At 45.3% G+C, this 103,205-nt stretch overlaps 1 protein-coding gene across 2 annotated transcripts; it reads right to left on the bottom strand.

The window, feature by feature from the left end:
* Positions 1-11,745: 11,745 nt before the first annotated feature.
* On the bottom strand, positions 11,746-97,752 carry LOC135905268 (uncharacterized). 2 transcript variants are annotated; one of them, XM_065436286.1, is made up of 9 exons: positions 97,530-97,741; positions 86,455-86,568; positions 79,482-79,540; positions 73,639-73,782; positions 67,376-67,407; positions 53,554-53,618; positions 41,948-42,037; positions 30,351-30,395; positions 11,746-11,958 (listed from the first exon to the last, which is right to left on the bottom strand). In XM_065436286.1, exons 2-9 carry the CDS (start codon positions 86,516-86,518, stop codon positions 11,819-11,821), a joined length of 639 nt encoding a protein of 212 aa, XP_065292358.1. In that variant the 5' UTR covers positions 86,519-86,568; positions 97,530-97,741; the 3' UTR covers positions 11,746-11,818. The 2 variants fall into 2 exon arrangements, with proteins under 2 accessions (XP_065292358.1, XP_070378875.1); XM_070522774.1 differs by lacking the exon at positions 11,746-11,958 and adding an exon at positions 13,086-13,509 and having other exon boundaries at positions 97,530-97,752.
* Between the last annotated feature and the right edge of the window lie 5,453 nt (positions 97,753-103,205).

The raw sequence follows: 103,205 nt of genomic DNA, 5'->3' as shown, positions 1-103,205 counted from the left end.
TTATGCGCCTTACCGTTCGTGCAGACGGTTGGCAGATGTGTAGCCTAAATTTTAGGAAAAGGAACTGTTCCTGTCGTGATCATCTATATATATATATATATATATATATATATATATATATATATATATATATATATATATATATATATATGGATTTTGTTTGCGTTGGCAGCTACTAAAAGTCACGCAACGCTCCGGTAGGCTCTTTATTTTCGTTACTAGCCTGCGTATACCTTCACTTATGTCCTCCCTAAATCCCGTTCCTTTTAGGCTACAGAACCAACCTTGTTAAAACCGCATGAGTTAGTCGGTTTCGTTTGGAGCGATATTAGAAAATGTGCTCTCCTTGGCATACCATAACACGCGACAGTGTCACGCACAGCCAGCAGCGGCCGCCACGCGGCGTCTTCAACGTTGCAGACGCTCGCACGAAGACGGGCGTGTTATTTCGTACTGCGCATGCGCATTGCCACCTCTGAAGTGTCCATGAGCATAAAGTTTTTTACAATGTACTTGAGGAAGCTGTTGCGCTACAATCGTTGAGCCACCATGGGAAAGATGATGGGAAGTACATGAATTTGTCTGAACATCACACTTGTTGACTCAGACGCACTTGTCGCTTGGATCATTATGCTTTGTATGTTTTCATTGTCATAAATTTCAGAGCAATCTGTACTCTTCAAAGAGCAGCAGGTGATGAGAATTCGCACAATCGCTGCTAGTTCGCGTGATTGACCTTGTCGAGGTGGACTATGGTTTCTACGGTCTCAAGGCACTGACTGGTCCTGAATAAGTTCATAAGGCAGTTTCATATCGCATGTCGATGCATACGTCCGTGGCGTGGTGGCCTCAATATCGGGCCTTTGTGCTAGAGGTCCTTTGCTTGAATCTAATCGTTGGACAATCTTACTATTGTTTATTTAAATTAATAATTGCGCTGTACATAGGTGAAAACGAGTTTACAAACTCACAAAGCCGCTTGAAGCGAGCAGGACGAAGCCTAAGCAAATTCACGCACTTGCAATAATTCGCATGCTCGCACAACCACTCCCGTTGCACTTCCCGCGCTAGAGCCAGAGCTCCCTCTAGAAAGTATTGCATTAAACCCTATCTCCCTGAGCATGGAGAGCTTTTGCCGACGCCCAACTATATTTGTATAATACTCGAGAGGGCCGAAATCCGGTGACTCGCCTTGGAATCGCTACGCATGCTTTTGTCGTAGCGTCTAGACTGTAACATAATTTCCACTCCTTTAAGTGAACAACGAGCAAATTATTTCACAGTGTAGCCGCAGTCAGATACGAAAAGGTTGCTTTAAGGCCAATTGTTTTATGACGCTGCTATCCTGTCCACGCGGCTGTGTAGTCACGTAGCTAGGAGAAAGCCTAACCTCGTTGTGCTGTGTAGACTTATAATTACTGACTAGCGTCGACGGAATAAATACTCGTAACAATGTGCTGTCTTAACATGTTTTTTTTTTTTGTCGGCACCGGAAAAAGTGAACACGTGATGCCTATCTTTCTGGTGTGAGGGCTAAAAGGGAAGGCAGGGTCGTTAGCGTGGCTTGGCAAGCTAAGGTGACATAGCTTGTTTAACAGAACACGTTTACTACATTGTTCAGTCAACACAGGTGCATCCACGCTGGCGGCGGAAACCAGAGAGAGAGCGTGAGGGCGAAGCTACGAGCCCGCACCTCGCCTGGGCCTGGTGTCGTGCAGCAATCAGTTACATTAATACCGGCGCTCAAATTTACTTGCGCTCAAAGGAGGAACGTTTCAATTTGTTTTCTCTTATGACTATCCACAAACCTTTATTTGACATCTTGATTAGAACAGGAACGAAAAATTTCAATAATTTTTCCATCTGATTACAGGCCGCGAAAATAAAAATGACTCTCTCTTTCTAAACAACACTCCCAACAACGCGCATTTAATCTTATTCGTTTAGGATGAGGCACTTTTCTTTCAAGTTCAGGGCACGTTAGATGTGAGTACATATTTATTTATTTATTTGTTTATTTATTTATTTATTTATTTATTTATTTATTTATTTATTTATTTATTTATTTATTTATTTATTTATTTATTTATTTATTTGTACACACTGCAGCGCCACAAGCGCTATAGAAGGAGTTTATTAACAAAGGAAAATTGTACAGGGAAAGGTACGATATAGTGGTGAAGCTGATGTTTTAGGACAATTCATACTGGATGGCATATAAAAATCTTCAAGGTGAGCATGACCCAGGTAAGGAATGCCAATCTTCTAGGGAATGAGGGAAAAAGCTGAGTTTAAACATATCAGTGCGTGCAAAGTAAGGCGTCAAGTTCAAATTGTGAGGTCGTCTCGTCGATGAATATGGCGCGAGGTTAGTATAGTGTTTCGAAAGTCTAACGGAAGAATTGACAATGCTTTCCAAGAAATCTAACGAGGCTACGCAACGACGTGAATAGAGCACAGTTAATGTCACGGAAACAAGTGGCAGAAGAAGGTGAAGGGTCACATCATAACGGGGCCATATAAATCTTACAGCTTTTTCTCCGAATTCCTTCTTGCTGGTTCCTCTCACACTGCTTATAAGACTTCCAAGCGACAGATGCGTAGACCATAACAGGACGCATTAGCGATTTATATAACAGTAGCTTAGTATATTTTAGAAGAGTTCGATAGTGTACGACGGCGGTAAACTAATTTTTTGCTGCTTTTTTACAAATGTAATCAATGTGATTGACCATGATACGCCTTGCGTAAAAATGACACCCAGATGCTTGCACTCAGAGACACTACATACAGTGCGGTTATTGAAGGAGTAATCAAGAAGAGAAGGAGAATATTTTCTACAGAAGGACATAAGGACGGTTTTATCACACTTCAGGTTCATTTGCCAGGTGTACCAAGTGCAAAACGTAGGAAATGGCTCTTAGAGGCGGTAATGGCCATCAGAAGAGTTAATAACTTCATATGAAACTTAATCATCGGCATAAAGAAGGATGTTAGAAGAGATGTTAACAGGCGAATCATTTATTTAAATAAAGAAAAGCAGTGTCCAATGAACAGTGCATCGAGGCACCACAGTTGCCACATCAATAGCAGAAGGTTCGGTCGAGCTATAAGAGATGAACTTGGAACGAAGTGAAAGCTCTAAATCCCCTTAACAGGCAAGTCATTTATGTAAATAAAAAAAGCAGTGGCCCCTGAACAGATCCTCGAGGCCACATCAATAGAAGCATATTAGGTCGAGCTGTAAGAGATGAATTGAGAACGAAGTGAAACCTTTAAATCCAGTTAGCCAGTTGAGGAATATATAGTACAACGTTTAGTTTAGGAAGGAATTTATAATGTTATACGGTGTCTAATTCGTTAGAGACGCTTATAAAAACATCGTCAACGTGGTTGCCAACATGCATGTTGAGGAAAATGCATGCCTAAACTTAACTAACTACGTTGTCGTACAAAAACCGCGCCTAAACCCATGCTGCATGTTACATAGCAGAGGATGAGTTTCCAGGAAAAGCACCATGTGTTTGTGAATTATATGTTCTAGGACATTACATGACTGTAACGTTAGTGAATTCGGTCTGTACTTGGATAAAGACTACTTATCAACGGATTTATAAAGAGGACGCACTTTAGCAAACTTCTTTGAGGAAGGAACACTGGCAGATGATAAAGATTTGTTAAATATGACCGTCAGATACCCTGATGACCACAAGGAATAGCTAACCAAGAATATTTTGTATCCCGTCCAGGCTAGTGCATCTCGTGGTATGCAAATACGAGCTTAAGAATGCCTTCATTGTTTATGCCAATGTCAGCGATTCCTTCAGAACAAATTATATTGGTGAGAGAAGAAATGAAGTTGTTACCTTGCAAAAAAAACGGACTGAAAATACTTGTTGAAAGCACTCGATGTTACTGAAGGATAACTTATGACGTCATTGTCAATTTTGTATGAAGCGGGTGAAGCATCGTGAGCTAAAATAATAGAGCAAAATATACGAAGGTTAGTTGTTAACAGATGAGGCAGTTGAACACGAAAAATAGAAATCTTTGGCCCTTTGCATTTTCAAATTAAGTTGATTTTTTTGTCTTGTGAAACCTCTCCAGGGTTATAGGATCAGTGGTTCGTTTAGAACGCCTATCGCTACGGACACGAGAAGATAAATTTAAGATGTAGCAAGTCATCCAGGGAAAGTTAGCATTACTTTTTTTAGTTTTAATGGGCACAAGCATTTGAACATATGATTGACAAGACCATCAAAGTAATTAACAAGGCCATTTACATCCTGTTTGTCTGACAGAGAGCAAAATGACCCGCCGTAGTTGCTCAGTGGCTATAGTGTTGGGCTGCTGAGCACGAGGTCGCGCGATCGAATCCCGGCCGCGGCGGCCACATTTCGATGGGGGCGAAATGCGAAAACAGCCGTGTGCTTAGATTTAGGTGCATGTTAAAGAACCCCAGGTGGTCGAAATTTCCGGAGTCCTCCACTGCGGCGTGCCTCATAATCAGAAAGTGGTTTTGTCAGCGTAAAACCCCATAATTTAATTTTGAGAGAGCAAAATGTATCGAAATGATCAGCTAAGAGATCAGTAGTGGAATTGACGTCCTCACGACTGAAGTGAGACAAACTAGTAAACGTATAGGGTGATTTGGAAGTTGGACGAGACAGTAATAACAAAACACCTTTATGATATGAGAGTCCGTATATCACTTCGCAAGAGAAGCTATTTTGTATTCTAGATCAGCGCTTGAAAAAACCTAGTCATGGATGAAATTTAACCTAGTTCCATTCGAGACAACTTGACTGATACCAAAGGACAAGGAAATATTTTATAATTCATTAGAAATTGCTACGTCACGACCTGTTGTATTTAATGAAGGCCGTTGAATGCCAGGAGCATTGAAATGACCCATGCAGATAAATCGGGATGACGCAATATTATTCAGGCACAAGAAATTTGCAATGGTATGAAGGATATCTCGGAAAGAACCAGGCGAACGACATATAATGGTAATTACAATACACTGATCATTCAAGAAAATTTTACACTGCATTGTTTCTGTATCCGGAGGCGATGACAAATCTGAGAAGCGAAGAGCTGAGCGGATAGGCAGTACGAAGCCGCCACCAGTGCCATGGATATTGCGTAAGTGCACGGCAATAAAACTCGGTGGAATAAACTTGGAATCGTAAACCTCACTGTGTAGCCATGACGCAGTGATGCCTACACATGAGGAGAATAAATAGAAATAAGAGAAAGTGTGTCTTGATATTTTTATCAATACTGCGAGCCTTGATGTTCAGAATGACGAGGTTATCAAGGTGGACAGAACGACATCAGGCAGTGGATGAGCTGGGAGTCAAAGACACAGGCACGCAAGGTAATGGTTGATTACGTACTTTTACTTATCTGTTGGAACTCTCATTACAGTTATAACGAACCCTCTCGATGAACACATGATCGTATCTTTACTTTACGACACATCCAATGTTACGAAAAGGAACTGATGCTTCCGAGATTGTTTTTCCGAATTGATGTAGTCCTTGCAGCGAAATATTAGGTAATGAATAAATTTCAGCCGTCAAGTTTATAACTGTTCTTTATAATCACGGTTTTAAGTCAGAAAGTTTTAGAATGACAGGACTTGTGGGACCAGCGCGTGCTCCACCATGCCTGTGGACTCCTTCCATGTGAGGACAGCTAATCAGAAGGGTTGAAATCTGGGCCAGTTGGTACATACTTGATTTGCAGAAGGGCTGAAATCTGGGCCAGTTGGTACATACTTGCAAAGGACAAGAGGAGAAGTTCACACCACAACGACTGGTCGTTGTGGTGTGAACTTCTCCTTTTGTGTGAACTTCTCACCAAGATGGCCTTAAAAAAATGTTCACCTAGAAACTAGAACTCGAAAAAACGATCTTATACACAGTATTTTGGAAAACCACAAAGCATACGCTACCGTGCTGTTATCCAACGTTACGTCTCTATTAAGGAAGACCTTGAAGATTAGGTGTCTTGAACGAAAAAACCAGTCAAAAACACAAAGGACAAGAGGAGAAGTTCACACCACAACGACTGGTCGTTGTGGTGTGAACTTCTCCTCTTGTCCTTTGTGTTTTCCAGTCGTTGTGGTGTGAACTTCTCCTCTTGTCCTTTGTGTTTTTGACTGGTTTTTTCGTTCAAGACAGCTAATCTTCAAGGTCTTCCTTAATAGAGACGTAACGTTGGATAACAGCGCGGTAGCGTATCCTTTGTGGTTTTCCAAAATACTGTGTATAAGATCGTTTTTTCGAGTTCTAGTTTCTAGGTGAACATTTTTTTAAGGCCATCTTGGTAATTTGAGAAGATAAGGAATTGATTTTTGCACGTAATTCATAAATTGAACTATAGTGTTAGGTGAGGATTCCAATGCGCCAACACGCGACTCGAAAACATTGAAACGGCAGGTGACTGTCGGTTGAAAGGAATTGATGTCATCATGCCTTGAGCCAACTTATTCTGCCCTATCCGTAGTAAAGAGTACATTTCGGATACGGAAAGGTCATGAGTGTCCTGTCATAAAGCAGGAGAATGTGCATCAGCAGCCCCATCGAGAGCAGAGTTAGATCCAGTCGCACTCCGTGCCCCAGGTTTATTACCTGACTGATTGCTTTTATTGGTACAAGTTGACTTGGACTGAAGCACCGGAGTGAGTTCCACATCACAGCTCAGGATAAGACGACTCGTGCAATCTAAAACGTACTAACACCGGGGTACAAGATTAGGCGGGCAAGGAAACAGCAGCGAAAAACGATCATCAGATCGGATACATAAAGCGTTAGAGTAGTCACGTACCTGCCCAAAGAGCATGCAACTGTTAAACAGCGTGCTGGTGCTGCTGAAACCTGGCCCACTGAAGAATGGATCTGTGTGCAGGATATTTATACTCCTGCGGGCTGACATCACAGACCGGCATTTGTCGGTAATTGGCTGATGATTGTCGTGTTCATATAGGACATAATCCTAGTCCATAAGAAAGGGGATGCCAAAGACTTCAAAAATTATAGACCGATCAGCTTACTGTCAGTTGCCTACAAACTATTTACTAAGGTAATCGCAAATAGAATCAGGACCACCTTAGACTTCTGTCAAGCAAAGGACCAGGCAGGATTCTGTAAAAGCTACTCAACAATAGACCATATTCACAATATCAATCAGGTGATAGAGAAATGTGAGGAATATAACCAACCCTTATGCATAGCTTTCATTGATTACGAGAAAGCGTTTGATTCTGTCAAAACCTCAGCAGTCATGGAGGCATTACGGAATCAGGGCGTAGACGAGCCGTATGTAAAAATACTGAAAGATATATATAGCGGCTCCACAGCCACCGTAGTCCCCCATAAAGCAAGCAACAAAATCCCAATGAAGGAAGGCGTCAGGCAGGGAGATACGATCTCTCCAACGGTATACACAGCGTGTTTACAGGAGGTATTCAGAGACCTGGATTGGGAAGAATTGGGGATAAAAGTTAATGGAGGATACCTTAGTATCTTGCGATTCGCTGATGATATTACCTTGCTTAATAACTCAGGGGACCAATTGCAATACATGCTCACTGACCTGGAGAGGCAAAGCAAAAGAGTGGGTCTAAAAATTAATCTGCAGAAAACTAAAGTAATGTTTAACAGTCTCGGAAGAGAACAGCAATTTACAATAGGCAGTGAGGTACTGCAAGTCGTAAGGGAATACGTCTACTTAGGGCAGGTAGTGACGGCGGATCCAGATCATGAGACGGAAATAATCAGAAGAATAAGCATGGGCTGGGGTGCGTTTGGCAGGCTTTCTCAGATCATGAACAGCAGGTTGCCATTATCCCTCAAGAAAAAAGTATATTATAGCTGTGTCTTACCAGTACTCACCTACGGGGCAGAAACCTGCAGGCTTACGAAAAGGGTTCTACTCAAATTGAGGACGACGCAACGAGCTATGGAAAGAAGAATGATAGGTGTAACGTTAAGGGATAAGAAAAGAGCAGATTGGGTGAGGGCACAAACGCGAGTTAATGACATCTTAGTTGAAATCAAGAAAAAGAAATGGGCATGGGCAGGACATGTAATGAGGAGGGAAGATAACCGATGGTCATTAAGGGTTACGGACTGGATCCCAAGGGAAGGGAAGCGTAGCAGGGGGCGACAGAAAGTTAGGTGGGCGGATGAGATTAAGAAGTTTGCAGGGACGGCATGGCCACAATTAATACATGACCGGGGTTGTTGGAGAAGTATGGGAGAGGCCTTTGCCCTGCAGTGGGCGTAACCAGGCTGATGATGATTATGATGATGATGATGATGATGATGAAGAGCCTGGTCGCTGGGAGGACTGACATGAAGAAGTTTGTTGAGGGACAAGCCGGCATCAGCACATATAGCAGTGATAGGGTACTCGCAGATCTTGTTGTTGTTCGTGTTCTGTGGTAGTGAAAAAATAGCTTTCCATTAATGTAACTTTGATACTGTCAAAGCTGTCACCTATGAACGTTATATATTTAGCGCTTTCCCTACTGTAAAAAAACAAGACATTTTTTTTCACTAATTCTGTAGAGGTTTTTTTTTTCTGAATAAAGTGAGGCCATTTTTGCAGTTCAACATAGTTGGTTTATTTCTCAAAATGCTTACAAATATAACTTGAAGAAATATCCAATCGATTGCCCGAACTTCATGCAAAAAAAATGTTTTGCAGGGCTTGATAGACTATGAAACAAGACAATCCCACGAAACAATATAACTAAAATTGTGCGAACACATGAGCATGAATAGTGGCTACTTCTCCGGAGCTCCTAAAGCCGTTATTAGGCCGTCTTCGTATGGTAGACTTCGGTGCAAGGCATGGCACAGAGGCGAAATCCACATGGTTCTGAGAAGACATCACTGAGAACACATCACTTTCCGTGTCCGCGTAATACACTACAGAGCTATAGTCTGATGATGCATCGTGAAGATCGTAAACCCAAGGTTTGCCTAGTATATAAAGTGCGTAGCACAATTATACAATTTGATTAGATATACACTTAGTCAATAATAATTAATGTATTCTGCAAGCCCTAAATAAGGAAAAATAAATGCAACAATTGTTAAGCATTTAGCAAACGCGTGCGATTAAGCAAAATTTGCCTTTCTATCGACTCAGTGTGTGCAATTATATTTCCCATGTGTTAAATGAAGCTTCTGAAATATGAGAAAAGAAAACCATCTCTAAGCTGTATACGGAATACGTGTGACCACCTTGGACTCTTTAACCTTCACCCAATGCACCGCACACGTGAGTTTTTGTATTTGGCCCCATCCGAATGAGGCCACAATGGCTGGAATTTGATCCTGCTTCCTCTGGCTTAGTTGTACAACGTTGAAGTCCCTACGCCAACACAGTGCTCTTGACAGGGCAGCTTAATTACGCTGCCGAAAGCAAGATACACTCATTTGTCAAAGCTATACGCCGAATTGGGAACTTGAAATTGCCTCTTTCTTCTTAGTTTTTCATTGTCTCCTTTTACTCTAAGGGTACCGAACCTTTGTTCACATCAAGCACCATTGGGAGTGAGACAATGGCAGTGTGAACGTGAGTAGCCGCGTGAAATCTTTTTAAGCCATTAGTAATTTTCGTTATCTTTACTCAGTTTGTGGTATATGTGTTTCTGTTTATACGTTTGCCTGCTAACTTGCCTCACGTGGTATTCTGAGATCTGTCGCTTTTTGTGTCGGCTGCTCCACCGAAGGAACAGAATTTGAAAGTAATGGTCAGACCAACTTGGGTAAATGGATTTGTAACACTGGAATTGTGGCACTTTTCAAGGAACCTCCGCCCCACCAGTTCGTGTCTTTGTGTAAGCGCACAACAAAATACAATAAAGTCATACTTTCAGCAATAGAATGCAGGGGGTTGTGGATAAAAGCTCCGCTAAAAGGCGCTTCACAGAAGCTCACTGCACCCGCCGTACGGGAGTATGCGCCTCTTTTTTAAGAGCCTCTTGAAGCCATGTTGGGCTACCAGATGTGCCCCCCGTAAGCCCGTACTGCTCTCCAATGAACGTCTTTCATATCATTTCGGATGACGTGGTATGCGTCACTGGCTATGCCCTCTCTTCGGCGACAGTAAAAGTCCTATAAAAGTTCCCAGCGTTCGTCTGAATAGAACCGTCGTCATATATACATTTAGGCAATATTCTGTGAATATATAATTTCACACACATCATGCTTGGGTTACACCATGGCCCTGACAGATAGCGAAGCGTGTGAAGTGGAAGGCGCGACAGAGAAACCTTGTTGGGTAAGCGTTTATGCATGACGCGTTTGGTCGGTGGAGATATGGTGTCATACCACATGTCACCAATGCTATCCGCTTTAACGTCGGTATTCATCGCAAAATGTGTTCTGCGAGGATTTTCTTTATTCGAGCTTTCGTATGCTGCGAAAAAAAGCGATATCCGTAAAAAGTATTCCCCAGCTGATGCGGGTGTTCTATAAGAGCCTCGTTATTGTAAATTCATTTACCTAGACTGACGATTTCTTAAGCTGCACCATTATTCTGGAGTACCTTCCAGCTAAAGAGATTTAGAAATTGTCTGATTTCCTCCGTGCGAGCACCAAGAACTTAACTATATGAAGAATATTAGTATTAAACATGTATATTATTATTATTATTATTATTATTATTATTATTATTATTATGATACTACCTAAATTTATAAAAATTTGATGTTTATCAATATTTCAACTGGATACAATTAGCGGGAACATCGTATAACTACCGTACCCTAACAAGGAGCGTCAGACAAGTGTTTTTCTCAAGAGTACCGTTGCGTACTCGATCCTTGCATTTCGGTGCGTCAGTACCTAATCTATTTAACGGAGGGTCATATTTGTCATATTGCTGGTAATATTCACTGATAATTTAATCTTGAAATAAGTACCCAAACTACAAGGAAACCTGCATTGTCCGCAGAAGCACTCGATGGAAGGAGTGTGCTATTTCGTTTCCAAAATAATAAATTATTGGTAGCATCAAAGCCAATGCGCTTTTCGGCCAGACCATGTGCCGCAAGGCCTAATGAGTTTGTCATGCTCTACATACGTTCGCGCGTTATGTTGAATGAAAAGACTTTAAAGCAAAAATTGCCCGTATGCGCCTTGTATCTCTGTCATCTTTGCCTGTGTTTGTGACATTATCATTAGTGTATAATACTTTTAAATATCAAAGATTGCTATGTATACTTTGACCGAAGAAGGAACAACATATTCTAATGAAGACTACGAGAAACTTTGCCGATGACTTATTAAGAAATGCTTCATGACGATAATGAGTTTAGTCACTGCTATTGAAGTGAACTCACGTGAAAACCGACCTGTATTACTCCTTTGAGGCATATATTATGGTCCTCCGCATGGTTTGGGGCAAACGTTCTAGCGCAGCGTAATGTTATTTACGTGCATACACAGCACAGTATTTTTTTTTATTTTGCTTGATTTATTGCTCAATGTTGGTAGATTGCTGTTGCGTAATTAATCTTTACGAAGGAGTACAGAGAGCTCATAAAGATACGCATATAGTGATCCATACTTTTAGCGATTCAAATCATAGACATATTTGTACATCCTTGTCGGATATAATTTTTGTAAACGAGAGATGCCTATCACCTTTTAAAATTAGAAGCTTGAATTTAAATTGACTATGAGATGTGCCTTAAGTATAACAGTGAAAGGAAGAAAGTATGACAGTCCAAAATAAAAAGTTTTATTCAACTTTGGACCCCACAAATGCGAAAGGCCTTCCTTATGTAGTTTCACCTGCCACATATTTCCTTGGTAAAGTAAGCTTTATGTCCTTGGTATCTGCTGCAGAATTGCTTGAAGGCGGCCCTACATGAAATTCTCTCTTGCTTCTTTGCGCGTGCATATCTCCAGAGTAAGCATGCGGCATTTCCTGAAAAAAATATTAATAACCTGAGTAATGCAGTAGCGCATGAAAAGTGCTGAGCATCGAGTCTGTAGAAAAACATTGGGCATTCATGTATGCACTATCGTCTAGTTTTCGATCCTTGACCCTTATGTAATAGTATTTTAGAAAATTGATGAGCCACAACTACTCGTAGCGCTCATTTCATTAAGTATCCACAACTTTTAACTGTAACATACAGGCACTGCAAAGGGTTTAGAACTAGAGCAAGCTGCGTATACAGCCGTTGACCAAGTTGAGAAAATTTAGGCCCGGCTGTTGGAAGCGCGCAGTTCATAAAGTGCAAGCATTGTTGAAATGCTCTAATGCCTTCTTAAAATATTTATTCCTTGCTACAAGCCATTTGAATACCAAGCAGTGGGAGAACTTATCTTTATTGAAATTTCAGCGCAGCTTTATTATTTGACACATAGGGTTGGCACCGTTATTACCAGCGGTAGCACAGACTTAGTAAAAAATTCTAGTTTCGCTTGCACGGAGAAGCATCGGCAATACTAGCAAGGTTTAGCGCTGTGCTTGATCTCATTGGACGGCGCTGTAACTATACGCGGGTGTCACGTGCTGGCGAGACACAGCAAGCAATAAAACTCCAGCTGGGTAGAAGAAACAGGGCCCTGGTAGCCACCGGTCCTCTCCAAACGCTTCCTTGATGAGCACCCCCAGTGGAACTGCATGCTTTGCACCTCAGTGCTGCAGGAGGTGTGTCCAAGAGAAAGCGGCCTGAATTAGGCAGCACGCAGTGAAATTTCATGTAACCTACGCTAGACGTTTACTGTTCAGGCAATCATACAGTCACCAGTGCAGCAGGAAACCTACAAGGGTAACCGTACACACTACAGAACACTCATGCAAGCAGCGCAAGGCAGAATGCTTCCCTCGCCCCGCCACTGAGTCGAGTGGGCGGAGTGGTCGTGGTACGTGCGCTCTACCTCGTCACTTTTGTCAGCCAAGTGAACTCCATGTCTTCGTACACTCTCTAACTATACACCAGAACACCGTGAATTCAAAGGGCGCCGCCATAATGATGAGCGCCGGTCGCGCCATCTATCCCAAACGCCGCGAAGTAGCAGGCCTGGGCTGCCACGCCGGGAGATGCGACCCGGCGCGAAAGCGAAACTTGGGCTTTTTAGCTGGGCGGAAGGCGTGTTTCGCGTTTTTTCTAACCTGTCATTTTCGCTGTCTGGATTCAATCAAACTTCAAGACCTCATGCAAGTCCGCAATGGCCACACTGAGTGCTGTGCAGACTGCAGAAGCGAATACATCGGGTAGGTACGCTATTACGTTTGTACAAACCGCGCGCTATATGCTAGAACACGTGTGAGCTTTTTGGCACGTAACCTGTGAAGGAATTTACAGCATTGTGTTGGTGCCATATATCATTAAAGCACGCAGAACACTGTCATCTGCACTTTCAGTTTGGTCTTGTTTGTCATGGTCTCTACTGGGTTGGCCGCGTTTGGCAACCAACTGGCGAGGTCGTTTGACTGCCTGGTTAGCAGACGCCTGCCCTTCACCACCTGCACATTGAAAACAAAATAGATGTTATAGTAAGAAGGGCTGTGGTTCTTTCCCATGCCATCACTGTTGCGAAGATATAAAGTCCTCTCAAAGTGAAATAGAAAATACACCAGGCCAATTGTATCGTGCAACCACTTAAGAGTACAACATTCAGAACAAAAGCCTACAGCACTCGAACAAGCAGCATATGATGCTAAACCTGCACTCATTGGAAAATGAGGTACTACAGTAGTTATAATGTTCAACTACATGTGCAGTCAAAGCCCGTATAACAGGGCGAGCATGACAGATGCAGGTGTTGTGCAGTTGCACAAATTATGACAGGGCACGTAAAATTACCATCCCTACTTAAAGCTGCATCATCAGGACCCCTTGGGTACAAGACAACAACCGCACCTGCGTTCCAAGAAATTAGCCCCACCAACTGCAGCTACCTGGTATCAGACCTGTTTCGCTTGTGCGAGGCCATCGGATTGTTGGCGCTCCCTTGGAAAAGAAAACAGTAAAAAAAAAACTAGTGAGAACGATCAAAATTTTGTTACAAAATACAAGAATCATTAAGCACCTTATTTTCCTCGCCATATGAACGGAAATATTTTGCGCTTTGCCCCGCATAACAGCCCGCACGCAGTTTAGGGCTCAGGAGGCTCAAATGAATTCGTTACGAATGACACCTGCAACACCAGCTCGTAAAGGTAGGTGCGCTGCAAGAACACCTTCGGCGACGAGTAGTCGTCGTTTACGTTTTTGTGGACGCATGCTACGTGACGAGCAGACTTCGGTTTACTTTCATTAGCAATAACGCTCACCAGCAAGGCCTACAACTTGTCGTTCACGCTTAATGGTAATTCCGTGCACCAGCTGCAAGTATCGCTAACCGCAAACTCAACTGTTCCGCTTAACCGTCGGGAGCTCTGCCTGAATGAAAACACGAAAAGGCTTGCCTTTTTGTTATAGCCAAGGCGAAGCACCGGCGCGGGATTCTGCTCTGTAGGCTTGTTTCCCAGAAAGTGCTCGGAGCAAACCTGCGTGTTACACGTATTACGTTTGTAGGGCGCAAAGTTGAACGTGGCACCAAAACATACACAGATCGAATACGCACTTGTGCATTTTCACTGGGTTGGTAGTTCTTCCTATTCACTGCAGCTATCCACCGGTGGCGCAGCTTGGCATTCTTCGTTGCGGATGGAAGTCGGCGCAGGATGAAAACACCGCACCGGCACGATTCCCTACGTGTGTATTGTGCTCTTCGCAAACAGCGCTAAGCAACCTGCTCCTTTTCCGCTGGTTGTTTTGGCATCCAAACACGACGCAATGATGCCCAGATGACTTCTTCTACTTTGGATCCCTGTGAACGGGCACATTTCCGCACTTTGGAGCCCTAGAGCTGGTGCTTGCCATGTCTACTGGTCGCCGGCGAACACACTTTGGCAGCCCAGTACAAAACGGCGCCGGTCGACCGGGCAACCCGGGTGCGAGAGTATGCGTTCGGTTAGTCTGGGTGCGAGACTAGCGTGTTCTGGTCTATAGGCGTCGGGATCTCCATTCCCCGTTAGTGTGAGACCACTACAACAGCGATGGCAGCGTGATTGCTGTATCAATAAACGGAAGGGGGGGGGGGGGGGCGGTCGGTGAAGTAAATGTCGTTGCCTTTGTAACTCACATCATTTAGATGCCATGTGGTTGAAAAAAAAACCGTATTCACCAAAATTTTGGAACTGTTCTCTTTGAACTAATGTTCCGTTGAAAAAGCGCTTACGCGTCGACAAGCAGGAGCTCTGTAAGAATCGCATGTTCGCCATCGGCCTTGAAGCCTTATCTGGAAAAAAAATAAAATAAATATCTGCGGTCTAAAAGTGCAATCTGTTCTGTAGTATCCATATATAGAGCTTAATGCCCCGAAACTGCACTACATTCTATAAGGGAAGCCGTAGTGAATGACTCTGTGACAATTTTGGCCAGGTATAGTTCTTTAGCGAGCACCGAAATCACAATGAATTAGAATTTCCGAATTATTATTCTTTCAGAATGCAGCAGCCATGGCCTGCATCGAAACCGGCTCTTCGTGTTCAGCCGCACAAAACCATAAATATTGAACCGGTGCTAAGAATCCTTTGCTCTTAAGCTTTCGGACTAGGTCTTTATTTTGTATCGTTACATATATAGTTGCCACTACGGCGTTCCCACCTACTGTCTGTTTTACTGCGACAACAATACTATGAAGCTTCCAGGTGCATGTTTGCCGTCGTCGTCAACGTGATGTTATATATAAAGCCGAAGGGCGATAACACCGTCTCAGCACGCCGTATGGTGTATAATTCGAGGCAAAGCCTGCGGGGGTTAGCCGACGATAGGGGCTCAGGCCCAAACAATGAAACGTTCCTTTCCTTCGAGCGCTTCCTAACCTTACGTGAGGCCTCCTTACAGCGAAGAACCGATGGAGGAAGCAAGCATACTCTGAGGGCCGGATTCTGAAATCCTCCTAACCTTAGACCGTTTCCTTACCTTCCGCAAGGAGCCCTCCATGCTAACTAAACGTTAGGCGCCCTCGGAAGGCCACCGCGAATTCTAAGAGCTTCCTTTCGCCTTCCCTGCGGAAGGAGCGCCTCGCCAAAGGAAGTATAACGTTAGAGGCTTCTGGTTTCGAGATTACCCACAAAAAATGCGAAATATTTGTAATGAGTTGCCGAGACAAAGTGCCGGGACTGTTGAAATTGCATTTCTACTTTTATACTGGGGCATAAATTACATTTCTTTGGTTAATAACGTAAAAATTGTCCGAAAATGATGCGCGTGGCAAGAAAGCAATCTCAGTCTAGCAACTATGGCAGCATCTGAGTTCGTTTGGTCAGGCGTCGCTTTTTTTTCTTTCTTTGCGTGCGTTTTCTTTCGTGTGTGTGTGTATGTGTATTTGCCATGCCGGGCAAAGCATATTTTACGGAGGAAGAAAAAGACTTGGAGAAAAAGACTTGGTTCACGGAACTTCTACAAAGGTACAGCAGTGTGATTGAAAGCAAGAAAACTTCGTCGTAGTATTCCAGTGGATTCTGCCTGTCAGTCAGGCGCCGGGCTGGAGTCAAAGGTGGAGGCTTGTACACAGTCCCGTAAAGAAGTTCATTTGCTCGTCGAAGAAACCGTGCATAGCTTTCGAAGCTATCGTCTTCGGATAAACATTGCAAGGCCGTCATTCTCGCCGCTCGCTTTCCACAAGATCACAGTGAAAAAAAGATATGGCACAAAACGCGGTCCGCGTATCCCAACTGGGCGTCAGTACACGGCGGCTGGCTACCGCGGCCTTGGCTGCGCACGGCACCTACCCTAGCCGAGCGTACCGCGTGCAAAGTCATGCGGAGAAGCATACGTTCAGGTAGAGGAGCACGGTTAGGACGCATGAAGGTAGCATGCCGGCTCCCTAAGCGCGGGGAAGCACCAAGGAGGCCCTAACTTAGTGCCCCTTAGTAAGGTACGTTCCAGAATTGACGCCAGGTCGCCTCACAGCGTGTGAGGCATCCTTAGTTAGGAAAGGAGCGTTTCAGAATCCGGGCCTGAAAGCTCCCTTCACCCGTCCTCAAGTAAGGAGTGGTTGCCGCCACGCCTGGGTTCAAGATTATCTCTTAAAAGCTTTAGGCGAACACCCGAACACCACTATTCAATAAAAAAGGTTGTATCCTCGCACAATCTTTAAGTTGATGAGCTAATATAGAGAAGCGTGGACGCTTTTTTCTAATTTTGTTTACTAAACCTAAAGAAGTAGCGCACTACAGTGCAAAACTTGATGTGCTCCAGCAACGCCGGCACGCCGGCGTCGTGCAACGCCTAGCAACGCCTAGCAACGCTTCCATGCCGCACGCGTGACTGAAACGAACGTGCCTGGCGAAACGTACCGTGCTCGCACTTCTCCGAAGGTGGGCGACAGCGCGCATGCGCAAGCAAATGTCACGTGGTCAAGCAGTGAGGCGAAGCGCTCGTTCAGGGCCAGGAGCGGCGTAAGGACCCATGAAGGTAGCTTGGCCCAAACAATAAAACGCTCCTTTCCTTCGAGCGCTTCCTAAACTTACGTGAGGCCTCCTTACAGCGAAGGACCGATGGAGGAAGCAAGCGTACACTGAACGCTCCCTTCACCCGTCCTCACCTAAGGAGCGGTTGCCGCGTGCCTGGGTTCGAGATTATTTCTTCAAATCTTTCCGCGAACACCATTATTCTATTAAAAATGTTGTATCTTCGCACAATCTTTAAACTGAATAGCTAATATAGAGAAACGTGGACGCTTTCTTCTAGTTTTGTTTACTAAAGTTAAAAAAAAGTTGAGCATTACAGTGCAAAACTTGATGTGCTCCAGCAACGCTGGCACGCCGGCGTCGTGCAACGCCTAGCAACGCCTAGCAACGCTTCCATGCCGCACGCGTGACTGAAACGAATGTGCCTGGCGAAACGTACCATGCTCGCACTTTCCGCAGGTGGGCGACAGTGCGCATGCGCAAGGGAATGCCACGTGGTTAAGCAGTGAGGTGAAGCGCTCGTTCAAGGCCAGGAGCGGCGTAAGGACGCATGAAGGTAGCTTTGGAGCTACCTTACGCTGAGGAAGCACCAAGGAAGCCTTCACCGAGGGCCCCTCAGTAAGGAAGCTTTCAGAGTGACATAAGGTAGCCTCACCGCAATGAAGGCTTCCTTAGTGAGGTAAAGGAAGATTTCATTGTTTGGCTGCTTATGCTGAGGAAGTACCAAGGAAGCCTTCACCGAGGGCGCCTCAGTTAGGAAGCTTTCAAAGTGACATAAGGTGGCCTCAGCGCAATGAAGGCTTCCTTACTGAGGAAAGGAGGGTTTCATTGTTTGGCCCTCAATCTCGCGCACTGAAGGTAGGAAAGCGAGGAGGAAGCGCTCCGTCTTCCGTCGCGCGCATGAAACCGGGGGTAGGGGAGGTAGAGTGGTGGGCGTTGTAGTTCGGCAGCAACTGCGTAATGCGCGACCGCGAGTGGTCGCGTCGGCTTTACCTTGAAAACGAACTGCTTTGTGGGCACACTCTAAGCTGGCCGATGGCTTGTAGCTTAGTGTGAAGTGTGTTCAGCGGCTGAGTTTGCATTGAAGTGATAGACAGCATTATTGAACGAAGGTCCCTTCGCTGGTTGCTGCTGCCGCGCTTCCTCACGCCAACGTTTTGACAGCGAGTGTCCGGCGCATAGAGTGTGATGTGTGCATGTTTGCCTGTGCGCGCTGACACCAAGCTTGTTATTTAGTGAGTGAGCGTGTGTTTACAAGTTTACAACGTCGATAAAACTAATAAACGTACTTATTATTTCAGTGCACAAATTTTATATTGCAATAGATGGTTCGCCTTTCAAGCGAAAATGCTACTTTTTCTTCCATCGATCGGCTAACACTTGAACCACAGTTCTAGGAGGTGGACATTCAGTTCAATAATGTCCCGCATGGATAACCTTGCTTTTCATTAGATCACGGTGGTTCAACTCAAAATCAGCCACAAAGCAGACTTGGCTGCGAGCCTCATGGGCCTTAACTTAGGTGAAAACGTTGGCCACTTCGCGTGCACAAAGGTTCTTTGTCTAGTGTCATTCAGTGCCTCCAGCGAAACTTCCTCTAATGTAAAATAGGTACTTAAAGACAGAAGGCGGTGCATTAACAGAGTCCTCAAACATCTGCTCACATACTCCAGAGAGGGGCGCAAATAATATGGCTTAATTAGTAATTGGCTTACACATTCCTTTTTTGCGCAAGCCTGCAGCACGTTCTGAGAAATCGGCGAGACTAAGTCGGAGGCTACCGCTCCGGGCGGTGGAAGTGAAGGCTGGAGGAGCAGGGAACCTAGAGGCGGAGATGAGCGTGCGCCCGGAAAGGCAGAGAGGAGCATGTAAAGGAACGAAGGAAGAGGCGGAGCAGCGCTGAGGAGGTACTTAGGCGGAGAAGCGTTGGCTTCCACTCCTCTGGCAGTTGCTACGGGCTCTGTGTGGGTTCGTCTGGCGACCGAGAGGCAGAGCGCCGAGCAAGAAGGAGCTAGCCGCCGCGCCAGCCACAGCACGCCGAGCTCACGGAATCCGAAGACGTCAGGAAGCGCCGAGCTCTAGCTGAGCAAGAGAGGTGATAGGCCCAGGCTATAGGCATGTCCATGCAGGGGACTTTCGATGAACGTGCTAGGCAGCTTTCGACTATGCGGGTTTGTCAGAAAAACAGAATAGATAAGGAAATCTGGAGCAGCACCGATATGCTTGCGCGCAGCCTGCGTTCGCGCAATGATACTTCAGTATGATTTTTACGCGCAAGCGTAACTTTCGCACTCGTAAAATCGGAGATGTTTTGTCTGAAGCAACGACGCAAGCGAACAAGGAGGGCGTCTTGGCCTCTGTGCTGGCCCCGGTTTGTCTGAAAATTTTGTCTGCACATTTATTTTGCGCTGTAGACAACAACAGCGCAGAAATCTAGGATGAAAATAGCTAAGCGTATTTCATATGCTTTAACACTGTGAACCCAAAGTCTGACACGCACATGCCTGAAACTGCGCTGTTGAATTGTTTGCTATTAATGGGTAGCCAAAAAATTTATGAAGGACCAACCCAACATACTCCTCAAAAATATGCTGCGCATGCATTGGAAGCTGGTTATTTGCGGCAATGTATTGCACTTTGTTATGGAGGTGCTCTTCCTTACCTCCGGGCCGTATGCGGAAGCCAACCAATACTACGAGCGCCACTTCCATAAGCAACGCATTCGCAACCCCGTGCAGTGCCAGCCACCGCATCTGACTGTAGATGCTGCGACCACAGGCGAAACGTCTCAACGACAGCTTCTCAAAGCGCTAGTTGTCGCGAGGGATGAATGCGAGAACTCTATCCTTACCGTTGTGCCAGCACGCGGCACTGAACGATACTATCCAGCCAGCGGTGCCACCATACTGTCTCGCAGCTCTGCAAAGTGATCTGCATTTATCTGGAATGTAATCAGCTTACGTGGCACAACTTAGGTGGGCCGATGGCTCACATCTTTGCGTCCGCATTGTTCTTACTGTTCAGTTCGCGTTCATGCGACAGACCGGACGAAGGTCACTTTGCTCGCTGTTGCGGGCGCGATTCCCCACGCCGGCGTCTTGACAGCGAGTGTCCGCGGTCATCGAGTACGAACCGTTCATGCTTGCCTGAGCGCGCTGACACTATGCTAGGCAATTTAGGTAGTAAGCGAATGCTCACAACGGGGCCTCCTACTCCGGCAGCTGCTGCGCATGGTGCGGTGGTGCGAGCGCTGTCGTGAACGCGATCGGCGATGCGGAGAGTGTAGGCGTATGAGCTCACCGAGGGCCGATGGCGTCTTGCGCGCTACAGCACCTACACGCGTGCACGTCACCCGCGTTCACAAAGTGAAACGTCACTGCACTTTTTTATCACGGTTCCTCTAAAACCACTGAAGCGCTTCTTCTTCCTTGCGACTTGTGTACATTGAAAACTGCTGGTTGATGTAGCTCTCGCCGTACTGTATAATTGCAGTTTTTTGTCGTCGCCCAGAAAAGGTCACGGAAAGCCTGGTAGCTCTGACTCTCGCCTTTCAATAATATGGAGCACTGATGAATTTTTACGAAATAGCATATCGACGTGTTCTGAGATATTTACGAACATGAATGTTTATTATGAAATAAAAAAAACATGTTATGCTAGAAATTATTCAAGAAGAAAAATGCCATATCATTTTTAATTATGATACCCACAGAAAACGTTACAATGTTCACTTTTCGAATGGAGAAGAGGGTACTGTGTCTGCGTCGTAACTTCATTATGAGTCGGTTTCAGAGCAGGTAGTTAAAATGACAGGTCAACCTTTTGCCTTATTTGAGCTCCTAAATATGTGTCAGTGAAGATAATCATGTCATTAGTATCTGCCTGTAGCACAAAGCCTCAGAGGCACGTCATTAACATGAATGCTAAACATTCGAAAAACACGGTCTGCCGCTCATTTCCTCTGGACGGCAATGTGCGCAAATATTTCTCAAGGTTTGATATTATCCTGAACTCATCCAACAAAAACACATCGGCTAGCAGTAGCCTGTACAGCCCACGATCATTCGTGCTTTTGGCACGTTAAATCACATATTTGGGTTTTTTTTTTTTTACCACTGTCTTTCAACTGAAACACTTCAGAAATCGTGTTGGGTTCGATTATGCATGCCACACCAATAATTCGGTCCCGGCGTTCGTAGCTTGATGTATGCTCGGGGACCGTGTGGTTTATATGCTTCCTATGAAAAAATATTTGGCCTAAACAGCGTTCTTGTTTCAATGTGAATGACTCAGGCAGCTGTTTGTTAAGAGTAAATTATGTGGTTTTATGCGCCAACACCACTATCTGATTAAAGGGCAAGTTATTGGGGGGGACTCCGAATTAAATTGGACCACCTGGCGTTCTCTAACGCGCACATAAACCTAAGTACACGGGTGTTCTTGCATTTCGCCCTCTCGAAACGCGGCTCCCATGGCCGGGATTTGAACCCACGACATCGTGCTTAGGCGCAACACTAAAGCCACCAAGCAACCACGGCGGGTAGCAGTTCATATTTTGCATTGATTTGGTCCCAAACGCCGTTGTTCACAACACTAGGTCTTCTCTGCTGAATTCATACTGGTTATTCGTAAATGTTATCTGGCCGTGTACGTAATCTTTTAACAAAAGTGGCAAACTCGTAACGTTAGAATGTCTTAGCAAGTCACAGAATGGTGCGAAAATGTAGATCTGAACAACACAAGCAGAGAAAATGAGTCGCATAGTACCTAGAAATTAATATTGTGGGTGGATGCAGTGCCAATGTGGTAAGCAAAATTAACCACACTGCACTACAGGCAGCACAGTCTTTTGGGTGCCCAGAAAATAAAAGTCGCAGTTTCGCCCAAAATGTGAGCCATCGATTGCGATAGCAGATTAGTGGACAGCCACACGAAGTAAGGATGGTAGTTTTATCAGCCATGTAGACTTGTAAACCTTATCATACCATTTAAGTTGCCCCGCGAATTTCACTGGACCACCAGGTGACGCGTTTAAGCTAGTTTCTTGAGCCGTTCCTTTATGCACTCCACAGCACTTGTAAAAAACAGCGTAATAAGCACATGGTAGAAACAATGCAAGAAATGTTCTTATGGGCCTACATATATGAGTGGACGAGGCATTACACATGCCTGTGGAGCGGCATTCAGAAGACGTTGATTGCTGTCATTTCCAGTTACCAGATCGAACGGCTGAATATATTTTAGCCGCATCAGAGGCACTACCGAAAAACAGGAAGAGAAGGTACAAAAGAACCAGCCTAGGAAAAACAACTACGCTTATGAATTCGACCCTGAACTGCATCGTGATAGGCAGAAACGTTACCACAAAGGCGCCGGTATACCTTCAACTTTTTTTCTTCTTCTAACTGTAATATCAGCTATTGCTTTAAAACTGATAGGGGCTATTCCACGGCATGTTTGTTGATTCAGGCTTTGCGAAAACTGATTCCAGTGCGCTTAATCTGCCTTCTGCATTCTACTCTAGCCTATAGCACTGTAAGTTATTTAAAGGCTAGAGCCACTTCTAAATGCCTGTTTCGTTAGGACAGCAAGCCCTCCGACATGCTACCGCCGATTGCCGTTGAAATGCGCTACGGCATGTACTCCTCCCTCTTCTTTGTGCAGGATTCTTGCTCGTACATGTGATCACGGGAATGTGCGCGTGTATGATAAGCAGCTCTGTACGTATTTTACCCACTGTACGCTGAAGGTAGCACGAAACATCGCGTAACGCGCCTGCAGAAGAGCATTCTCTTATTGGATCCACCATGCCGCTTGTCCTTACACTCTTAGTCAAGGCCTGCACACTGTCCTTCGTATAAGCGTTATGCTCTCGGTTCAGCACACACCACCGCATATGAGTGTTCTGTCAAGCAAGTTCATGCATGACAAGACGCTGATGACCCGCTCCTCACGGCTGTATGCGGCCAATAAGCAAACGCAACGTTTATATGCAACCTTGCAAATTTCACGCCCAAACAGCACGCCGACAACTTAAGAGAGTGCTACGAAGCAAATCTGAAGGAATGGTCAGAGAGATGCTGGGAAGGAGAAAGAAAGGCAAATGGAGAGAACGAAGAGATTGATAAAGAATTTGTGGCCTCTGTGCGTTGCTTTGATGGCGGGTGATGAGGTAAGACTACGGCTGTCGGGAAGGAGCAAAAACATTGCGTGACGCCGCGGAAGAGGCGATTGTTGTCGGCGGCAATTATCGTCATATCTTTGTACCGGCGATGTTATACGACGGTGTTCGTGTTGTGAAGTCATCTGCCCGCGTCGACGAATGCTCTCGGCGATGTCAGTGATGTTCAGTACTACCGATGTAACCCTAAATTGCAAGAAACCAGTGCAACTTCTACAACTCGTGGCAGTGCCACGGCTGTGGTGGATCGACGGCCATGTGCGCTGGATCATCGGGCCGCAGGAGTAGGTGTTGTACAGCTGCAAACCAGTGTTTATTCGGTAGGATGATTTTTGCTTTCCATACTGTCAAATCCCTAATTTCGGACACTGCGTTACTCTGAGCCAGCAGATAACGAGTCGGTGATTTAAACACCTGTACGTGTAGTACTAATGCGGACACGCGCATTGAAGTTTTGGTGTGTGAACTAGCTGTAGCAGCAGGCATAGTTCCGTTACACTTTCCTCAAATTGCACTGTTGCCGGCGATATTTTTCCTTGCGTGTCTTTGCGTTCATAAGGGTTTGCGCTTTATCGCGGCGCTTGTAATCGCGTGTAGCATTCTAAACATAAATGCGCCGTTTAATTATCCCCTTCGCGGACTTCGCCAAGTTAGTTAATTTCATTGGGTAGTATAAGTTGGTCAAATGATCATTTTCTTCTGAACAGTTTTGTTGTGTGTTACGCACTTTCCTCTGTTTAATGCGTATAATTCTGTGGGTTTCTAGCTATCTTTATCAATTCGTCGAGTTCATTGGATTTCAAAGCCCAATTTTGCTCGAAACTTGCTTGACGCGAAAATAACCATTTAACTCCGACGTCGCAGCAGCACCAATTGTCGGTTATGCTAGAAGCAGAATTTGCCACGATACCTGAGGAGTAGTAGTGCGCTGGTTACGTGTAGAAGAGGCGAAGTTCTGTGCTACTGGCAAAATTTCAACGGAGCGATATCACGGGGAGCTAGCACCTTCTAGTTTTATGGCAGCCACAAAAATCTGTGCATTTCTGTACTTTCGTCCTTTAATAATGTCACTAAGCAGCGCTACATTGCTAAATGACTGTGAAACAACCAAAAAATCTCCACAAGTTGGACATTTTGCTCTTGTGTAGTGATTGTTATGTAGAGTTCATTTTCGCCTATGAGGTACCCACTAGCCCCAGATTAGGCCCTAGTAAGACCTTCTTTAATGATAGGCGTTTGTTTCTCAAGTTATCAAATATCTGCAATTTCTTTTTGTTCTCACCTGACTGATTTTCTTTTCAATACAGGATCAAAGTGGTAGTGGTCGACACTTATAAGAACGCCGCTAGAGAGAGCAGAATCCCCTGCACTCCAGTGCAACTATACAGTGGACCACAGCACTTGAAAGCGAAAATTGGGTCCAGAATGGCTGTTCATTGCAGTGCGCAAAGATCGTGTTCTTGGGATGAAGCACACGAAGAAAAACTTGATATTTTGCCAGCATCAAAGTGGGATGGCGCTCCGAAAGAGACAAGTGTTTACAGTATTGCTCGCATGCGGAAGTCATTCAAGCACCCGTACGCTCTGTACTATGGCTACAAGTAGACAGATATTCGAGCTCCCTCTAACTCATTTCTGCTTATTTCACAAGAGTGGGAAGCCACTGAGTTAGTTTACGAAAGCGTAAATGAACGCAAGTGAAGCTGAATGCCAGTAAGTGTAAAACACATAAATGAGTACCCCTGAGTGCCAGCCGTCAATGTTGGCCAATTAGTTATCACCTGCGAGTGTGAAAAAATATGACTGCGAAATAAAGCATACGCCCAAGCACATTGAGTTTATTTCGAAGCGGACGAGTATACGTGAAATATGCTTGTGGAGAACGTGGAGAACGCAATTCAGCTTATTTTACTCGCTTTAATTGCTTGTTCAAAGCGTGGCATGAATACTTTTGTTTAAACTACGTACGCGCTCACTGTATTCAGGTTAAGTAGGGATTGATTTGGTGCTAATAATGCGAGTGAGATTTCAATTACAGTGCTGTAACTTGAACGGCTGGACGCATTCGCATGTCGTTCACAAACTCTTATGAGCTATGCACATGTGAAGTGTGATATAGAATACGCTGCTTTTTGTAGGAAATCACCGACACCTAGTTTTGTAATGTTATAATGCAAAACTGGGCGCGTTAGTTGAGCATAATCTGATGTAAAAGGCGCAAAGACGATTACGGAAAAAGCGAGAAATACACACACACACAGGATGCCTTTTGTTCAAAGTACAACAATGTTTAATCAACAATAAAGGCCAACCTTTCATACAAGGAGCGCTTTCACTGATCATCTCTGCACATTCGCATTCAGGTAATGCAGTTCTTTTTGTGATAATGAGGTTGATGCAGCACTCACGAATATATCCCCTGCCTAAATTATTCTTTTCTTCTCGATTACTAATCTAGCCCATTTGTCACGGCTTCTGGACACCACAGTGCAGGCGTGAAAATTAGGCTTACATATGCAATGTCTACAAATTATTGGCAGGTGGCCGCATTTCTCATTTCTAGCATTGGTTTGGTGTAGCCTCGGCCTATCATTCATTCCTCACTTTGGCTCGCATACTTAATACCGCACTACAAACGAATTGCATAAACGACTCCAGCCTTAAAGTCGACGTATATATGTTGGTGATTTGTGACAGAGGCCGGCGCCTTGAGAAAAACCAATTGGTCATTCTGGTGAGCCTTGAAAGTTTGCAAGAGACCGAAAACACCACCTTTACATTAGATCGCTTGGCAATCTTCAAGTTATGCGGTGTATGTAAGGCACGACGGGTACCTTTTCTTTTTCGGGAGGTGGTTCCAGTGCTAGTTGGCGGGTTCGCGAATTCAGGAGTTTTTCTGCTGCAGAATCTACCACAAGTTCTCGATAGCCTGCCTCTTCTAGTCGTTATATCTGCTTAAGAAAACCCTTCGCAGTTTAATACGAAGAGGACTTCTTGAAGACGTTCAGCAGCACCTTCATTCTTTCTGTTCTCATACTCGTCATGGAAAGCTATCCTTTCATTAGTTGCGAGCACTTCGCTGCCTAACTTTCTCATTAGACAACTTGTCTATGAAAACAGTTACCTTGCAGTAAGTTTTGAACGGGTGTAGGTTCTTTTCCTGATATTTTACTTATCTGCTAGTGTACATAATTTTGGTTACAAACATAACTTTTGAATGAACGAGAAAGCGACGAACTGAGAGGCCCAACATTTGTTGGACACAACCTCATAAATTTATGGTAGTTCATCGTTACGTTTGTATCACATTTTAGAGGCTCTAGGCACGAACACTGCCAGTTTTATTTTGCATTTTTCCTTGTAGTTTGTGTTTTACAACTTATCTGCATAGCTTGGTTTATAAGTCCTCATTTTGTGTAAAGAACCTACAGTGAAACTATGTTGCGCTTTTTGTTGTATTTTAAATAAATAATTTTTCTTTGACAAATATGATCTTGTCTAAGTCTGCATGAACATGTCTGCATGAGTGTACAGCATGCTTTCAGATTGCGTACACAGCTGAAGTGGACATTCCGCTAAAGCATACTTCATGTGGTAAGAAAAAGAAAACTGGTGCTTTTAATAACTGTATATATAGAGCACGGTTGATATAACGAAGGCAAAGACCCTCAAGTAATGTGCTCAATACCTAAATTAGGATTCATTCTCTTCTTCGAGATAATTACGTATGGAAGCATGCAGGCCATCTCACCTGCTTACAACAATTTTCTGGTACGCCTTGTTTTACCTGACAGTCGGCGGAATAACATCGTGCTCACTTAATTAATTTGTCCATAAATACGGTTCGTCTTCCGCATGGAGTATTGCTTCCACTCCAGATTGTAGAAAGTGCTAATTGTGGTAATGCTGCTCATACAAATGTAGCACAAGACAAAATGGGCAAATCGTGGTGATGCGAGGTTCATTTTGCGTCGGAGCCATAAACTTGCAATGCTAGGAATGGAGCCATTGACAGCTTCGATACGCCCGCAAGATCGCGCCTGTTTATAACTTTTCAAACAACTGAATCGTTCTTTTGACGACGGTCCCCGCGGTAACTATGTGGCTCTAGCGTTTCCAGCCCGGCTGTCGCATTCCGACGGAAATGCTAAAATGCTTCCACCATCTTATGTGTGCGCGTTGAACAACCCTTGGTGGTAAGAAATAATTGGAAGCTCTCCATTACTACCTACCTCGTAATCCACAGCAGTCTTGGTATGCATTGCTAAGTCCTACAAAGAAATTCTTGAACCACATCTCGGTTTATTTCCTTCCTTCATTCTTTTAACCTCGATGGCACAGCAGGTATGGCCACGGTAGCAAGTCGCAACGTCAGATGCGCCCGGCAGATAAATAGGTGAAAGCAAGCTAGCGTGCGCAAACGAGCGAAGCTTCCGCTATTTGCAAGAGTTACGGTAGGCTCATGAGCAGCGATAACGGTGTGCCTTGCTGCTTCAAGATGAACACTGAACCAATAACTACAACGGAGGGTACGGTTAAACGGTTAAAAGGTATGGTTCGAGAGCATTTATTTTTCTTGTACTCACAAGCGCTATATCTGTCATACTTACGGACGGGGCGTCCCTGTTGCGGCCAGCTGAAGGGAATGGAAATATTTGTCGGTTCATCAAGCTTCGACGTGCCGGGAAAATCCCGCCAGCTTTTTCGAAGTCTATGAAAAGCGAAGCCGTATAGCGAATTGCGGACCACATTTCACAAGTTAAAAAATGTTAGAGGATATCGCTCAGCGCAACACGCCTCTCTGCATCGGAAGTTATCGGTAGTTCCCTCTAATGCCTATGCTGTCGCTTACCCTTGCGCAATCAAATTCTCTGCGCGACGGCAGTACTGATCTATAGTCTACCGATTCTTTAACGGAACCGGGCGAGCGTCGACTGCACGGACAGTCAGCGCATCTTAACAGCGCGACGCGACGAAGTCAGCAAGAGAAGCGCATGCGCACCAAGTTCACTCGAAGCGCAAGTTTCGCCTCCTAGACCCTCTGCACAAGTACGACACAGCCCCGGGCACGATCAACTTGGTGCAGGCGTTATCTCCTTATCGGAGAAAACAGCATCCAGTGATCTTGTTGCGCTTGTGCTAATATTGCCAGTCTCGTCGGTTCGCGTGGTTAGAAGGCGCTGACCGGCCGGGCAGTCGCCGCTCGCACGGTACTGTTGAAATATAGGTAGACTGTACATTTGAGAACTTAAACGAGCTCCAGTGATTGCACTGGAAGGTTCATTGAGCCATGCATGAATACGCGACAACCTCTGATCCGCACGCAACATTTTCCATGATAGCCTACTGTAGTCGCTGTTATCGTTGTGCTTGACTGGTACTTGTTTTTCTGAGCAGATGTGCGCCCAATAAAGAGTTACTTTCGCAATACGGAGTTTTCGCCACCGTGCTCTTCACCTTCACTACAACAAGACATCTAGTGGAGGTGCTTCTGTGTTCATGTACCGTACGCAGCCGTCAAATTCATACCCCGAAGACAACACCAGCGTCACCCCTGACGATCGAAGAAGTCTCAGGCTACAAACCCTACCCCCGGAGCATGGACTTCTGTCGTAGGCAACCAGGAAAAGCGTAGAGAAGTCAAATACAACCATGGTGAACCGAGAATCGCTTGCAGCGCTTTGTCTTGCAAAAACCCAAGGAAGCACCTATTTCCTGCGGAGCTTCATCGGATGGTGTTGAAATTTGACTCAACATGGTTCGAGAACCGGGATTGCGTCCTTGAAACGTGGAACCGTTTTTGCAGCAGTTTTCTTAGGACCATCACGAATGTTGTCCGAAAAGAAAGTACCAAGTTCTACTGGCAGCCATAAGGGATCCAGTATCCGATCTGATAGTTGAGCGAGCTGGTAAGTTTTCATGGTGATAAAGCGGGCATACGAGCGTTTGTTCACAACTACTTGTGTTTTGAAATAATAAATAAATGGGTTCATAATGTAATTAGCAATAACAGATATATCAATTATGTGTTGACACTATCGCAAAGGCAAGAACTACATGTGTGAATGCAAACTGGTTCAACCTATGGGAAGGGAACTGATGGCGGCCCGCTACTCTGGAGCTATCCTTTAGCGGTCGTCCGCAAAGCCCATCCTAAGTGGCCCTACGCTTTTGTTGTCGTGTTTTCGCCATGCCCTCCTCCTTTACTTTCCTCTTATGGTTCCGCTCCACTCTTCTACTCCGCTTTCCTCCACACGCTCTCATCGCCATCGCCGTATTTCATCCCCCACTGCGCTGCGCGTTCGCTCTTTCATCCTTCACTGTGCTCGTTCGTTGGGTTACGTGGAGGGTTGCCGACGCAAAAACGGTGGAAGGAGCGCCTAAGAGCTGCGCTTTAAAAAGAGAACTGGTCAACATTTTTAGACATAAAGAGTAACACTTCTGGTTCCGACGAGATTTCCGACTTGTTTGCTTCAGACTTCGATTTTCCATAAGATTCTAGAGACACAAAACGTTGAAATCCTGTTTCACGTGCGAAAATTCAAACGAGCAATAGCGAATACGGAAAGAAGATTCTGTATTCTACTGCACCACGCACAAGTTCTGATAGCGTGTAAACAAACAGACATTTACAGCGACTATATAGCAATGGTAAACTCACCTGTGTGATTCCGCAAAGCGTTGCTTTCAATTGTGGATGTGTTACCTGCAAAAGATGGAGAGAAGGTGTCGTTAAAGTGTTCAAAGCATGTCAGTATAATGGTGACAAGATATATAAAAAACGTTTCGAGATGTATACGCATCCCTTGTTCATAATTAGAAACTGGCTACGCTGAAGGTCATTCAGTAGTCTGCAGCGCGCAACGCTGAGTTCCGACTTCCACGGGAGTGACGGTGGTGGAAAATCTTTTTAATTTATTACTTCTGATATGAGTGATCACGTCACTCGTTGCTTGAAAGTATACTGGCCGCTTGACCATCACGTAATTTTGATAACCACCAGCAGCTTTCGGAAATGTGCTTAAAAAGTGCAGGCGCACCGCGAAAGATTTCGAAATTCAAGTCGTCGTCCCTACACGCGAGTTGGAATTCGTTAAGCAGGACTTCACCCGCGAAATACGCGTACTTCTCGTCGTAAACAACAGGGTTTGGAGAAGAAAGTAAAAGTAGAAGGCATCACAAGAGCAAATGGCGACTCTCTTGATCGAGGAAAAATGTCTGAAACCCCACACCAGCGAACATCGAATTCAGGACTATGTCTTACTAGATGTCAATCACTCGCAAGTAAAAGATATAAATATGGATCTCCACTCGGATAAGGGTAGCGATCCAGAGACCCTTAATGTCGCATGCGCCGCCGAAGGTGAAAATCTGCTTGTTTAAAAAAGACGTTGAAATCAGTTTCTTTATGAGGACACAAGGAGTACAGATGCGAACTAGGAAGTCTAGCTTTCAGAAAATGCTAGCGGTTGGCAGACAAAAAGCGGTCCATTCCTTACGCGAGAAAAAATAAGACAACCGATCCTAATTTCACAGGGATCGTCATAGTTCTCCTTAACCATCCTACACAGCAGCCCAGATTTTGAATAAGAGTTAGGGAGAAACATGAAGTATTTCAGTATTGATAAGTACCAAAGCGAAACACTTAAACAGTCGTGCAACAGCGCCTAACACGTCCCTGGGACATCACGGTTTCCAAACAGAGCCGGTATTACCTATTCCCATCTACAAATGTTTCTGCTTCTTTCATCTATCGCTTGCCGAAAATCATCAAGAGAAAGGTGCCTCCAAATTTATTAGTCGACTTCAGTACGCCTACGCTGTTTCGCTTGGCAAGATACACTGTAAAAAAAATTTTACACCCTCTGGGGCTTATCTTATCCTCAAGAATAATCATCTGCCTTGCTTACATTTCCTCTCTCGAAAACTGGGCGCTCGCTGCTTTCCTGCCGAGAATGCAGTGTCAAGCTGATAACGCGCAAGCCATTCGTGACAAGGAAGTACCCGGCCCGCAGGGTTAAAGAAAGGAAATGCGGGCAGGACAGGTGACGATTATCGTTTGGGGCAAAATACAACCCGAAGAGTATAGACTATTTAAAGTGTATACTTTCTTGTTCTATTTGCTCGTTACACAGGCAAAACGAACACGCATCTGGAACTCAAGTTACGCCATAAACATGGTGAATCGCGCAACTATAGATGAACATGAATAATTCGTTTGCTTCGACGTATGCTCCCGTTTCACAGGGTTCTGATCGATCTTGCCTCTGAAATTTCCAGGCCCCTGCCTGAATCCTGCGGTCCTTAACTCTGCGAATTCTAACGCTTTTTCTGTCAGACGTTATCTACAGTGGGGTATTTTACAAGTTTTCTGTACCGCAGTTTAGGCATCAACTTCAGACACGGCTGTTGGCAGTAAAATTGGGTGCACTATATCAGGGAAGCAACAGCAGTGTAATGCGTGAAACGTTTTGTGCATGACCCAAAATGCACACATTGGACGTAACAAAGCGCACAAGGGACACTACTCAGGCAACAAAAAATTAAACACACTGAACGCACATGATCAAATCTACCGGAGGTGGAGTTTTATTAAAGCGTTAAACTGGATGATTTATGACTAGAGGCGATGTATACTATTTTGTATACCTTCATGTAGGCAACAAAGAATCAGGCACCACCCCTGCCCATTCACATATGCATGGCTAAATCAAAGAAAAGTATACGAAAGTATTGGTGAAACATATTTCCCATTGGCGACACACACCGGTTTGCCTCAAAATGTCCGTCAGGCGACATCAGACTTTCATGTTTTCTGGAGAAATGGTACCTAGTTGGGCAGATCGGTGTGCCAGGCAAATCACTGTGCTTTAGCGGTGCCAGTGAGTCGACATTATACGCTTAGGTATTAGGTACGAAATTATTTAGTATTTATTATAATAACCATCGGCGTACTTGGGGTAACATGTTAAGCTTGCACAAGCCATTTCGATAGTAGTTTCAGCCCATAATTGTAGGCGCAAATATATCCGTCGAGGTTGCGAGCGACTCGACTCGAAGCCTTAGATAAGGATACACGTGTTTACACCGCGGAATTCAAGCTTGAGTTTCGCAGTGGTATTCATGGTGTTGGGCTTCCACTATCATCACGGTATAAAAACACGCCGCGTGCGAGCTCTGAAGCGGCCAATGGTGTATGCGAATGAAAATATAGAGCAGTCAAGTCGAAATATTGTTACGGGAAGAAGCGCAGGTGTATTTAAGCTAGCTTTTAACAGCTCAGCAAGTGCGCTTCGAAAAGCGTTAGTTCCAAGTCTTCGTCTTTCAGACCACCATACTAGTTTTATTCCCGGATTACCGACTGTTAATTTATCTTGACGCTGTCACGTGCTTCGACGGCAATTTGGAACTGGTAGCCATAGTCGTTGTGCACTTGAGAGACAGAACGAAGCGCTCAAACTATCGTGTATGACCAAACCTGCTAATTTAATTTAGGTGCTCATAAGAAATATCTTCCAAATCTTATCAATCGTATTGCAACGGAAAGTGATGCATTAACTAAAGCTAAAAAGGAAGACAGCAATGTTTGCGCACTTTGAAGAAGCAGTACCTGGCATACACATGAGATACAATAAGCGCATCTTCTTTGCACCTGTGCACTCATGCAGCACTCTTCTTTTATTGCGATAGCAATTACATAGGCATTCTAGGCGCATTTTTGCCATCGCCGTAATCCGTGATGAACCGTATGAAGTCGAAGAGCGATAACGCCGTCACCGCACTGTATTGTCACGAGAGGAAAAGCCAGTCAGTCAGTTCTAAGCGAACGGCCGTTTACAGTTCGTTTTTGCAGCAGCTACCACGCACACTTCTTCTTTCTCGACAGCTAGCGTAACTAGCGCGTGCCATTACCCCTCCCTCCAAAAAAAAGAAAAAAAAACAAATAAATAAATAAATAAAGTTGGGGAGATGTTAAATGCCACAAGGAAAAAATAAAAGAAATGAGAAAGCGGACGAGACGACAGGGGCCGAATCACAAAGTTTGTGGATGAGAGTCAGCGCGAATGGTAGGGCTTCATCCTGGTAACGTGAACAATGTCAGAGGAACGTGGTCTACGGGAGTGGTGCGAACTGTCGGCTGGAATAACTTCGTAGTTGACAGGACTTAGACGACGCAAAACAATGTAGGGTCCAAAGTATCGGCGCAATAATTTTTGTGACCGGCCTCTTTGACGTATAGGGGTCCAAACCCATACAAGATCTCCCGGGTTGTAGGTGACGTCTCGATGACATATGTTGTATCGACGAGCATCTTGACGTTGTCGGGATAGAATTCGTTGCCGCGCAAGGTGCCGCGCTGCTTCGGCACGCTGAACAAAGGCGTCTGTATCTGGTGCGGTATGTTGCGACGAAGTTGGTAGGAGCATCACGTCGAGCATAGTGGTGACGTCGCGTCCGTAGACCAGACGAAAAGGAGGAAACGCGGTGGTTTCTTGTAGGGCAGTGTTGTACGCGAATGTCACATACGGGAGCAGTTCGTCCCAATTTTTATGGTCCATGGCAACATACATGGAAAGCATATCCGCAATCGTTTTGTTGAGACGCTCAGTTAAACCGTTAGTCTGCGTGTGATACGCAGTTGCCGTACGGTGCGTTGTCCCGCTCAGCTGCAGGATATTTCGGACCAACTGGGCAGTGAAGGCCGTACCACGGTCTGTGATGACGACAGCGGGAGCACCATGTCGAAGGACGATATTTTTGATGAAGAAGTTAGCAACATCTGAAGCAGTAGCTCGCTGAACGGCTTGTGTTTCGCAGTATCGAGTGAGGTAATCGGTGGCGACGACGATCCAGCGGTTATCAGCCGAAGACTTGGGAAATGGGCCGAGTAAATCCATCCCGACTTGTTCAAAAGGTGAGCAAGGAGGTCGGACAGGCTGAAGCAGACCGGCTGGTTTCAGAGGTGGAACTTTGCGACGCTGGCAATCTCGACAACTTCTGACGTACTCCTTCACGGTTTTTGTGAGCTTTTGCCAATAGTACTTCTGCTTGATCCTCGCGAGAGTACGCGTGAAACCAAGATGCCCAGACGTTGGTTCGTCGTGGCATGCACGCATAACGTCGTCGCGGAGAGTAGCGGGAACAACGAGCAGGAAAGCGGTTGCCGTAGGGTGAAAGTTCCGCTTGTATAGGATGTCGCCACGTAGGCAGAAAGATGACAAGTGACGCGCGAACTGCGTGGGGGTTGTGGGCGGCTTCCTTCAAGGTATTCAATCAAGGGCTGGAGCTCGGAATCTTGGCGTTGCTGTTGAGCAAGGTTTAAAGACGGAAGAGTACAAAGAAAACCCGAATCGTCGTCAGTATCTAGTGGTGCGGGTTCGACGGGGGCGCGAGAGAGACAGTCGGCGTCAGTGTGTTTCTGGCCAGACTTATAGACGATGGTCACATCAAATTCCTGTAATCGAAGGCTCCATCTTGCGAGACGGCCTGAAGGATCTTTGAGATTCGCCAGCCAGCAGAGAGAGAGGTGGTCGCTGACGACACGGAAGGGGCGTCCGTACAGGTATGGGCGGAACTTCTGGAGAGACCATATGACTGCCAGACATTCTTTTTCAGTTGCTGAGTAGTTTTTTTCAGCAGCAGACAAGGTTCGGCTGGCATACGCAATAACGCGCTCAACACCAGCTTGAAACTGTACGAGTGTCGCTCCGAGACCAACGTTACTAGCATCAGTATGCACTTCTGTGTCAGCCTCGGTGTCAAAGTGACCAAGGATCGGTGGTGTCTGTAGACGTTGCTGAAGGTCGTGGAAGGCGTCGGATTGTGCCGGGCCCCAAACAAATGTGACGTCGTTCTTGATGAGTCGTTGCAAAAGTTCGGCAATTTCACAAAAATTGGGTACAAAACGGCGGTAATACGCGCAAAGCCCTAAAAATCGGCGGACATCGTGTTTTGTCTTCGGTATCGGGAACAGAGCGACTGCCATGGCTTTGTCAGGGTCAGGGCGCACACCGGTGCTGCTGACAATATGACCTAGAAATTTGAGCTCCTCGTAGCCAAAGTGACATTTTTCGGGCTTCAGGGAGAGGCCGGCGGTGCGGATAGCTTGAAGAACCGCCTCAAGCCGCTGGATGTGTTGTTCAAACGTGGTGGAAAAAACAACTACATCATCTAAGTAGACTAAACACGAGTTCCACTTGAGGTCAGATAAAACTGTGTCCATCATGCGTTGAAATGTGGCCGGAGCAGAACACAATCCAAAAGGGAGGACCTTAAATTGATAGAGACCGTCGGGTGTTATAAACGCCGTTTTTTCCTGGTCCCGTTCGTCAACTTCAATTTGCCAGTACCCACTACGCAGATCCATTGAAGAAAAGTAACGGGCATGTCGCAGGCGATCCAAGGAGTCGTCAATTCGAGGAAGTGGGTACACGTCTTTTATCGTGACCTTGTTCAGTTTGCGGTAATCGACACAGAAGCGTAGTGAACCATCTTTCTTTTTCACTAATACAACAGGTGAAGACCAAGGACTTGTCGATGGTTGAATGACATCATCGTCGAGCATTTGTTTAACTTGATGACGAATGGCATCCTGTTCTCTTTGCGACACGCGATAAGCGTGTTGGCGAACAGGTTGGATGGTCGGTTCAGTGATGATTCTGTGTTTGATTAAAGGAGTCTGTTTGACCTTCGACGTGGTGGCGAAACAGTCGCTAAATGACGATAGCAGAGTGAGGAGCCTCTGCTTCTCATTTTGGTCTAGCTGTGGGTTGACGTTGATGTGACTGGTCAAGTCCACATCGCTGGGTTCCGGAATCGAGATTGTCGTTACCGAAGCACAGGCGTTGGAATCGGCCACCGTTTCAAAGTAGGCCATGGTGGTATGCCTCGCAAAGTGCTTGTATTCGCCACTGAAGTTGGTAACTAGAATCGTGGTTTGCCTATGTTGGAGCTCTACGAGACCTCGTGCGACGCCGACTTCGCGATCCAGCAATATGGCGAGGTTACCTTCGGCAATGCCTATTCCTAGTTGTTCTTGGGGGCATTCAACGAGGACGAAGATGCTACTTCGAGGCGGTAACTTCACGCAGTCATCGACCACGCGTAAAGCCGCGCGGTGATGTTCATCCTCCACACTCGAATCCGAAGAAACGTAGTTAGAAAAAGTCACGAACAAGTCACGAAGGTTAATGATCGCCCCATACTTCTGGAGAAAATCCATGCCCAGTATAACTAGTCGAGAACACTTGGGCAGCACAAGGAAAGACGCTACGAAAGTTGAAGTAGAAATTGCAAGTCTTGCGGTGCATCGTCCAATGGGTGACACGAGGTGTCCTCCGGCCGTAATCAGATGTGGGCCGTCCCACGCTGTCAGCACCTTGCGTAGCCGAGTGGCCAGTGAGGCACTCATAACCGAGTAGTCAGCTCCCGTATCGACAAGTGCAGTTACCGGATAACCGTCGATTGAAGCAGTAATAACAGCAGAAGTTCTTTTTGCAGTTTCGAATGAAGGCGTCAGCGGTACGTCGCGAGGGGATGGCGTCGGCGGAGGATATTTGACGGTTCGCATGACAGCGGCCTCACCCCCGGAGGTCGCCGTTTTCAGTTTCCCCGGCGCGGGCTTCCACCGTTGACTCCACCGGAATCAAAGGCGGGTCGAGCACGGTTTGGTGACGCGTACCGACGAGGTGAAGGCGACCGTGACTGTCTTCGCTGTTGGGCAGGAGGAAGCCGGTTACTTTCTAGGTATTGCTCGATGTCGTGCGGGCGTTCGCCATAGCGCGGGCAACGGGCGTCCGGATGGTATCCCCGCAGACCAATCCGTCGGTACTGGCAGTCGCGATACATGTGACCAGCCTCCCCGCAGTGATAGCACAACGGACTGTTGTCGGGGGCGCGCCATACTGTAGATTTGCGCGGACCAGGATGAAAAGGTGCTTGCGGATTCGTGCGGTGGATCGGACTTGGGGAGCGTCGAGAAATCCCAGCAGGCGGCTGCGAAAAACGGCCCGTCGACGGCGCGGAAGCCCGAAGAGCATCCGCGTACGAGAACGTGGGAGGTTCGGGTCGTGTTGGTGGCGAGGGATGAACCACTTTGCCGATTTCTTCCCGAATGACATCCGTAAGAACCGCGGCACTGGGAGGTGCCGGAGCTGATGCATAGGACTTCTGCAGTTCTTCTCGAACGATTTATCGTATTAGCTCGGTAAGGGACTCCCTGTCATCATTTGCAGGTACGAGAGAGCATGCAGCAGTCATGGTGGTCTGGCGTTCATACTGCGAGAGCCGCTGCCGAAGCATACGTTCCATGACTGTTGCCTCACGAATGAACTGAGAGACTGTTGTAGGAGGATTGCGCACGAGGCCCGCGAAAAGCTGTTCTTTTACGCCTCGCATTAACAGACGCACCTTCTTGTCTTCTGGCATTAGTGGATCGGCCCGACGGAACAATCGCGTCATGTCTTCGACGAACATGGCGACGGTTTCGTTTGGCATTTGGAACCTCGAAGACAGTGCCTGTTCGGCTCTTTCTTTTCTTTCGGTAGTGCTGAAGGCTTCACAAAGCAGTCGGTAAAACTCCTGCCAGCTGGTAAACGAGGCTTCGTGGTTTTCGTACCATACTCTCGCCGCGTTAAAAGGGAAAAGTAGACGTTCTTCAACTTACGGCGATCGTCCCAGTCGTTAAAGGCGGCGACCCGGTTGAAATGGTCCAACCAGTCTTCAACGTCCTCAAAGGCGTCGCCATGGAATGGGTTAGGCGTGCGAGGCGCGTTGAGAATGCATGGTACGGCAGCATTTGGGATCCCCTCGGTTTGGCTTGCGGTAGTTGTTGACATCTTCCTCACGGAGCTTGCCAGGGGGCTGTATTGCGGTGGAAGACCTTGGAGGCGACGGCTGCTTCGATAGGTTTCTGCCGTCCCCGAGGTACTGGCGTCGGTAGCTTCTGGTTGAGGACCCGTAGGCATACGATGGATGCGTACCCAGCACGTCCACCAGTTTGTCACGAGAGGAAAAGCCAGTCAGTCAGTTCTAAGCGAACGGCCGTTTACAGTTCGTTTTTGCAGCAGCTACCACGCACACTTCTTCTTTCCCGACAGCTAGCGTAACTAGCGCGTGCCAATATGTTGTGCGTGCGAGCGATAGCGTGCGAGCGTAGCCGAGGTTCGCGGCTGAATTTCGCGCACGCCAGCGTGGAAAGCGGCAAGGAAGTGCGCCGTGTTCCGTAGCGCGCAAGCAAGCGGTGGTACAGGAGGCATGATCGGTGATGTTGCACTCTAGGTAGACACTGCGTATTCCCTATCTTGAAAGCTGTCTGCGTTGGGGTTAAGATCCAGGCTGCATAGGTGTGCCAAAAGATCATACGTTTGTGCGTGCAACCTTCTCGCCGCTCAGTTTGCGTTGAAACGATAGACAGAACGGTCACTTCGCTCGCTGCTGCCGCCTTCGTCTGTAGGGGTAAAATGCGACGTTTTTGTTTGTTACAGCGTAAAACAAAGTATTTTAGTTTAGGTACTCCTCATGCATTTCTGTATCCGCTGTCCTGCTTGCCCAGAGAACATATCAGTGGTCTTGACTCCGGAATGAGAGACCCACTTTTCCGAAGTAGGACGCTGTTCGCCTTCTTTTACTGTTATCATATCAACCTTGCAAACGACAATAAAACACAACTCAGCGGATGTGGCCCCTGCGCCTTGCGCGACCGCCGAACACCACTCTATGGCTGCGTGGCATTAGCTTGTCACCATATTCTACTTCATTGGTTTGCCAGCATGCATCTATGACACGTGCGTGGGCGAGAGGTTCGTAATTTGTATTTAACTGCACTAGATACAGATGCAGTAATTCTAGAATTGTTAGTTGTTAGTTCTCACAGCACTGCACAAGTATGCACAAGGCTAGGGCGCATATGCATTTATTCCTGATTAACTTACGCTACCAATATATATATATATATATATATATATATATATATATATATATATATATATATATATATATATATATATATATATATTGTATATATATATATATATATATATATATATATATATATATATATATATATATATATATATATATATATATATATATATATATATATATATAGAAAGTCGCTGCCTTACGGCCTAAGCTTGAAAATGGTCGCAGTTCCTGTACTTAGCGAGTCCTCCGTTGTGAAAGATGGTGGTGTGCGAATCGAGAGCCCTCAGTCTTGCTCCCGAATCCCTTCTCCCCATTTTGTACCCGTTTGTGTCGCATGTGCGGCTGCCACAGCGAAGCAACCGTCAAATTCTTGCAATGACTTCCACAGTTGTAGCCATTCTACTCCTTTTAAGCAAAAGGTTTCAGTTTGATGGACTAAAGTTACCATGACCTTGAGTGAGCTCTCCAACACCACCACTCCCGCTAAGATTGGCTAGCGCATAGCCGTGCTAAGCCTTTCTTAACGCAGAGCGCGAGGCTAAATTTGGCACCGACTGCATCAAGCGTGGCGTGACATCGCCGCTTTTAGTGAAGGCCGCTCATGAATCACCGAATAATGTTTCTTTTTTTCTTTGCACAACGAAACCGAAGCAAGGCACATGTGTAGTATGGTTGCAAAGGACAACCAGTAATACGAATAAGTATATTCGTTGCGTGGTGTTTACCAAGCAACCCTCTAAGTAACGCGACCTGGAAGAAGTTTTATGTGGAAAAGTTATCGAAGCCAATGATCATTTTTCCCCGTTCTGTACAAGACGTAAACTTTGAATAATATAGGGGAAAAAGTATTCTGTATCCTACACAAGAATGGCGTGCAATGTTTCGTTGACTACTTAGATGGTGCCGAGCCGTCCTTCACGGTTACGATTGAAGAAGAGGTGGACCTCGCTTTTTCGCCCACGCTGGTAGACTTAATTCCAGCAACATTGTATTCAGGGTATTCCCAAAGCCAACCTAATGTGGCACATAGCTGCACTGTGACTCGGTTCACCCGACGACCCACAAACGCTTTGTTGTGCGTTCGCTAGTTCCACGGCCACAAAGCATTAGTTCCAAAGACAAAATTCTTCGAGAGGTACTCAGGATAACTGAAGCAGATCTGGCGAGGAATGGGCATACTGCGTACTTTATTCACAACGCAGTGGAAACCTTCATGACCATTCAGCAGATGGCCGACCAAGTTGCAGATGCTTTAGTATCAACAAAAGCGTGGTGATGTGCCGCATATACAGGTGTAAGAGAAGCCGTAGCTCGTATTTTCAGGAATTGTGGCTTACAGATTGGGCGTGCGCCAACAAGCCAGCTGAAATGTTACCGTGTGCATGTCAAGATACCGCTCCTGTGAGCAAGTGTTTCTGACGAAGTCGACAAAAGATTGGTTGTCGAAAATTCTCTCAGGCATGTTGGCAGCACATGAATCATGTCACTAAATATCGCGCAATGACAAATGTGCCCGTTGAAGATCCCGAAAAGATGGCCGTAATATAAAATGGGGGATGTCCGCACGCTAGCCATAGAAAAAAACTTCATAACAAGGCTGACGATTGAATATTAATTTATTCAAATCACAACTATCACCAAAAACAGATGCTCAGCACGAACAATAGATGTACTCCCTAAAGTGGTGTTGTTCGCTCACGACTACCCAAAAACTGTCAGCTTAGTCTGCTTTTGCTATGGGCAAGGGATCCGTAAGAAATTTGACAAAAAAAAAGTGTTTTAACTTTGGCATAATTATTGTCTGATAATTATTTTATCTTAGAAGTTCAGAGCTATATTTGCATATTGTAAGGGTTTAGTAAAATGTATCCTTGAGGTTGAGTTTAAGCAATGCTGGATATTATCAACGTTGACTCAGAGAGTAAAACGATCATTCTGAAATGCCTTCAGGCTAAGCAGATAAAACGAGGTGATGAAGTGCGGTGATGACTGCCCTGTCGCACAATAAAAAAGCAAGCGTTTTATCTATATCAGTCATTGTAATCATGAAAGCAATGGTGACTCTCGAAATTATCACGTGGAGAACGACTCCTACGAAGGGCCAACTATAACACACGCGTCATGCCATTACTGACAAAGAATGAAAAGCATCGCGAAATTTAGCATATACAGGAGTCTAATATAAAGCGCTTGACTCTAAGAAGAGGAGCACATATAACATACATCTTATTTTGTGACATACTTTGTTATTTTCATTGTCGCTCCTCACTTTCACTGTAATCCTCTTGATAAGAGTTTTGCATCATTACCTAGCCATAAGCATGAAGCTCTTACCAGGTAAATGTGTTCCAGCGACAAAGCATTTTTCGTTGGCATAATAGATATTGTAGCTTCCAGACACTCGGGGGTCCACTTGGTGTGCAGCTGCAATATATTGAAGTTTTTAAAAGAGCTTAGGTAAGCGGTAATCATTGCAATATGAAAACTCCCTCTAGGTCCCTGGAATACCGCATAGGAATTCGGAACACGCCCCTGGATGCACAAAAGAGAGATCGGCGGCGGGGGGAGAGAGCTGAGAGGGGGCACGTACTGGTGTGTTTGGTGAAGCGCGTGTCGTGCACTTCTTGTTGTGTGGGAAACTGTTGTAATTCGTATTTAATACGTCCGACATGGCAAGTTCAGTGATATGTGCGCAATAGCACGCGTGAGTTTGTATCCCTTTTCAACTTCATTGTCCTTTCTCTAGGCCCTCACGCCCTTCTTGCTCTTGAACAACGCATCCAATGTACCCGTATATCTTAATATATATACATACATAACTAAAAGGAGGAGAATGGGGCTTTCCGTTCCATTCACTCCATTCCTGACAGTCGAAGTCCCCGTAATCTGACATCTTTTACATCTTCCGCATGGCGAGAGTTGGACGATTCCCACTCCTAGACTGGCGGAGTTCATCCATTCTTCCCTTCCCATGCCAGTAAGTTACTAGTTTCCTTATCACTGTTAAGTACTTGGTATTGTCTGCCCATAGTACCTCAAAACATATCTTTGAAATCTTAAGGGCGTTAGAACAACCTGATATATTATTTCTTCGCAAAATAAATATGCCTTTTGCCCCTTATCACCACAGGGCATTGCTGTCCGTAATATTTGCAATATTTAGTATTAAATAATAACTAGAAGGTAACCATGAGCAAGTTGGTGGTAAATCATGTTTTCGAAATTAACAACGCTAAATGGTCAAGGACTTAGGCAAAGAAGAACACGACACGGGCGCTGACTCACAGCTGATGTTAATTTGAAGAGATAGCACATTTATAGACATTCTCCGAGAAGGCAACAACTAAGCGGTTGCACATGCGCAGCAGGAGCCACTATTATAAGACTTACGTCAATTTATGTTTCGGCAAAAATATATTTCCCTTAGCGGCCTAAAAATATTAATGCGCACGAAAAGAAACGTTCAAATAACTCGCGCATGGTAGATCACGTCCCTGCTCAATAATGTACCCATTACTAAGGGACCTCACTTCACAAACAAATGTACAACACGAATAATCAAATTAATGAAAACGTCTAAGAGGACTAGACAAAGAAATACCAAAACCATATTTACTTAAATTTTATCGTGTGACTTTATTAAATAACACCGACAGACATATGCTAGCAACGCGTGCTAAAAGTCACGAATATGTGACCTCAATATGCGAAAAATATTACATAAGCACCTCTTGCTTTCTTAGTAATCCACCTATCTCTCTGACCCTGTAACTATCCAAAACTATTTTCATTCGAATATACAAGTTTAAAAAAATCTTGCACAACTTTGTAAATCCATCATCCAGCGGCATTTTTCTGCAACTTTGTTGGATAACATATTTGGCGGAACGTTCAAGAACCCCAGGTTAACAAAATTGATCCCGAAGCACGTAACACAATGTGCCTCATAGTCAGATTTTGCATTTGGAGCGTAATTCCAAGGTGAATTTTAAACGCAAACACCGCACAGATTGCCATAATTTGGCAGGCGACATTTTTTTTCTTTTCTATCTCCTAGCATATTAAGCAACACTCTTTCTTGTAGGACAAGTCTTTGACGTCCTGTTACCGTGCTTTCTGAACATCTGACAGCGTGCAAAAGATGTGGTGCGCGCTTCAAGTAAGCGCGGACTCGCGCACGTTGCAACCATTTGCGACCACGTTCTTGGCCTCCATCTTTTTGTCTCAGCTCAACCTTTCTCTGGACAAACCAAATAATTTTTGATTATTTGAGGTCGAAATACTTAAATAAATTTTAACCTTGCAATGCAAACAGGTTTCCGCGTCTTCAGAAGTGTAGAATCCGCACGAAAAATATTTTGCTGTTTACAATTACGCGGCAGAAGTAGTCGCATATAGGTAGATATAATAATACCGATAAGACGAATACAATATGTAGGTCAAGTCTAGTATTAACAATTTTCGCGGTGATTCCGTAGGCGCTGCCATGTTTGATCACGTGTTGACGCATCCATTGCTCACCTCAACCGCCTCCGTTACCTCCGCGTTTATAATGGGTGTGTATGACACCGGCGCGGCTTAGCGAACATCAATTTCTGTAGATATCGTAGACGGTGACTGGGTGGACGACACGAAGTTTTGCCCACAGCTTCATAGAACATGCAAAAGTGCTTTGGAAGATGGTATGAATGCTATGAAGATGCTATGTCCAAATGGCGCTAGCAGCGCATATGGTACTTGTCTTAAAAGCAAGGCTAAATATCTATTTCCACCTACCTAAACATTTCGCTCATGAATTGAATGAGGATTAGTGTTTTTCGCTCTTAGTTCTTTATTTGGAAAATATATTGAAGCAGAGCTTGTCACGTTTCTGACTCAGCAAATTTCTTTCGTGCGGTCACTAGCTCATTATTTCTGCCTAACCACTCGCAGCTGTGTTCAGTTCTGATAGATTTGTTCTTGCTGCGCACAACGCTTAAAATATAGCCGTTTTGTATATTGTAATACCTTGTAGCAAATACGTATATCACTCGTAACTCGCTTACTCTTTTGGACCGTCACGAAGCATTCTGCTTCGACCATTGGTGTGCTATTGATGTAGTCCGTCATTTTTTGTGCAATATGGTACTCGTATAGTCAAACGTGCGTCCATTCAGTTATTGATACGTTGGCGATAGAGTGGGCGTAAGATACCGTGCCAGTTGGGGTAACTGCGTGTAGATACAGTGCGCCAAACGTACTATGACAGGGAGCGGCGCTACTGCCTTTGTCGGGATTTAACGAGCGGTACTCACTTTTACCAACGTTGTGGGGCTGAAGTGCTTTCTTTGAAAGTAAGCGATACAAGGCTGGTGGTTGATCAAATTTGTGCATCGTGCAAGAAAGCTGCACGTCTCAAAGTGCCGGTAACGCGTATGGTAGTAGCAGCAACGGTCCGCGTACTTGGCTGCACAGATCCATTCCATTTCTTGATATGCCAGCCACTATATTTGCAACCTACTACTATCCACTTGATTCAATCCGGCATGATTGGAGCACAATGTGTGAGAAAAAACTCAGCTGATCGCACAGCAGCCAGGCAAAACGGGAATGGTTTCGCAGGGCGTGCTGTCGCTGAGGCCATGCTCGCCGCGCCACCGAAAGCACTATCACGTTTCTGTAGAACAAACGACTTCGCGAAAAGGTCAATAGTCCTGATGGCAAATCTACCTGTTTTGTAGTTTTCTAGTTGGGCCTAAAATCAACATCGGGCTCTCCAGAAATATGTACCCATTCCAATCGCGACACCCGTTCTACTTCAATTCCATTATTTATGTTTAAAAATGTGGAATAATTTTGTTATTATTCACACTGCGGAGTTCCAGTTCCTACACTCCGACTTATGCTCCGTCTCACTGACTGTGTGAATAGCAGCCAAAGCTAAGTTTCATGTCAGCTAATCACGGAAGCAAACACAGAGCCACAAAGTCGCCTTCAGCGGCATGTTGATTTGCCACCGTGTCGAGGGCTTGTGATAGCACACGACGTTTGGATGAAGTTTAGAAGTCAAATGGAAACATTATTCCTTTGATGACGGACAATTCATCAGTCATTTTTTCTATGCAGGACGAAGGCCTGCCCCAGCGATCCCCAATCAATCTTGTTTGCGCTAGTTCATTTCAAGTTACGCCTGCAAATTTCTCAATTTACTTCGCCACATAATTTTCTCCTATTCTGCGCTCATGCTTCTCTTCCCTTGTCACCCATTTTGTAACTCTGACGTCCCAGTGGTTGTATCCCCTACGTATTACATGGCCTCGCCACCTTCCTATTGTTAGTAAATGATGAAATCAATAAAAGAGCACCATCCAAGAGATACAATAGCTATTGTAAAAGCGAAAAAAAATGTTTGTTTAAGGTGTTTCGCGGAACATGATGAGCAACCCCGCTCAGCAATTCTTGGGTAGCAGAAACTATGAGTTCAAAAGCTAATAGCACATGCTTATGCAAAAACAACAGATTCGATGCCAGCCCCACCCGCTCTGCGTGTCCTTTCTGCTTTCTTATGTACCAGCTATATTTGCTCTAAATTTACCGCGACAAACAGCCACTGCATTCTCTACTCTACGTTCTGCAAGCGACTCCAGTCCAAGAGGTCATGTTCCGGGTACAGTTCAGCCTGCGAAAATTTTTCGTTTCCCAGACGCCACTAAGCTCCGAGTCTGTCTATTGATTTTGTATTTTCTGTCAGTGCCCGCGAAACGCAGCCAACCGAGCACTAATCTCATTCATGTTGTTGGGAAAGCACCACTCGATCCTAGTGCGAATGCTGACGCATCCGTCCACAGTTTTCTGGGAAGCTCGGGATCAGATATAGATCAGGACTGGTGCTTCTGCCAGCGTCATTTTGAGCAGCTCCCACTCACGCTCCTGAACTTGCGTCCTTTCGAAAACTGTGTCGTTTCTAATCAGGCTGCGGGAGGTCGCAGTGTGGGCTAGTAACAGCGGCAAGTACTCCCTGAAATACTTCATGGTGCGAAGCAAGCGTTGCATGTCGTTGGCGAAGGGGAATTAAAAGGCCCTTTATCAGATTTTAATTTGCTCAATACATTTGGCACTAATGTTATCACCCAAGAAGCTCATTTCTGTTCGTCGAAAAATACACTGTTCTGCATTGAAATTTAAGTCCTAAGCCTGTGCCCTCGCCAGCGCTTTGTAAAGGCGTTCATCGTATTCCTTCTGCGTAAAACGCAACACTAGCGCATCATCTATGTATATCCTTGTTCCTGGGAGGTCGTCGAATTGTACGCTGAAAAACTTCAGGTGAAGATGCAATACCTAACCGCCATATGAGATACCAATGACAACCAAACGGGGAACTGAATCTGCAGATTTCCGACATCTTTTTGTCTAGAGGAATTTGATGGAACGCGCAGTTTGCGTCAAATCGGCTGAAATACTTCATATACCCTATATCATCCTTGATTTCTTCCTGGCGGGGACACCGAAAGTCCTCTCTTTTCACCGCCCTATTACCTGCACGCGGGTCCATGCGTACTATTATTTATCCATTTTTCTTCTTCACGACAATCAACGGACTTACCCATTCCGACGGCCCTTCCACCTTCTTCATGACGTTCGCAGCGTTCATCGATCCAGTTCTTTCTTAAGTGGCTTCTTTAGGGCGCAAGGCACACGCCGAGTAGACAGTACCATGGGAGAAGATTCCTCTGAAAGCAGAATTCTGTACTCGCGCCGCGTCCTGCGAGTAAGTAGCCTTAATAACACCTTCGTTAAGCTTTCATATGCTTTGATGCTGTCCACCGCTTGCACTCTGTTGACCGGACCAAGTTGCTCACTTGCTCAGAGGTCCAGGATGGCTTGCTTCTTTTTTACTACGAAGAACCCAAGCAGCACACGCCACCTCTCTAGCTGCATGGCAAGGCGAACCTTTCCCCTGTGTAGTATTTCGCCACCGGCATAAACGCGCGGGATTCTCCTCTTGGGATATGGCTGCTGTTTAGTGCCGGGTCTTTTGAACAGAGAACGCGGCAACAAGGTATCCTGCACTCTGGTGGGGACCTTCAGCTGCAAATCCGTTCCCTCAATGCTCGTACTTACAATTCAATTCCGACTTTGAGGGCCACACTTACTTTTCGTCGTCCAGATCTCCAGATCGTCGAATTCATTGTCACGCTCCGGGCCATCGTCTACGCCGTTAAAGCTGCTCGGTTGCTCGTACAGCAGGCGGCGTAGTGATTAGGCTTCGTGCACTTGCTGCATGTTTTGCCGTACGCCGGAAACTTCTCTCGCGCGCGCGCGCGATAAGTTGCAGCACCAGCATTTTTGGCGTCCGCGTTTAGCTAGCGTTCTTCAAACAGATCCAATCTTCTTTTCCTCGGTACACGCCATATTTTGCGATTCGGCAATTTCCTCATCTTTGCAGCATTCTACCGCGGCATCCAGGGTCAGGCCTTTCCTGCGAAGAAGCGTTTCTCGCAGGCTATTGCCGAAGTACATGATTTGGTCCCACCAGCAAGGAATTTCAGTAACCACCGAAGTTGCATGTTCTAGCTTTGAGTTGCAAATCTCGAAAGCGCTGTTAGAATGTCTATCCGTCTGTCTGACAGCGCAAGCGAAACACAAAGCGTTCGCAAGTTTCACTGCCCTTGGGCAATCAGTAGCTTTAAAATGATTTCACCAAAGTCTCATGGTCTTTACCTTCCTCCAGTGACAGGTCCGGAGTATTAAACATGTCAATAGCTTTTTGACACGTCATGTGCCAAACAATCACAGCTTTCTGCTGCTTACTGTGTAACTTCATGGGCTCCGTGGCTATTAGGCACACCTCAATATGTTGATTGAATGTCTGCCACGACGCCACTGCATTGTCACCCGGTTGCAGGGGCTTAGGTAGGTTGGCCATGGTCCCGTGAGCGACCTACGCCTTCTTACACAATGTATAGCGTTTTTAGTCGTCGACGAACGGAAGATACAGCGGGCTACCAAGAGAGCAACACTGTGCGCAACCAAGAGTGACACTGTGCGAAAGCGCGGCTTTGAATACGTTACTTGTTTTCAACAAAGCAGTCTTCTTGTGGCCACCATCCTGTGCAGTACACGCAAACAACCGCAAGTAGTCCAAAGTATTTGCACCACTGTGTCAGAGTAGAATAGGTCACGACCACAGCATGATGAGCGTCAGATCCCGAAGTTTGAATGACGAAGGTTGAACCACCACTAGGCATAACTATGACGGTGTGACAACGAATACATGACGACGCTGCCTTGACAAGTGTATGACGAGTGTCAGAAGACAAGCTGCAATGAAGCGATGCAACTAGCACGACAGCATCACGTCCACGAGCCCGTACACACTTTCGTTATATATTAGACAACTTTGGTGACTGGGTCGGTGTAGAACCCGTGACGACGACGACATGAACAGACATGATGCTGGCATGATCAGGCATGAACAGGCATGAACAGGCATGAACAGGCATGATGACAACGATGCTGCATTGACGGCAATGGAATGTCCTCCACCGAATCAAGACGCGGAGCACATGCTTAGGGGCCTAAGCAGGTAGATAACTTAGGTCATTGGGTCGGCGTGAGAGGATAGATAGATAGATAGATAGATAGATAGATAGATAGATAGATAGATAGATAGATAGATAGATAGATAGATAGATAGATAGATAGATAGATAGATAGATAGATAGATAGATAGATAGATAGATAGATTAGATAGATAGATAGATAGATAGATAGATAGATAGATAGATAGATAGATAGATAGATAGATAGATAGATAGATAGATAGATAGATAGATAGATAGATAGATAGATAGATAGATAGATAGATAGATAGATAGATAGATAGATAGATAGATAGATAGATAGATAGATAGATAGATAGATAGATAGATAGATAGATAGATAGATAGATAGATAGATAGATAGTTCAGGAGAACATTCATTTGGGCTAGATGGTGCATACTTGTATTAGGAAGGAACAGCGCCAACTAAGACGAACACAAGAGGGGAGAACGACACAGGACAAGCGCCAACTTCATCTAACTTTATTCACCGAAACTTCAGCAAATATAGGAAAAAACACAGACATGCGCACAATGACCATCATGCGTCATCTGCCAAACCGTTCCAGATATGACATTTCGCTTTTGAAGAGGGTCACGGACGTATCACTAACACAGTTTTTTCCTCTTTTCTTTATATGGAATGCTTCTAAAGCCTCACGTGCCTTAGTTTCCCTACTTCTGCCAAGAATCTTTATCGCTCCGAACCGTGGTTCACACTTCTTGCAGTACTGGCATTGTCTTTGTGGCGAATGTTCTGCCGCTTGGTCACACACGGTGCAAGTTGCGCAATGTTGCGAAAGATGCGCACCTCCTTCTTTCAGCGACCTCTCATGTTCAGCAGCACGGTCGTTCACGCATCTGCCCGTTTGGCCCACATAGGTTTTCCCGCACGTCAAAGGTATTTCATATACCACACCGGTGCAGCACTTTACAAACTGCTTTCCATGTTTTTTGGTGCAGTTGCTCCTTGTACCCTCGCTCGCGACGCGGGCGCAGAGCTGAGCTTCTTTTCGAGGAGCCGAAAACACGACTGGGACGCCGTGTCTGTTTGCCACCTTTTTCATATTGTGGGCTATCCTATGTACATACGGTACCACTTCCGGCTTTGCAGCTAGTCTTTCTTGTGCGCACGGTTTCTTGACCATGGCACCTTTGATATTTTGCAAGATCACTTCAGCCACTGCTGTGATAACCGTGCTTGGGAACCCCGCCTTAACCAACCTGTCAACCTGCTTGTCAAAGCTCACACTCATTGCGTGGTGACACGATTTCACGAGAGCAGACTCAAGACAAAGCTTTGCAATCAAACGTTTTACGGTTTTTGAATGCGCCGACGCATAAGGAAGAAGCTCCTTTTGTGCTCTAGGTGCGTACTGCCAACATACATGATCTACACCCAAGGTAATGGTAATCGTCGGATTTTCAACTGAATGCCATCGTTTCCATCATCGTTGCTTCAACATGCCGTGCAAGATATGTTTCGTTTTGCCTTCGAAAGGGACTCGTTCCAGCGGACGTGAGTGCCCTTTTTGGTTACATGCGACCACCCGTCGGGCTGCTAAAACGCATCTGCAGGTTCTTGAAAGCAGAGTTGTGGCGGCAGATTAGAAGATGTGAAGACCATCTGCGTGCGATTTGTTACAAGGTGGATACGGGATGGCAGGCGGAGAAGAAGCTTCGTGCAATTCGACGCCTTATAGGAAGTATGACTGAGTTTTGGTGGGCTCAGACACTGAACCAGTGTTTACAGTTGTCTTCTCCGAAGAAGGATAAGAAGCCCCCGGAAAGGCTGGTGACGGTTATCGGAGACGTTGATCTTCCCAACGATGTCAGGCATGTGTTGAACAAAGGTCCGAAATTCAGCCATGAGCCACTGATAGAAGCGCATGAGTTCCTGGCGCTTAATAGACGCATAGCAGGAAAGGCGTTAGAAGAAAACCGTGAAAGATGCCTACTGGATGGCGTGGATACGCTTATAAGATCTACGACCAGCACTACCACGTTACCTAGCAAAGATTCGATGGGAAAAGTCGTGTCGTATTTCAGGAAGAATAGACTCCGGCTTCTTCAAGCTGACAAGGATGGTGGGTTCGTGGTGCTCACCGAGGAAGAGTTTCAAAAAAGAGCCGGCGAAGCAATTGCGAAGAACTTCATCCCTCTGAAAGCTGGTGCGACGCGAGTGAAAGGCAAGGCGGCTGCGATGTGCAAAGAATTAGAGCTGAGCAGGCTGGCCAATGACATTGGTAACAGCAAAAGGAATGCCCTCTCCGTGTTCTTTACGGCCAAGACGCACAAGATGTCTGTACCATTGAGAACAGTGGTCAGCGAAAATGGAACTTGGCAGATTGTGTTAAGTAAGTTTCTTCAAAAGCACCTTACATCCCTTAAAGTTCAAGATCCGTACGCCACAAAGAGTTCAAAAGAAGTTGTTAGGTTTCTTGAGGAAGGTACTTCCATTGGTTATGTGTTCTCAGTAGATGTTGAAGACCTGTTTTACTCTGTGCCCCACGTTGCCTTATTTCGTTCTGTCAGAGAAGCTATAGAATGTAACGGTGCAGTAGAGTTCCAGAACTCCTCTGGCGTGTCAATAGACAATTTTATGAGAATGCTAGAATTTTACCTTGATGTGACGTTTCTCTCTTTCGAGAATAAGTTTTATCGACAAAGACAAGGGATTTGTATTGGATCCTGCGTAGCCCCGGTGCTTACTAACATTTTCTTAACCTGTATTGACAGCGCCTTGGAGCCAATTTTAACAGGGAAGGGTGTACTGAAAGTGTTCAGGTATGTTGACGATTTTTTAATTGTTTTTAACAAACTGAACGTGTTGACTTACACAGATGGTGTAAGCACTGTCCTAGACAGCTTTAAAGAGGAGGGAAGGGGGTTGGTTTTCACGCATGAGCTACCCTTGCAGGGGCGATTACAGTTTTTAGACATTACCATTACCTTGGGTGTAGATCTTGTATGTTGGCAGTACGCACCTAGAGCACAAAAGGAGCTTCTTCCTTATGCGTCGGCGCATTCAAAAACCGTAAAACGTTCGATTGCAAAGCTTTGTCTTGAGTCTGCTCTCGTGAAATCGTGTCACCACGCAATGAGTGCGAGCTTTGACAAGCAGGTTGACAGGTTGGTTAAGGCGGGGTTCCCAAGCACGGTTATCACAGCAGTGGCTGAGGTGATCTTGCAAAATATCAAAGGTGCCATGGTCAAGAAACCGTGCGCACAAGAAAGACTAGCTGCAAAGCCGGAAGTGGTACCGTATGTACATAGGATAGCCCACAATATGAAAAAGGTGGCAAACAGACACGGCGTCCCAGTCGTGTTTTCGGCTCCTCGAAAACAAGCTCAGCTCTGCGCCCGCGTCGCGAGCGAGGGTACAAGGAGCAACTGCACCAAAAAACATGGAAAGCAGTTTGTAAAGTGCTGCACCGGTGTGGTATATGAAATACCTTTGACGTGCGGGAAAACCTATGTGGGCCAAACGGGCAGATGCGTGAACGACCGTGCTGCTGAACATGAGAGGTCGCTAAAAGAAGGAGGTGCGCATCTTTCGCAACATTGCGCAACTTGCACCGTGTGTGACCAAGCGGCAGAACATTTGCCACAAAGACAATGCCAGTACTGCAAGAAGTGTGAACCACGGTTCGGAGCGATAAAGATTCTTGGCAGAAGTAGGGAAACTAAGGCACGTGAGGTTTTAGAAGCATTCCATATAAAGAAAAGAGGAAAAAACTGTGTTAGTGATACGTCCGTGACCCTCTTCAAAAGCGAAATGTCATATCTGGAACGGTTTGGCAGATGACGCATGATGGTCATTGTGCGCATGTCTGTGTTTTTCCTATATTTGCTGAAGTTTCGGTGAATAAAGTTAGATGAAGTTGGCGCTTGTCCTGTGTCGTTCTCCCCTCTTGTGTTCGTCTTAGTTGGCGCTGTTCCTTCCTAATACATAGATAGATAGATAGATAGAACTTGTGAAAACCGTTGACGTTGTCAAAGAATGCTTTTCGCATTATTAGATAAGCGACCCTAATTTACTTCCGCTTTCCATGTGAGCCCACACGATGTACCCACGGTTCCTCTGAATTCCTGAATTCATACGGCTTCATAGAAAATATAGGCGCTGTTACAACAGCGGTTCATTTTACATCTACGCCAAATGCAATGGGCTCCGCAATGCACAGTACATTTACCTAAAATCTGTAGGCTACATTATGTATAGGCACTGACAAAATAGTAAACCAGCCTACTTTATGCATTAATATCATTTCTGCAACAATAGGAGGTAAATATCGTATGCACAAGCAATTATGAGTTTTATATGACAAATAAGTGATATAAGAAGATCTTATTCACCGATGAATACGTTGGCGACAAATAAGACGACGGTTCTCATCTTCTTCACGTGATAGTAGGCGTTCCTGAAAATGAAAGTAATTTCATGAGAAAAATTAGTCGATACCCATCAACGGACACGTAACCTTAGCTGCTTCACGGGGACATTATGCTAAAGCAGTGCAGTGTAATTGTTTGGGCAAATTTAGAGCGTCAATTACTGGAGAATAAAAACCATAGTTAGCTTCATATTCCGCTGTACAAAGGAACCGCATGCACCTAAGTTTGTACTAAACACTAACAAAGACTCGTTTAAGCAGTCAGCACACATGCGACCGGCATAACGTTGGTGTGTGTGTCCAGCATTGTAATACCTCAACGTTTCAAGTCAACTTCTACGTCACACTGGGGGGTTTATTAAACAGCTGGAACTGGCGCGAATCTTTGAGACATTTTTCCTAGAATCCAAACACAAAGGAAGCAAAGCCTTCCAATGCAATGAAGGGAGCAGAATTATGTGCCCCAAACTCCTCTAAAAACTCGGCGGGTGTAGTTTGTGATTGTCCCTACACTATGCCTTTAATATTAAAAAAAGAAATAATGGAGTTTTTTTTTTCTTGCGGAAAGCACGAACTGATTATGAGGCACACCGAAGTGGGGGACTCCGGAATAATTTGGATCACCTGGAGTTCCGTAATGTACAGCTAAGTTTAAGTACACGGTTATTTTCGCATTTCACCCCCATCGAAATGCAGCCGCTGCGTCGGGATTTGATGTCTTCGAGGTCTAAGTGCTACTTAGAAACTTGTCATTTGTCATCGGCTTTCTTCATGAGTCCTACTCGGTTTCTCCGACACAGCGCGCGACTAAATTGCAGTGACGCAGATGATTGCAGAGTACGTCGTAGTAAGCTTGCTCTATAGAAGTCCTAGCATTTGGCATTGAGCATTGCCAAACCTCTACATAACCATACCTTATCCTACAATATGGAAATCACAACGGCAGAGGCGTTCGTAAGTGCCTAGCTAAATGCGATAAATTTCACACTCTCTTTTACCAGAATCACCACACTTGCGTTTAAAACTTAATACAGCTTATATAAACTACCTGTTAAGGTAGTAAGATGTAAATGAAATTACTTGAATTAGCCTTCTCTTGAATTCGATTTGCTTATTGCCGGAGGTGGGGTGGGGTTAGAGATTGGAGTTGCGCAACCTCGAACCACGGAAGAATCAATGCACCGAGATCAAATGCACGAAAGCAGTTTATATGCCTGTAATGCGAACCTTTAACTATGGGGGATGCCTTCGGTCTTCCAATCGACATAAAATAACCTGGTGATTACTACTATGGTGATGAAATCGGAAGTCTGCCAAGAAAGCACGGTATTCTTTATTTCATATCTTTTTGTTTAGTATACCATCAGAACCAAATTCACTTCAAACGCTACGCATTGCGCAAGCGTTCGTTGAAAACATAAAGGGCGGTACAAAATATCGTGGGACTAAATTATTTTATTATTCTATTTCTTTGTAGGTACTGCAATCTCGGTATCGAGGCAGTACCTACAAATTACATATGATATCATTTATCATATGTAAGCTGATAAATGATATCAACGAAGCAACAAAGGGTACACAAAAAGAAACAGCAAGGCAATTAGCAGAAGGTTTAACAGACACTTCAAATTGGACGCACCTCAACGGACTTTCGGCTCACATATGATTAGTAAAGTTTTTTTTTATTTATTTCCTCAGAGGTTTCTTGTTGAGACATTATGTGAGGGAGCTGGGGATAATGGCAAAGAAACATACTACAAGTTACAAAGGATTATATTCGATGAGCCGTTTCAATGCAAATGGGTCCATGATAGTGGGACCTTCAGTGGGCAGGCCATTACAGTATCGTGTTGTGCGCAGAAAAAAATTATTGATCACCAGTCACGGGATTGGCTTGCGGGGAGTATGCTGTGTAAGAGTGACTGGTGCGGCTAATGCAATGTGCTCTCTTTATTTTAAGTTATTCCAATGGGCGATCGTTCGTCAGAAGGAGTACTTGTAACTGGTAATTTTATTGTGGTAGGGGCATAATTGTCTGAGTGTCAACTCTTTGTAGGGTAGCCAACGTAAAAGGTTAAAATATTTGACGCGTCGTAGTTGTAATTGCCATTCACTACTTGATGAAGGAATTTAAGCCTGTAACCCATATTCCTCTCACTAAGTTGAGGGAAACTATTCGTTATTAGTGTGGTTGCAGAACTGCGACCATAAGAGTTGTTAATGACTCTATGCCTTCTTTCTAACTGTTCACTGTCTGCTTTAGTGAACAGGTCCCAAATTATTAGATCATGCTCTAGCACGGCACGGATAATAGTACTGTCGACAAGTTTACGCTCGTTTGGTGTATCTAGCTTTAGCGTTTGCCCTAAAAAAATAACTTCCGTAAGGCAATGGCTCCTGCAGTGCCTATATGTCTATTCCAACAGTGTTTGTTAGTAATATGATCATGATTATTTGAACTTATTGGCACAAGGGCTAGATGTTGCCAAAGACTGCCAAAACTATGCTATGATTTAATAGTAAATGAATAATGGGCATGTAGACGTCGATGAAACATGTCTGTATAGAGGCCCAAAAAATACTGGTTGAAAAGTGCCTAAATATATTCGTAATAAAACTAGGCAATGATACATGACATATGCTAAGAAGAAACGATGCACTACGAATACCTGATATACTATAACACGTACATGCAAGTAGCACTACTGCCTCACCAGGGCCCTTAAACAAAAGGGCCTCGAAACATGTGCCACACAGGTCGGTACTTTTGCAGCATCAGCCTCTGGTGATGTGATGCGCTAAGAATCTGGTTGGCTTATAATATGCCATAAATCGACATGCAGTAAAAAATTTAAAATTGATTTATGGGCAAGAATTGGCTTTGCTCGAAGAAAAAATACGAGACAAAGCCGAATGTGGCATCGGTTTGCTCGAGGAAAGTGCATTTTGCATTCAGCCTCTGCTTCCTGACGCTGCACCAAGACGTGGAGAACGGTCAGGCTTTCGCCGCATCTAGCACACAAGGAAGCAACAATCAGTCAGCAGGTAAGTATAAGCTCCGTATGCGTGCCCTACTCTCAGTCGAGATAAAACGACATGAGCTTGTCGTCTTTTTGTTACCCCAGTCCAATTGTGTAGGTGCCGCTTAATTAAATGAAGTTTATTAGAGGTTTCACGGTCCCAGATGGATTGCCAAATGTTTCGCAACTGTTTGTGCAAGAAAGTCTTCAACTGTTTTGGAGGAATAGGGTTAGTAGAGCTACAAACTGTTGTGGTTATAGATGTAGCGAGTTCGCCTGAAAGTACATTTCCTATTAGGCCTCTGGGGCCTAGCACCCAAAATATTACGATATGTTGGTGAGCTGCACACATGGTGCGCAGTGAAATTTAGAGTTCGTTGATTATCGGATTCTTATGTTTCCGTAGACACACTGAATCTCTTACTGCACTTACAGACTTTGTATGACAGCTTTAACAATTTTAATCTAGTGATATGTTTTACAGCTGACAGTATCGCGTTGGTCTCTGCCGTAAAGATGTTCGTCACTGTTCGCAGAACATTGCATTATGAGGAGGATGACCTGACTACCGTACAGGATACGCCAATAGGTGGCTTTGGTCTCTCGGTATAAATCCCGAAAAATAGTGCATCGACAGGAGTTCCAGAAAGTACATACGGATGTGCAGCTCTGGAGCACGCTCTGTCACCTAGCAAAATGACTTGTTGCGTTTTATCAATTGCCACAGCCACGGTAGGGAAACACAACCTTGTCGGAATCGTTAGTGTATGCAAATGTATACAGTGGGGCATTCATTTTTTTTTCTCAGCTTACGTGTTGTGAGAATGGCTTAATCATTGAAGGTCGGTTTCGAAATATTGTGGCAGACGTCCAATCATGAATGGTTTTATGACACGGGTGACCAGGATTAAAGTGCGCTTTGAGGAAATATGTGAGAGTTACCTAGGTTAATGCGATAAAGTTAAGGGCCCAATTTTCGTGGAAAATCCGGTGTCTGCGTCGGCAGCGTTGTTTGTTGGAAAAACATCAACACGAGTCACGCAATCCGAACCACGCAGGCCATTCGCATGGCGCATAGGTGTTAAACAACTAAGTGAATTTCTCAACGTGAAATGCCTCAGAAAATTCCTAAAGTACAACCTGCCGAGTGGATTGTTATCTTTCACCTAATTATGTATGCTAGAGACATATAATGAGGAACGCTGTCACGTTCCAGCTCTTAAAGGCGAAGCTGAAGCGTCCTCCAAGATTTTTCTTTGCAGCTTGAGCGACAATTAATTGGATTCAACGCAGAAGCTCGGTATAGGACTTGTTCTGTAGGCGTCTGTGGCCAGGAGACTACCTAAATTGTGATGCGTATCTAAAATATTGAATGCATCCGGAGTGACAGAATGATACACTGCGGAAACATTACACAGACGTGATCCTACGAGGTTCCTATACAGGTTCATTAGGCAAACCTTGTCGCTGACCCACATCACGCGGACAAGAACATTACAAATGTTGATTATATTCAGCCATTTTCTTTCCGATATTTTATATGTGCAATGTATGTAAGTTTAAAGTGAAATATGGCATCTAGAAATGTGTGCTGTATATTCAAATGTAAGCGCTGACCGTGGAGCTGGATACTCGTCTCTGAGACAGCGTCCCTGTTCCTTGCAAAAAGGGCCTAGGATCTCTTCCGGGTGTTCAGCTTAAAACCGTTCTTGGGAGACCAGAGCTGTCAGCACTACTCAAACGTGCCCGCACGGTCGTTCAGCACGATACAGGCATTGCAGATGTAGACAATATAATAATCGAGTTAATACCAGCCAGGAAAAACAAAGTCTATTTCTCCTTAATGTTTATAGTAACCCAAGAAACAAACGTCCCAATTTTCGATTACCAGTTTTCGCTCTACCCATCGCCGATTCCACGTCTTCAGAGAAGCTTTCGACTTACTGGTCATCATGACTGGATGCAGGGGCGTAGACCTGCAAAACCTTCATTTTGTACCTCTTATTAAGTTTCACAACAAGACCTGCCACCCTCTCGTTAATGCTATAGAGTTCCTGTATGTTACCAGCTATATTCTGATTCATCAGAAATCCGACCCCTAGTTCTCGTATCTCCGTTAAGCCCCGGTAGCACAGGACGTGCCCGCTTTTTAGCACTGTACATACTTCTTTTGGCCTCCTAGCTCCACTGAGCCCTATTATATCCCATTTAATGCCCTCTAATTCCTCCAATAGCACTGCTAGATTCGCCTCACTAGATAACGTTCTAGCGTTAAACGTTGCCAGGTTCATATTCCAATGGCGGCCTGTCCGGAGCCCTCTCTTAGCACCCTCTGCGGCGTCGCTGGTCTGACCGCCGCGTGGTCAGTTGCTTCGCAGCTGCTGGGAACTGAGGACCGGGGTTTGATTGTTGTGTTCATATAGGAGGCTGTGGCCAAGTACTGCGCCAGGGTGGCCAATCCTGCTCTGGTGAGGGAGTGCGTTGCCGATTCTGGTCAGCGGGATCAGGTCACACTCTGGGCCCGTTTATGCAGTTTTATCAACACACGGATTTTTCATAATCCGGTGGAAAATTGCGCGGCACCGGGATTCAAACCACGGACCTCTTGCACGCGAGGTGGGTGTTCTACTTCTACGCCACCGCTGCACCGCCACCGATGTTGTTTAACCTGGCTCTTATTGGATAACCAGCAAAGCTACAGAAAATCGATGGCCGCAATCACACCATCTATGCTGACGATATCACGCTCTGGGTGAGCGATGGCAACAATAGACAGGCTCAAAACACATTACAACGTACAATAGAAGCAGGTGAACAATATATAGCAGGAATCGGACTGGCGTGTTCCGCAGAGAAATCTGAGCTTCTCATTTATGTACCATCGCGACGTGGCCGAATACCACGGAACTACGAGAAACGAAACAATCCGTAAATTCACCAAACTACGGCAGAAGGCACGCCCATACCCAACGTTGACAAGATCAGAGTATTGGGCCTCATTATTAAAGGTGACGGCTACAATGGAGAGACCATGCCGAAATTAGACAATATAACATTTCAAATCATGCGGCTACTTATACGAATAGCCAAGAAACATAGTCGAATGAAGGAAGGCAATCTGATTCAACTAGTACAAACGTTCGCAATAAGTGGGATAGTATACGTGGCACCGTACCTACGATGGTACTCGTCAGAAAAATACAAATTAGACTGCTTGATCAGAAAAATCTACCAGCAAGCAATCGGACACTCCATTACCACCAGCAACGATAGAATACTGCAGCTAGGTCTCCACAATACACTGGATGAGCTAATCGAGGCACAACGAACAGCACAATACCAACGCCTGTCCAAAACTAAAACAGGTAGGCAAATATTGGATCACCTACGTATAAGGTATCATACCCAACATCGCGTCAAAGTAGATATGCCCAGACACATCAGAGAAATAATAACCATCCCTCCAATACCCAAGAATATGCATCCTACCCACCATCAGGGCAGACGGGAAAGCAGAGCACGCAATATACAGAAGAAATTCGGTAGCAGCAAGGACACCACATTTGTAGACGCAGCTAGATACAGACACAAGCGTGCCTACACAGCAGTGGTGATAAATTACGAGGGAAAATGCACGACGAGCGCTACAGTCAACGCGCTACATGCAGAAACCAAAAAGGAAATACCTATTGCGCTAGCCACAGCACAAACACCAGCGGGCATAAGCATCAGTGATTCCAAGGCGGCCATACGAAACTTCGCCAATGGTTGAATCTCCCCAGAGGCACTGCGTCTCCTAAAATTGGCCGATAACCGCGACAAAGGTGCCGATCCCATCTGGATACCCGCTCACATACTACCTGACGGTAGCAATGAGGCGGCGCACCGCATGGCTCGAGAACTTACGGACCGAGCCTCGGTTTGCCCCGCCTCACCGACTACCGATGAGTGGGAGTGGGAATAGCGATCAGGGGTGATAGAGCGAGGAACCGATAAGGCACAAAAGAGAAAGAGAATGATGCCAGGCATACAACTTAGCTTCGAGATCGAATGGATGAGCCTTAGAACACAACGGCAAAGCCATGCACGCGAAATCTTGCGCACCGTCGAAACAAAGTACAAAAAGAAAGCAGTCATTAAGATCAGTACCTGACGGCTGACGTAGAAAAAAAGAACGAAGAAGAAAAGGGGAGGGGGAGACCCTGAAGCAACGTGGTGGTGCTGGGACGCAAGAGAGAAGGGGCGAATTAAGCGTACATTGGAAGTGGGAGTGAGCCGTCTGGCCAAGTGCCCTACCTTCCTGACTTCAACCGACAGAACCTGGCCTGTCCAACCTCTTAAAACCAGTACAAGGCCCCATATCCTCACTGCCTGGAGTCACCTTAAGGAACGACCAGTACCTCCCGTTGACGACGGCTCGGAGTTCATTGCCTGCACGATGATGTGCCACACCCCGCTCTCATTCCATTCTCCTTGCACATTCAGACTCCCCTAAAAATTATATGGTATGCATTGAAGAGACAGTGTGACTTTATTATGTGATATCTTGATCTAATAACTACTGTATTCAGTATAAACCGTGTTGTGTGTTTATTTTCACTGTGGGTGTGTACGCTTTTTCCGCTTCTATATAGAAATATACACACTTCCTTAACTAATGAAATCGAACAATCTCATCGTTAATTTGAGTTGACAAACATCGATACCGATACTCTTTCAAGTCACTTTCCTATATCGAGCCACGACAAATTGGCGTCCGCGACAGGACGTGAGCATTTGATACCTAGTGGCTTTCGAGAAAAGGAAAAGGGGAAAAAATGAGCATGCGGTTTTTGGTGGCTCTCGTAGAACCCATGGGGCTGGAAGGAGCATAACTGCAAGCACGGTTCGATGAATGAGAGGCGTGAGCTCGCGAGGAAGGAGCAGTGGAGAGAGAGAGAGAGGTGGAAGAAGGAAGAAGTGGAACTGGAGGGCCGCAATATACAATGGCAAAGTCGCAGAAACGGAAGACCATAGCAGAGGACCATAGCGGAAAGACAAGTCAGCAACGCTTCGAAATTGAAGAACTGTGCCTGAGTAGCCGAGACTGGTGTCGCGGAGCCAATGGTACTAGACTCTGGGCACAAGGAAGTGCGTATTCCGTGGTGAATCCTCAAAATTCTGTGCTGGTTCGCAACGAGGACTGAGACGACCTTAACACCTATGCGAAGAGGTTCAACAGGGTGGCCAAAGGTCCAAAGTGGCATCAAGAAAAGTGGGCAGCGGCTATTAGTTAATATCTAGGTGGCAAAGATCTGGAAGTATTTCGGTGATTGTCGCCTGGTGACTCCCTGGAATACGACAATATTAAGTTGGCATTGCTCCAGCATTGTCGTTTCACGGGTGAAGATTAAGAAGAAATTCCGGAAGTGTAAGATTCAAGATGACCAAAGTAGAAGGGAATATGCCATAAGGCTATTCAGCTTTTTCGACCAATGTATAGAAATTTCCTAGACAGGGTTTAACATTTGGTCAGTCTATGACTCAATTGTGGCCAATAAATTCCTCATCAACTGTCACAGTCAGCTGCGCTCTTCTTACTGGAGAACTGTAAGACTGTTGAATCCATGACAGAAGTAGCTGATATTTTTCTGGAGGCAAAGACTATGAAACTTACTAACAGTTCGAGATAAAAATAAAAACACAAGCATGAAGAAGGAAGGAGATAACACGTGTTCAAAAGCGGAGATTGGATTTTTTGTTTGTGGTTGTGCGGGACACAAGGCTTCTGACTGCAGCAATGAGTTAAATGAACTATAGTTCCCATACTGTCATAAAACTGGACATCAACATAAGAGTAGTATTTCAAAAACAACAACGCATCAAGGCCAGCTACCTCTCGACTGTTCTTACGACAGGTTGCGACCAGTCCACAGCAACCTACTGATTGTTAAGACACCTTAGAACAACACGAGGACATCACTGCTATAGTGAAGATGCAACCGCTATCTAAAATCCGTCCCATGCCGGTTTCGCCAGGCGAAGTCAATGGACAGAGTGTAGTGGGAAATGTACCTTAGTCGCGTGAGGCCCATAGCCATGACGACTCTTGAAAATTTCTTCCTCGACATGAATCCAATGAGAGGGAGGTTCACTCTGTGGACAAAGGTAACCACCCAAATTATGTTCTGGTTGCGAAGATTGGTGTCACCTAAATTTCTTTGGTCCCGTCTGTGAAGTCTGTGAAGGAGTACGGTTACCTACGTCAATCACCAACAGGGAGCTATGATCATCAGAAGGAAATTCACAGAAAAGTAAAAATGGGTTCGATCGCATACGGCAGACATTATCAGCCCCTGATTGGCAGCTTACCAGTCTCATTGAAAAGTAAGGTGAACAATCAGTGCATTTGACCGGTACTAAGATATGGGGCAGAGACTTAGAGACTGACAAAGAAGCTTGAGAACAAGTTAAGGACCACGCAAACAGGGATGGAACGAAGAATTTTAACCATAACGTTAAGGGACAGAAAGGGGGCGGTTTGGATCAGAGCAAACAGGCATAGACAATACTCGAATTGACAATGAGTTTTAAAAAAATGGCTGTGGCTTAGGTAAGGTTAAGCCCAGGATGCGAAGCATACTAGCCTTTATTTTAGTTGTTGAACCACTGTTTAGCCTGGTGAACTGCTGTTGCTTGGCTATATTTGGTTCGGCTAGACGAAGAAACAACTCATGCATTACTTCTTCGCCTTCAAGAGTGGAACGCGACAGCGTTCCCGTCGACCCGCCAAGGGGTGTAAGACAATGGGCTACAGGGCAGCGACTACGCGCCCCGCATTGGACGCGGTGAGCGTCGAGCAAAGCAGCGTTCGGCGCGGCAACGAAATGTGCGCCTGAGCAAGAGACGCACGCCTTAGAAACAGCGCGTTTCTAAGGCAACACCGCATTCACTAGAGGCGCTTTTGTACCGCTTTGAAGCGTTGTACTCGTGGCTCAGTGGTAGCGTCTCCGTCCCACACTCCGGAGACCCTGGTTCGATTCCCACCCAGCCCGTCTTGCAAGCGTTGAGCCAAAGCCACTTCTCCTCTGTCGTGACGTCACGGTGTCACGTGATTTCATGGTCACCGCCGCGCCTGAGGAGCTGGGTTGAGCCCTCGTAATATGCTTCGCATAAAATGGAGCTGGCCAGGCCAGGTTAGATAACCGTTGGACCATTAAGGTTACCGAACGGGGGTCAAGAGAAGCAAAGCGCAGTCGGGCATGGCAGAAAACTAAGTGGGGCGATGAAATGAACCAATTCGAGGGCGCTAGTTGGAATTGGTTGGTGCAGGCCAAGAATAAATGTAGACTGCAGGGAGAGGCCCGCGCTTGCAGTGGACACAAACGATGATGATGATGATGATGATGCAGAAGTTCCTTTAGCAAATGCCCCACAAAAAATTCCAGGGAGAGCAAGAGACAGGTGGGAAGTGGACACGCATAAAGCCATAGTGAGCAAGGAGTTTGTTGGCAAAGAATAACCTTTGCTTTTGTTATCAAGAAAGGCATTCTTATCGTCACTACTCTCTATCCTCTGGCAAACTAATCAAGAAGCAGTAGTCCCCACGTGCGGCGAGGCGAAGTCTTATGATTGACTCATGAGAATGAAGCGTCTAGACACTGGGGGATCAAAAAGGGGGGGCAATGAATCACGTTCTTGGGGATTCTATTGGCATTCCGTAGAAGAAGTCCACAGATATGTCAGAACTTGTGACGCCTGTGAAAAGACTTTGAGAAAAGGCAAGGCGGGCAAGGTGCCTATTGGACGGATGCTGTGGACTGACACCCTTTTTGAACGTGTTGCCATGGACACGAGTGAACTTTTAACTCCCACTTACACAAGGGGTCATCGACGCGTTCTCAGTATTGCGGATTTTTCGATTCGCTACCCAGATGCTGTACCTCGACAGCAATGCAATCAGCTACAGTTACAGAGAGACTTGTCGAGATATTTTCTCCTATTTGATACCCACGCGATCTTCTGTGGGACCAAGCTTCGTGTTTTACATGGGATATTATGAAGGAAGTCAATGAATTATTGAAAATCAAGCAGCTTAGTTGCACTCCGAGTCATCCCACGCGTAACGCGATGGTCGAGAGGTTCAATGGAACATTGAAACAGATGTTCTTGAAGCTCGTCCAATAACAGCCAGAAACTTGGGGTTGCTTGCTTGGAGTTTTTGTTTGCATATAGTGAAGCCTCACAAGGGAGCCCCGCGTTTTCCCGTTTTGTGCTCATTTAAGGCCGGTAAATCCATGGTCCTCTCAGCATATTGAAGGGGCAATGGACTGAGGAGCAAGAAAATTAAGAAATTAAGACACCGTAGGGATATGTCTTCAATATAAGAGAACCCCTAGAGCAGACATTAAGCTGGCATAACAAAGGCTGATCCGAACACATAAGTGTAAAAGAACCATTAGGTCCCCCCAGCAATTAACAAGAACTCGAAGTAGGCAACTGTGTCCGATTTGGCTTCCCAGAAGTGATAACAAATTACTAGTGCCCTGGAAAGGGCCACTTCTTCTCACAAGATAGAAAACGATTACAATTATTGGCTATGTCTGCGATCAAGACAAAGAGCTTTTCATATCAGCATGCTGAAAAAGTATGAAGAATGACACCAGGCAAAGCTTCCTCAGATATCTTCTATTGTGCTGGTCGAGAAAGAGGAGTTCGAGAAGATATTACAGCATCTCGTAAGAGAGAAACACATGAACAGCAGTGTTGTGGTGAAGCCTTGCATTATAAGAATATTCGTTTAGGGTAAAGTACATTATTTCGACAGATAAATAATAATATCCCATTAAATTAGTCGGTTATGAGCATGTAATCTATAGTAGTTGTCGAGTGTCAACTTGACTTTCAATTGCTTTTGAGCGTGTGTACGTGGTCTTGTTCACAATGTTTCGTTCATAGCGCACACCAGCTTACTTGTTATTTTTTATTTATTTATTTCCATACCCCTAAAGGCCCAATGCGGGCATTATATAGGGGGGGGGGGTCATCAAAGAAAGCTTATAAATATACAACACAGGTTATAAACGGCTGAAGAAAGAAATAAACAAGTTAAGAAGCCAGGAACAAGTTATTAAGAAAAAAAATGGCTAGGACCAGGAACTGGAAAATTGCGCATGCAGCAAATTCCTCAACACAAAAAAGCACCTTCAGAAGTTGCAAAACATGGCATCTAACATTTCACGGAACGTGTTGTCGCGCACTCAACTGCAGTTTATTTTTCTTCGGAAGACAATTCTTTTTTTCAAAAGAATGACACGTATGTTCAGTAATCAGGGACTAAGAGTGCGCGAAACCAGCAGTATCCATAAAGGGAGTAGTGCGGCAGCTTAGCATCTAGAAGGAACGGATGAGTGTATGAGGACAACGACGAAGCTGCCACACATGCGAAACCTCATGTACCGTCGGAACGAAATACCAGGAAAAAAGTTACCATTAAATACTGTACACGACGATTGACGTAGAAGAGAAAGAAGAGGAGGGGAGAAAGAGACCCTGGAACGGCATGGTGGTGCCTCGACGGAAGAAGGAAGAACCTGAGAAAGCATCCTCCGCCTGGAGCGCGAGTGAGCTGTCGGGCAGTGGGCCCGAGCTACCAGACTCTTACCGGTAGAACCTGGACTGCCCAGGCTTCTCACCCCAGTATAAGGACCCACTTGGCGACTACCTGGAGTTATCTGAAGAAGCGACCAGTGCCTTCCATTGACAACATTTCAGGGTTCTTCACGTGCGCAACCATGTGCCCGAACTGTTTGAGGCGCACCCTGCTTCCTTTCCACTGTCCCTCTATATTAGGGCTAACAACTATAGTGTTTGCACTAAAGCGACCGTTTGACTTTCTTATTCCATGCCTGATCTAGTTATTGAGAACTGTTTTTATTATAGGAAATGTAGTGTGTCTATTTCCCCTTCGTTTTTTGTACGTTTTCTTTCCGCTTTCTATATTCAGATACACATTCTTCCTTCACTGATTCAATAAAACGCATTCATCATTCGTGTGACTAGAAAACAAGGACACAGATATTATTTCAAGGCGCTTGCCTTAATCGAACCATGACAAGAAGCTAAATATCAACTTTTTCCTCAACTAGTTCAGGGTTGCACTTGTGTCTTTTTTTTCCTTCATTCTACCAATTTTGTGGCGCAGTTATTATAGGAAGAAGGGGAGAAATATAGAAAGTAAGGAAAATGCCAAAGTAGAGAAAACAGCAGTGGACCTCGACGGGTTTACGTCTGTTGTAGTAAATAAAGTCCGATATACAAAATTCACTCAAGGGTACAGGTTTCTTATATACTTGCGAAGCTAAGGCTTGCAAATGTCTCTTTAGCACGTTTACCGAGTTTGTTGCCACAGCTATCTTTTACCATACAAATATGCATTAATTGGCTGTTACGTTTAGTTTAGCTTACTACCACCTAATTTGAGCATCAGTTCAAGCTAGCAAACTTATAAAATGTATATGTAGCACCGATACTGCGTGAAAGTTTCTGACAATAAGCGTACTGACTACTTGTTCTTTCAACTCAGCAGGCGGAGACAAGTTAGCCGCTAACGATGTGGTGTGATATCATAATACAACGAGCATAGTTTAGTGCCATTGGGCAAAACTCAAATACTAAAGAACATACAAAGAAGGTTTTTGCATATATGCTGCCATCACTTTCATTCGAATACAAAGAAAGCTCCGTGTTATGTATTCAGCGAGCAAAGAAACCCATTATACATACCTGTACAGCCGGATGCCTCGCATTTTCTGGCCCTACGATGAAAAATATGAAACCAAATGAAAATAATAAAAAATGCGCATATGTCCCCGATTTAAAATTTCTTCTAATTGTATGAAATGCACTCTGTTCCCACTAATGTCGTTGTGAGCCCTAATGCAAAAAAAAAAACTTGAAAGAGCGTAGCTTAGGGCGTGTTGGTTCAAAAACATATTTGCAGGCCTTGGGCAACCACGCTTTTCAACAACTGCAATTATTTCAACAGGTCCAATAGATTGGTATACATCTCTTTAGAAAAACACTACACAATAATGTTTTTACGGGGAAATGCCACGAAGGGCTTATATACAAAATTTACATAGTGACACCTAGTGGCACCCCAGCAACAAAGATGCCGAACCGGAGTGCAACTCGTCCTCTTTCTCCTCTGCTGTCAACATATTCTGTTTCATCTGTGGCATAGGTAGTTAATAATTTTACACTACGGCGGCGAAAGCCCCTGCTCGGTGGAGTCGAAACACGACGGCATGAAAAAGGTTCTCTGCCCACAGGGTTCATCACTATCTGGGACCTAACAGTGCTTCAGGCGGACGACGTCACCGATGTCAGTGCAGGATTGAGCCAATGCGGACCAAGAAACTGGACCGATTTCATAAGTTACATTAGTCACTTAGCGGCCATTCGATATGGGATGGTGTACGGGAACAGCAGCTTTTCAGAAAGCCCTTCACAGCACGCTGGAGACCACAGGAGGACAAGGTACCCAGGGGCGAAGTGGTATTCCTGTGATGGCTATTCTACAGAGGTTGCTGGTTGGTGTGCTACTCACTGAATCCAGAGCCGGCAATTTCACCTGCGTGGTGAGCACGGGCAGTAGTCTCTCGAGCATACTTGGTGGGGCTGGAACACGGCGCGCGATATAAGGCCCCAACATGTCCATGGGCATGTAATATTTCGGTGGAATAAGTGAAAGAAAGGTTAATAACAAGCGTTGTCATGTCTTCATGTTTACTGCGCGAATGGCACAATATGGAATGCAATGTCTCATTCCTGGTAGCTGGCGGATACTTGTCGGCAATTGTTCGGTTCAGCTGCTCTGCGAAGCCATTCCTCTGTAGATGGTAGGCCGTAGTCAGTTTGCGTTGAGTCGGGCAATATCGGGGAATCACCTCAACCACATTCAAAAGAAACTGTCTGTCATGATCGGTTAGGGGTCGCCGAGATGGCCCATGCTGGAGAATGAAGCTATGGAATAATTCCACAACGTCTTTCGCACAGCTGGTTGATAGTGTGCGGGTAATCGCGAATTACCTTGCATAGACCCACCTATTTTATGAGACAGACAGAGGATACGGGCAAAGAAAGTCGAGGCCAGCGCGAAGTAACGGCTCATATGGAACGCTGAGAGGCTGAAGATGGCCACCAGGCAGAAGTAGTGGCTTTTTGTGTAACTGGCTAAGATCACAAGACGGCACGCAACGATGCACGAGTGGGACATGGCTGGCCAGCAGAACAGGGGTGTGTGCGCTATCGTATGGACGATAAACGCAGAGGTTCCCCGCTTTCGGCGCATTATGAAGCTGAACCATAACAGTTGAGCGGACGTGCGCCAGAAATCACTAATGGTTAGGAATACTAGAAAGTAAACTGCCGTGACGTAAACAGCCATTGTGTAGCACAAAGAGGTGGAGAGAGGCTTCAGGAGCGTGGGAGTTGAGACGGCCGATAATCTTGCGTAGAGCCAGTTTGCGGCGTTGTTGAGCAGCAAAGTTGAAGATTTCCGAGGGAACAAACACACAATAACTGCAGTCACTCGGTACAAGTTCTGGTTGGTGACCGGGGTAACGGGAAGCTACTGGGCATGCCGATGCAAATGGCTACGCTAGTAGATGACTGATAAATGTAGACGACGTTGTCAAGGTAGCATCAGCAACACTAGATCACCCAAACACGCAAAGGAGGAAGTCCGCCATGTTTTCAGATGTTCGGTTGGTACAGGTAGAGCCCGTAGAGTGCATTACAGGCGGTCTTTTCGCGTTTCTCCTCGTTAACTGCAATTTGGCAATAGCCGGGCCGAAGCTCTACTTATGAAAAGTATATTGCTCATGGGGAGAGTCGAGTGCACCGTCTATTCGTGGCAAACGTTATGCGTGCTTGTTTGTAGCCTTGTTCAGCTGCCGGCTGTTGATCTATCTGACGCCGTGGAAGACGCAGGCACCTCTCGGTAAGAGGCCATTGAACGACCCCATACGTTGAGGTAATGGTGGTGTTATGGAGCCGCACGTATGACGGTGCTTCGCTTCTTCAAAACGTCGGCACTCTTTATGGTGTCGGCTGAGGTAGAGCGGGGCTTCTGTATCAGTAAATTCAAGTTGGGATTGGTGACGCATTTAGGTATGTGGCTGACCTTGTCAGCTGCAGGCAACTTGGTGTCAACCCGCCTACACAAGGCTCATACATTCTGAATGTGTACGACGTATGTATCAGTTGACGTTCAGGCACGGCACAAAAGTTCCTTCTTGATGGCTCGCTGGCGCTCGACTGGCTTCCTAAAGAGCCCCTGCCGCTCTTACTTGCGGGTCTTTTTCAAGTAGTCAATTCCTCCTCGTGTGTTTAACGAAACACGGCTCGTTACTTTGAGGTAGTAAATAACATTAGCCAACATGATGATTTGGTGCTACCGGTTGTTCTCGCTGGCTCGCTCATAATTGGTTAACCAATGTTCGACGCCCATTGGCAAGTTTTTTCCATTGCAAAAAAATAGTACAAAAAATGTTTGTCTAAGCCAGAAGCATGATGAATGTATAACGAACATAAAAGGCCGAACATAAAATAAATGAAAAAGGGTTGTCAATACCTACAACCTATAATATAGTAGCACAAGCCAGTGAAAGAGAAAAGACAAGTTCCGAGCTGAAGCGTATGAATGAAGAAATGGTAGAGTAGAACGAGAAGTAAAACGGGACGGGAAAGCAGCACTGAAGAACATAGTTTTGAGCTGCTCTAAATCATATCATGTTCGGGAGCGGCAGTCATGTGCGTTCATCATGGTTCAGCACGTTTATTGAAAGCTGATCGGGAAGAGGAGCCAGCAGGTCCAGGAAAAGATGTCTCGGGGTGAGTCAGTAAAACCGATGTTGTGGAAGCCGCGGATGAGTCAGCCGGCCTCTAAGCACACATGTCCCTCGGATATACGCCGCACCTCCACCAAAAATATTCATACACACGTGTGCTATTTGATTGTTCGAACGAGGCACGTAGACGCCATCACTCGAGAAAAGAGGAGGAAGACCGAACTGGGCTCGTGTGGTGAATCTAACCGGTCAGCTCTGCAACCGCTGTTGTAAATATAAACTGTATATGGTTGCTCGTATTACTGACTCGTCCTTCGCATAAGAATATTGCGGGGAGATGTCAAAAAGTGTTTCTGTACAATATTTACACAGTAACAGCGAGTGGCACCATATTACCAAGGATGACAGGCAGGGAAGCAGCTCGCCCTCTTTCTCGTCTGCTATGCAATAAATTTTTTGTCCGCAGGATGGGTGATTCAAAGAATATTTCCGTTAGAATACCTTGTTATTTGGTAAATGAACGAAGACAGACACTGTCCCTAAAATACACTCTTCGAAGTTCATTAGTGAAAATCACTCTTCCTTGAAAACACGGCGGCATTATCGACCATAAGCTTTGAAGTAATCAACTGTACGGCCAACAGTGCGGTCATGGTGAGCTCAGTTGCCGTCCGACATTGCTTACTCGCCCAGACACTTACAGAAACTTTAGGCCAGCGTCGCCGTTTCGTGGTCCACGTTCTGCATTACACAGCCTCGGTGCGAGCCCTTCAGCCCAGAAAAACTACCTTAGACGTCCGATGACGCTGTTAAATAGGCTCTACACACCGCGTGCATATCCAGCATTAGCTGTATGTGCTTGCTCTATCGCACGGCGTGGTAGCGGTTTCCTTTATCAGCACCCTGTTGAAAGATGTATTAGAGTGGCGTTTTATTTTGGTGATATGGTAGTGGCGATTGAGTAGAAACAGAATTTCCACCTATATGTGATGCGCTCCGCTAATATCGGTTGTAATTTACTAAAGCGCATAAAATGTCTTTCTTCAATTGCCTGAGATGAGTAGCGCTTACTTGGTTGCCGCAGCTGAACAAGCCAGAGGGAGCGGGAGCTTGTCAAGAGTGTCCGTCTCTCATTGGACAATGCTGGAAGAGAGCCGAAGGCCCTTCGTACGTGGTGATACATTCCAAAAGTATTTGTTTTACAAATCTTCTTCACATTTACGTTAGCGCATGTTTGAAGAACCACTTTCTACGAATATGTGTGCGTCCTGTGTTTTGACAGCGATATGCAACAGTGCCATTTGTTCGCACGCGCAGCAGGGCCCTGCCCAAATTGTTTGCTGGGCAAGAAGTGAAATCACATACTCGATAAGCTACGTGGTGTAATCACGAATCCCAAATACCAGGGAGGAGGTGAAGAAGGCTTATAACTTCGCAAAGATGGGCCTCAGAATGTGTCGTACATACATACCTAAGTGCTGTATCGGTGCTTTGTTGTGACTGTTTCTCAGTGCATTCTCACATCGTCACTCGGTTTCTAGTTTATTATCGCGATAGCAATTACGTATACTCCACAGGCATTTCTGCATTCTTCGTCGCCACTATGTTCCGAATAAAGTGCAAGGGAGATAACATCGTCCCAGCGCGCCGTATGCCGTATTTGCGAGTGAAAGCGTGCGAGGGTGAGCCGATGACGGATGCTCGATCTCGGGCGCGCAAGGCAGGAAAGTGAGAAGGAAGCGCGACGTCTTCCGTCGTGCGCAAGACTCCGGGGGAAACGGAGGAGGAGGGAGGTGTTATACTCCAGCGGCTGCTGCGTATGGCGTGGTCACGCGGGTCTTCAAAGCACTCACAAAACCAGGTAGAGATCTGCTCGAAAAGATCCATATTAATCTGCCCTATGCGATAGACCAAAAGGAAGAGGTACCACGTGATGTGAGGAGACGCATCAACGTGTACGCCATTCCGCGGAACATGCATCCCGCATATAACATCGCAAGGAGAAAAGTTAGAGGGGAAGCCCTGCAGAAGAAATGGGACGAGCAACCTAGCACCCTCTATGTGGACGCCAAAGGCCAAAGTATGGAGTGATGACTATTGTGTTCTCAACACCTTCAGGATCGGTGGTGAATTGCGCCTCGATGAAAACATCCAACCCCACTCACGCAGAGGAAGCAGCTATTGCATTAGCTTTAGCATTTAACCCCAACGCCGATGTGCTCACTGTCTCCCAGAACGCCTGTCGCAACTTGAATAATGGGTTAATTCACAGGTCAGGGTTGTCATTGTTGACTAAGCATCCACCCAGCCAAGCCTCAGTCATCTGGTTTCCGGGTCACCTGGAACTACCAGGAGGAAACGAAGCCGCTCACAGGCATGCCCGAGCTCTTCTATAGCGGGCATCTCCCCCTGATGACCGTGAAGAGTGCTGGGACCTTCTGCTTCAGCACTGTATGCTGACAATCTCGCACCATACAAAACAGCCAGGAAAGAGTACCCGACCCCACATAAATCCCTGAATAAGTTGGATGAGAACACTCTTAGGAGACTACAAACTAATACATACCCAACGCCAGCTAAGTTACACCAGTGGTACCCGACACTACACTTCCCGCAATGCCCACACTGTGGAGTGGTAGCTAACCTCTACCACATGGTGTGGGCTTGCCAATTTAATCCCATAGTTGACCCCATTCCAAATCCCTCAAGAGAGCAGTGGGAGGCTATTCTGCTCAGCGATGATCCTGACCGTCAGCACTGGCTGGTGGGGAGGGTTAGCGCAGCAGCAGTAAACAGTGGGCTACCGGAATAGGCGGCCCACCCACGAGTTCTACGAATATCCTGCAAATAATGATGTTTTCAATCAATCAATCAATCGCTCGTGCTGCTGAGCTTCATCATTCCCCATATGACAGCGAGTTTTCGGGGTCATCGTAGGAGGTGTGTTCTCGTTTGCTACTGCGCGCGTGAAATGATGCTTGGTGATTTAGTTAGTAAGCGAATGTTTACAAGCTTATAAAGGCGATAAAACTAATACGTTTACTTCGTATAGCAGTCTAATAATTTGCTATCGCAATCGATGCTTCGCCTTTCGGGTGAAAATGTGAGTTTCGTCCAGAATAACAAATTCTACTCGTAAATAATCTATAGAAATCAATTGTTATTTCGGTGTATAACAAACAAAGTTCTTACCTTGAACTCCCGTTCTTGATAGCTTAACTTGTGCCGAAATGTAACATCCGAAAATGATATCAAGTGAGATCGCACGCAAAGTGGATAGTCAGGGCTCTGATAAATTCCCCGGCTTATGATGAGGTGATGGTGGCTACTCAGCAACTGCAAGCACGGCAGAATTGTAGCGCTACGTCAGCGTATTTAGCGTCCTTCAGCGGACAAAGATTGGATGTATTGTCTCGGTGGAAGGAAGGAGAATGGGAAAGTACCAATGTAAGGTCATTTATCTTTCATAAAAAGTAGTTTTCCCATATAAGAACACGCTCCTGGCAGCAAGATTATTGATTACACAGTGACTGACATGCGGAAGAATGAATGTAATTAAGACAATGACTTCACGTTCAATAAGAATTCTCAAAACTGGAGCCCTTTGTTTGGTAAGGGCTAGAAATATGTGACTAATGATAGAAAAAAAATGTAAGTCAACAATAATTCAGCAAAATAAGCAGACGACCATTCAGCAGCAAGTTTTATTTATGGGACATATAACTGCACCGCATCGTCGTAATATTCTAGCTTTCGGAAGTTTCCGCGAGAGAGCAACAAATATTATACCGGGTGTTTCATAACGCGGGTCAAACTTCAGTGTAGCCTCGGGCCAAACTTTAAAATAAACCAACTCAACACTGTTCGCTGTCCCATTGAGAAACTCAGAATACCTTTACTGAGAGCGTACGTAATTAACCAACTTTTCAACCATTCATTTAAACGAAGAATCTCAAAAGTAGAAGGTGTAGAGCCTATTGAGAACTATTCAAATAATTTCTTTTCATGACGATAACTGATGTGGTTTCAATTTTCACCGAGCTGCGAAGTAAGCGCGCGAAATATAAAGTACCACGAGACAACGCGCTCACGCACAGCGACAATGTGGCCCTCAAACATGGCAGGAGCAAATTATGGATGTGGCACACAGACCAAAGAAACGATCAGCACTTCTTTTGCTCTTTTCACTAGGTATCCTACCAGCTGAAGCGATGAGATGTCCAATAAATAACTCAGGGAATTTCCTGACGCTTGGCTAAGGGCAAGGAGTTTTGTTGGCAGATGGCGATGCATTGGAGATTACAGGCGTGGCCATCGCCTGTCATTTTATTGTGATAACAATCATATGGGCACTTGGAGGCGCATTTTTGCCGTGGCAATTGGCATCGCCGTGATGTTGCGTATAAAATTCAAGCGCGATAACACTGTCGCCGCACGTCGAATGCTGTATGTGCGAGGGAAAGCACGCGAGGGATGCCGACGATCGCTGTTCAATCTGGCGCGCGCCTCGGAAGAAAGCGGGGAGCAAACGCGCCCTCTTTCGTTGTCCGAAAGGCTGCTGGGGGTTGGTAAACGCTAGGGAAGCCGACGATCCCAGCTCAATCTGGCGCGCGCCTCGGAAGAAAGCGGGGAACAACCGCGTCCACTTTCGTCGCGCGAAAAGCCGCGGGGGGTTGAGAAAGAGAGAAGGAGGGTGGCGTTATGCTCCGGCAGCAACTGCGCATTTCCGCCAATGGGCGCAAGGGGTGCCGTCGATCGCAGCTGAATCTCGTGCGCCATATTGGCCTCGAGCTCCACCACTGGAAAAGCTGGCGCCACCGTCGACGTGACGTGCTAGGAGGGATCACGTGGACATAGCGGCCGCGTCGGCTGCTTCGGGCGCGCCGAAGCGAGCTGAAAACGAGCTTAAATTCCCTCGTACGCTGCGGTTTTCATTTAGTGGCGAAATTTTCACGCTTCGAGTGTCTCCTTTACAACGCTTGAAAGCACTACAATAGGTAGTGGCTGCCTTTGAAGGCGCGCAACATGGTAGGCTACTGCTCGGTGCCGCAGGGCCGGACGCACGTAACGGAGGCCGGTGTCAGCCTTTTCGCACGTAGCCGCAGGACAAGAAGCTGTGTGAAGCTTGGCTCGCGAAACATAAAACCGGCAAACAGTCATCGGCTACAACTCGGGTATGCAGCAAGCACAGACGCAAGGAAGATTTCTGCTACGGCGCCCGGTCTGCGATGTTCTGGAAACGCGCACTGAGACGCTCGCCCGAGTCCGCTGCCCGACTAATGTCATGACGGTTTTGTCTATGAACTTGTCAAAGGTCAAAGAATTTAGAAGAAAAAAAAGATTGAATCGTCGCGACGGCACATCACAGTCCCGTAGGCGTCGAAGTCTCTACAATGAAATTATTTTTGAACAGCTCTGATAGCGCCCACGCAACAATGGTTGCTTGTATACTGTCAATGCTCATATTCTGCGGCCTAAAGCTCATGGCACGGTGCGAAAACGCGCGCGCGCAGAAAGCGAAGCAGTGCGCGGACAAGCATGCAGACGCGCAGTCGGTCGCTGTGAATCTGCGCGATCGCTGCAATGAGGCTTCAGTCTATTACGCTCCATTTAGTTATACAAACACTATAAGAACATATTTCACATAGTTTGCTCTCAGCGTTTACCTACCTTTCACGCAAGAAGCCGGTTCGGGAGACTCCATCGCGGCGATAGCGCGCAGTGGCGTTCACTGTACGTATTCGGTAAAGAGATAGCGGCTGTAAACGATTGTGTGCTTTCAGTTTGCCCAAGATTATTATTTAGACAGTAAGAAGCTTCTCTCGTTTCGAAAATACTTGCAGAAATGTCCGGGAGAGCTCGCGCGTGGTGTTTTCAGTGAGCGCTGACAGCAAAACCTATGAGGAGCGCGCCACGTGATCCCTCATACTACGCCAGTGAGGCGCTTCCGATAGAGGGCGACTCCGTAACTCCTCGCCGCCAATAGGGAGGAAAGCCGGAACGCAGCGCGGGAGGGAGAAGAGGGGGGTGCGGGCAAGTTCGATTTCGCCAAATGCGGACGTTGCACGGCTGCGCGCGGTCGTGCTCTCCGTATCTTGAAAGAGTTGTGCAGACGGCTTATATCTTTGTGCAAGTTGTGTTCTCGCCGCTCTTGCGTTCAAGCCATAAACCGCACGAAGGTTACCTCGCCCGCTTCTGCTGCTATGCTTGTTCACAACAGCGTTTTGACAGCGAGTTTAGGCGCTCATCGAGTGTGACGTGTTTAGGTTTGCTTGTGAGCGTTGACACCATGCTTGTCAATGTTTGCTTCAACGTGCTGACACCATACTTATTAGTTCAGTTAGTAAGCGAAAGCTTCCAAATTTACACCACCGATCAAACAACTATCTTTACTTCTTATCGCTGTGTACTAAATTGCTATCACAATGAATGCTCCGCCTTTAGAGTGAAACCGCGACTTCTTTTTTCTTGCGGCCTATTCATCACTGCCGTCTGCATGCAGCAGGATTCCTTTGTTGGCATCATGGCTGAGGGCAATAATGTCGCTTGGTGTAGCACAAAGTCGTGTGATACTTTTTGAATTATTGCGCTTTAGTATCAGCCCGCAAAGATAAAAACCACAGCCGTTCTTATTACGGAAAGAAGTTATTTGTATACTTCTCAATCGGCTCAACAACATCTGCATCGAATACCTTCCGTTTAAGTGCATGGGTTAAGCGCTTATGAAAGGCAAGTTAGAAATGTGACTAACAGTTATTTACTTGAGCTCCTAGCGAAGAATGCTTTCACTTGCTCAAGAGGGCAATGACAGTATTTGAAGTTCTTGGAATTTGAAATTTCAATTTCAATTCCAAGAAATTTCAACCCACGTGAGAATATTTTCAAATTTGGCATGACTTCCCTGAACTAGCCTGCAGAAACGTATGTAGCAAGTTCCTCTGTGTTGTGGTGAACTCCTGAGCCAGTTCCCGTGTGTTTCACAGAAACATTTTTTTCGGCATCCTTGCGATAGACGTGAAATGACCGAATCACTTTTTGTAAACAGCGCAGGTGTTTAAAAAGTGTTTCAGCATTTCAAATCCAGCGGATGCCTTTTGCTACGGCTTCTTAGTCTTAAAAATGCCAGAGCTACTGTTCATAACGTATATGATATATCAAAAATGTCAAACTATGTTTGTGTAATAGATTCGTCTTTTCTTTATCAACTGCTATTCAGTCATGTGTGCAGGCTATATGAATGAAATTGCGATACCACACTTGAATATGTAAAACAGGTGGATAGATCTACCATGTCATCAGATATACGTACATGTGCCGTGTATTATTGTATTATTTGTTCTTTATCATACGATTGAAAAAGTGCTACTGAAATGAGTAGCAAACGCTAACATGCTTGCAAAGTGCCTTACCATGCCATTTTTGCCCATTTGGTGGAATTTCAGACTTTTCTATAGTGGTCTAGATTTCTGATTCCATGATTGCCTCTTTGAAGACTAAGTTCATATTATCCAGATTCGCGAAATGTTTGAAACAAGCCCAATGAGCTATTAATGCATATTTTGTCAATTTTCAGCGCATATCCGGTGAAACAGTACCGTTTTATGAATTAATTTTACCAGCTGCCAGTAGTGACTGGAATAAATTTGAGATAATGTTGCCAGGGATCAAAACTTGAATTAGTTTGATGTAGTGACTAGTGACTATAAGTAGCTTTTATGTACAATTTCTGGCAATACCTTGCTTCAAAACAAATTTCAGAGACATTTTTTATACCATTCTGTTTCTTACATTACTCTCGAGATTTCCGCGTGTGGTCTCGTTCTCTATACTGTATTCCCCATAAAAGCTTCTTTCTTTTAACTTTTTCGCAGCTGTTCTTACGAAACAGGTTTTATGGCAATGATTTTATTACTGCATCCTTCACAATGTGATTCCCACGGGGATCATTGACTATATAATAAATGATTCAATAAGAATGAAAATAGCTATATGTCTATGAGTTAATTGTTTTGTTACATCTTTACTTTGTGGCATCTCACCAAGCTATATGTTGTTTGTACTCTGGAAACCCAAGTGTGCTGCTTTTGGGAGCTATATATTCTACGTTTATTCCATTCCTATGAAGAAAAAGTAGCTGATCACAAAAAAATTCCCCACGTGTTTGTCTTTGTAAGTTCATTTACTTTAAAATTTGGCTTCATTGAAGCTATAACCCGCAAAACCTGTTTATAACCTGTTATATAACCCGCAAAAAAACTGTTTGGTGAAATTGTCTTAATTTGCATTGCCGGAGAACCTTCGCAAAGGAGGTGTTTTTAATTAGGGGCATCTAGTTCGTTCCACGAACTGGTATTTCGCATTCATGATGTTGGCAAAAGAAATTTACCCTTCCGAAACTTATGCCTTAGACACATTTGTGGAATTATTGCGTTTATTTTTCAGATTTTTCTTTTATTTCAGGTACATAATGCTGCGTGGACAAGGTACTCATAAGGACCGCTTCTAGCACTCACGTTTATTTCTTTAGTTATATAAGATGCAGGGTTTCGTTGTAGTTGTGCCATCGGCAACCCCTGATTTAGCCTAACAAGATCTGTAGAGGCTATGTTCTTTTACATAGGGTGACCATGTCTCGCTCAGTTATTCAACAAACAGACGTAGTAACAGTGCACTATAAATACCATACTACATTTTCCTAAGGTGTTGTTCATATAACTATAAAGTTAGGTACGTTAAAAAGCGAACTGAAACTGTAAGCATTACGCCACTTTCCTTACGTTTCAGGCAAGTTTTACTATATAGGCTTCACAGCTTCTCTATCGTACCGTAATATTTTCTGTGTAAAAGAAATATATATACTTAAGAACGTTAGCCTTCATCATCAAAACTGCATATCACTAAATTTTGATTATGTGCGACGTACCTAACACATTGGCAGCAACAATATACACTGACATTAAGAACATATTTTGCTTTCATATGTGTTAAAGCGCGCCAGTGAAACAAACTTTGGACGCACAGGTCCAAGTGCTTACCTTTTTAACATCATTCTCTCTGTCGGTATTTTGACCTGGTTTAATAATGGCTTCCTGCCCTGAACAAAAAAAATACCCGCACAACGATGTATAATCACACACAAAAGTATTCCATAGCAATACATTCAGGCCGGGAAAAACACCACTTGGCAATCATAATATAGTCACACGAGTAGGGTCAAGTGTAAATAGTGAGTGCATTTCCTTACGTTCCTTAGTTCCGAAAAGCAAAGTGCAGTGCCGTCAAAAACAATGCAGGAGTTGTACTCTGAAAATTTGGCAATCAGGATTTGGGGATGGTAAACAAAGATTTCATTTGCACCTAATAATTCTGCCTGCCTCATTTACCCGATACAATACTTCATTGCTTTTGTAATCTACACCATTGTAAGATCATTCTAGGATATATATCAACAAAGTCTTCCGAATAGGTCACAAAAAATACGTCACCTCGTGCCACAGCTGAAGTCAACCAGTGTGGCGATGCAGTATGTGATAAGCGTCGCGCATAGTATGCCATGATAAAAGTAATGCATAGCCTGTGCAAGAGGAGTGTCTGGGAGAATATTGCCAAATTTACAATTTCCGACGCAACTCAAATTTGTCAAGCATCGGAAAAGAGGTGGGGGAAACCTCATTTCACCTGGCATGGTATTTCATAAATGTAATTTGTTTCGTCTTACACGATTGAAGCCTAAGTTTCTACTGAACCTTGATTGTTGCTGAAGAATCATGGTTTTTTTCATTGTACGTCAAGGGTCCTGGAGGGTCAATGCATGAGAAATGGGTGATCTATTCATACGCACAGGTCATGAAGAGCAGTATTATTGGATGGCAGCTCTAGAATGTCAGCGATCAGTCATCAAGGCTCATCAGCTGGTTAGAATGTTCCAGTCTTCAGTGCTGAGAGGTTGAGGTTCAGCCACTCTACCGTGCCTGTGGCAGTAGATGTGATGAGCTTCGAGGATGTAGTGGTTACCAGCTGACAGTGTGAAGGAACATATAACAAAGGAAAGGAAGCATTACTGTACGGAGAGAGGCTAAGCTTGGAATACTTTGTGTATTCAGCGCAGTTATGCCGACCTCATAGTGGTAATTAGGAATCATCAGTGTAATCCCAATGTTTTGAACTTATGCACCTGTGCTGATTAGGTTTGGTTGATGCGGGTCAGAAGTGCCTAAATGTGGTGGTCAATAGGAATATAATGTATAGGAATTTTATTGGAGTTTTTGTGCACGTCTGGTGTCATCGTGCAAGGGGTAAACATATTTTATCTCAGATTGGTGTTGAACCAACGTAACGACACATCTTACTGCCACCCCTGAAACGCGTTATGTATGAGGCATATGCAGTCTGGTTACCGTCTCGCGCTCCTCACTGAACGCGCTGCGCGATCTGGCGACGCCTCCGTGAAGTCTGGGCCTGGCGTTAGGCAATATTCTCAAGCCAGATCGTCTGAGCACATATCCGGTACAGCTTCTCAGTCCTTAAACAACTGCGGAATTATAGAAATGGTGGCACATACCCAGTGGCTCGAAATGTGTGTGTATGTATACACACACACACACACACATATATATATATATATATATATATATATATATATATATATATATATATATATATGTGTGTGTGTGTGTGTGTGTGTGTGTGTGTGTGTGTGCGTGTGTGTGTGTGTGTGTGTGTGTGTTTGTGTGTGTGTGTGTGTGTGTGTGTGCACGCTGCAAAGCAAAGTTTGCTTGACAAAGGTTCATTGAAAAGCAACAAATACACAGCAGAGACACATACCCTACGACTGTAGTTGGTCCGACGATTTCGAACCCTGTTCCCACAGCACGGCAGCCGTATGCTGTAGCCATTAGATTACACACCGCAATACCCAATGCGAAATGTTTTCGGGAAAAGGGTGATTAGCAAGGCAGATCGTCATGTGAAAGCGCGTGAAGTTCCCGAACAATAGCGATCACAATGCAGTAGGAGAATTTCCTATTTGTATGCCTTTCGTTGCATGTATTACCGTTGTCTATGGAACAGTCCCTGCTTATTCGTAATTCTAGAGAGCACGAAAAAAAGCATTGCTTATCCCCTGCAGCTTTTCTTAATGTATTCAGCCACGAGATGGACCACACTGTCAATGTCTCGTCAATACTCTATAAGGGTATTTGAAACGTCAGTTTTTGATCTTAAGGAACCGATAGATGGAAACCTCATCGTTGTATGTTTTCAGGGGGTCTTTACAGTGCTGGAATAAGCTCTCCTTCCATCCTCTGAGTTGTCAAGAACGAATGCAACGCGGCACCTCCGTCATCTTGTCCATACTATTGCTCTAACATAATGAAATGCCCCACAATTTATCAACCGGCATCTATATGCCTTGGACTTACATGTGAGACTAGAGCATTTACACAGTTTTACTCGATGGAAAGATAATGGCAACCTGCTGTTCATGATATGAGAATGCCTGCCAAACGCACCTCAGCCCATTCTTATTCTTCGCATTAATTCAGTCTCATGATCCGGATCCGCGGTCACTACCTGTGCTAAGTAGATGTATTCCCTTACCACTTCCGTTGCCTCGCTATCTATCGTAAACGGCTGTTCTCTTCCGAGACCGTTAAACATTAGTTTAGTTTACTGCAGATAAATTTTTAGACCCACATTTCTGCTTTGCCTCTCCAGGTCAGTGAGCATGCATTGCGATTGGTCCCCTGAGTTACTAAGCAAGCCAATATCATCAACGAATCGCAATCTACTAAGGTATTCTCCATTAACTCTTATCCAATACTCTTCCCAATCCAGGTCTCTGAATGCCTCCTGTAAACACGCTGGGATTAGCATTCGAGAGATCGTATCTCTCTGCCTGACGTCTTTCTTTATTGCGGTTTTGTTGCTTTCTTTGCGGACTACGGTGGCTGCAGAGCCGCTACAAATATCTTTCAGTATATTTATATATGGCTCGTCTGCACCCTGATACCGTAATGCCTACATGACTGCTGACGTTTCGAATAAATCAAACGCTTTCATGTAACCAATGAAAGCTATATATAAGGGATGGTTACACTCCGCACATTTCTCTATCTCCTGATTAATAGTGTGAATATAGTGTACTGTTGAGTAGCCTTTGCGAAATCCTGCCTGGTCCTTTGATTGACAGAAGTCTAAGGTCTTCCTGATTCTATTTCCGATTACCTTAGCAAATGATTTGTAGGCAACGAACAGTAAGCTGATCGGTCTATAATTTTTCAAGTCTTTGGCGTCCCCTTTCTTATGGATTAGCATTATTTTAGCACTCTTCCTAAATTCCGGTACGCCCGAGGTCATGAGGCATTGCTTATACAGGGTGGCCAGTCTTTCTAGAACAATCTGTCCGCCATCCTTTAACAAATCTGCTGTTACCTGATCCCCCCAGCCGCCTTCCCCCTTTGCAAAGCTCCCAAGGCTTTCTTTACTTGTTCCGGCGGTACTTGTGGGATGTCAAATCCCTCGAGACTCTTTCCTCTTCTATTCGCGTCGTGGGTACCACTGGTGCAGTATAAATGTGTATAGAACTCCTCAGCCACTTCACCTAGCTCATCCACTTAAGTAATGATATTGCCCGCTTTTTCTCTTAACGCATACATGTGATTCTTGCCTATTCCTAGTTTCGTCTTCAGTGCTTTTAGGATTCCTCCGTTCCTGAGAGCACGTTCAATTCTATCCATATTATACTTCCTTATGTCATTGATCTTACGCTTGCTGATTAACTTGGAAAGTTCTGCAAGTTCTATTCTCGATGTAAGGTTACAGGATTTCATGCACTGGCGTTTGTTAATCAGATGTTTCGCCTCCTGCGATAGCTGGCTGGTATCCTGTCTAGCGAAGTTATCACCAACTCCTATTACAGACTCTTTAATGATGCCGAATAAGATTTTCGTTCATTGCTTCAACACTAACGTCCGCTCCCTCAATTGAAGCAGAATATCTGTTCTGTAGCTTGATCCGGAATTCCTCTATTTTCCATCTTACCACGAACTCATTGATCGGCTTCTTATGTAGCAGTTTCTTCCATTCCCTCCTCAATTCTAGGCTAATTCGATATCTTACCATCCTATGGTCACTGCAGCGCATCTTGCCGAGGACATCCCCATCTTGTGTGATGTTAGGGTTAGCACAGAGTATGAAGTCTATTTCATTTCTATTCTCGCCATTCGGGCTTCTCCACGTCCACTTTCGTCTATCCCGCTTGCGGAAGAAGGCAGTCATTATCCACATATTATTGCGATCTGCAAACTCTACTAATAACTATCCCCTGCTATTCCTAGAATCTATGCCATGTGCCCCCACTGACTTGTCTCCAGCCTGCTTCTTGCCTGCCCTGGCATTGAAGTCGCCCATCAATAGAGTATATCTTTTTTTTTTTACTTTAGCCAGCGATGGCCTTATTGGACAACAAGAGGACATCAATCTACAGTGACTCCATATCAGCTGTTAGGGCATTTGCCAAAGGAACCATCTCCGAGCTGGCCTTAGGGATATTACGAAGCAAAGAAATCAAGCCACACACACTGATCTGGTTTCCAGCTCACATGGGACAGATCGAGGGTGCCCCGCCCAACCTCAACGAGTCGGCACACGGAGCTGCGCGAGGGATCATCAACCGCGTAGCTACCGGGCAGCGTGACGCCGGGGGTACTGACAATCGGGACTCTCCTTCCTCGTACACCGAAATTATCAAGCACTTTTACTTGGCTCGGAGGATCTACCCCCTCCCACATTGCAACTCAATAGACCTCAGGCTTTGACACTAAGGCTTCTACAGACGGGGGCATACCCAAACCCCCTACTACTTCACAAGATGTACCCCGAAATTCAGACGACAAATGCATGCGCACTATGCAATGACTTGGCGAACTTACCTCACATGCTCTGGCGATGCCCCGCGTTACGCAGTGATGAAAGTAACACTTCTTCACGCTGGGATGCTGTCCTACACAGCCCCAACCTCGAAGAACAGTTATGGGCTGTCCAACAGGCCCGCGACGCAGCGGAGAGGCTCGGCCTCTCTGTCCCGACGTGGGAGCGGCCCGCTGCGCGCTAGGGCGCGCCCTAAAGGACCATAATAAAGTTTTTCATCCATCCATCCATCCATCCATCACCGATTCCACGTCTTCATATAAGCTTTCGACTTCCTGGTCGTCATGACTGGATGTAGGGGCGTAGACCTGTACGACCTTCAATTTGTACTTATTAAGTTTCGCAACAAGTCCTACTGCCAACTCATTAATGCTATGGAATCCCTCTATGTTAGCAGCTATATCCTTAATCAGGAATCCGACTGCTATTTCTCGCCTCTTCGCTAAGCCCCGGTAGCACGGGATGTGCCCCCTTTTTAGCACTGTATATGGTGCTTTTGTCCTTCTAACCTCACAGAGCCCTATTCTATCCCATTTACTTCCCGGCTAATTCCTCCAACAGCAGTGCTAGACTCGCCTCACTAGACAACGTTCTAGCGTTAAACGTTGCAAAGTCCAGATTGCAATGGCGGCCTGTCCAGACCCAGACCCGTCACAGGTCTGACCGCTGCCGTGGTCAGTTGCTTCCTAGCTGCTGGGGACTGAGGGCCGGGGTTACTCTGCCGCCTGCGAAAAACACTGACTATCGCAAACGCCTACTCAATCCTATTGGAATGACGGGCAGTGCCAGTTACACCATGTGTGATGTTTGAGAAACGATACAAACATCGCATATGTTACTTCCGAGATACGAACATGAGGCCATTGACCTTCGGACAGCTATAGCGCACTTAGAATGCAGGGCTTTGTCAAGAGACAAAATCTTAGGCTCGTGGCCGCATGCGTCTGCGATAGCCAAATCTGTAAAAACGCTGCTGCGTTTCTCGAAATGCCCTACGCTGTATGCCCGCTTGTTATTGACTCGGCAATGAACTCTCAATCTGTCTGCAGCAGTGCAAAGTGTAAACTTATCTCTTCCTTCTCTTTGTATTCCCCTCCCCTTTCCGAGTGCTTAGCATAGCCTACAGGACTTAGGTCAGTAAACCTACCCGCCTTTCCCCAATCACTTCGCTCTCTCTCTCTCTAAATCACCTCATCCGAGCTGCGATAGGTTACCGCAGGATGTGATATGTCATACAAACCGGCGTAGTTTTACCTAAGAGGTGGAGAATGGGTGGCGATAGCAAATTAATAGCTAGCTATAATAATCAAGGACATTAGTTTTATCGGCCATTAATATTCTAAACACCCACTTACCAATTGATTGCCATACATGGTATCACTCACGCACAGGCAAAGAAACACATCTCACTCACTGACTGCGTACACTCGCTGTGCGACCGCTGGCGAGAGTAACAGTGGCTGCAACAGCGAGCGGATTGATCTTCGTGTGGCCTCATATTTTAACGCCAACTAAGCGGCGAAAACACAGAGCACACGAAGGTATGAGCCGTCGGTGGTCCTCAGTTCTGCACCCTTCGCAGATCGCTTGTATGAAAAGGCGCGCTAAGGTGCGCGCAACCGCGCCATAAGCTGCCGCCGCCGGAGTTGATGCCGGTGACCGTAGAAACTCCTGCGGTTCTTCGTGAGCGATGAAAGACGGCCTGTTTCTTCCCCGTCTTCCTCCATTCCACGCGCGATAACGATCCATCATCCTCGGTTCAATCTAGCACGCTTTCACTCACAACTGCAGCATGCGGCACGCGGCCACGATGTTATCGCAATTTCAATTGCTACGGAACATTACGCTGGCGAGGACGACGCGTAAAGCGCCTGCAGTGTTCAATTATCGAACTATTCTACTTAAATCCAGCATAAGTTTCAGTTCATGCTCTCGTAGGCATAAAGTACACAACCAATGCATGTAGCGCCGTCTTTCAGGACATGAAGAAGTCGAATGAAAAGGATATTTCACTTTCTGTATGATTTTCACGTTTGTTGTACCTGCGTAACTTTTTATTTGCAAATTAAAAATACTCACTGGTTGCGAAGCAAAATGTAGTCGTCAGGCACATAAAATAAAGATGAGTATACTGGACATTCATTGCTTTTTTTGGTTGCTCAGATTAAAAGCTGCCAGGAGTCAGATGTTGATCTATAAAAAAAAACAATTTACCATTTACTTTCTCTTCAAAACACATCCCTGATGAAGCACGCAGCAGTCATCAATATTACATTTTTTAATCAAAAGACGGGATGACTCAATGTGTGATGTTTTACCCTAAAATTGCGCACTGTTCTCGCGTTGTCTTGACAGGTGCAGAATAGAGCGCTGTCAAAGCGGTGAGGTAAAAATTTAATATTTATTACGTATACTTACACACAGAAATACAGAGCGCTCAAAACACAATGATAGTAGCGAACACGGTCGTCGGTCGTCGAAATATAATCTATGGGGGCAAGCGATATTCATACATAACCCGTTGCCTAATATATTATGCTTGCTGCTGCTAGCGTAAGTTTCAGAATATACACAAATACGCATTTCGTCCACACTATTTCTTTGGACAGTCAATCTTATGCTGTCGAGAACATTGTGACATAGAAAGGCGTGTCCTGGGTCTAACGATACTTTTGTATGTTTTATTAGGTGATGTTAGGATTTCGGGCTCAATCCCATCGCTCGTAACCCGTTGTCAAGATTGAAGTCGGGCATGAATTCGAGGGTAGCTGGCCCATGCCGTTGTCCAACGTATCCACGCTGAGGACGTTGATGAAGGGAAGGACTGCTTCTCATCGAGAACGAGTAATATGGGTTTATTTACAGTATCTGCATGCAGTTTATCAGTCTAGCATGACTGTGAGAGAAAGCACATCAGTCTAACATGACTGCTTATGAAAGTACATCAGTCTAACATGACCGCATGAGAAAGTACATCAGTCTATGACTGCTTGTGAAAGTATATCGGTCTAACATGACTGCTTGAGAAAGTACATCAGTCTAACATGACTGCTTGACAAAGTACATCAGTCTAACATGACTGCTCTCGAGAGTGTGTTGAGCAGCCGCACAACAGCGGTTTCTAAACACTCGGTCCTCAATACATCCCAAGGTGGCGGAAACGTTCGACCAGGCACCGTAGACAAGTTGACCAGGCACCGTAGGCGAGACGACCAGACACCATAGGGGCATTTTATTCCCCGAGCTGACCGCCGCAGCGCGCCCACCGGCTGCCCATTGTCTTGCGTCTTGGTCGGCGCGTGGGAAGGGGTCTCCGTAGACGTTCCCGCGGCAACTCCCCCGCTCATAGCAGATCAGGTCTGCGGTGGCGAGCTCAGGCACAAAGCCTGCTTCGTCAAACTAGGCTCCAGCAGCAGAGAGACAAGGACGCACGTATTGTTGTCCACACACAGTCGACTTAGTGACGCCGTGGCTAGAGGTTTGCGTTCCAAGAAAACATTGCCGTCGCTGTGGCAACTGGCTGGTAAAACTTGCACGTTGCCACCTCGGCAGGCCATTCCTAACAGCTAAAGCTTGCATGCCAGCGGACCATTCTTAACAGCGGTGAGAAATGGTCAACACACAAATATAAGCAATGTACACGTCCCAATGCGCCTTCATGCATCATACGTCGAAAAGCAAGTGAATGTAACGGTAGAATTTGTAAATAAAATTATCGAGACACTTGGCGTTAGATTGAAGCCCATACTTATTTCTTGCGAGTACGTACAAAAAACATCTATTATAAAAGAAGGAAGTGAACCATATAGATTTGAAGACAAATTGTGTTCATTATCGTGCATCGTATTTGCTCATTTAAATTGTGACCATACACCTCAATCGCGTACAAAACACGTTTTTTTCATTTCTTTTTGTTTTTTTCCAGCGAGGCCTTTAGGCTCTAGTGGGTCAGGATTTGTCGTAGCATGCTCATTCAAAACTGGCGATTGGAAAAGCGGATTGTAATGGATGGAAAAATACAACTAGAGCATCACATGCCTAATTCGAAGACATGTGATTCTTCCCGTCCTGCGGCAAGCTGTTTTTCATCCACTTTCATTTCCATTAATTTATGATTTGCTTAATTCATATATTAAGTAGAAGTACTTTGCCCTATGTTGTCCTTGAAGTCAATTTTTGTTGGCTTCTTATGGCATGTTTAATAAAAATCAGGCCTCTCGGTTAACCCCGTTTTTTTTCTCGTTTATATCCCCATGCATTTTCATCTAGGAATACGGAAAAAAAATAATTGTTTTGGGATAAAGGCGTGGCCAACACTTGCGTCAATCCGCACGAGATAGTCGGCAGTCCACCGACCCTCTCTGACATCGCACTGATAAGGGTCACGAGTTCAATTGCAGAAAATGTAAAAGAGGGCAATTTATCTATGTTTCGAGCACATTGCATAAGAAGCTTGTTAGTGCTATAGGGGTAACTTGAAACGTAGGATAGGTCTTTACTTTGTTTCAAGGCCGGGACTACAATAGCTTCTTTCCATGTGAATGGAAATCCAAAAACAAGAAAGGGGCTGACAGATGGAATGGCACACTGTGATATAAAGTTTGTAAACAGGGATGAAGTGCCTCAGGCAGGCTGGCCAACGTTTCGATAGGAGGACCTATCTTCGTCAAAGGCGGCCTCGTCATCCTCGGCGTGTTAGTTTTGAAGGGTTAGTGCACTGCACTAACCCTTTAAAACTAACACGCCGAAGATGACGAGGCCGCCTTTGACGAAGATAGGTCCTCCTATCGAAACGTTGGCCAGCCTGTCTGAGGCACTTCATCCCTGTTTACAAACTTTATATCACATGTGAACGGAAAGTAGCCAGCAGCCCAAATAGCGTTGAAAAGTACCTGCAGTATCATCCGTGCGTCATTGTGTTAGTTTTAATGATGTCATACATGATTCTGTCAGCTCCTGGTGCAGAGCTTCTAAAAACGCTCAAGGCAACTCTCAGCTCGGCAATATTTAAAGAACGGTTGTACGGTTCATTCCGTCTGCATTTATGGTCCAGTGCTTTAAGCTACGCTTACTTGCTTCTACTCAAGAAACTATTTCGAGCAGTATACCAGCTTGATACAAGCTCGAAGTGCTTGCCAAAGGCGCTTCCAAACTATTCCCTTCACTGTCGACCAAGGGCAATGGGTGGATCTGCTGCCCCTTTAGCCATAAGAATTTATGTTTGATAGAAACCTCTTCCAGCATCTTGTGCTAGCCTCTCTCCGTGTTCACCTTCGCTATGGCTTGGCGCATTTCTATTCAACGAGATTTTCTGCAGTCTAGGATCGGCGCAGAATGCCCCACGCTTTGTTTTTTCGCATGCTTGCAGTTGTAATTTCACCAAGGCACTCGACTTTTGAATGAGCCACCACTAATTTCTGGAATGCATTTCTATGCTGCGTCAATGATAAAACTGGTAAAATGCGCTGCTGCGTAACCTATACTACGTTCGCTGATAGTATCCCGTGAAGAAAACGTGGATTATTTATTATGTTCCCAATTGGCAGAGGCTAGTTTCCGCCCAGCCGCATGCGGAGGAAGGTCATATTGTGTAACCAGATTTAGTCATTTGAAAGTGGCCTCTTGCAAATGGCTTTTTGAGAACATGCCATTCTATTTCAGAAAAAAGAGAAGCAGAGGCATTTGACAGATCTATTGATGGTTGTGGATTATGATAAATATTGTAATAGCTTCGCTATCTCTAACTGAAGAGGCGCACACTGGAAATTATCAAAAAGATTTCCAGTAGCCAGCCTCTTGTATCACACCGGGAGTCTCCTAACAGAGAGTGATGGGCATTAAAATCACTGTCTATGATGTACGGTTCTAGGAGGTGATTGATTATTGTGCAGAAGTCTGTTTTTCATAGATGGCAATGAGGTGGTATGTAAATAAAGAAGATGGTTATTGCTGAAAATATCGCTCGCACAGACACCGCCTCGAGGGGCGTCTGGACCGAAAGATTCTGGCAAGCAACAGACTTATCTACAAGTGTTACTACATATTCGAACGAAGCAATAGCGTCTTCTTTGCCTTTACGGAAGATAGTGTACGGCCTGAGGAAGGTTGCGTGGGTTTTAAATGTGTTTTCGGAACACAGGGCACTTCTGGATGGTACTTATGGAGTTGTTCCATGATGTCGTCTAGAATATGGAGAAGTCCTTTCACACTTCACTGTAAGGTTTGTGTGTTCACTTTGATAGTGTGTGTGATGCTGTGTGTTCAAGAATAGAAAATTTGCTCACAGAGCCCTTTCCAGGCGCCATTACGCGGGGTTTGTCATTTTTGGAGTGGTCGATGGATTCGCGCCTCTCCTTTGGTGTCGTTGCGCCGTTTGAGTGGGACTCGTGTCCACCACCTCTTGAGGGGAGCTGGACACGCGCTCTTGTAGACGGTTTGATTCACCAGAAGGCCTCTTCTGAAAGAACAATGCCCTTGGAGCCGCCATCCCATAGGTCAATGGCTCCTTCATCCGGTACGGCAGAGCACCGCTGGCTCCAGCCGTAGGTGGGCGAAAGGCGTCAGCGACGGCTCACTGCGTCTGGGCCGGACAGCTGCCGGACGCTGCTGTGACGCTGCCCCTTTACGCATCACTTCGGTAATGTTCTTCTTTGCCAGCTATGATACCTGACGTCATGCCTCCTTGAATGAGATGTTTTCTTTGACTTTGATGGTAACAATTTCTTTCTCCTTTTTCTATGATGGACACGATCATCAGTATGCGGAATGCCCACCATCATATCTTACAGTATAGAGGGTTATTGCATGTTTCAGAGGTAAGTTCATTGTTGCTGCACTTGGCGCAAGTGCAGCAACAATGCACTTGCGCCGAACAACGAACTTGCGCCAATTCGCAGTTCCCAGAACCTGAACAGTTCTCGAAACAGCGGCCGACGCTTTGGCACTGAAAGCTTCTGGGGGTTTGGCACGTAGGGCCTAACAGGTAGCCTAATGTACCTGGCCTCTATGGACTCGGGCAGGACACATGAGCGCATAGTGAGTATCAGGTGCTTCGCCTGTATTTCTTTGCCATTCGACCTAATCGTACTGTTTTTAACATTGATAACATTCCGCTCACTGAAGCCCTCCAAGAGTTCAGCTTCTGTGAGCTCCAGCAAATCATCATCCGAGTCAACGCCACGGGTGGTGCTTATAGTGCAGTGCAGGGTTACTGTCACTTGAACGTCCCCAAATGACACTAGACTGGCAGCTTTTCGTACCGTTTCGGATCATGGAGCTCCAAATGGAGATCCCCACTTGCCATCTTTGATGCCTTGTAGCCAGGTACAAGTGCCTTAGATAGAGACTTAGAAACTTGAAAAAGGGAGACTGTTCGTCCTTTTTCCTCGTTTTTCTGAGTGAATGACGTGGAATCGCGGGAAGTTTTGTCTTTGAAGTCCAAAGAAATGGAACACATCTTTTGTGCACCCTCTTTCTTGAGGGCGATCAGGGAGAGGTGGGAAGGAATCATCCAAAAGGATATGTTGAGAATCCGGTGGCCACGCCTGCCGCCCACCATGAAGATAAACACGGGGACGCCGCAGGAGGTCTAAAAACATTTCCTTCGGGCGCCAACTGTACGTTATTGCTGAAGCCAAATGTGTGCAACCTAGGTTGGTCGCTCCATATAAGATTAACCCTTGCAGTTCGCAAAGCCGGAAGTGAAACGAAATTAAACAGATGAGAGGAAAGATTGAAAGTCAGAGAAAGACGAAGATTGACGAGGAGGACAGGAAAAGGCAACTATCGATTTTCGCTAGGTAGGTTAGCCCAGAGGCGTCGTCTACGTCAAGCCGAGGCCAAAGGGGTGTGTCGCCTCCGCCGAGGGGCATTAAAGGTCCCAACGCTAAACATCAGCTCAACCCCCAGGATCCCCTTTTCCGCGTACATGGCTAAGCCACGCACAGTTAAACGCGGTAGGGTACAAACCTCGTGGGTTCGGTTATGTGGTTTCGCAACACACCAAACGCTTGCTAACGCAGACGGTCCTGCGGAGGACAAAAGTGATGTGTGATATTTCTTCCTTGACGAAAAAATTATCACCATGTGTGCGAAAGCATTTATTTACGGAGGTGAATACGTTTAGGGATTTCATGCCACTTTTGCGTCACAGTCAGACCTACCCATTCTGGAGGATTCTCATAAGCCTGGGAACACTTCTGGCGACACAAATATAGTTACACGTAAATTCGGCATTCCAGCATGAGGAATCGGTGCCGCCCAATACAAGAAAATGAAAGACGGCATTCTATTTGAAGTGCTCTTTTAATGAAGGCATGTTTGTATTTGCAATATCTACGAGCTGCAGTTACGTGTGCATGTTTCATAGGTTCATTCATAATTTTATTGCGCAAAAGGCAGGAGCGCTCACCCACAGTGTATGACCATTCATAATTCTGAGTTTGATATCTCAAAGTGTGCGATGGCGCATACACAACTGCCCAACAGCCTCATAGGCTAGATATGAGAACATCAAAGCGTTCCAGACTTATTGGCTCTTCCACTAGATATGTGTGCTTCAATAATAACGTCGGCCGCGACAGTGTGTACGTTTCATGAGGTTGGTTGAATTTTTTATCGAGGAGCACGGAGGTGGTAACTGACACTATTTTGTTGGTCATCGCTATGCTATATGAATAGGTTGGCGCTGTCGTATACTCCGATATGTCGAATGACCAATTGGCAGGCGGATGTGAACACGGAAGCATTGTGCCCTTGGCAAAGAAAGCCCTCACTAACATATCTCAAAGACCGAAGTGCAAGAAGGAAGGACATTCTCCTGATTCAGCTAATTGCACAGATAATCATAAAAGGAAACAATCATAGGCAATAAACCTGTTTATTATAACAGCCTTCCACCACAAAAACCATTCATCTTCATTAAATTCTGTGAGTGGCACACGATCCAGCATTCACCGACTTTGAACAGATAGTGCGTTGCATGGCACGCGTTCTGTGAATGATCCGAAATGTATAAATGGGTCCTTTTACGTTGGCCTTTTAAGCCCACGTACTTGTTGCTTCAGTTTTTAAGAGGACAGTCTTCGTTGCTTATTATAGTCATGGCAGAATATGACTGATAGACGACACCGCCGGAGGAGAGGCGGGCATTTCTCTTTCGCATCCTCACCTCTGGGATAATTTGTACGGATACCTCTCTTTCTCTAAAACGAATAAGTGGGAGTGTGGGAGAACGATTGTGTGAGTTCTGGCGTTTGATGTGCAGCACTCTATTGAGCGTAGCACCTGTTCACAATCTCGGCACGCCAAAAAAGTGTGTTTCTAAACATTCTTGCGAGACGGTACACATTGATGGCAATTTCAAGAACCTCCTTCCAAGTTCAAGTCAACTTTATTTCACAAACCACGCTGCAGTTGCTTATATAAAGCTTAACATTACTGCATGATCAGCTGGTGGTGTTTAGAAAAAGAACTGACAGGAAGGCCTCCTATGACTATATGAATAAAGCAAATACTAATGATAGCAAGGTATAAAGGAACACGGTAGCAACTGCAGCTCTGTGCTAGAGTTCGATAGATGACAATCTTTTTTTTTCATTTTTACGAACCTTCCTTTTTGTGGGCCACCCAGGAAACTGCATGACTTGTCATAATATGTGCCCCTGTGCTTAGCGTTGTTGATTAATTCGGCTTCTGTCTGCAATCCGCTAGCCTCCTGGTTAGCTCAGTTTGCAGACCGACCACCTTAGAAAAGCGTTGGTTTCTGGTTTGATCCACAGAACAGTACATGTCTTTCAACTACCATGCTTTTTTCCGAAAAATCCATATCGATTTCCATAATAGCGCTCTGATAAAGGTCCTTTTTTTCCTAACCTAACCAATTCTCAGTTCGTCGCCATCCTTTCTTATCTCAATATTTTCTTTCCCCGGCATAGCTTCTCTTTTCCCTAGATGAATTTCGGGCATCGTTTTATTGATAGATATTGCCTTCAGCGAATACAGCCGTATTGCCAAGGAGAACCTCGTCAAGTGCATAACATTAGCTCCTTAAACAGAAATAAAAGCACAACAGCAACTGTGCAGCACGAACATAGCACCAATAATTTGCACGCAGATGATAAGGTTGGCGATGTTAACACGCGTTCTTATACCGGAATTCACCGATCGAACGACCACTTTTTATATACTTGCAGAACGTGGCTCTGCAACCCGATCGCGTAATTCAAGCCGCGACTGGTGGGTAGATTGGCAGCTGAACGAAGGAACCCGGCGTGATAAAAAAAATTGTCGGCGGTGTCTTACACCGGCGACGTTATGAAGAAAATGTTGCAGTGAGCCTTACACTCATTCCTTTTCTTATGCCTTCCGACGAATATCAATAAGCAAGAACCTTCTGAATTAAAATTCCAAAAAAAGATCTCAATACCATCTCCACTCACGGATGTCGACACGCTGTAATTCTGAACATTGTTGAGTATTAAGAGGAAACTCTAGCTCGGATGCTCCTATGTACATACATGTAAAAGGGGAATTCGTTTTTCTCGGCAACCACTGCACCCAATTTGACGAGATTTGTTTCATTTAATAGAAAAAGCCAAATTATGGTGACTGTTTGTTTCGAACTTTTTATTTAAATTGCCAAATTTTTATTAAAATTCGCAGAAATCGGGAACTATCAGGTTTGAAACTCTGTCACTATGCAATGAAAACGATATCACAATTCTGTGAATTGCATATTAGCGCAAAAAAAGCGGACCAAATTGATATGCTATACATGAATCTCAATAAATTCAGCGTTATGAAAATAGAGCTTTTCCAGAAGCCTTCTACGTAACGTAACGAATTCGCGTAAGATATAAATCGACATGTTGAACTTGTCCGCTTTGAATGACCTAATCGATGAAATTTACAGAACCGCGATATCTGTTTTTGATGCAGAGCTATTATTATGTAAACTTTGTGTTTCTATTTTTTTAATCTTTCACATTATTGAATATCCTTTTAACAAAATTCCGGCCCTAAATTGAAATTTCGCTTCCAACATTCACAATAATTTAACTTTCTCTCTCGAATACAACACGGTTCATTAAAATTGGTCCAGGGATTCTCCCAGAAAAATGATTTTGCATTGTACACGTACTTGAATAGGTCACATCGCGGCTGGGCCATAGCTAAAGCTTCCCCTTAAGCATCAGTCTCATGCTATCTAAGTCGTTGGTTGGGTGCTTTTGGTACAAGGAAACACGGAAAAGTTAATTATTGTTGTACCACTGTAAATTCTGGGCGTTCTTCATAGAACAGAAGGTAACTAAATGTATGTACATACATGGGACTTACAGCACTCATTATTCTGGCAATGAATCTTATAATACACAGCATGCCTTGGGGTTACGTTGGTTATTGCGTTTACGGGGAACTGTTATTATTTATATGTGTTGAGACAAGTTCGTGGATATTGATAGAATCGCTGTTTTACTCAAACACGTAAAGGAGTTAATGGTGCAAATATATCAAGAGCTGCTTCGTTCGCTGTGATTGCGCAAGCAGGAAGGAAATAAAATTAAAACCCCAGCAACAGATTTCAGTGCTCTGCTCCTTTTATGTGCCTTTCCCTGGCATTGGTAGGGTTGCCGAGTTGTAGTTTTTTGTTTCTACTACGCAATGGTTATCTTTAGGGTAATATATATTTTTCGTATTGTCGCTCTGAGGAGTCGTTGCGTCCTCTGCTACAAAGCTAAACGCCACCATATACATAAGGATAATGAAACATTGCCTAATACCTCGAGATGCAATAAAGGCTCAGGGATATTGGTTCCTTCCGTACATATAGGTACTAACAGAAACGTCGCAACGCGTTTGAAAAGTCTCTTTACAAACTTCACATCACATCAAACACAAAGAAATCATATGGTTGTCAAAGCATTTATGTGTAAGTGTAGTCTCACAATTTTCCTTGTTAACACCCTGGAAAAAATCTTCTTAACTCGATGAAGGACACGTCACTATTTTTGAGCAGCTTGTCATTCATTTGAATGGCAGCTTTTTCATGGGTTCGTATTGCTCCTAAACACATTAGACCGTAAATTGGTAAATATTTGGAGGACGCTTAAGCTTCGCCTTTAAGAGTGGTACTCAATCGCATTCACAGATGGCTGATTGCCTCTCTCGCTTCCCGGCAACTGCAGCTTATGTAACCGTAATGTTTTCCTGGAGACTGTGGCGGCGAACGCTGTACACGAAGGCAGGCTTTCCCTTAATGGCGGCAACGCAGCTCCCGCGGATACGCGTGTAGAGCGCCATCTAGATGGTGTTGCAGGGAACCCAGTGGGGTGCTCTGCTACTACTAAGCCACACCTAAACCAGCAACTGGGAAAGGGGTTTGTGCTTGACTTTCCGCGTAATGTACTTATGTTATGACGTACAGTAAAATTACTATACGACGCCATCATGTCTGTAGGTTCGATGTAAGTCGTACTTTACGATTGTTCTGGGGCCTTCTGTTTTCAGGAATTAGTTCAGTAACGTTAGTTATTATTGTCTGAAATGTGCGGCATGCGCTGCGGATCATGTCAGGGTGGGTGAGACAGGCAACCAAATAAAGTTAGTGATGGTGCGTTAGGAAGCCGCACTAATTCAACGCATTTCGTTCTACATGCTATCGCTATTTTCAGTGCTCCCCTTCACGTCTTAGGAAATCATTTTGTGCGTGCCGAACTTCTGATGCGTCCAAGTGCGCAGACACGCTAATATGACGGACAAGCGGACAGTTCCTTAGAAAAATTTTTAAGTGCTAGGTGAGTTCAGGATATTAGGTCCTCTGGGATTATCACGGGTGAAATTTAATGGGTACGCCACTTTATCATAAACATAATGTAAAGACACAACCTACAACCCTCTGCACATCTTAAACACGTGAATCGCTGTTTGCCACGTCAGCTGCTATATTTACACAATTTCTCAGGCAGCAGAGGCAATCACATCGATTGCGTTTCCCAAGACGCGAGAAGCTATGAGTTTCGTTAGGGTTGCCAAACGTTTTACCACTTTTGCCAGTGAATCTTCTCGCTGCATGCCTCTGATCTCCAAGCTATTCTGTACCAACAAAAAAATCTGCCGTACAGCTTTGTCCGCCAAGTTAGTCACCATGAACTCACCTTTTATTACTTTGTCTAGAAGATGGTATGACGCAAGTGGTTAATGCGTACGTTCGCTCTTTGCAGGAACACTTGTGGGGCAAGCTAAAGACATCTACAGAAACACCAAATTTTAGGGACTTGTGGCCTCACTTCACCTTTGCTTTTACGCTAGCGTTGGAGATTCAGATTTTTAGGAATAGGTACGAGAGCGCAAGCAAAGCACAGTTGGACCTCCTTGACCGAACAATTGACATTGTTTTCTGCCTCAACAGCGAAAGCAACCTCGCAAGCAGACCAGCGTTATTGAAAATGCACAACCAGCAGTGACTCCGCCTTGAAGACAATGAACTATTTACAACAATGGGAGAGAGGTCGTATAGGATTATTTGTAGATTATTGTCATTGAAACGCTGAATATTTTATGACAGCCTCTCGGGTACAATGCCTTTGAATGAAAAGTCACGCGTTCACGTGATACAGGGTACCCGAGAGATGCTTTGGTGTGAGGCATTCTTCGTTCACTCTGCTCATTTGTCGTTGTACGGCTACAACCTGGTCTAGGCATTGGTATTGTAGCAGCATAGCCGGGTGGCTCAAGTTGCGCGCGCTCGCGCTACGCTCGCCGGCATCCATGGCAGCTGCCGGACGTAGCTGAAGTAGATCTAGTTTTAGTGTCCACCTGGTGTACCTCTTCTGCGCTTAGCTCCATTCAAGGCCCCACAACGCTAACCTCGCATTACAAGTAGATCTGGCAAAAACGCCAAACGAAAGCAATCAAACACTCCTAGAGAGACGTTCAGCGTTTCATTTGGTAAACAAACATTGATGCTCAGTGGGTGAAACCTGGCCACTCTCAATTTTCGGCCATTCGCTTTACTTGAAGCTGATTTACCTTGTCTTAGAAAATCACACATTGCGCCCACCACTTTGGGAACGTCAGCAAATACTTAAGAAGATCCGCGTGCCTGCAACCTTGGGCTGAAACTTGCGCTCAAAACTTTGAGTCCGCATCAATCTAATGTATAATTGACTTTGTGCCTCGAGATCCGGCACACCACTCGAAGACATTCATAGTCGCCAATAAAGCGTCAACGTCGATCCTCCTGTGAGCATACTCTATTTACTTAAGCTCATTGTGCTGCCGTTGGAACGTGATGTAAACAATTTGCCCGGCTCTCAATTGCCAATATAAGTGCTCACAGCACTAACGCATGCATTCACACTACCAAAGCACCAAAAGATAAACTCAGTGCCCTTCCGCTCTGTGAAGAAGGATGACAAGGGAATATGTGGACTCCTTAATGGCGAACTGCACCTCCACCGCCGGTCCGTCCGGTATTGGACTCATCTTCGGAATCGGACTACGTATGGGAGTGCTTCAAGCCTGTTTCACCTCCGCTGGGGGTTGGCCCGGGATTGCACTATCTGCGTGATTTGCCCATGTATGGGGAGTGCTTAACGCGTGCTTCATTTTTGCCACGGGTCAGCCCGGCATTGGATTATCTTCCAGATCGGCTTAAGTATGGGGAGTGCTAAACGCCTCCTTCACCTCCACCGCTGGTCGGCCCGGCATTGCACAACCTTTGGGATCGGCCCACGTATGACGTGTGTTTAATTCCTGCTTCACCTCCGCCGCGGTTCGGCCCGGTGTTGCACTATCTTCGGGACAGGCACGTACCCAGGGGAGGGGGCCGGGGGGGCCCGGGCCCCCCCCCCCCCCCCGAAATCATGCGGCATACCCCCCCCCCCCCCCCTCCCCACCCACGCCAGCACTCCTCACACATTCCTAAAGCGCCGCCAGATCAATGTTGAGACTTGGCAGCTGTTCATCGGTCAGCATTATGCTGCCTTTTTCACTCCTTTTAGATAGCGGTATAGTTATCGGCATCTCTTGTAATGTGAAGGAAAGTTTTCACGTAGATTCCGCACCCGCGCGATTAACTCGAGATGCGTTCAGTTGTCACCATCTATTCAACCATCACGCGCATAGCTGTTGCTTTTGTTAGTTCAACCTTCTTTGTTTAGGCTGATCCTGGGACCAGGAGAGGGATGCGACTGTTACTCAGCTGGCCTGTACTCTCATGGAACGAGTTGCGGCCGGAGAAAACGCCAATTGCGTTTAACGTTTGCCTTTGCTTCATTATTTCCTTGAATTACGGCTGGCCGCGACGCTGGCAGATGCCCGGAACCATATACACGTGATATGGGTTAGATAAGGTGGGAAATAAAATAATGTGAAAGAGTGTCCATCATGAAACCCTGCAATAACCCTTAAACCCATAAGCAAGATGACTGTCGCCCGTTACCTTGTCTGTTTTTCCCTAATTGTATAGCACTTTTCGTGCAAAATTGGCAACTGGAAACAAAAATCGCAAGGAGTTGGAAATTAAGCGATCTACTAAGGGAGAGAGCCAAGGCAACAACCAAACTACAAGAAAAAGCGAATAATAAAAAAGTTAACCGTTGTTTATGAGAATATTTATGGATCAGCATCTTTTTATTTAAAAAGTAAGTAGAGAAAACGCCTCCGCAAGTGGAGAGCAATTACTTGTTTTGAATGACGCTTCTACAGTTATCGGTCGAACCGCCTCACATAGCCACTTCTCTGCTGTGCTTATGTGGGTGTTTTTCTAACCTTTCGCGGTGAGCGCAGACAATCTAGAATCGCAGAGTCGTGCGCTCTACGCGGTTGTATGGGACTGACAGCCGCACAGGGTTACGCAATTCGCGGAACTGTCAAAACTGATCCACAAGGCGAAAATAACTGATATTCGAAACTATAACATGAGAAAGACTGAAGAAGCCGTAACAAAATGAACCCAGCCTGAAATCAGTAAATAAGAAGCCTGGCATAGGACAAATCATGATGTATTCACTAAAATATACGAAGGATAATATCATAAGCAATCTCGAAGATATAGTAAAAGCAGCGGAAAAATTCTAAGCTGACCTGTATACAATACCCAGAGGAGTCATGATACCTTACTTAGAAACATTAATGAACAGGATACAGAAACTCTCCTATAACTAGCGATGAGGTCAGAAGGGCCCTGCAAGACATGAAACGATGAAGAGCGGGAGGAGAAGGTGGAATAACAGGCAGTGGCGTAGCTAGGTCGTCTGGCACCCGGGGCCCGTAGGTCTTCTGTCACCACCTCCTCTCCCCCTGGGTGTAGCCGGCAGTAAGAGGTGTGTCTTCAGACGTATATGACACCGCCCCCCCCTCCCCCACTGGCCCCTTGCACCCGGGGCCCACGGCCCCCCTGCCCCCCCTGTTGCTACGCCACTGACAACAGTCGATTTAATCAAATATGGAGGAGACATAATGCTTGGAAAACTGGCGGCTCTTTATACGAAGTGTCTATCGACTGCAAGGGTCCCAGAAAACTGGAAGAATGCAGACGTTATACTAATCCACAAAAAAAGGAGACGTCAAAGAATTGAAAAATTATAGGACCATTAGCTTGCTCCCAGTATTAAATAAAATATTTACCGAAATAATCTCCAATAGAATAAGGGCAACACTGGATTTTGTCAACCAAGGGAACAGGCTGGCTTCAGGAAGAGATACCTTACAATGGATCACATCCATGTCATCAATCAGGTTATTGCGAAATCTGCAGAGTACTATAAGCCTCTCTATGTGGCTTATATAGATTACGAAAATGCATTTGATTCAGTAGAGATACCAGTAGTCATAGAGGCACTACGTATAATCAAGGACTACAGAACGCTTACGTAAAAAGCTTGAAAAATATTTTTACATGCCTGTGGTATTTGTTTGTTTGAACGAGGTACGTGAGCGCCATCACTCCAGAAAAGAGGAGCAAGAACGAACTGGGCTCGCGCTGTGAATCTAACCGGTCAGCGCTGCAACCGTTGTTGTAAATATAATCTGTAAATAGTTTCTCGTTTTACTGACTCGTCCTTCGCGTAAGAATATCTACAGAGGTTCTACAGCTACCTTAATTCTACACAAGAAAAGCAGGGACATACCTATAGAGAAAGGGGTCAGACAGGGAGACACAATTTCTCCAAAGCTATTCACTGCGTGCTTAGAAGAATTCAAGCTATTAAACTGGGAAGGCTTAGGAGTAAAGATCGATGGCAAATATCTCAGCAACCTTCGGTTTGCCGATGACGTTGTTCTATTCAACAACAATGCAGACGAGTTATAACAAATGATTGGAGACCTTAACAGAGAGAGTGTAAGAGTGGGGTTGAATATTAATATGCAGAAGATGAAGATAATGATGAATAGCCGGGCAAAGGAACAAGAGATCAGGATCGCCAGTCGGCCACTAGAGACTGTGAAGGAGTACGTTTACCCAGGTCAATTAATCACAGGGAACCCTGACCATAAGAAGGAAATTCACAGAAGAATAAAAATAGGTTGGATCGCATACGGCAGACATTGCCAGCTCCTGACTGGAAGCTTACCATTATTATTGAAAAGTAAGGTGTGCAATCAGTGCATTTTGCCAGTGCTGACGTATGGGGCAGAAACTTGAGAACAAGTTAAGGACCGCGCAAAGAGCGATCGAACGAAGATTGCTAGACATAACGTTAAGAGAGAGAAAGATAGCGGTTTGGATCAGAGAGCGAGCGGGTATAGACGATATTCTAATTGACATCAAGAGGGAAAAATGTAGCTGGGCAGGTCATGTAATGCGCCGGAGAAGGAAAGCGCAATCGAGGACGACAAAACATTAAGTGGAGCGATGAAATCAGGAAATTCGCGGGCGATAGTTGGAATCGGTTGGCGCAGGACAGGGGTAAATGGAGATCGCAGGGAAAGGCCTTCGTCCTGCAGTGGACATAAAACATGATGATGGTGATGATGAAGGTGGTGGGCCCCCCCCGAAAAAAAATCCTGGGTACGTGCCTGCTTCGGGATCAGCTAACGTATGAAAATTTTTTGGTGTACGAGAGGACGTGATCCGCCAGATCATAATCACAGAGAGCTTGGCTGTCGAAACCGACAATCGCTTGCCATTATAGCATTTGCTTGATGCTGTCAACGAGCGCCCTGTTACCATGACCTTATCCTGTACATGATTCCGGTCCATATATAACGGTGCGAGGGAGCTCGTTCGTTCGTATGTTCTTCTCAATCTCATAGTGTGCTTCCGCCAGAGCAATGGTTGTTCCGTCTCACACCCCGTCCGGTCCACCTGGGTATGTACGCTTGCTGTTGTGGCCTTTAATATTTTACACAACGTGGTGCGCCTACACTTTGCATGCGTTCAGAGGGGTGGTAAGGTCCTCCAGAGGGGCTCTGTTAGTGGAGCAGTGCAATATTATACTTTTGCAGCTATTGCTCTTTACAGAGGAGAATAGAATATATTTTATTCCAGCATCGCCCTAAGTTCGCCTAAAGTCCACTCTTTGCTGATGAAATACTGTAAGTGCGGGGTTGCGACCCATACTGAGATTGGAGTTACTATTGTAATTCATCAGAATCTATACGAGCTCTGGCACACGTATTCACCGAACCCTTCAGCGTGAAATTTTCTCTTTTAAATCACAAGTGGATGACAGCTTCTAGTAGGTTTTGATATCTAACTCTTTCAGTCCTCTGTTGTTTGCGTATTCCTTCAGAGAAAGGACGGTAGTACTAGCTTTCACCTATAATACCAGCGCCTAATCATTGTAACGAAACCGGATGATGCGCCTTGAGCCTTGTTTAAGGTG

The sequence above is a fragment of the Dermacentor albipictus genome, chromosome 8 (genome assembly GCF_038994185.2).
Source record: "Dermacentor albipictus isolate Rhodes 1998 colony chromosome 8, USDA_Dalb.pri_finalv2, whole genome shotgun sequence".
Classification (NCBI taxonomy): domain Eukaryota; kingdom Metazoa; phylum Arthropoda; class Arachnida; order Ixodida; family Ixodidae; genus Dermacentor; species Dermacentor albipictus.
This window is presented reverse-complemented; position numbering and strand designations above follow the sequence as displayed.

Coding starts and splice junctions, on each gene's coding strand:
- LOC135905268 (XM_070522774.1), bottom strand. CDS start 86,518: ATGAATGTCCAGTATACTCATCTTTATTTTATGTGCCTGACGACTACA. Junction 67,408..73,638: donor ATCAAGAACGGGAGTTCAAG/GTAAGAACTTTG, acceptor TTTTCATCGTAG/GGCCAGAAAATGCGAGGCAT. Junction 42,038..53,553: donor TGTCGCCAACGTATTCATCG/GTGAATAAGATC, acceptor AATATATTGCAG/CTGCACACCAAGTGGACCCC.